At 33.1% G+C, this 142,704-nt stretch overlaps 12 protein-coding genes and 1 long non-coding RNA gene across 24 annotated transcripts; 7 read left to right on the top strand and 6 right to left on the bottom strand.

Annotated features, from left to right (window-relative positions):
* Positions 1–4,027: 4,027 nt before the first annotated feature.
* On the bottom strand, positions 4,028–13,767 carry LOC149486565 (putative RNA-binding protein Alsin2). Of its 3 annotated transcripts, none has more exons than XM_089698201.1 (8): positions 13,552–13,597; positions 13,370–13,464; positions 12,927–13,019; positions 11,373–11,471; positions 10,731–10,949; positions 10,438–10,650; positions 7,385–7,590; positions 4,028–5,692 (listed from the first exon to the last, which is right to left on the bottom strand). In XM_089698201.1, exons 4-8 carry the CDS (start codon positions 11,466–11,468, stop codon positions 5,578–5,580), a joined length of 849 nt encoding a protein of 282 aa, XP_089554327.1. In that variant the 5' UTR covers positions 11,469–11,471; positions 12,927–13,019; positions 13,370–13,464; positions 13,552–13,597; the 3' UTR covers positions 4,028–5,577. The 3 variants fall into 3 exon arrangements, with proteins under 3 accessions (XP_089554327.1, XP_089554326.1, XP_089554325.1); XM_089698200.1 differs by having other exon boundaries at positions 12,941–13,019; XM_089698199.1 differs by lacking the exon at positions 12,927–13,019 and having other exon boundaries at positions 13,552–13,767.
* Positions 13,768–16,355: 2,588 nt separating this feature from the next.
* PIG-Q (phosphatidylinositol glycan anchor biosynthesis class Q) lies at positions 16,356–19,212 on the top strand. 2 transcript variants are annotated; one of them, XM_089698195.1, is made up of 8 exons: positions 16,617–16,689; positions 16,820–17,088; positions 17,169–17,294; positions 17,517–17,652; positions 17,727–17,871; positions 18,127–18,319; positions 18,625–18,739; positions 18,833–19,212. In XM_089698195.1, exons 2-8 carry the CDS (start codon positions 16,831–16,833, stop codon positions 19,012–19,014), a joined length of 1,155 nt encoding a protein of 384 aa, XP_089554321.1. In that variant the 5' UTR covers positions 16,617–16,689; positions 16,820–16,830; the 3' UTR covers positions 19,015–19,212. The 2 variants fall into 2 exon arrangements, with proteins under 2 accessions (XP_089554320.1, XP_089554321.1); XM_089698194.1 differs by having other exon boundaries at positions 16,356–17,088.
* LOC149486563 (nuclear distribution protein nudE-like 1) lies at positions 19,206–28,949 on the bottom strand. 2 transcript variants are annotated; one of them, XM_089698196.1, is made up of 7 exons: positions 28,654–28,949; positions 28,407–28,560; positions 25,299–25,435; positions 25,082–25,218; positions 24,080–24,232; positions 23,644–23,726; positions 19,206–21,870 (listed from the first exon to the last, which is right to left on the bottom strand). In XM_089698196.1, exons 1-7 carry the CDS (start codon positions 28,722–28,724, stop codon positions 21,478–21,480), a joined length of 1,128 nt encoding a protein of 375 aa, XP_089554322.1. In that variant the 5' UTR covers positions 28,725–28,949; the 3' UTR covers positions 19,206–21,477. The 2 variants fall into 2 exon arrangements, with proteins under 2 accessions (XP_089554322.1, XP_089554323.1); XM_089698197.1 differs by having other exon boundaries at positions 19,206–20,946; positions 28,654–28,948.
* A 2,057-nt stretch (positions 28,950–31,006) lies between these two features.
* LOC149486562 (thioredoxin domain-containing protein 11) lies at positions 31,007–47,514 on the top strand. Its single transcript, XM_089698265.1, has 12 exons — positions 31,007–31,443; positions 31,734–31,941; positions 32,292–32,415; positions 33,547–33,653; positions 37,011–37,208; positions 37,463–37,669; positions 38,049–38,512; positions 38,710–39,007; positions 39,292–39,519; positions 42,921–43,111; positions 43,782–43,917; positions 47,119–47,514. Exons 1-12 carry the CDS (start codon positions 31,226–31,228, stop codon positions 47,419–47,421), a joined length of 2,682 nt encoding a protein of 893 aa, XP_089554391.1. The 5' UTR covers positions 31,007–31,225; the 3' UTR covers positions 47,422–47,514.
* Positions 47,515–47,759: 245 nt separating this feature from the next.
* LOC149486561 (zinc carboxypeptidase-like) lies at positions 47,760–52,138 on the bottom strand. 2 transcript variants are annotated; one of them, XM_089697823.1, is made up of 8 exons: positions 51,938–52,138; positions 51,593–51,822; positions 50,994–51,099; positions 50,696–50,904; positions 49,615–49,772; positions 48,951–49,070; positions 48,203–48,341; positions 47,760–47,869 (listed from the first exon to the last, which is right to left on the bottom strand). In XM_089697823.1, the coding sequence occupies exons 1-8, from the start codon at positions 52,057–52,059 to the stop codon at positions 47,760–47,762; spliced, it is 1,194 nt and encodes a 397-aa protein (XP_089553949.1). In that variant the 5' UTR covers positions 52,060–52,138. The 2 variants fall into 2 exon arrangements, with proteins under 2 accessions (XP_089553949.1, XP_089553948.1); XM_089697822.1 differs by having other exon boundaries at positions 51,593–52,138.
* A 167-nt stretch (positions 52,139–52,305) lies between these two features.
* LOC149486560 (uncharacterized) lies at positions 52,306–57,139 on the top strand. Its single transcript, XM_089698193.1, has 12 exons — positions 52,306–52,494; positions 52,577–52,966; positions 53,043–53,248; positions 53,322–53,993; positions 54,084–54,252; positions 54,326–54,489; positions 54,689–54,842; positions 55,016–55,167; positions 55,546–55,602; positions 56,012–56,096; positions 56,400–56,515; positions 56,797–57,139. The coding sequence occupies exons 1-12, from the start codon at positions 52,383–52,385 to the stop codon at positions 56,965–56,967; spliced, it is 2,448 nt and encodes an 815-aa protein (XP_089554319.1). The 5' UTR covers positions 52,306–52,382; the 3' UTR covers positions 56,968–57,139.
* A 3,222-nt stretch (positions 57,140–60,361) lies between these two features.
* LOC149486559 (sodium-dependent nutrient amino acid transporter 1-like) lies at positions 60,362–68,105 on the top strand. Its single transcript, XM_089698192.1, has 14 exons — positions 60,362–60,528; positions 63,350–63,421; positions 64,118–64,388; positions 64,544–64,757; positions 64,841–64,884; positions 64,958–65,105; positions 65,223–65,301; positions 65,498–65,601; positions 65,821–66,007; positions 66,268–66,444; positions 66,546–66,645; positions 66,738–66,917; positions 67,009–67,103; positions 67,200–68,105. Exons 1-14 carry the CDS (start codon positions 60,526–60,528, stop codon positions 67,371–67,373), a joined length of 1,848 nt encoding a protein of 615 aa, XP_089554318.1. The 5' UTR covers positions 60,362–60,525; the 3' UTR covers positions 67,374–68,105.
* A 6,007-nt stretch (positions 68,106–74,112) lies between these two features.
* On the top strand, positions 74,113–81,913 carry LOC149486558 (sodium-dependent nutrient amino acid transporter 1-like). Its single transcript, XM_089698272.1, has 14 exons — positions 74,113–74,141; positions 74,220–74,342; positions 76,354–76,618; positions 76,946–77,162; positions 78,073–78,116; positions 78,210–78,357; positions 78,767–78,845; positions 78,975–79,078; positions 79,388–79,580; positions 80,091–80,267; positions 80,561–80,660; positions 80,854–81,033; positions 81,259–81,353; positions 81,638–81,913. Exons 1-14 carry the CDS (start codon positions 74,139–74,141, stop codon positions 81,800–81,802), a joined length of 1,893 nt encoding a protein of 630 aa, XP_089554398.1. The 5' UTR covers positions 74,113–74,138; the 3' UTR covers positions 81,803–81,913.
* Positions 81,914–83,509: 1,596 nt separating this feature from the next.
* snama (something that sticks like glue) lies at positions 83,510–125,561 on the bottom strand. Of its 3 annotated transcripts, XM_089698253.1 has the most exons (18): positions 125,051–125,561; positions 124,740–124,971; positions 124,496–124,607; positions 123,338–123,465; positions 122,898–123,064; positions 122,638–122,728; positions 122,458–122,555; positions 122,276–122,347; positions 121,769–122,029; positions 121,145–121,182; positions 120,832–120,903; positions 120,662–120,723; positions 120,447–120,545; positions 119,970–120,281; positions 119,504–119,593; positions 110,978–111,226; positions 110,619–110,687; positions 83,510–86,479 (listed from the first exon to the last, which is right to left on the bottom strand). In XM_089698253.1, exons 1-18 carry the CDS (start codon positions 125,214–125,216, stop codon positions 83,794–83,796), a joined length of 5,004 nt encoding a protein of 1,667 aa, XP_089554379.1. In that variant the 5' UTR covers positions 125,217–125,561; the 3' UTR covers positions 83,510–83,793. The 3 variants fall into 3 exon arrangements, with proteins under 3 accessions (XP_089554379.1, XP_089554381.1, XP_089554380.1); XM_089698255.1 differs by lacking the exon at positions 119,970–120,281; XM_089698254.1 differs by lacking the exon at positions 121,769–122,029.
* Positions 115,819–116,315, top strand: LOC149486557 (uncharacterized). Its single transcript, XR_016315970.1, has 2 exons — positions 115,819–116,024; positions 116,252–116,315. It is a non-coding gene; the product is annotated as an uncharacterized LOC149486557 (long non-coding RNA).
* Positions 125,562–126,212: 651 nt separating the features above from the next.
* eRF3 (eukaryotic translation release factor 3) lies at positions 126,213–136,750 on the top strand. Of its 5 annotated transcripts, none has more exons than XM_089698189.1 (12): positions 126,213–126,412; positions 127,535–127,746; positions 129,669–129,774; positions 130,243–130,389; positions 130,590–130,735; positions 131,292–131,446; positions 132,135–132,252; positions 132,445–132,648; positions 132,887–133,045; positions 133,462–133,566; positions 133,811–133,979; positions 134,186–136,750. In XM_089698189.1, the coding sequence occupies exons 1-12, from the start codon at positions 126,352–126,354 to the stop codon at positions 134,227–134,229; spliced, it is 1,626 nt and encodes a 541-aa protein (XP_089554315.1). In that variant the 5' UTR covers positions 126,213–126,351; the 3' UTR covers positions 134,230–136,750. The 5 variants fall into 5 exon arrangements, with proteins under 5 accessions (XP_089554315.1, XP_089554314.1, XP_089554313.1 ...); XM_089698188.1 differs by having other exon boundaries at positions 127,535–127,758; XM_089698187.1 differs by having other exon boundaries at positions 126,213–126,592.
* Positions 136,751–137,766: 1,016 nt separating this feature from the next.
* On the bottom strand, positions 137,767–140,027 carry SCCRO3 (defective in cullin neddylation 1 domain containing SCCRO3). The gene is made up of 3 exons (XM_089698191.1): positions 139,736–140,027; positions 139,425–139,653; positions 137,767–139,059 (listed from the first exon to the last, which is right to left on the bottom strand). Exons 2-3 carry the CDS (start codon positions 139,498–139,500, stop codon positions 138,167–138,169), a joined length of 969 nt encoding a protein of 322 aa, XP_089554317.1. The 5' UTR covers positions 139,501–139,653; positions 139,736–140,027; the 3' UTR covers positions 137,767–138,166.
* Positions 140,028–141,066: 1,039 nt separating this feature from the next.
* On the bottom strand, positions 141,067–142,460 carry LOC149486553 (uncharacterized). The gene has a single exon (XM_089697821.1). The coding sequence runs from the start codon at positions 142,385–142,387 to the stop codon at positions 141,737–141,739; it is 651 nt and encodes a 216-aa protein (XP_089553947.1). The 5' UTR covers positions 142,388–142,460; the 3' UTR covers positions 141,067–141,736.
* Between the last annotated feature and the right edge of the window lie 244 nt (positions 142,461–142,704).

The following is a 142,704-nucleotide window of genomic DNA, read 5'->3' as shown; positions in this document are numbered from 1 at the left end:
GAATAGAGCCAAATAAATGTATTTGGTGTACTGTTTTGACGTAATAGGCTATTTGACAAGGTTTTGAAAACTGTCTCAAATTATTAAGATACATTTATAGAGCACACAAAACACATGTTTCTTATTTTTTTGTAGTTATTAATTGAGAAAATGGAAAATAAAAACATGATATTCAAATATGCCGCCAAAACACAATTTTGAAGAATATGGCGTCTCACGACCATGGTGACGTCACAGCGGCGTAAACATCAACTTGCTCCTAGTACTTATTGTTCGTTTTTGTTTTAATTATAGTATAATTAAGATAATCTGTTTAAAAACCAGAAAATGAGTTCTTATAGATAGTGTGTAATTCCTGGATGAAGAAATACAACTATTAAAACCCCTGACAAACTATTTATATGTGCTCCAAAAGATATAAAAATGCGTAGAAAGTGGTTGCAGTTAGCTCGCAGAAATCCAAGTGATATTAGATATATCAATTAAAACAGTTATATTTTTTTGTGATGACCACTTCGATGTAAGTATGGTGTTGAATACCTAGTAGGCAGTTTATTTTATTTGCAATACATAGTATAAATCGTCTCATTACTTACCTGCTTGAGGTTAGATAATGATATATTACATAATATATAAATTGATGATGACGTGTTTGTATTGATATTGAAAATAATCAATACAAACACGTCAATCCTATAAACTGGAGGGCTGAAATGAAAAACAAAGGGCATAACCTAAAAAATGTATACTTCATAATTATTGTGCTATTGTGATTCATGTTTGTAAGTAGGTAAATTTAACTAAAAAGGTAATGAATGACGACTGAAATATTAACTTACGTAGCTGTTTTCACATTTCTCAATTCAGGAGCGTAAAAATCTGGGTTGTTTTTAAAGAATATGCCAACCATTATAGCGTCCACATTAGATAGATTTCTACTGTCTGCTTTTTCTAAATTTGGTTCCATGACAAACAAAAATAACACATAAAGAACAAAACTGATTACAGACACCTTGAATCACAAGAAATAAGTTATACAAGAAACAAAACCAAAAGCGAAATTCAGCAACGACGTGAGTAAACGTTGGGATCACTTGTTATTTACGCCGCTGTGACGTCATGGCAGATGCAGCCAATCATGGATGTTTTCGGTCACGTGGTAATTTAAAAAAATATGATGTTTTTTCTCGACGATTTATAAATAAATAAGTTATTATTTATATCATTTATTAATTTAAATCGCTTCAAAAACCTTATATATATATGGATTACACAAAAAAGTAATTTATTTTTTATACTGTCAAATAGCCTATTATAAAGTGGACTGAGTTAGTTTTAAGGAATATAAAAGACGAATTGTTGTTAGCGCAAACAGACCAATAAATATTTTAAGTATTAGATAGATGCTACATATTTTTATTGTGTGTTACGAATTTTTTATTTTATCGAAATAATATCTCGAATTAAGATTATACGCTTGCGTCATTTGCTTTATATTAATTCAAGGTGCATAGCTTAATGCCAAAATAAAGACTACGTATTTTGAGAAGATTTAATAAATCACGATCAATGTCACTTTTAAGTTCGTATTTCACTTTTTTACTTCAATTGTGTTTTTTACTAAAACATGAAATTACCTACCTCCCTCTACTTATAATGATTTTCAAATATTCTAGTTTCTTATGATAAACTTTTTGACTATTTATTTTTAGACACCAATTTTTATTTGATCAACATACTCAGTCGTTGTTCTATTTTTTAAAGTTCCTTGTTCTGCTTGCGCTAACATGCTAACTGCGAGAAGGATTTGAATATTAATAGTATAATAATGCACTTTTTACCTTTCTTAGATGTCTGAATGTAATGTTACTAGAACATGCATCAATGCAATTTTGTAATGTTAGTTCTTTAAATAGATTTGATCTCATAGAAAATCTTAATAAATCTCATTTTATAAATAAAATCTTTCTATTTGCTGTTTTATTAATATTAAATACCTACATTACTACTTCTTTTGGGTGCTAATTTTTCGATAAATTATATGGTAAATATTTTATGTTAATTGGTTGAAAAATAAATTATTTATTATGTCGATCATGGTTATATACGTAAAAATATTGATTCTTTAATTATATAGAAAAAGCAATGGCCAGTCTGCCCACATTATCTATAATTTTATGATATAAATTTATATTGTTAGTACCTACTCGTCCCCTAGGTCTTTTGTATTATTTCTATGTTTCACTTTTGCCATAATAGCGTAGCGCTGCCTAGTTAAGTGTAATTACGTGTAAGTAGCATAAAATGCTATAAAAATTACTATAATAAATATCTTTGAAAAATATTATGTACCTACGTGTTTTTATTTATGTTTCATCCTTTTAGTGTGTTGTTATAATAACAAGTACCTACAGGTTTACTCGTTATCTATTAATAGCAGGCCTGTGACTCCGCATGTAGGTATTAAAAACATACCTACAGGTGAGGGCCATTGCGCAAGGGCTAATCTGGCCAAGGCTGCCTCAAGCGAAATAAGACACGATAAGTTAAAATTAAAAATAAATTAGTTGTTAATTAATTAATGACTATTGATTATTGCAACAGGCTTATGATGGCAGAGGTTGTTTTTATAAGTTCATGATATTGAAATTATTATAAAAAATAGTTTTATATAAATAACAGATGAGGGTATATTTTTCTAATCCTGGATCTGAGACTTATATTCCTCAAAAAAAAATGGTAGGTATGTAAATGAACACGTGCTCGAATGGAACGCGAGCTAAATTAAATCATATTGCTTATCAGACTGAGTACCTACATATTTCCTTGAAAACCATTGCGAAGTAACGCTTCTGTAACGATAGTTACTAGTTATTATTCTGTGTCTATAGTTGGCACAATACTTTGAAAAGAACAAGCAAATTATATTTGACAAATAAAATAACGATAAGTTCACTATTTTCACACCTAAAAAACCCGGATCGAATATAATTGTCGCATTCCTCTGGTTAATTAATCTGCTATTTGATTGAACGATTACCTAGTGCGTTCTTTGAATGGCTAAAGCACAACTCGTCAAGTTGTTAAACGTCTTGACTGACCGTTATCATTTAGCATATTCGTTGGATTGGACAGGCTTGTCTCACTCCGCGAGGTACGTCCGTTATTTACCTACGACGCAGAGCCCAGCCGGCCGCAGAATGATTATCGAATCAGTCGATTAAAAATATTTCGTGCAAATATTTTTTAACGATTTGGATGAAAAAAATGTTTCAAGTAAAAGTTATTGTATGGCGTTCGGGTGCTCACCCACCCACGTCACGATGTACTGACATAAAACAACACGATACATTTAATCGAGCGTGTGCGTGTTTTGTATTTGCTTTTTCTTTTGTGTGTGCTATCATAACGGTCGCGCGCGAGTCGCATAATTGTAAGTACTAGGTTTGAAAAATTATTTTTTTAGAGCTTACCTACAATTATAATGATACTATATTAATACCACAGTTAATTACTAAATAGGTACATACTAGGTATCAACCCTAACATCGTAAGAAAAGATAAGGGCCACGCTATAGAAAGAGATAATTTTGTGCAAGTTAAATACTACTGTTTCGCGTAGTAGTAAGGCTCGCATTTATTTATATCTTTATGCCGAGTATTTCTTCTGTACCTGTAATATTAACTATTCTGTGGTTTGGATAAGGGAGTGGGTTATAAGTTAGTAAACAACTTGACGAGTTGACCTCTAGTCATTCAAATAGCAGATTCAACCAGTTGACTGGGACATATACATCGTCTCGGAGGTCATCAGTAAGCAATAAGCATGTGCCCAAGGTACTTAAATTGCTTTGATCTTTCTATATTTAAATGAATCAAACAAATACAATATTGTATTTAACCCATTGACCACCGAGCGGCCCGATCGGGCCGAGACACAATAGATTTTCTATTGTGTCTGTGATCCGAGGACTGACGGATTAAAATATGAATAAGGAAGTCAGGATTAGTAAAATAAAACATGCTATTTTGAAAACATTTTATTTTAACACAAAATATGATAAAATAATATTAACAGTAATAGACTGGATTACATTTAGGATGCTCTGTCACAAAACCAGAATTGTCGTTAATAATTAACTTACTAAGCCTGCACAATCTTGGAATAAGCATATAGTTGAAAATAACAATAAAAAAGCAAATATAAGAATTTTAAAATCTTACAATAATACATGGGAATCATGCATTCTAATCCTAGACTTATCTATTTATTGAAATTCTTTGCAATCACTACCTAAAATATTACAATCATAGTAATATTAATAATTAATTATCGTACACAATTCAGTGCAAAAATTTACAAGTCTTAATGAACTCATTAACGCTAGAACTCAAAACCTAAGCATATTGTCGACTATTACCTATCTATATGTGTCACAATATTCGCTAAGTCTTTTGAGCTATTAACTCTAAACACATTTACTTTGTCTGCCACAAAGTTACATATTTAAAATATTAGTTACAAGTTACAATTTTAAAACTTTTTATACAATTTTGAATTTGTAATAAATTTTTCTAACATAAAATATTTCATTAAAATATATTATCAACATTATTGTATATTTATGCGAGATTAAAACAAATATGGCAAACAAAGAAAAGTAATACATTTATAATATTCAACATTAAATTCCTTATGCTACATTACATTACTTATTATTCATACTATTCCAATATATTAAATAAGCTATGGTAATCAGAAATATATTTCTGTCACTGCACCTCGGTATCGATTTTCCTATATTGTGATGTTTTTCAGTCACATGGAAAAAAGCAATTCTATGAATCGAGGTAAAATAAGATTTTATTACAATGATGAAGGTTGAACTTCAGAAACATGGTATATGTCATATACGCAACAAAATACAATTTTTCGAAACAGAAAAATTATTCTATTCTCCATTTATTAACGGAGATATTTCTCCGACCAAACAATTTGTATTAGCTTTGCGCTTGTTACAATCCCCATGCTTGATACAAAACAGTTTTGCAAAAAGTCTTTTTTTATTTAAGTCTTTTTTACATTTGAACCTTACTAGATGCCTACAAATAATAAGCTATCTGAGAGGGATACAATACAGAAGTAATAAGGAAATTAAGTATTAGAAAACACGTACGAAAGATTTGATTAGTATTTAGTAACTGATAATTTACAAGTTAACAATTATAGGATGCACTTATTATGAAAGGTGTATTGTCATCATTTTATTGACGGACGGGCTATTTAGTCATTTTACAGAAAGTCTAATATTTTAAGTGTTGAAACATGAAAAAGTTTATAATCCGTATCTATTGCACATCTTATTCTATTCTTTTACTGTTACTTACAGCATATACAAAATTAACATTTCAACTCAATTTAAAACTGTGTCAAAAACCCGCCCAAATAGAAAAAGACATCAAAGATTACAGACAGACCAAAATTTAAACTTCCAATATTGTTAATAATACCCCATATTGATCGCAAGCGCAAATCTAAGCCAAGCTGCATGGCGGGTGGGGCGGCGGCGGGCGGCGCTAGTCGCGGCGGCGCTCGCGCGAGGCGGAGCGCGCCGAGTGGCTGCGGCGCGCCGAGCGGCCGCGCGAACGGGACCGCGTCGCGCGCTTGCTCTTGCTGCGGGACCGGCTGCGTCTGCAATTCATTATTTATTGACATGATAACGTTTTTAAAATCGTTTAGTCGGGTGACATGTTCAGAAACTTGTGTCACACCAAAACCTCACGAGCGCGATCGCAGGTATACCGAGAGAGAGACGGACCTATCTCCCGTCTCATCTCGAGCGCTGCCACCAATAAGACGTTATCACGTAAACATCTCGATCGTAAACCTACTTTACAAACAACCATTTTTTAGTTTTTTTTTTATGTTGAGTGCCAGTTTAAGGCTGAATGACGGTGTTTTCATACATTTTTGACGTGACAACGTCTTATAATTCGATAGCACCGGATGCACGCACGAAAAAACATGACTCATGCGGCGTTACCTCGCTCTGAGGCGTTCCATGTAAGGCTTGAAGTACAAGCGAGAGCGCGGAACGAGCAACAAAGCAGTACAATCGAACGTTGTCACATTCAACTATCGTCAGTAAACCGACTTTACAGACAACCAATTTTTATTTTTTCTTTTATTGTTGTTGTGTGCCAGTCATCTGCGGCTAGTAAATGACCAATATTTTTTTGAAGTGAAAACTTCTTAATAGCGGCGTTGAGCACCTTTTCTGTAATGGGTATAAAATCTTGAAACTCGCGTCAGGACACGTGACCTGATCGAAAAAGCGTAAGACGGATACCATTCCAAAATATCAAACATGCTCAACGTTAATAATCAAGTTTTCACTTCTGCCGGCCCTCCCGGAGTGCAATCGTCTTTTTTTTAATGTTGAGTGCCAGTTTAAGGCTGAATGACGGTGTTTTCATACATTTTTCTTTTATTGTTGTGTGCCAGTCATGTGCGGCTAGTACATGACCAATATTTTTTTTTATATTATAAGCTATAATTTATTTTATTCAGCTTTATTTACATTTGATAAAAATTCTATTAAAAAACAGACTTTATTTACGTAAACAATATATATGTATGGCTTATGCAAAACATTATAAATTCACTGCATATTTGTATACAAACTTGACTTTTGACAGCATCACCATATACAAATGCACAATGTGACTTATCAGTTATCTCTTCACATCAGTCTATTCAATTCAAACTCTATTCATAGCATTATCTATTTGTATTCATCCTCATTATAAACATTTTACCTCTAACAATTTCTAGTTAGTTAGATTTTACTTCTCTGAATACTAATGCGTAATTACTCTTAACTATAGGGCAGTTCAATAAAGAAACGAATCTTCAAAGGCGGCGCTTATCATTCCCTCTCGCTTACACACGGCCGTACGGTATGCAAAAAAAAATAGAAAAATAAAATCACTAAAATGTATTTGATTTTCCCTATAATAGTTTTTATCATAAATTTACAATGACAATTATGCATTTGCGAAAGTAAATAATGTTTTATTGGAATTTGACAAAATATGTTCTTTGGGAAAAGTTGTTCAGTTTTATGGGCTCATTACAAATATTATGGGGATTTTGTTACATTCTGTATACGTAAATATGATAATTCATATAAATACACAAATACCATAACAAAAAAGTTTGTCAACAAACAATTTGAAATAATTAATAAAATAATTATCCATTTACGTTATTTTTATACCGTACCATACGTCAGTGTCAGCTTTAGCCGCCATTGAAGATTCGTTTCTTTAATGAACTGCGTAATACAATCTCCTACGACACCATCTCTACCACGATACTCACTTCTTCTCCCGCTCCCGCTCCCGCTCCCGGTCGCGCCCCCGCTCCCGCTCCCGCTCCCGCTCGTTGTCCTTGCGCTCGCGGTCGCGCGGCACCTCGCGGTGTCTCCGCGCGCGGCGGTCGAGCTCGCGCCCGCCCACGTAGTGCCGCCGCCCGCCGCTGCGCTCGCGTTCCGCGCCGCGCTCCTCGCGACGCTTCTCTACCGTTTTCTGTGAATTAATGTTTTATTACTTCCGTGTAAATTTATTTTAAGTTAAATAGAAATTGACGACGCGGTTGGCGCAGTGGTAAAGTAACTGCCTACTGAGCCGACGGTCCCGGGTTCCATCCCTGGTCAGGGCAAATATTTCTGTGATGAACTCAATTATTTGTTCTTGGGTCTGGGTGTTATTTATATATGTATTTATAAAAAACTAGCTGTGCCCGCGACTTCGTCCGCGTGGAATAGTGACTGCATAGTAGTTACTACTTTACACACAATTATTGAGTAAACACGTCTTGAAACACGTACTATCATATACAACTAAATTATAAGTACTTACACATTATTATAAAGTTAAGAAATAAAATAAATAATAACACAAAAGAACTGTTAGTAAAATTTATTACTAAACTGAGCTAGGTATAAAACTTAGGTACAGAAGAGTTCAAAATTTCCAGGATGTGGTTATTCTCCCGCTCCCATATTCCTTCTACTTTCACAGACTTTCAACTTTTCCCTTTCACCCCTAGTAAATGGCAGAACCGATTTTGATCTAAATTCTAAACCATGTCTAATCATACCTATATATTATGTACATGTCATATCCTTTCGTTTGGTACTCCATTTGGATTATGTATCCCCACTATCACCCCAAGGTGCCCTATATGTAATAAACAGATTAACCAATTTTGATAAAACATGACTAATTGTAATTCACACGTCATTTGATATGCCGCTTGATTATATTATTTGACCACATTCGATTATTCATTCCCACTTTTACCGCTATAAATCAATAAATGGATGAACCGATTTTGATTAAATATGCCTCATCATACTTCTCACGTCAGGTCATGCCCTTTCATTTGATATGCCACTTGGGTATATTATTTGACAACTTTTATTCCCACTTTTATACCTATATCCAATAAATGCATGAACCAATTTTGATAAAATTTGTCTTATTGTACTTTACACGTCATGTCTTTCATTAGATAAGTCACTTGAGTATATTTGATAAAATTTATTTATTTATTCCCACTTTAACCCCTATATCAAATAAATTGATGAACCGATTTTGATATAATTTGACTTGTTGTTTCTGACAGGTCGTCTTTTTTCATTTGATATATCACTTGGGTATAACAGACAACATTCGTTTTTTTCATTCCCACTTTTACCCCTCTATATAATAAATGGATGAACCGATTTTGATTAAATACCTATGCCTCATTATACTTCTCACGTCAGGCCATGCCCTTTCATTTGATATGCCACTTAGATATATTTGACAACTTTTATTGCCACTTTTATCCAATATATGGATGAACCAATTTTGATAAAATATGTCTTATTGTACTTTACACGTCATGTCTTTCATTAGATACGTCACTTGAGTATATTTGATAAAATTCATTTATTTATTCCCACTTTTACCCCTATATCAAATAAATGGATGAACCGATTTTGATAAAATTTGACTTATTGTTTCTGACATGTCGTCTATTTTCATTTGATATATCACTTGGGTATAACCTACATTAACAACCTACATTAACAACTAACATTCGTTTTTTTCATTCCCACTTACCCCTATATAATATAATAAACAACTAATGTAACAAAAAAACGCATCTAATTCGTAGTACCCGTTAGCGAGCTACGGTGGCACAGACAGACACGCAATACACACATAGCGGTCATAACACCCCTCTTTTTGCGTCGGGGGTTAAAAATATAATACCTACGATATAATTTCAAAGACCTTTTATATAGAAAATTTACCTAGAAGCAACCATAATGCTATTTGTGCAGGTTTTAAACTTATGAGCAAAAATCTAAATAAAGGTCCTTGACCCCCCCTACTACCCCCTCAGCATAACCGACCCCCCCACGCTTGGGGACTTTCGATATGATCATCTGGACATGTCAAGGAATAACTTTAGCGTATAATTTACGTAATAAAGTAATTCATGTATAGAATGCCTTAGCAAATGTTCGCTGTGATTACTTAAATGGTCATAACTTTTTTATTTATGAACCGATTGACATGAAATAAACACTAAATGTTAAATGAAGCTTACCACAATATATTAGTGAAAACCGCATCTAAATCGGATAAGCCATTTCTGAGATTAGCGTGTTCAAACATACAGACAAACAGACAAACAGACAAACAGACAAACAGACAAAAATTTTTTTAACAACAGTTTTGGGTTTGGGATCGATTTAGTAATAACCCCTGCTAATTTTTTTTTACATATTTTTATTGTACAGACACCACTTTTCTAGAATTTTATTATATGTATTGATTGATGATGATATAATATTTATCGTCGCCCAGTACTCACAACACAAGCCTTAATTAAGCTTACTGTGGGACTAGGTCGATTTGTGTAACAATGTCCTATAATATTTATTTATTTATTATTATTATTTATTAAATCGGTCCTTATTGCTCTTTCAATTAGTGAAGATGCTATCTGTTTGTATTAGGTGCTCACAAACACAATAGGTTATACAATCTTGGGATGCGTGCATGCTTCTTTGGAATCTTACTTTAACCAATCGTCTAAATAGGAGTGCAGGTTCAGGCAGAAAAAAAATGTTAAAACGGTCATAAATTGTTATCAATACTCGCAGTCACATTAAGGAACAATTAAAAATAATTAAGGAAAATATGAGTATAAAATGTCATGCATACGCTATAAATCAATTACAATATTACGAGTTTTATTACTTAATAATTACTCATTAAAAAAAAATCCATGTCACGAATATTTATTATCGTCAACTTTTTCTTGTAACTATGCAATAAAGATAAAAAGTCGTGCCATTTAAAATGAATTCTTACCTTCAATTCAGATAGCTTCTCACGTATAGTAATAAACCCAAGATGGAGTTTGCCGCCAAAGTGATCAGCCAGACGGCGGTCATTATCGTGGATACCGAGGTACGCAGAGCACACTTCACACACTCGCAACTTTTGCTGTTGGTACGACGATGCCGGCATTGAGTTACGGTACTCTTGCTCTGCCACTGCCTTCTCTTTACGCAGTTCATCTATCTAAAATAACAAATACAAAAATATTATTAATGCATTCCAAATTATTATTATATAACATTTGCACCACTTTTAGATTATACCTCTCCCATTAATTTGACACTCTCTTCGACCATGCCCTCTTCCCCCAAAGCTTCAGCTCGGGCCAACTTCTGCCCAATTTGCTCAGCCAACTCATGAACAGCATTTGCTTTCTCAGTAACCTCCGCTGATAGCTCTTCCTGTGTCTCAGCTAGACGCTGTTTCGCCGCGGTCGTGCGACGGTCGCAATCCGCTATGAACGCCTCTAAATGCTCTGTTGCCTGCCCATCAAAATTTATATTAATATCACGATAGAATAATATGGGGAAAATGCAAATGTTTAAAAAATAGTGATAAAATAATCAATATCAATTAATTACAGTACATATGTTGAAATTAAATTAAATTGGTAAATATTTTCATGAACCATTATAATATTTTCCAATCATTCAGAATATAAAAAAACTTCAAACATACACAATATCTGATGCATTTTGTAAACCCCATCCTATGAAACATGAGATTTCAGCATGATGTGCAAAAAAGAACTATTTTAATTAAATTATAAATATTGAATTTTAATCTTTTAATACATCCTTTTCATTAAGTTTTAAACACATTATTATTATTATCTCAGACATAAAGAAAATAATTAGAAAAACAGAACATACAAGAATACAAAGTATAACAAAAATAATACTTACATCAATATCATAGAAATAATCTTTGGTTTTCGAGGCTAACTCATAGTCGGCACGCAGAGCCAGATCATGAATTTTTGGACACTCACCTAGATCCATGCGCTGTAAGACAATTCATTATAGATAATTATGAGGGAATTTATCTACAATCGTGAAGGGGGACGGAAGAATATATGAAATTGATTTTCTCTAATGTCAAGCATAAAGGTAAGATATCAAATGTGTATGGAGATTCACTCACTATATTTTATTTTTTATGTAAAAAAGGTCAGATGATTTGCAAGTACATATGCCAGAAATAGTTGCATCTTTAGCACTAGTCCAGATAAACCTACACAATGACAAAAATCAGTGGGAACTATAAGTGATATAAATCAATCAAATAACCATTGTAATTATACAATCCCTACCTAATAACAAACCATCTCTATCTCTAATTTGAAACAAAAATAGACCATTGATAATATCTAATATAAAAACAGATATACATAAATGTATAGAGAAGCTAGAGATAGATATAAAATAAAACATCAAAACCCCTATTGAACGCAAGTAAATGTTTAAAAAATACATACAATATTATGTCACCAACACAGCTCATCCTCAATATGGTTTCTCCAGCACTTAAAATTATTTTCATAATACTTACAATACCCGTGAAATAACCTCGTTACTATCCTAACCAGGAAATACTCTTATAAATAATCTCCCAATTAATTATAACACAGATATGACTAGAACACTTTCCGTAAATAACAATCATTCGTAACCTTAAAAAAATATTTATTTCCCATTGTTACATTGGGGATACTCCTATCACATTAGCATATGAGATAATATTATCATTTACTTAGTGATAAAAAAACTTACATTGACGTAGGTTTGGTAAACATTTTTATTTAAGTATTTATTTGTAACAAATAATGTTTTTCATTTTCATAATCATTGAAACTAAAAATTTCGATTTTAATATTTAAAAATAAAAATACAATTAATTCCATTTCCTAAAATAACTTACAAGTTGTCATTATTATGTGTATTCTTAATACATATATTGAAATATTACTGCACATTTTTTTTTAACCAGACCCAACAACCATGAGATCCATTATTTGATATTTCCCATAAATATTGTACATTAAGAACTTGGGATGAGTTATTTTTTATTTTTCGAAAGCATTAAATTTATTATTTTAGATCATAATTATACTGTTAGTTTTTATAATGTACTTTTCTTTTTTTTTTGTTTAATTGGGTGACTGACAACCAATATATAAATATCATGCAATATTTATTTTATTTATATTTATCCTAAATTTTCATTCACTAGCCACTTAAACAGCTTGGTACATACCCAATGTAGTAAGAATGAATCAGCAAATTGTTCTCCCCGACTTTAAAACTTTTTGTATGATTTTAACCTTGTACTCACCACAGCAGCAATAGAAACCGAAGGACAAATTAAAATTTTAAATTTAAGCCTGAGTGTTCCATTAAATTAAATTCTGCATAGCAGTAAGTATACAATCAGCTAACTAGAAATGTTTTTATACGTACATCTTGGTACTTACAGAACAGCCTAACTCATACAATCTATCCCTCATCTGTTAAGTATTGTGATGAGCAATAAAGACTAGTGTTGGGCATTTTCTGAAAAGCATATTTCACCACAGTTAAGGCCACTCTGATAATAACTTTTGAGGGACTACAGTATAATTATGTAGAATATGATTCAAAATGGATGTGAACTGCAAACATAGGGATTTATTATGGTTTGAATAAAAATAAAAAATCGCTCACAATAACGTCCCTATGCATGCAATTGAATAAGATTGAGAACCCAAGTAATGATTAAAATGTATCATTATAAAATATAACTACCTTGGTTTACTGATAATTAATAAATCAAGTATAATATATTAGAATAGTAAATCAAAATGATCAAAATCCAGTCTATCCCATCACTCTTTAACCACTACATCAATAAAAAAAGAACTCACCGTAGAAGATAAGATTTCGTGAGGACAGCATTGCAGTAAAAAGGATTTGCATACGGAATCATCATAGAATTTGACACCATGTCTATCCGTTTCGCCTAAAAAAATCGTTGAAAAATTAGTATCGTAATCGAACGGAAATTCTAATTTTAAGGAAAAACAAATGAAAAGTCCACGCTGAATACCATTGCGAGCTGTTCCCATCAATTGATCCAACATCGCCCTCATTTGCTCGTGAGCCGACATGGTGGTAGTTTTATTATTTATTTTACAATATGTAATTGGCAATAAATAACAAAGATAGCTGAAATTTAAAACATACTGAAGGAATACTAAAATTAATTAGGTTTAGATTTAATCCACAAGCCAACTCAATGCAAGCAAATTAGAAAATGGCGATAGTTCATACTTCATAGTCATAAGTCAATTTGTCGATAGACAATAGATGACGTCAAGAACTGTGAACTGTCATATAATTGTCATTTATCCACATTGAGCTGTTATTACTACGTATAGAGGAGACACCACGAACAAAATCTGTGCCTCAGCCCTCAAGCGCGGCCGCGGCGGCGCCGGTGCGGGGCGGCTTGTTAGTCATAGATTAAGCGATGTCATCGACTCACCGCTATAGAGGTGAAACTGTAAATAATTTATCTATTACTTATGAATTAAGAACAATCAATGTAACAAAAAAAAATATAATTAATCTAAAAATGTTGTGTGGTTTTATGAAACCACGGTAAAAGTGAAACTGTTCGAACGGTTCCGAACACTGCTTTGTGTAGCGCATGTCGCGTGTCGGTCGGCTGCCGTGTAGGTATACCGACTCGGCAGCCGCGATACACGCGACATGCGCTACACAGACCAAAAAGTTTGAGACGATGTAATAAAAGTTTCACTTTAATAAATAAATTATTAATAAACTTATCAATTAAAAACAATCAATGTAACAAAAAAAATTAATACGAAGGTAATTTATTTTCATCTTTCATGATCCACAGTACATACAATCTTTTCTAAATGTGTAAAATTATTCCCCGTTTTCCAATTACAGAGCATAATGCGACTCAGTGCCGCACAATGCCGAATTATGCTGATGCTTAATTGGAACGTGAAACGCACCAGCAGGTTGCGCTAAGTTCAGTGTTGAAAAAAAAATATTCATAGAGTTAGCAATAACCTCAATAATGGTAAATAAAGTGGTATACATATTAATTGGTTGAAAAATATTTACGGTTATTTTAAGTAATTTGGATTTTGATTTTTAAAGTGAAACTTTTATTACATCGTCTCAAACTTTTTGGTCTGTGTAGCGCATGTCGCGTGTATCGCGGCTGCCGAGTAGGTATACCTACACGGCAGCCGACCGTCACGCGACATGCGCTACACAAAGCAGTGTTCGGAACCGTTCGAACAGTTTCACTTTTACCGTGGTTTCATAAAACCACACAACATTTTTTCATTAACATTTTTTTAAATGTTTGTACCTTCATCCATACTTATATTTATTTTTTTAACACAATTTGAATTAACTTTGATTATTTCGAAAAAACTACAATGAAACGAAAGATTTAAATTTTTTTCCAACAATTAATTTTATTATTACTAACGATAAATCGATTGCACGCATCAATTCACGCGCATTACTTTTTCTAGTGCTCGATTGTGCGAAGCGTTGCTGTAGTTGGAACATTCAACGTTAAGCATTATGCCGCATAATGCGCTCTAGTGCTGTAATTGGAAAACGGGGATTATTTTCCACTATAAAAATTTACGTCATCTTACATATTACTATCTAACATCTTTTATACCCAATGCCGTTTCTTAAATATTAAAGTCTATGACAAATGACGCAAAATGGCGCCCGCCAAAAATTTTACTCGAACTAAGTTTTAAAATTGATTATCTAATTAATTACCGATGAAAAGTTATTTCTTTGCACTTTGCCGCATTACATGAATCATTAGTGCACACAACACACTCTAGGGTATATTTGATGAGTTGGTTTTTTGTCTTAAAACAAACAAGACATGAACGCGACCATCGCGCTAAAGTGACTGAGTGCAGTGAGGCCATATTATGGCCTACATGAACGCGACCATCGCGCTAAAGCGACTGAGTGCAGTGAGGCCATATGGCCTGTCGTCTCCTTAAGTAGTAATAGTATCTCAATGTATAACCATAGGCAACTAAAGGCAAGATTGTAATTAAAAGCGGATGTGTGAATTTTTACGATTTTCTCAATAAAAATTAAAAACTTCATGAACAGCTTTCACACGTTATTTTCGTGTAAATTCTCAAACACCAAGTTCCAATGGAATTAAATCCATGGAAATGAAAGCTATACGCTCGGTCATACAACGCATTCGGTTTCCTGATCAAATTAATATAATATTCGGAAATTCATATGGTCAATATAGGGTCAATAAAATATATAGTAACTAGCTTTCCGCCCGCGGCTTCGCCCGCGTTTACAAAGAAAAACCTGTTCCCGTAGGATTTCCAGGATAAAACCTATCCTATGTCCTTTCTCGGGTATCAAAATATATCTATACCAAATTTCATGCAAATTGATTCAGTAGTTAAGGCGTGATTGAGTAACAGACAGACAGACAGAGTTACTTTCGCATTTATAATATTAATAATAAAGTTATTATTCTGTGTCTGTACCTTGTCTGTACCCACTGAACCGAACCAAACTTTAGGTTAAAAAACCTTTTTTTAGTTCGGCACTCGGAGCAATTAACAAGCCTAGTTAATTGCTCCGAGGTTCGGGGTAATTGGAATAGTATGAGACTTGTAAACAATTTAATATGTAAGCAGAGTATATATTTAAGTTTCTGGATCAAAATTCCCACAAAAATTCCTGATCAGGAAACCTAATTCGGGCTGGGCCACTGGCCGGGCATAAAGTATCTTGTTGCCATTGATGAAAAAAAAACCTAGCTGTCAGTGTCATTGTCAACTTCATTGACATTCATTCATTCTATGTTTATTTTGAATTTTCACCTGTGTATTTTAAATTTCACCTGTGATTTTAAATGTTTCACGAATTAGAATACTACTGAATGCTTATGTAAAATTATTATTTAATGAAGAATGTAATCATCACATGCTACATGAAAATAGATATATACTAATTATCAAACTTATTAATTTAGGAGTACAAAAATAAAATGCCGCTCACTAAAATATTTCTGCCTTTTTCCCCTATTAACGATGAAGTTTTCTTTAGAGGATACTTAATTACAAAACAAGGAAATACACTCATATACATTACTGAGTATTCTAATATACAGGCAGATATTGAAAACAAATTTAATGTGAGTGACGATACTGTTATTGGTTATTGTAGCAGCGAACCTTACATTCCAAAATATGTAAACATTGAACCTATAAACATGATTTTCATGCAGCGATGTGATAAACCTAAAATAAGTGAATTGATTATAGACGGTGAAAAGATGTTAAATCGTCAAGTAATAATGGTAGTCTATGATAAAGACAAATTAATAAATTCAGAAATACTCAATATTTCCTGCGATGAATTACTAATGTTGCGAGAACTATTAAAAAAAGATTGTAATGTGCCAACAACATCAGAGTACAATCCAGTTCTAAACGCTCCATCTATACTATCATCATCTATGTTCATCCAACATAGCTATAACCAGTTAAATTTATTGTTCTGGTTAAAGCATAGCATACAAAGAGGAGAGAAAGTAAGTTTACAAGAAATATAAAAGGATGTGATCCTTTAGGTTTTAACTTATATGGAAAATTAATTGAATGTATTTTGCAGATATCTATAAAACAAGGAAATTGGATTCTAGCTCTTACTGTTGATATAATTTTAGGCTATTACGTCTTGGATATACTGTTATTTGATAGAAATGAAATTGGAGTTTTATTACTAGGGATACTGGAGGTTTGTAGCATACTACCTATTACTATTTGAAAAAATTGTTTCTATTATTTTGGTATGTCTTTGAATTAAGTAAAAGAAAATTATTTTATGGAAAAGCATTTTCGGATAAATAGTAATTTACTGTACTTTAAAATAACTACTCACATAAATTCATATTCAGAATTAAAATAATTTACTTATTTAAATTCTAAATTAAAAATAATTCATGTTTTGTTTCTTCAGAAATTGGTAAACTCAATGTACTCGCTTCTTAAATGGCTTATGGGAGCACCTGCAGGGTTAAAATTAAACAATGCATTCAATAAAATGCTGGGCAAATACTTCTCTTATCATGTGGAATTATGGTGGCTTTTTCTAGGTAATATATTTATTTTTAATTTATTTATACACATAAATTTGATCTATTCAATTAATATGACAATTTTTGTTTAGATGTTTCAGGGGAAAGATTAGACTTCATACTGCATATTTATCAATACTTGGGATATTTTGGACTTACCTTCCAAGCTGCTATCATTTCTGACATGTTGTGCATCACTACATTTCACTCATATTGCATTTATGTATATGCTGCTAGGTAATATATCCATCCTATCTACTTAATATTATAAATGCGAATGTTTGTATGTAACTCTAAACGGATTTTTATGATACTTGGTAGTATTTAGCAGATTTATCCTATGTACCAGAATAACACAGGCTTTGGACAAATTATGTACTTGCTTTGCCCATGAGTTTTACCGCAAGTTTATCTGCGCAGCACAGTTAGTTTCATATCAAAAAACTATATTCTTATTAGGAATATTTAAACAAAACGAGACAATCTTTTCAGATTATTCAACATACAGATATCTGGTTTGATTGCTTTGTTGAGATTATTTGTGGGAAGGAAACACAATCCACTGAGAGGAACTATTGATTCCTGTGAATACACAAATCAAGAATTGTTTGTGGGGACAGTTGCATTTACTATATTACTGCTTCTGCTACCAACAACTCTAATGTATTACATTGTTTTTACTATGGTAAGTTATTTATCAATTGTTAAAAAGAAAGTAATCCAAAAAAGGCATACAAGAAAATTTTAAATTGTTTCCACTGCTCCTACTACTTATAACAAGTGAAACTTCTTTAGGCGCATTTAGAGTAAAATTTCAAGGTCGCGTCATGACAATACCGTTACGTCATGGAGTAAATCGACGATTTTAGTTTTCACAGATATCTAAGTATATTTTGCCAAAGAAGTTTCACTTCTGACACGTGTGCTCGGCATACACGTCCTTTTTTGTTATTTTTTTTACAAATATACATTTGAACATTCAATTTGCAGTTTCGCATCCTATCATTATTTGTGCAGTATGTGTCAGCAAAACTGATACATTTGATGCAAACTTTACCAATTTATGTAGTCACGCTATGGATGACGCGATCCCCAAAATTGGCAGGTAAATATTGATTTTTACGATTAATTAATTTTATGTAAGACGTAATGCAATCTAGGCCTTAGCCTTGTTAAATATGTATATTCTTTCTTAAAGGAAACATTTTCATTGAAGAAACAACTATTAATATAAGGTGTCACCTACTGCTCAAAATGAAGCTATCCAATAAACCTTTGAAGGAGCTAATGAAAACTTTTAAGCCGCCTATCTCAATGCCAAAGAATGTGGATTGGAAGCATATTGTTTCCAGTGTATTTACCGGAAAGCAGATAATATAAGAAAAACGTTTAATTCTCTATGGTTAAGAGTTTTATATGTGACTCATACGACTCATAGAACTTATACTGATGTTTAATCAAATATAATAAGTATTACGTATTACTTCTTCAAGACTTGTTAATTATTTATGAGATTTATAATTATTAGACAAAGTTGTTATGTACTTGTAAATAAGTGTAAATAAAAAACATTTTCTTTTTACTTATTTTTTTATTTCGATGATATTATTTCCGCACAAAAATATAAATTGTGTTGTCACCACACGCAAACATAAATGCTAGTAATTCACTATATGCATTCGCAACAGATTCCTGAATATTTTAGTACAAAACAAACAGACTAACTATTAAACCATTCAAACAATTTTCGACATATTGACAAGGAATTCTACTGTTAAAATGATCACAATGTTATTATTTAAATCTATATTGAAAAGTTACTTGTAAAACTATGTCTACAGTACAAAAATTATTCCGGGTTCTGTAGGTAGGTATTGTAAATACAAAAAATATGTTATAGTTTCAAATTTTTAAATTATCGTTCATACAAGATATAAAGATCTATTATTATCTGATCACTAATTAATTACATAGTATAATTTTTACATTTTAATAACTCCGAATGGTGTAAAAAGCTATATTTCTAATAATATGCATTAAACAAATTTAATTCTGTTCAGTTTTATATTATGATCAAAACGATTATTGGAAAAAAATATCTTTATTTCTATTCTATATGAGACTTATTGCTTACAGATACATTTTAAATTCTATTGCGTTTCACATGGGTAAAAATGTTTTTTTTTTTTCACATTTTTCTATATTTTTTGCAACACTGCGTTAGAAATTAAGGCAAGATTTAAATTTAAAGGTACAAATAGTAACTTATTATAACTTTACTATATTATATTATTGCATGCAGGATTAAAGATACGTTAAATTTAAACATTTATTACTGAAAAGGAATGTAAATAATACATTGATAGAATGTTAATGAAGTAGTCAATGAATTTTGAAGCTGAAAACAAAACTATCCCAGACGAGAAAACTCACACTCATGTTAGTCACACAAAAATGTTGAATATGTAATTCCAAAAACACGCTGTTAAATACATTATTTTATAATACACCCCACCCCATTCGGTATTACTGAGCAATTACTTTTATGCGGATTTATTTATTATTATGGTACATATTATTTCATTAACGTCGCTTTTAGCACGGTAATATACTTCATTAATCACATTTCTAATATAACAACCTAAATGTTGCAATTAAAAAGTGTATGAAAAATAAATCGCCATAAGTTTTACATACTGAAACTAATATTGATTATAAAATTTTTCAGTGCTAACAATTGCATAAAGTGCTATATTATTTACATAAAACTCCCAATAGAAAATATAGTATATCATATTTATACAAATAATATTATGATTGATATCGAAAATTGTTTCTGATGGAATCGTTTAACGCGTTTTATTGTTGGGTAATTTATGCCTGACTTGCCTTGATTGAAACTCGTTTTAAATACGTTTTGTGAACAGATATAACACAATGCATGAAGCAAAGCTATACCCGTGTGGTGTTGCGATGTCAACGGTGGGTAGGCCGAAATCTGTTTTTACGTAAATTTAACTTATTTATTTTTATCATCACAGATATAAGTATATTAGGAAATGTGATTCCGATCACAGTATAATATTAGATAGAGTAAACAAAAGCTATTTTTGTAATATTCGATCTATATAGTATCATACTATAAAAAGCTGACGCTGTTTATTTGTCGCAAAGTTGACGTGTTACTGTATTCGGCAAGTCTTAGTTCTTGAGTACACACCTGTAGTCCTTATTCACATCCGAAGCAGAGTTTGGCGAATGTTCTTTAGGTCTAACCGAACCGCGACACGATGCTAACTTTGATTCCAAAGCCTACAATGAAGAAAATTACAAAATATGAATGATGTTAATATTAGTAGGTGATATGGAAGTCATGTGCAGTTTTACAAAGCCTTCACCAGCGTGTGCAAACAAAACAAACAATCATATACTACACGTTACACGTATCACCCGAGCTTATCGATACTAATAGTTTATGTATAATTATTATAAGTTTTTTTACAATATTTTAGTCTAAGTAGTTTGAATCTTACTTCAATTTATAAAAGTTAGTCTAATTAGTTACATTTCATTTATTTTGGTAATTTAGACATTAGTACATTAATTCTAGCTAGTTTGTAAATAAATCTCTGTTCAATAAAAATACAATTCCATCCGTTGTACACAGTGTACGTATTTATAAAATATTTAGTTAATCTAAACAAGTTTTATTATAATGTATTATGCGGAAATAATTTCTTTAAAAATAGTATGGCAGCACTGCATACTTAATAAAAAAATAATACAACCGTGTATTACAACCGTATACACAATTTTCCTAAGGTCAAAAGACGGTACAAAATATCAAAATTGTTCTTGTCGCAAATTCTGTTTCCCTTTGCTCTGATCTTGTCCTTTCCTTAAATTGAGAAAATTCTCGAGGCCCTCCCTAGATCTGACTAGGAAAGATCGCCTCAATTTGCCGTTGTCATTCTGAAACCTTTGAAATGGTTGTTCCGATTGTCTCTGTTTTACATTAGCCGTGGGTGTATTTATTGTTTCTGGTCTTGAGTACTGACGCGTGAATTCCGTGGGTTTTCTGAATTCGATAGGATCGTCTGGTAAATCGGTTTCCTTGGTCTGTTTGGGTTCCGTCTGTTCTTTATTGTCACTATCGTGTGGTGAATCGCACTGCGCGACTTCGGTCACGCAAGAACATTTCACCTTACCACATTCGCGGCAAAGAAATCTCTCAAGCTGCAAGCAATAAATACCATGCACTACAATATACACAACCATGCAAATTAAAATGTAGCTCAAAACTAAAAGCCTCGAAAATATACAATTACTGTGATGGAGTAACAGTATTAGTAAAAGTAAATTATAATTATTGCTGATATAATATTTTTTATACAGAATAATACATAAATAAACAGACACACAATATTCATTGCTATGGAATTTGTTTTATTTGCCTAATATAAATATCCAAAAATAAATATATAAATAAAATATTAAATATAAATACATACTACATATACATATTTAAATAGTATTCCGAGATATTTAGGGAACATATTTTTTGGAAAATAACTATGTAAGCGAAACATTCCAGTACAATGCTCAAAAATGTAAATTTCTTCCAAGTATACAACTAAATACAGTGGCCATGAAAATTAACTAACAGTAGGTACTTCTTATATTGATTTTCCAATGCAGTATAATTTTAATAGAGTAGTTACCATAGAAACAAGGTTACAACAACCAATATGTGGGTCAGACAATAAATACATTCAAATATTTATAAATATTAAATTACTTTACGAAATAGGGTTATTTATGATAGCTATTTGTTATCTAGGTCTTTAGCCTTATTGCTGATTTATAAATTCAATGATACATAAAATACATAAAACTACATCACAATAAACAAACACAACTAACTCACTGTAGATTAACTGAAAATAAATAATATCTAAACTAAATTATACAACAACACAATATAACTAATATGTACATAAAATATAAATACAAAATAAATATAATAAATAACTAACAACAAAATAACAATAAAATCAACGCTATAATAATATCTTTAGCCATAAATACTTGAACATGTCATACTCATTTACAATGTTAAATGGTTAACAGGGTAAAAAATGTATTACATTATTATCAGTAAAAAATATTATCCTGCATTTTGTGATGGTAGGTACACTAATTATTGTAGAGCCATTTTAATAGGCAACATTTGACAGTTCAACAAAATTCAACAACGTAACCTAGTAACCACGACATAGAATAACATGATATTTCGTTTTGTTAGAACTGCACATTTGTTTAACTTTTTTCAATTACGATTACATATTTATAATAATAATGACCGATAGAAGTAATTTTAGGACTTGATTTTACTGATAAACCATTCTAAACATAATGAACAATTTCTGATTTAAAGAACTGACGTCGCTACAATTTTGTGTCAATAAACCTTTTTTCTTTTTAAATACCAGAGACGTTACTCTAAAAATCGAAATCTGACATCTAGAATCGAATGCATTGATTACTTGGGAATAAAAATTATCATAAATTATTGACATGTGTGTGATTATTCAAGTTCGATTGACAAATGTTTCAAGTCCGTATCGATTAATTCACTTTAATCAATGTTTTTAAGCAGGTTACCACCCTATGAAGATAAAATTGATAGACGTCAAATGTTGCCTATTAAATTGGCTCTACTATAAAGACAACAGTTAAAATGCAACAAGACATATACTAATTTAATTATTTCATGTCTGTACATCAAATTGCATACCATATTTTTTCTTTCATCAATTACACTTTAATCTTTCAAAAAATAGGCATTTATTAATGAGACTACTATGAACTATCACAAGCCATTTACCTAGTCCCTACTACCTATAACACCAATTGCAAATTTACAACACTTGTATGGTACGCCCATATAACTAGTATTATTAAGGTGCAAAATAACAATATTACAGCGTTAAAATTAAAACTACTCACCCCCACTTTCCGCAGTAGATCTCCTACTATATTTATAGCAGACACTCGGGAAGATGGAGTCATCGCATTTCCGTTTATTTCTCCTATTACATAAATAAACAGTTCTTCAGGTAATATAATAATTAGCTAAATAAACATACACTTGGGTGAGTGATAGCGATTATGTTGTCACAAATTTCACTTTATTTAATGCCCAATTTTTCGCTCTAATGACGCACAAGTAAAAGTGAAAGATACATTTAATTTTACATCGACAAATGTATGTTATTAAATGTGCATTAACTTGGAAATTGTTTGTCAAACTCAGAATCAAAAGGGATAGTGAACTGAATTTATAATAGGAATGCTATGTCAAATGATAGGACAATATCTAAGAAATAAACTGACTTAAATAGCTATGAAATTACGAAATAAAAATATTATTGGTTATACTTACGTCGAAGTGGAGATGCTATTGATGTTTGTGTTTCAATTTCAACTTGAGTTCGAGAGGTATTTGAGTGACCGTTGCAGACATTTTCATTTGTACCTCCGTCTTCTTTCTTTATCGCTGGAATCTTTTCTATTACTTTCAATTCTTGCTTGAGATCTGTAAATAAACAAAGAAGAACTACATATAATAATATTTTTTTATTATTTTTAATCTTTTTTTTGCTGCGATCTGACTCCATCATGCTTGGGACAATAAGCGGCATGTTGGACATATCATTATTGGCATGTATGGTATGTGACCTGTGGCACATCCTCATTACAGAAGTGTGGTAGTGACCACGAAACGACCACGAAAAATACCTCAAGATTTGGTAGTAAAAACCAACCAAACCAAACCACCACCAAATCTTGAGGTATTTTTCGTTTCAGCCGTCGTGCTTGATGATCTAATCATTTAATAATATAGAAACAAAAAAATACCTTTTCATATAATTCAAATACATATAAAATTTAAAACTCTTTCTTGTCGTTTTTATTGCATTTACGATAGGGATAAGAAGATAATGCACTGATTGATTAAATAACATTTGATACTCAAAAAGTGTGATAATTTTAGTTATACCAAAATTTATTATTATATTCATAACTAGCGGTCCGCCCCCGCCTTCGCCCGTGGTACATGTTTACGTTTTCTCTCCATAAGAACTATCCTCGTACTTCAAGAAATATTATAAATAAAGAATTTACGAAATCTTCAGTCGTTCTCAGCACATTTTATAAGATTTTATAAGATGTAGGTAAATGTAACTAACTAATGGAAATAAAGTTCACACAAAATTATAACCTTGAAAAACCAAAGCAGGTAAAACTGTTTTGTTGATGACCTAACATACCAAATATCTTATAACCCAATAGAAGTACAAAACAACATTTGTTGCAACCTTTTTTTTGGTTACATCATAGATACATATATGTAATTTGTTAAGTAATATCATGATTTACATACCTCTTGCTTCATCATTAGCTCGTTGTAATTTAATCCTGAGATTTTCAACTTCATCCACCTCACTTTCCAGTACTGCATTTCTCTCATATGCTTGATTTAATAGTGCTTCAATACAAGCCACTGATTCTGCTATGACTCTGCATTTAGATAACAAGGATTAATAACTGCAATATTATTTTATACATACAACAATAAGATATATTTATAAACATTATACCTTTGACCTCTTTCTAGATCATCATTTTTCTGCTCTATTTCTCTAACATATGTTGATTGTTTCTCTTTTTCTTTTTTAAGTGTTTGTAATTCATTTTCTAAAGCATTTGTCTCATGCTGACTTCTTTCTAACTTATTCTGTAAGAAAAATATTAAATAGAACTAAATTTGATAATTTATGTTTATAGCTCAACTGACGTCAATCAAAATATAGATGTGACGAGTGTGTAAAAATAACATTTATTCTTCAATTTACTTGCACATTGGCCACAAAGTCACTGCTGCAACTGATGAAGAAATCACTACAATATAGAAACTGTTATGTTCATAAATCTAAAAGTTTGATGAAATGAAAACTCTTTAACTGACTTCGAAAAATAGAAGGAGGAGGTTCTCAATTCAGCAACTATTTTTTTTAAATACAAAATCTCACTGTAGCATTAAAATACAGAATAATAAAACTAGAACATAAATAAATATGCGGTAATACCCTGCACTTACTGGATAGATAGTATGTACGGGGTTTCTTTAGAGAACTGCCGCACGTATTATAGGTTTTTTGTGGGTGGGGAATGGGGGGGAGGAGGGGGGGACCCTCCCACCAAAAGGGGAAAGTTAGGAAACCAATAGTTTTGGAGAAAAATCAATTTTCCTATTCTAACCTCAAAATGTATGGAATTGGTGTAACAAAAATTTTACGATACATAAATAAAATACAAACAAGTTGTGAAAACCTACGTAGTTTTTTTATTTGAGTGGGAATCGCCCTAAAGTCGCTTCTGGCACTCGCCGGCCGCTGCCGCGGCACGCTCGCTTCGCTCGCTCGGCTCGTGCGGCAGTTCAAATGTTAACCTAATACGCTCGTCGCTTCGCTCCTCGCTACCTATTTGAAAACTAAAAGTTTAATAGTTTTTTAACCTACGTAGATTTTTTTAAAGCTATTGCATAGCTTCTATCGCGGGCCTTGAGCGCGGGGACCGAATCCAGAAATTGCGTAACGAAAAACCTCACGCTCCCCACTCCGACGGGCACGGAGGTGCGGCTTGAAGGCATGCTATGCAATAGCTTTGCCGCGGCAGTCCCCGAGTGCCACACGTCTTTTTTGTTTGAGTGGGAATCGCCCTTTAGTCGCTTCTGGCACTCGCCGGCCGCTGCCGCGGCACGCTCGCTTCGCTCGCTCGGCTCGTGCGGCAGTTCATGAGTAAACCTAACACGCTCGTCGCTTCGCTCCTCGCTACCTATTTGGATATTAAAAATAAAAGTTTAATAGTTTTTTAACCTACCTACGTAGATTTTTTTTTGTTTGAGTGGGAATCGCCCTAAAATCGCTTTTGGCACTCGCCGGCCGCAGCGTAAAGTCACAGTACAGTGAAATGGAACGTCTTGGTCCGCTTTTTTGCACAACAAAACGGATAAATGCACTTTTTTCGCACAAAAAAATTATTAACTTTAAAAATTAATAACTAAAAAACTACAAGTTTCCTAACGATAATATTTTGGAATTACAATCTTACATTACCTAGCTAACTAAAAATATAAATATTTCCAACAAATTCGTGCGGCAGTTAACTAAAGCCAACCCGTATGTACTGCTATAGCAATGTAAGTTGGATGCAACTTTGCATATAAACTTTCTTTTTTATAATATTATCTGAATATTTGCTAATGGTAGCTCAAATTTAATTGCTAATTTTCAAATCTTTATTTATTTACCATTTAAAGTATTAAAGTTGTAGTTTTTGCATTAGTATTTTTTATTGCTTAACACAAAATAGGGTAGATAAGTGGAGGTATTACTGTTTCACTTCTATAAGGAATGTCAAATCAAAATAAGTAGATTCTATCACTTCTTATCATATTGTATGATATTACTAAAATTCAATCCGAAAGACTTGTAATTAGGGATGTAACGATACATGATTTTGCCGATACGATACCGATACCGATATTTGTAGTAATGTATCGGCGATACCGATACCGATACCGATATCGATGGCTTGGTAGAAAAATAAATAGTGAATTATGCATAAAAAGTTACCAACATTTAACAGAGACAACTGTTAATCGTATTCTTTTAAATAAAAATGCCAAATCAAAAAACAACAAAACCATTTATTTTAGTATTATTATTTTACGAAGTCAGTTAAACTTTAAGTAATACACATACAATCAGTACCTAATAAAATTTTACTATTGGTAGAGTTTTTTCAGAAAACAAAGTGCGCACGCGCGGGCGGCCTCCCGCATCGTTCATTGGGCGCGGGTTTTTGAATTATTTGATATTAAAAAAAATTGGTTGTTTGTAAAGTAGGTTTACGATCGAGATGTTTACGTGATAACATAATGCAGTGGCAGCGCTCGAGATGAAACGGGAGATCGGTCCGTCTCTCTCTCGTTATACCTGCGATCGCGCTCGTGAGGTTTTGGTGTGACACAAGTTTATGAGCATGTCACCCGACTATAACGATTTTAAAAACGTTATCACGTTAAAAATTAAAATATTTCTTTCCTTTACATAAACAAATTTGTGATTGGAACACTCCTAGTAAGCAAATAAAATGCTTGTGTCAGGAGGTTCCGCTCTTCCTTAACACTATTACAGAAACAGAAATAAAACAATATGAATGAATACAATGCAAAAACATAAAAGAAAAGAAAGAATTTAATAAAAAAATATCGGTATCGGTTGATTTATTATCGGCGATACCGATATATCGGCTTGCCGATATATCGGCCGATATATCGGTATCGGTATCGGTATCGTTACATCCCTACTTGTAATCATATTCAACAAAAACGTCAATCGTAATGCAACAAAAACTTGTTAAAGTTAAATTATAATCACTGTAATTGGGTTAATTTTTCAAGACAATAATCTAAGCTCTGAATATGGTAAAGACAAATACTATCAAGAAGATTTTAACCTAACAGAAAACTAAACTAAACTATACAGTTTTCACACCAAGAAATTGTAAATTATTAGTGAGACAACTTTTGGCATAAAAAAACAATATTATGCCTCTGATATAAGAGCACATTTACTCGGATATAGATGATAAAATTATATTGATGACGACAATAAACAAAATCTGTATAAACTTAAACTCACCCTAAGCATTTCTATTTCATTTTTAAGCCTTTGGTTTTGGTGTTCCAGATCTCTATTCTGTTTTTCTACTTGGACTAATGAAGCTTCTAACTCTTTTTCGAGCTGTGCAGAATTCTCCGTGTATTCGTCCAATTCTTGTTGAATGTCAATGACTCTGTTCACAAAGATAAATAATCAATAAAATAACAGGTTTTAAATAAACTTTCATCGTTTTTAAATCTTTAAGCATTTTTAAATATAAACTTACTTTTGTTCATAATACTTCGCTTGTTTCTTCCAATATTCTATAGAATCATCTAACTGTTGTTGAGATTCCATAATTGTTTAACAGAAATTAAACAAGACCTTGTTTTATTCTAATATACAGATCCAAGCTGAATAAGTAAATTTGCACATATATGATATAATTTAATGTACATAGGTCCAGAACACTTAATTAATCCTTTTGTTTTAAATACTTAAATACCTTAATTAATGATTATAAACTTGAAACGCAAATTATGACACAACTTCCTCGTCAAAAACAAGACAATTCGATTCACAGATTACTATATATTAGTCAGAGATTCGATTTCAAGACAAGTATAAAATAGCAACACAGAGCCAATGTCACAGATATACAACTATTTTAATTATAGTAGAGCCATTTTAATAGGCAACATTTGACAGTTCAACAAAATTCAACAACGTAACCTAGTAACGACAACATAGAATAACATGATATTTCGTTTTGTTAGAACTGCACATTTGCTTAACTTTTTTCAATTACGATCACATATTTATAATAATAATGACCGATACAAGTAATTTTAAGATTTCATTTTACTGATAAACCATTCTAAACATAATAAACAATTTCTGAATTGAAGAACTGACGTCGCTACAATTTTGTGTCAATAAACCTTTTTTCTTTTTAAATACCAGAGACGTTACTCTAAAAATCGAAATCTGACATCTAGAATCGAATGCATTGATTACTTGTGAATAAAAATCATCATAAATTAATAAATTCGATTGACAAATGTTTCAAATCCGTATCGATTAATTCACTTTAATCGATATTTGTAAGCAGGTTACCTCTCTTCGAAGATAAAATTGATAGACGTCAAATGTTGCCTATTAAATTGGCTCGACTATAATACCATGTATAAACGCACTTAGGTATTAGCCTGTATTTAATCCTAATTTAATCTGCTGAATTTATTAAATAATGTTTTATTCTAATACAATGTCTAATACAATTTGTATTAAGTCACGACTAAAACAAAAATACAAAATAATCAGGGTAGATCAATTATTATTACAACTAAAGTGCTGATACGACTGCATCGAAAAATCAAATTCTCAATGAATAGGCTACTAATTCTTCTCGTTTCCCGAAACCTTTTCCTATGCTTTTTTATTTCACACATCATTAGCCGCGTCCAGACCGACCGAGCGCGGCTCGCGAGTCCCGCTCGCGAGCCAATAGTTCGGCCGGTGTGGACGGCGCTCGGGCTTCCTCGGGCGCACGTTGGCTCGGCCGAGCGCCGCTCAGCCCCGAGCCATGCGTTGTCGGTTTTTGGCGATGCTCAAAGGCGGCTCAGTCTGAGCTGCTCGCCCGGTGTGGACGGACTTAACGACGCTCGCGAGCCAGAATCAAAAATGGATAAAGAAGACAGTATTCGCTTAATACAACTTTACGGAAGCTTCAAAATGTTATGGGATTCGAAAGATCCAGATCATTTAAATAAAAATTTCGGTTTTGGTACAAATTTTTAATCCAGATTTTTGCACGCCTCATAAGCGAAGCGTTGAGGTGGGTACTACTGTCACTTCGCGCAAAACATCTGATTTTTCAAACTTAAAATGTCTTTATGTATCATACATTGCACTTGTAAGATAATACATACACACACATATTAAGAAAAAACACTATTTTTAACGTTCATGATATTTTTGATGTCATTTTTGTTATTTATATGTACTAATTAAAAAACAGTTTAAAAAAGTTCTGTCTTGGACGTCCGTGTGTCTGTATGTGCGGATCCTTTTTCTTGTTAACACGATAGCGACCGAAATACTTTACTAATCGAGTCTTTTTTTTTTCTCTTACGCTTGAGTATGCTCAGGAATAGAACCCTTTCATTTTTCAGGGTCTGATTCGATGTGGTTTAATTGTTATTAAATAAACAAAAATAATAATTAATAAATATTTATTAAAAAAAAATTATGAGGCGTGCACTTTTGGATTTTCCAAATTATTTGTTTCTTTTTTCTTTTTTTTATGATATATCCAGACAACACAAGCGCCGCAGCAGCTAATAAAACGTGGTTTTCCATCGTTATACCGAGATAAACTGAGTGCTCAAACCGGCTCACCTTGGCTCGCGAGCGCGGCTCGCAACTTTTCACAAATAGCTCTGGTGCCACGGCTCGCGAGCAGGAAGTCTGAGCGCGGCTCGCGAGCCGCGCTCAGCCGGTCTGAACGCGGCTAATTAACTTTGGCATACAGTATGATGATTTGAATAGGCTACTTTATTTTACACCTCATCATCCTATCATACATTTTATACACTGTAATCTGTATGTCACAGTGCCACACGCCAATCGCTTTTTGCCAAAATATATGACGTTTGTCATATGTCAATGAAGACATGCAAAATTGCAAACAAGTGTTGTATTTTTATCATATCTCGAGAATGATAAAGGACTAGACCTTGAATATTATGTCTAAAGAAGAACGGAGCAGTATTATAATTTATAAAAAAAATATTGGTTTTGCCATGTAATTCTCTGTATGGTCGCATTTAAATAATTATCTATATGAATGACGTGTAATGTTTCCAACGGTAGATACAGGCGATATTGTTCGGGTCACGTCATTAAATAGAGAACCCAGTGTGCCCAGTGTTTCTAGCGATGATCCAGAATCCTCTGACAAATCCCAATTGGCGAAACAAAACAATAACAAAGAATTAACTCTTAATATGCTTGTAAAGGAGGCGGTGTTTTGTATTGCATTAGCTCTCACTACATATGGGGCACTGCACAATACGTAAGTTTCAAATTAATAAAATAAATAATGAATACTGTGCAATGTTGAACTTTTTATCAGTTTTTCGGATAAGAATTCCGAGCAGTAGTCATTAGTAATAATTTTAATTGCTTATTAATTATCATGAATAGAGTTTGATATTTTAGTTTTTTATAGCATTCAGATTATATTCTTTAAAAATTTATATCACGAACAGTTTTAGAAAATATTATACAGTTCTGTTACTACTGATTTGAAGATTTACTAAAAGTTCCCTGCTTTTATTGGAATAAAAATAAAACTTATTTCAGGCCTACAAAAATATCAAAAGTTCCTCAAGCCGTGAGATTTTTTAATACAAATTTAGTGACAGATTGGTATAAAGGTCAATTAAGCAGTGCATTAGCGGAGATCAACAAAGAGGATGTATCATTTGTTATGTTCTATGCACCTTGGGATGCAGAGTCGCAGTATGTGAGAGGAGAATTTGAAATGGTTGCTAGTGTTTTGAGTAGCAGGGTAAGCAAACATTTTATATCTTTCTTGTTTTTGCTATTGAAATGATGTTAAGAAGTATTAATCTTATAAATTTGCTCAATTATTTTACCAGTAATTCATTGTAAAACTATGAATACCTGACAAGTTTTGCTATTCAAGAAGTTACTTGGTGTTACAAAAATATTCTAGAAAATTTATGGCATTCCATAAAATTAAAGTATAAAAAATCAAGTCTTATCTATATTGTGTTAAATTTTTCAACACGGTTATGTATTACATTTAGTTAATAGTATTGATTAGTTTAAATTGATGAGAATTTATAATAATAAATACTTGGCTTCATTAATAAGAAAATATTACTTCAATTTTAGGTACACTTTAGTGCAATAAACTGTTGGAATCCAGGCAGCGAATGTAGATTACAGCACAGTAAAATACCATCATGGCCCATACTGATGGTGTTTACTGTATCCTCAAGGGGAATATTATACAAAGGTAATTAAATGAAAATGAATTTATGCACACAATAAAAATAAAATAATAATAGTTTAAAAAAACTAAAAAACACGCTTTTAGTTCGGTTTTCTATAAAACGCGTGTTTTTTATTCTTTTTTAACTATTATTTATTTTATCAAATTAGTGTATTGTCATCGGTCCTAAATAAATCTACAAAGTTTGAACGAAATCTGGCCGTTAAAAGTGGGTCAAAATCGCGCCCAAAGAAGTCGGTTACAAACTTACAAACATACAGGTGAAGCTAATATAAAGCGTGTAATTAATAATGATACTATAAGCTGCTGAGTTGTTGTGTACTGTAGAAAAATTTAGTTTCCTCCAAATAAATTAAGTTTGATGCTTGAAACACCTATACAGTTTATATTTTATACTTTGTATCGTCACCTCTTAATGAATCTGCATTTCAAGTTTTTCTAAAGAAACACACAATGAACTTGTTCTACTTTTGTACAGTTGTTAGGACAAAACAGCTGTTATAAGATTTTATGAGGAAATTTAAACATTAATTTGCATAAATTGTACATATTTTAGTACTTGTTGTCTCTTTTCTTTTTAAAATTAATCATTCTATAGTTGAGCCAATTTAATAGGCAACATTTGACGTCTATCAATTTTATCTTCGAAGAGAGGTAACCTGCTTAAAAACATCGATTAAAGTGAATTAATCGATACGGATTTGAAACATTTGTAAATCGAATTTATTAATTTTTGATGATTTTTGTTCACAAGTAATCAATGCATTCGATTCTAGATGTCAGATCTCGATTTTTAGAGTAACATCTCTGGTATTTAAAAAGAAAAAAGGTTTATTGACACAAAATTGTAGCGACGTCAGTTCTTCAATTCAGAAATTGTTTATTATGTTTAGAATGGTTCATCAGTAAAAAGAAATATTAAAATTACTTGTATCGGTCATTATTATTATAAATATGTAATCGTTATTGAAAAAAGATAAGCAAATGTGCAGATCTAACAGAAAGAAATATCATGTTATTCTATGTTGTCGTTACTAGGTTACGTTGTTGAATTTTGTTGAACTGTCAAATGTTGCCTATTAAAATGGCTCTACTATAGTGATATGTTTCATATTCTATCTAATATTTTTCCAGGGCCACGAAATGCGGAGAGCATGATTAACTTCTTAGAGCTTATAATGAAACCACTAGAAAGGGTTTCCACAACAGAGGATCTAGTCAACTTGCTCTCTATGTGTGATGTGAGTATAATTATTTTTATTAATAATCTACAGTAACATGATTTGAATCAGTGCTTCTGCTTTTGAAATAGTCCATATATGAATATGATAATATTATTATCTAATATATAAAATTGTGTCACAGCTGTATAAACTGATATTTATGCAAATACAGTGGTGGACGTTTAATTAGAAACACGTAATACGATGAAGGAGTTATCAAATTCATTCAACATTTATGTATTAACGTATTAGAGATTAAGTATGATTTCATATGTAATAGAACACCTGTTTATCTAGTTTTATAAGAAATTGCTTTATTTTAATCAAACGTTAGCTTAAATTAATAAAATTCAACAACTTTAAGTGAAGTCTGATTGTCGAGTATTTTCAGTCTGGACAACAAATTAGAAACGGTATGGTTCGAGTGTTCCAAAGTCAAAACCTGTTGAAATGCTGACAATATTTTTTTCTTTTACAAATATTTGCACCGTTTTTTAAACATTCCATCTAAAATTTATTGAAAATTAATTTGCTTTGCAGTTTAAATGGGTAAAAGTAAGATTTGTGACCCATCAACAAGAAAAATAATTTTAAGTTTACATTTTGACAAAAACTGGAGTTACAGGAAAATTGCAAATCATTTAGAGTGTTCGATAAAAAGATATTCAATGCTACAGTTTATTTAAAAGAGCATGGTACTTCCGATCAAGTGCCTAGAAAAGCTCGACCATGAAAAACCACTGCACGCGAGGATAGGCAAATGATTCTTTTGGCAAAGATGGATCCATTACATATGAAATAATGCTTAATCTCTAATACGTTAATACACAAAAGTAAAAAAAATTGATGACTACTTCATCCTGTTACGTGTTTCTAATTAAACGTCCACCACTGTATATCAGGAAGTTTGAGCACGAGACAAGATCTTTTATTTTGCTGTTTGAAAGTGATAAGTGATCAATTTTTGCCATGTCAGCTAGTTTAAATTTAAATTAAATTATTTATTTATTTCTATATATTATGCTGATTGTTGATTTATTACATATGACATTGAATGAATGTTATGAAATACTTATGTATTGGTGTTTGCGAATAAGAAATTGCAAATCCTACCACAACATTATCAAAAATTATCTATTTGATATGTTGTGTTGACTCTCATATTATTATAGGTATATTAAGAAGAGCTGGAACGTCAACACATTTACACATTGCACATGTTAGGCCGGGAGATACTGACACAAAATTTCGGGCCATTTGTAACAGGATGGCGGTCTAGAGGGGTCTTAGTACGCAATGACAAAAAGAAAAATGATGGTCAGAACGCTGGTACCGGTTGACGAGTCGCGTGGGCGTTAGTCACACTCGTCGGATAAATAGCGAAAGTCCAACGATTTGTAACACAAAAATTTTAGAATTTACCGATAGCTCTTAAAAAAATATGTAGGCGGTAGTGTCATGCCATACAGTTACGATGTGACTTACAGTCCGCCATACCGACGTGAATGCGTTGATTTAAAAAAAACAATTCAACCATTTGTACCGGGCTCACTTTTGCACAGGTAACCATCGTCGTGCAGCCATTTACTAAAATCGCCATGCCATACTTTTCGGACGATTCCAAATGGTCGCCATACCGCGGAAAAGTCAAACGATTTGTAAATCGTTTGACTTTCGCTATTTATCCGACGAGTTCGACTAACGCCCACGCGACTAGTCCGCCGGTACCAGCGTTCTGAGTTCTGACCATCATTTTTCTTTTAGTCATTGCGTAATAAGACCTCTGTAGAACCGCCATTCTGTTACAAATGACCCGAAATTTTGTGTCAGTATCTCCCGGCCTATGTATGTGTCATATTTTGCAATTGTTTATAAATACAGGGTGATGTAATTGGTGTAGTACGAATATCTAAAAATCTATGAAGAATTTTGTGATACAGTAAATGGAAGAATATTATAGACTATTTTACAGTATTTAATAAATTCATTTAATTTTTTGTTCATTTTCATTAGAAATGTCAATTTTTCTCACCAAGGTGGAAATTTGGATGATAAGGATCTTGTTAGAAAAATATACATTTTGACTAAAATCTGAATTTTTTTTTTCAAAAATCAAATAACTAATTAATAATCAGAGTTATCACATTATTAAAAAAAAATAAGCCAAACTATACACAATTTTTACCTACTTGATGCAATCCTCAAAGATCATGGACATAGTGTATTGCGCCTTCCACCATACCATCCAGAACTCAACCCAATAGAGTTACTATGGGGCATAATTAAAGGGAAAGTAGCATCACAAAATGTGAACTTTAACTTGAAAACTGTGTAAGAATTATTTAGAAAGGAAGCAAATGCTATTAGTCTGGATATGTTTAGTGACGTTTGGAGAAAGACGCGAGAACATGAGGAAAAATATATTCAATTAGAACCAAAAGTAGATAATTTACACTGACTCATTTATAATAACATTAAGAAATTCCGACAACGAAACATCGAGTTCTTCGAGCGATGAAAGTTACAGTGAAATAGAAGATTACGATTATGATTAAATAGACTCTTCTTCTTCTCTATATACTGCTTTCTGAATTGGTGGTAAATGTTAAAACTGTTAAACTGTTATGACGATTCAAAAGTGCTTCTAGAAGAAGTCTAATTGTATAAATGTTTGAGTTTGAGTTTAAAACCAATAGTGTGAAAATTATACAATAAACATGTAACACATATTTGTTAGCGCGTATTGGTAGGTATTACGTACTTACTACAAATATAATATTTCTTAGATATCTTTACTCGACCAAAGTCAGGAATTTAATTATTATTTGATAATTGAATTATTATTAATACTTTTATCCAATTGATTATTATTAGAATAAATAATTAACTTCATCAATTGATTTACTTTTAAATTATAATTTTACAGGTAAATTATGAGAGCTTTCATAAGTAATTATATTTGCATATACATATCTACAACGCACCCATTTTACAATTCAAGTCTAAAATGAAACTAGAGTCGCATTTATTTTTGAACATACTGTAAGTGAAATTGCATAAGTGTGAGTACTGTGAACATGCCAGCTTTCCCTAATTGACCGATATCTAAAGAGCTGTCACATAACTCAAATTGTATTAAAGGATTTGAAAAAATAAAACACCTTCTTGAAAATCAAGTGCCTATGCTGTGTTTATTTGATGATATCAAAAATAATTTAAATTAATTAATATTATTTATTGTATAATTTAAAGGGAGTAACCATGAAATCAGACAACCTAAACACAGTTTTCAACTAGTTTGGTAGTCAGTGGAACATTTATGTAATTGTGCTTGATGATTTAATGTCAATGAATATATTTTTATTTTATTTTCAGGCCGTAGCCATAGGGTACACACCACTAACAGATACCTCAAAATATTACAATGTATGGTATAACACAGCATTAAAGACGCGCGAATTTGACACTATAGGCGAAGTGTGTTTCGCTGTTGTCACTTCAGCTGATCTTGCCACAGATTTAGGGATTGAAAGTGTACCAAATGCTAGGTTTATGCTTTGGAAGGATACAAAGGTGGGTAAATATACTTACAGAGATATATGTTATATTATTAATTCCTTATTATTACTTTTGTTTATACTTATACTATTGTTTTAGTAGTGTTTTTTTTGCACTGCAACATCCAACTCTTCAAAAAGTATCATTTTTATTAATTTTGTTTAATCTATAAAATGACCCCTGAAATATTTTCTATAAAAATGATAACTTGTTGATAGGTAATGTATTTTGAATAAAAAATAATACTTACCACATTATTATTTCCTTAGGATTATGTACCAGAAATTGGCCAAAGGTCATGGAACGAAACAGCTCTAGTTCAATGGATTCTTGAGAACTTTGCCCAGCCGGTCGCTAGAATCATTCCTATGTGGAAAAAATCATACAATTTTGAAAGATATGCTGATGGTAACCCCATGCTGTTATTGTTTACGCCAATGAATCCATTGTATGAACAATTACCATCCTATGCATTAGTGAGTATATTATTATGTTATTATTTTACGATATAAAATTGAATTTTAGTCAGTCAGTTTTATTACCCAACATTACAATTACTTTACAATAAGATAATTGAAAAAGATGTGTGGCACTCGGGGACTGCCGCGGTAAAGCTATTGCATGCTATGCCTTCAAGCCACACCTCCGTTGGAGTGGGGAGCGTGAGGTTTTTTCGTTACGGAATTTCTGGATTCGGTCCCCGCGCTCAAGGCGCTTAAAAAAATGCTTTAAATGGAATTATTATATTTTATAACAAGCTGATGCCCTTGTAGTTTGGAATTAAAAAAAAAATTCCAGTGATAAAATGAGGTTTCTCATAATAAATTGATATTCATGAGTTTCATTACATTTTAGATGCGCGAAGTTGCAATGGAATATTATAACTGCCAAAACAACCAGACCAACCAATGGACCACAGAACTTATAAAGCTACAACAGATCCAAAGGTTGCTTTACCAACAGAAGAAATTCCTTAAATTTTGCAAAGAGTACAAATTCAAAAAGCCTCTCAAAAAAAATAATTTGAAGCATAAAAAGGATGTTGTTTCTAATAATAATAAATATCCATGGAGTAATTTTACACAGAAGAATCAAAAACAAAGTGCATTTAATTTTATGTTGAAAGAAGGATTGGCTGTGTCTAAAATTATAGAATCTTCTAAAGAAAATTTTAATGTATGGACAAACTCGGATTTATTACAAGAATGTAGTTTACGATCATTACCAGCAGAAAAGAGTTATTACGAAAATTATGAGAAATGCCTTTCATTTGAGGAGCAGATATTTCAAGATGTAGATACAGAACCTGAACAGGAGGAGTAAGTAAGGCTAACCTAAAAATATTTTAAAACTGTTTCCATAATTAATAAATAAATATTATAAAACTAATTAAATATACATTGTTTACATCTTTGTAAAACTTCGTTAAGAAACCATCGATTTAAAAATTACCTATACAATTTTATTTTAAGTATATTTTTTTTGTAAAAATTAAGAAAATCCTATCCCTTTTCAGAATTCAAATGTCAATCCTGCCTCAGGAAGACGATCCACTATCCTCAGAGAACTTAATACAAGAAAATGTGGAACACGAATGTGGTATTTTACGATTCGCAACTAAGTTGTATCCACCAGTTATTCCTTCGAGGGTTAATGGGAATGTATCTCATATACATGGACTGGGATGTACAACTAATTATACTATGAATATGATAGCTGTGGACAGTATACGCAACTATCATTTCGCTGAAGCCCTCGGAATTGATATTAAGAGCAAGAAGGATATGACTGCCGTTATTATTCTGGATAGTAAGGTAAGGATAAGTATAGTTGATATAAAACAGTGTATGTAATAAGTTTTCTTTTACTGCATGTAAATAAATTGATATAAAACAGTGTATGTAATAAGTTTTCTTTTACTGCATGTAAATAAAATAAAAATTATTACATGTAAAAATTATGAAATATGGCAATGAATAATGATTGCCACTAAATGTAAAATATGCTTTGCTGTTTTTAGTACTGGTGACTTTAACACTATTAAAAGTTTAAATATTCTTGATATTATTGATTAAAAATTCATAATGTATTGTTACAGCACGAGACTCAGTATGTCCTATCAGAAGACTACAGTGCAAAATCCGTACGCGATTTCATATACAATTTCACACAAAAGAATTTGAAACGCACTCTACGCACGCACGTAGAGGACGCCAAGCACACGCACTATTTTGGTTCCTATGGCGACGAAATGAGCGGCAATGATGTTAATATTGTAGATTTGACGACGAGAACGTTTAGAAGAACAGTAAAGACACCAGAAGTGGTAAGATTCTTTTACTATTTTAGAAAAGTTTACAGAAAAGCTTACTATTTCAGTTGCTATGGCGACGAAATGAGCGGCAATGATTTTAAATTTTATGTATTGTTCATTTCATCTCGTTCTCGTAGGAGAACTGTTAGAACACCACAAGTGGTATGTAGGCTTTTGTGTTTAATTAATATCATGCATTGTTCCTAATCATCAGGTAGTATAGTAGACCAGGGTAGAAGCCTATATTTTTTTTTGTTTCAAAAATTATCGGCACTGGTCTATGTTTTTAGTGTACCTTAATGATATCTCAATATATTTTTGATTTTGAAGGCGCGTACCTTTAGAAGGATTGTTATGTATGTAGTTGGTATTAGTAGTAAAAATCGTGATATCGATTCCTTGAATTTGCTAAAAAGTGAAAATACGAAGTGTGGTTTAACTGATAGCTAATACAAACATGATAAATTTCTACAAGCCTATTTTAGAGAATTCAGGATGGGATGGGCACATAACAGTCTAAGTCATTTTATAATAGTCAGTATTAATAATATGTACTGAAAAAAATTGAGCTCAATGATTAATAAAATTTATGAATTATGTATGTATGAAGAATAACATAGAATTTTCTCTAATCTATCTCATATTTGAATCAGAGTATAGAAAATCAAACAATATTTGAAAAATTCAAGAAGATCTTAAAATTAATAAATCTAAAACTTTAAGGTACATATTTTTAATAGTATAATTTGAAATTCAAACTGAATAAAATAAATTAAAATCAAGCAACATTGATGTATTAAAAGAAAACACATAATATGTTTCATGTATTAAAAGAAAACATACCTACTTATAATATGTTTTAGAACACATTTGTTTTATATTTTGTTGCGAATGACCGAAGTGCAATGTGAAAGTGTACACGACTATAGACAAGGACGGCAATAAGAGTCCGGCAACGTCGCATTTCGTTTCACATGCATGTTTTAAAATTCAACGACGCATTACGCATTCTTCGGAAGAATTTTGCTTATTGGGAGGGCAAGTTTGCTTATTTATCATTAATTTAATTTATTTATCATAAAATTTATAAAGCTTTTTTTAATATAAACAGATCAATAAGCGTACAAATTACGTTAGTTCGTAATATGGAAATTATTAAAAAATATATTGTAATTGGACACATTCTACACCGCCATGCTGAACTCACCTCCAGATTTATACATAACGACTTTGATCCCGCGGCTTCGCCCGCATTGTTTAAAACCTAACACCTTTGTTAAGTTTTATCATACTTAACTACAATTTACTAAAACCTTATTCGCTATCAGTTTACCGCGAACTGTTATCTCAGTCCGTCCTTTTTTTTCGCACGTGTGACAATATTAATTATTGTTATTAGGGTGATGCATGTAGCGGCATCTTTTGAAGCAGAGAAAATGCACTCAGATATACGTAATAACCATAAATTAGAAAGCCGTCGTAAAAGCTATTATATAAATCTTAATATACATATTAAAATAGGCAAAGGGTGCAAGAATAATATAATAAAATCTATACTTATAATAAAATCGTAGGAAAGTCAAAACTGTACATTGAATATTTTTTTAAAGAATGCTTGATCTCGTGATCTGCAATCGACATCGAAGCCAAAAATATAGTTTTTTTTTAATTATTGTTTGTATGTCTGTGATGAGGTTTAATTATAAGTATTTTTGGTAAAACATTTGTTGAATAACAATTGAACATAAGAACATTTCAACATGCGTTACCCGATGAATAGACACTGACCGCCTCCTCGGTACAGTGGTTGACGCGTGAGCGTAGCACCGAGGGGTCCTCGGTTCGATTCCCGGTGGAGACGAAGAAAAAAAATGTCTTGGTCTGGTAGGACACAGAAGGCTGTCCTTAAAGAAAACTCCCACTTGTCCCTAAAGAAAATCGATCAGTGAAACAGATGTATAATGCATCTGCCCCTTACCCCACTTGGGGACATGGGACTTCACTTCACTTACCCAATGTACAACGCGGAATTTCGCCAGCAATTCCTCAACAGGTTTATTCAACTTTATTACTAAACAAATTTTAACCATGAATACTGGGCTTTATTCTACCTAGCCTGATCGGGGTACAATTTTAACTCTTTCATACCTCGTTACTAAGGCAACTATTTGTGACCGAGTTCATGTACAAGATAATTATTATAAATCAGAAAATCTAATATTATGATATTATCTTTTCATGATTCATAGGTAAACACCGACAGATAACTATCGTAAACAAAATAGATTTACGATGGTTATCTATCTATCTTTATTCAGATAAAAAATGGAAATTACGAACCAGCATATTAACTATTTAAAAGATCAAAATTAGATACAATAATCTATTACAGTTTTTGCATAACCAATGTTATCATGTTAGCATGCAAGAAAAGCTTTCGTATAGTCATGTCATATTAAACTTTATTTCTTAGCTTTTCTATTTAAATTTCAAATATTTGGTGGTAGATAGGTACATAATATTATTTTCAATCAACCTGCAGCCTGCAGCCTGATTCTAAATTTCTGTTTTAGAGAGGATAGTTGGATTTATTTCCACGCTAATCAAATATGTAATTTTTGTTAATGGTTCATGACAAATATTTCTCAAATTATGCTGTAATCATTGTTAATGGTTTTTGATTAAAAGGAATTAGCTATTAATATCCTGTCTAGACGATGACGTTTCGAATGATAGTAATGATAATAATAAACACAAAGTCATGATATTATTCTTATGATATGAGATTTCACCAGATTAATCATGGTGATAATTCAAAAATAGTATCCTAATTATATAACGGTATGTTCAAACGTAGCAAATGGCTAATGTGCATGATATATCTATTGCCAATATATTATTACTTATTGTAATGTTTCTAACACACACTATATTATGTCGTCGAATTTTACAGTTACCCAGTTAAGATAAAACCCCTGCTGGAAATTCGGATGAATTGAAAGAAGATAAATATATAAATACGATAAAGATAAATATATATTATAAGTCTTATATACGCTGAAAGGTCTACCGACATATTTCTATTATTTTTAAACTACCTTATAGGTTATTTTAATAATTCTTCGACATCTATTTAACTTCTCTATAGGTACATTAAAAGAAAAGTTTTCTTTTAAGCATGTTTGGAACTATTACACATTGAAGGTATATTGTTCGTGCGTGTGTATTTGACACGCGTATATTAGCTTCACATATAAGCTTGTATGTTTGTATGAACCCGACTCCATGATACTCGATTTTGACCCACTTTAAAATTTAATACTTTATCAAGGATCAAATTCTAACTGCATTAGTTATTTTGTTTAATTTATAAAACTTCCTCTACAAATTGACTAAAAAGTACTCAATTTCAGCTAACACTAGTAGCGGTGTGCGGCGGGTGTTGCGGTGCGCACGCAACCCGTGCGCTGGCAGAAGCCACGCGGTTGCTAAACGCGTGCGGAGTGAAGACGCAAGCGGCGCGGATAGATGCGCTTAGACATGATCTGCCGTGGCACTATACGCCTACAGCGTATCCTACTATACTCGTATTCCCGCCTAATGGGTAAGTTTATATTGATTTGGTGATTGGTGGATTTATATTGATTATAAAAAAAAATATGTAGAATATAGATTAAACAAACAATAAAATTTATTTGGGCTTTGTTTTGAATTAAAATTTTGGTAGAATAGTTTGAAAATTATTGAAGTGAAACTTCTTTATCGGGGCTGGAAAAAAATTTAGTGTAACATTTTTTCGTTACGCGCCATCTTTTTCTTATCCCTACCACGTGTGATTCGACGTATTTCTGTAAAGTTGCATATAGTAAATTATTTTTTGAAAAATAAGAACATAAAGAAGTTTCACTTCCTGCGTGTGTACACTAGTACACGCACACATTTTTTACGATTAGTTTATTCTGAATATAGCTTTAGCCCCGACTGTGCGGAAGGGCTGCTTTTATTCATAACACAACGCAGACAAAGTCGCAGTAAAGCTGCCACATTCCGTATTAACAATAAATATATGTATTATAATACCAATTTAAAAAGCTGCTTAAATAAGTGTAATTAATACGTGCTATACGGATTTCCATAATTTTGATTTAGATTGTTTAATTTTACGCGAGTATTCATTTAGAAATGAGCGATTAAAATCGCGTTTAAAATCTGTTAAAGTCTTTAATTCATGCAACAATCTTCATGCAACGGGTTCAATATAGTTGTGTTCGCAGTAACGCGGAGCTAGACAGCCGCGCGTACCCGTTGGAGCGGCGCGTGTCGGCGAGCGGGCTGGTCGCGCTCGCGCTGCGCTCGCTGGGCGCACCCGCACACTTTACAGTGAGACTCGCCATGTGCCGGGGGACTGCGGTAAGATGTTTGTTTATTTTTAGAAGTGAAACTTCTTTATCGGGGTTGGAAAAAAATTTAGTGTAACATTTTTTCGTTACGCGCCATCTTGTTTTTATCCCTTACACGCGTGATTGACGTATTTCTGTAAAGTTGCATATATAGTAAAGTATTTTCTGAAAAATAAGGTCATAAAGAAGTTTCACTTCTTACGTGTGTACACTAGTACACGCACACATTTTTTTCTTTGGGTAAACTTGTGAAATTGTTACTTACAAGTTACAGTAATAAATAGTACTTTGTGTATTCCCGCACGTGTATTACATTAATATCTTTAAAAAGAGAGTTTTAAAAATGACGCTAAACAAGTGAGATTTTTTGTGATTAGGGTGGTATTTAGGTGGCGAAATTCGTTGTCATAATATAGTTTGGTTGTATCATTGCACTAAAACCTGTGAGATTATTTTTTGTAGATAAGATTGTGGGGTTTAGAAATTCCCTTTCGCTGTACGTTGGATTATTCCGTATTTTGTACGAAAAAGATATTGATATTTATAATATATTATTTGGGAAAATATATTATTATTAGAAATAACACACATTATTTGAATGTAGGTAATAAGAATGTACTGCGATTCTACACAGCTACCTAATTGATGTAGGTAGTTGATAACAAATCGCAAGTCAACGACTATTAGCAAAGTGAGGGTAGTTGGGTCGAACGTCGTTTAAACAACATCCGAGCCCCTAGGCACGATTCGTACGAATGCGCCACGATTCAAAGGAAAGCGACATTTTATAGTATTCGACACGTATAAAGTTACGTCTAACTATATGATAATTTAATTGAATTCGTTAAAAAACATGTTAGTCGATGTTAAATGGAGATAACGACATTTATCTATATATGTAATAATATAACTTTATATAACGGAAATGATTAATAGACAATCTACACTCAATAATTTATTTCGTATTCTGGTGTTTAACGTATCGATTACCCATTTTAATGTGAACTGAATCACTATAATAATTTAAATTTAAATAAATATTTTAAATATTTCGGGACAATTTTTACACATGGCACGATCTGATCCCATACCACACCCCGGACACTCCATACAAAATGATCGTTTTGACAGTCACACTGTAGAGACTGCAAATGTGTGTGTTAACGCTTTATGGTTGGCACATTTGTGACTAGCGTAAAAAAAAAATTCGCGTTTTTCTGATGAAATATATCCGTAAACAGCACAATATCTATCCATTTTCTACGAAAAACGATAATCAAAAATCCAAAATAATAAAATTACTTTAAGTCAATTTGATTAATGTTGTCAATCTTCGTTGCGTATCGTCCTTGCAGAAAAATATGGCCCATTTTATGTCTGATCGCGCGGGGGTGAGGTAAGTTTAATTTTGGCGGGAGGCGGAGAGTGTCCGTTCTGTAGCGTTTAGCTACTATTATGTATTCTGTGCCCATACTAAGCTTTCGCTTGTGTTATGGAAACCAGATGGCTGATAAACATACATATATAATTTTAAATAAATACTTTTATAGATAAATAACACCCAGACACTGAGCAAACATCTATGTTCATCACACAAATATTTGCCCCGGGTGGGGATCGAACCCACGACCTCTGGCTTGGAAAGCAGGGCCACTACCAACCAAGTCAACTGGCCAGTCAATTAGAAAGGAAAGCTTGAGACAGTAATTTTGCGCATAGGTTTTAAAAGAAAGCGTAGGGCATAGGTTTTTAAACAATGTTACAGACTTTTTCTTCTTAAGCTAGTAGTATATACTTTGTACAGTGTATTTTACCTGTATAGTGTATTAAAATTAAAATCCATGTGATCCTTATGGTACATTTAAATTCGATACTATTTCAATCAATCCTCGACAGATCTCCAAAGTAAAAAGAAGTACATAGCGGATATACAGCATCTTTGATTTAAGAAAAAAATATTAAGAAGAACCAACAATATGGTAAATTATATTTAAAGAAATCATGCTTGCCTCGAGTAGATAGTATCATTTTATTAAAAAGCAATATTCTTATGTCCACTAATATAATATTTCTATATTCGTTGTACCAGTGTACTTTAAAAATTTGTAATTTTTTATATAAAATGTATTGATAAAAATGAGAATTTGAATAATTTATCTAAATGGCGGATAGATCAAAATAAACTTTATTTTTATAAAGTTGTAAAGGAAATGAAAAACGACCTGCATTGTGTTTAAATAGAAAAAAAAAAAAATTTAAATTTCCCATTTCACTAATGTTCATTGAAATATGCAAATATATTATCGGCTTATCTTTTATCATGAGTCGTGTCACGTGCGAGAGTCCTTAACATTTTTTTTACGAATATAAACATTTAACCCATTGAGCCCCGAACGAACGGCCCGATCGGTCCACGACACAATAGATTTTCTATTGTGTTTGTGATTCCGGGGCCTGAGTTATTAATGTTAAGGTCTCTAAACGGAACAACATGTTCATTCATAAAATAAATTTCAAGCTTTCCACAAACAATGTTTACTAGTCTGATCATTAAATGGAATTTGAAGCATAAGGGTGCTTTTCCACCAAAAAATGTGCGAGGATGTGTAGCGAGGATTGTGTTCGTAAAAACCAATCATATCGCTTCATTTAGTTTGCACTTTGAAGCGATACTATTGGTTATTTACAAACATATTCCTCGCACATTATTGGTGGAAACGCATCCTTACTATTGTTAAAAGATGTGCATTATATATTTTTGACAGATTCTGATATAAGAAAATGCTTGCTTTTCATACATAAAAAAGCGAACTTCCTTATGAAGCTTACGTTTCACACTTATCTCAAGTTTATACGATAATGACCCAATAAATAGGTATCAGGCCTAATCTATTGAGAATATCTTTAAAGATATAAGAGTATGTCGTATTTGATAAGGCTTGAAGCAAATTGATTAGCATATAATCATTTATTATCTTTATCATGGATTACATATTTGCGTAGGTTGAGTCCAATGTTTAATTTGAACCTTCACATTTACATGTACTATCTAGTTACCAATATTTTTAATTTTTAATCCGTAAATTTTAATGGTTCATAATGTATTTGTAGTTTTTGTGTCCATTATTATTATAAATTAACTGAATTTTTAAAAAGAGTTCAGTAGTTACCTATGTTATTTTTTTATGAATATACATATAATTAATTTCAGGCCATCACTGCGAAACGAGCGTGTTTGAAGGAGATCAAGGAGCATATAGTTACAATTATCGGCCGGAACCTTAAATATTGGCGACAAACGCAAATAAAAGAACTCAGAGACTCTTTACTAAAAAGACTGCAGTATCTTAACAAAGTTTCATTACATTTAAGTCTTATTCATATAAGTGATCTCAAAAATAACAACGATAAGATGAAATCACTATTAAATTCACTCGACGAATTATCAAAACATTGGCATATCGATGTTCAGTCTATTATAAGGAAAAATGCAATGTCAACAACAGCTAGATGATATTAGCTAAACGAAATTGTAAATAGTGTATTATATTGCTCATTCTATATATATCTTATGATTATTTATGGAGAATAAAATGTTATTACATGTAATTTTTTTTTTATCAAATACCTTTCATCATTAGATAACATTAAAAAAAGTTATTTGTAAACTACACAAATCACAATCCCATAATAATTGAACGAATATCTACAAAAATATTAAAATTTATTAGTAGTCCAATATAGCATGCCATGTAATTAACTTGAAAATATTGGTTACTTCTACTTTTAAAATACTGAACTAAACGCGACATTAAAAAAAAATGTCGAAATTGTTAATAGGTACACATTTTATTAAAACTCTACATCTCTCCCAAAGAATGAAAGGGTGTTTTGTTTAGTGCTGCTACGCCAACCTCGTACTAAACTCAGTATGGATGTTATAGTTTTCTTCACATATGTTTCTGAAATATTATTAAAGCTATATCAGAATAAATATTACTATCTACTACTGACTATCTTCGAAATTTCGGTTGTTAGAAAACATAAAAATTACAACTTATAAGCTATGAATAGATATGATAATATAAATTCTGTTTAATTCTATATTTCACGATGATAAAACATTATGATGTCTTTAAACAAATAATAAACAACACGAAGCATCTAATAAACTCAATTTGACTAGTTCGAAAAATTAAGTCTGCACTGTGGTAAAGAGCACGTCAAAAAGTTTGTTCTTAATTGCTGCAACCATAGCAAAATCAGTATTAAATCCCAACAATTTTTAAAATTACCGAGTATTGAAGTGTCCGTAATATTGGGGAACGTTGGATGAAATGGTTTCAGGAGAAATACGAGATCTGTGCCGAGCACTCCTGAAATATAATCCGTCAGAGAGCCAGCTACTCGTCCATCGCTACTTTCTTGATGTACCTACATCGATAAATTCATCACTATGTTGTATCTTGGGACTGAGATACAAAAAAATAAGGTATCGCTCTATTATTCTAACAGTAGCCAACGTATTAGTAAGTATGTGAGATATATCTAATCTTTCCTAATGAATCTCAAAAACTAAATAGGTACATGGAAATCCTGTCAATATTTTCAGAGATTCAAGCAAATGACACAAATTGTTTCACTAGAGCCAGAGGTATCCAAGCGAAGACTTACTTCTTAGAATTACATATCTATACTAATATTATAAAGCTGATGAGTTTGTTTGTTTGTTTGTTTGTTAGAACGCGCTAATCTCGGGTACTACTGGTCCGATTTGAAATATTCTTTCGGAGTTAGATAGCCCATTTATCGAGGAAGGTTATAGGCTATATATCATCACGCTACGGCCAACAGGAGTGGATCCACGGGGGTGAAACCGCGCGGCAGCAGCTAGTGATTTATAAAATTACTGTGTACCATCCGGTACTCGACCAGGTAGATCTACAGTTGGAACAAATACGGCCTGTTGATGTTGAATGTGTCTTTAGCTATATTGCATATTTATGCGATAGGCACCAATGCGTGAGTATAATTTTCTCTCACCTCATAAAGCCGCCCATCTGGTAATCTTGCCTGTCTTGCAGCATACTCGCCGATAGCTTGTAAATTCCTGTAGTTGCTAGGTTGACGTAACGAATATCTCCACGGGTACAAAATAAATTCCTATAACAGATTAAATTACAGACTTGATAAAATCATTAACAATATAAGGCAATTATATACTGCTCAATAATGTTGAATATAATCTCTATCAAGATTGAAATATAATCTTTACATAATTAAAACGAATTAATAATAAAGATCCAAACTGTTGTTGTTTATATATACTTGTACAGTATTTATTTAGTCTAATAATACACCTCTCCATTCATTGTTGTCATTAGATAGGTAAAGGTTGGTGTCGAAAGAAAGCAAGATTGTGTAAATTTTATGGATATTCCATAATTACTATTTAATTTCATTATTGATATTTTCTTATAGAAAATTAAATAGGATAATAATAACTATTAAATATCATTAATATTTAATAGTTATTATTATCTAATATTTTTTTATTTACCTGCGAAATATATACCATAATATTTGTGAACTTTTCGCTTTTCCTATCAGAATATTTCGCATTTGCCTACCACTATAATTCGAAAATAATCATATCTCTCTTAAATTATTATTAGTTATAAATACGAAGTAATAATGGAACAACAACCTTTTTCGGTACAAAACTTGCGTGCACGTTGATTGCTATGTGAATAACATCTTCTAGTTTATGTATGTATGTGCGAATAGCTTGTGATTCAGCGGCTGAAAAAGGTCTATTTCCTGGATAATATTGGGAACAAACGTCTGGAGACTTGGAAACATCATCTGTAATGAAAAACAAATTGTTTGTTTGTTTATTTGTGTACGTATCCGGTATCTAGTATATTAACTAGGCAGCTGCCTAATCCATGTTATCTTTTGCAAAATAATTTAAATCTCGCACGCGATATTGTTATCTGCGCTAAATAATAATACTATTAAGGCGTTACCCGGCAATTTCGACTATGTTCAACCTCTATAAAGTCTGGTACAACATAAAGCACAATACCGAAAAAAATATATAAAATAGGATGGTCTTTGATCTTTAATTGCTCGCGAGGAATTTTTTCCAAAGTTAATAGATTTCTAGAAAAAAAATGTGCCGTGGTCATCGATTTTTCCGCAAATACTCTATAAACTTCGTAACCTGCTGACTTAGAGCTCTGAAAATTTTATGTTTAATAGATTATCAGTTACACAACAGTCCCTGACGAGGATTTTTTGTTTCACTGATTGGTATCTTTTTAAATACAAAATGCGAGGAAAAAAGAAGGTGCAGCGGGAGAGGTTTGAGATCCGTCAAGTATGGTCAAGGTTATTAGCGCATGTATAAGCCTTAATATCGCGAATTGTAAATAATATTGGAAAGATATAATATTTATGAAGAAAGCCATAAATTACAGGTGTTAGATGAGACAAATGACCCTGTATTATTATTTTCTGCGTTATGCGTCATTTCATGCAATCTAGCGACATATTGATTAATAGAGATCAAAGTTTATAAAAATCTTTATTATATCTGTCTTAATTATTTTCTTTAATCTGTAATTTATCACTTATCAGTAGAAAGGCATATTGAATTTATACATTAGACAACTGTTTTATCAGTATGTATGTATCGTGTACTTGATGTTATGGTTAAAGCTCAAATAAGGCTAGATATTAATCACTTTGAAAGATTTGCTATCTCTTCACACCGTGTCACTTACCTCGCCAATGATATGCGAAATTCCGATTAATATTAGTACCAAAGCAGGTGTCCCCAAGTTCAGTATGTACATTCTTGTGCCACAACGCAGGCCGAGTGTTATTCCTAGCGGTGATGTTACGCGACCAAAGTAGTTCTTGTATTGGTCGAAACTTTCGCAAATTCTTTGTAAAATTAACTGCATCTGGATTCACTACTGGGATGAGGTACCTTTGATGAGAATGCATGAGATGAAAAATATTGTTTTAATGATCAGTAACTAATTGGCGGTTAAAGTTGTACAAGTGAAAATTTTTTACCAGTCATAGTCATTAAAAAATGGCGTTTGATAATTAGCATCGTACAGTAGTTTTTCAGCCAATTCTATTATTGCATTTGTTGCTCCCCACACCATACCGTTCAGTGCTGCAATTATAATACTAATTTAGATTCTAATACATTACAGTAGTAGGTACACTTGTACAATATTCCTATAATTCAATTTTGTCCTTGTCACGCCGAAATAGACGTTAAGCGTAGTAGGTAGTATTTAAATACACGCAATACTAGTAACTAGCCATAAAAAATTATTTGATCGTCATATTTCACTATAGCACTCTCGGTTTCATCATCCCAATAACCTAATAGCATGTCCACACCGATATGATAGCGAAAAATACAGGATCGATACTCAGCTCTACATAATATGAACTACGGAAATTGTTATCAAAATCTCTATTGATATTGTAACTGTCTGTCGATCTGTTTGTATGTCTCCTTTCACGCCTAAACCACTGAGCCGACATCGATGAAATTTGTTACAAAGATAGTTTGCAACCTACGGGAATGAGAATTATGCAGGGTTTCCTTTGACTAAGAAGGTGAAACCGCGGGCGGAAAGCTAGTAAGCTATATTTACTTCCTATAATGAGTATTCCTGGTTTCCTGGAATGTGTATCGCTATGTAGTTCCAATGCAACGATCGTGTTGTTGTTCGAAGTGCGCGGAGTGAGATGCACTAATCGCACCATTTCTGGATCATCTTTCGCCATGCGATTTGCAATATTCAATAATGTTTCTTGATCAATATACTGTAAATATTTCAAACTACTTCCTGTACTTCTTATTTTCCTCATTTTAGCTCCTGATCTAAAATGAATATTTATATATCAGTAGGTATAAAATGAAATTTCTGTTGTTGTGAAACAATTTAAATACTAGAAAGTGTTAATAAATGTACAATATTAATAGTATAAGTACTAACTGTTCATAGTTACGAGGCGGAAATAATATCATAAATAATATTCCAAATAAATACAATGCTGAAATCATATAAACTTTGATTTGTAACAACATATTGAATACTTTGTAATATAAAACACACATCAAAATATTTTCAGTTTCAGTTGATCTAAACCTATCATGAAACTATTTTTTTTTGACAGACGATAAATACGACGTGGGTGTACAATTTTTTAATCACTTATAAAAAAATATCAATTAATAGAAACCTGTGATAGAAACATATTTAAAAGTCTATTCATGTTTCAATTAGTTTTTTAATGTCGGTTAATGTGTAGACTGCAGCAATAGGTATAAAGAAAAATTTACTATAAGAATTCTGGCTATTTTCATGAATTCTTCTTCCATAAACGTCATTACAGAAGTATGTCACGTCAACCTGTGATAATAATTATATATTTCTTAATATGAATTTTGGTGCTTTTCTGTTAATATTATTATACCTTAATATTTATTTAGCGTATGGTTTTAAAGGCAACTACACCGAACATGACAATTGTTCATTGTGTACACTATCATGTAAGCTCAGTGCATTCAGTAAACGTGAAATAGCTTATGAAAATCTAATAATAAACATTAATTTTTGAATTTCTATCTTCAGTTTTTCGCCGAAAACGAGCTCTAACTGAATATACTCGATGGCGCTCCAATCCAGAAACGACACAAGCTTTCATTGTAAAAGTATTGGAAGATGATATTCCCATACCTACGTCTCGAAACCAAATTGTCGATAATGTAACTATTCGTCATACTGCTAGACCAATTGTGGCTGTTAACATACAACCACTGCAAATGGCTCAGGAAAAGATGATTGTTGAAAGAGCTACTTTGCGTCCATCTACAGTAACACCGGATCTATCCAAAGAGTATACACGATTTGTGCCGCCTACAACTTTGACTATAGCGCGGCATGAAGGTGATATAGTTTCAGATCCTGTATCTCCAGTTATTATTAACGATAAAATTCCTCCAATAAAACCAAAGACCAAAGGTAGGCTCTTAGCTTATATCGTACCTATTTTCTTATAATCAAACGCGTAAATTTAACTTGCAATATTATTCAATAGTTCTTAAAGGAGCACAACAGGTTGGGCCAATCCTGAAATTCAGTGGAGATCGTCACGTCCAGCGTGACGAAAGCCCTCCATCTGGTCCACAGTTTATTCAAAGGTCCAAAACCGATGTTGTGAGGCAATATGCACCGGTAGCTCCTGTTCTTTTCACTAAACAAAAAACAATGGGACCTTTAACACCGCGAACTGTTGATAAATTTGTAAGTATTCATTGGAACACAATTTTTTTTAAATACGTGTTCATCAATAAATATAGCTATAGTTTAATTTTAGATGTCACATAAAACAACAATACATCCTACAAGAACTTCACCGTTGTCAGATATTATAGTTCCAATGAGAACGCCTGACTTTTTCAATATTTTGACCTTTGATGATGATTTAGACAATCTTAACATATATAATAAGCAATTTCCAACTCGTACAACATATAATGTCATTGAAACTCTGCAACGTACTTCTACGATTAAGTTTTTGATTGATGAAGATGACAATGCTATAGAAACAACAAGACGCATTATTGACGTTGAGAGACGAAAAGGCAAAGAAAAGAAAATTATGGATAAAGAAATTGATACATATAACATGGTACTGTATGGCGATGACGAAAGCGAAAACACCAGTAAAAATAAACATGGAAGTACTGATTCTTATGAAGACATTGAAGACAGAAGTGGAAAGGATAGTTCTATAATCAACGCAAAATCTAGTTCATTTGATAGTTTAGAAGAATATGACAACACTACCGATTTATCATCAAATTTGGAGTATGATGACGACGATGACTTTAAAAATAGAACAACATTGACTACCAGAGCTTTACTCGAGATCGTTGATTTGGAAATTACAACAAAATCTTTTAAGGAAGAAATTAAAAAAAATCGAACCTGTAACCTTATAAAACTAAGACAACTTAGTTTTAATTCACCCCGAACGCTGCATGAGGTAGGTAATTTTCAAATGAAATCATAATTGACTCGGGCTTTCTTTTTATTTGCAAACAGGAGTTAGATTTTTTGACAATTATTATTGTAGATAACATCTCAGCTAAAGCAATGGGCAGAAGAAAGTCCAGTTGCCAAGTGGATAGATATCACTGCGGGAAATTTTACCGTCATGGAAAATCCGATCCATATGATGATTGTAGATGATCCTACAAGTGGACAAATAGTATCAGCTAAACAGACTGTTATGATAATTGCTGGTAAATTATTTAGAGTACTTGTAACAATTTATTTAACTGGAATTTTATATATATGATGATTTTATTCTATTAGGCATTCAAGGTAGGGATCATCACTCAGTTGCAGCTGCTATGTATGTTCTCTACCAACTTATAGAAAGGAGTGAAGCACACGCAGATCTTCTTACCAAGTATCGTTTCTGGATTATTCCTGTCTTTAATCCTGATGGGTATGCATATTCCATGACCTTTCCCCACGTAAGTATCAAAAAGCATTAGGAATTATTAAAAATTTAATAATTTAATAAAGCCCTAACTTTATTCACCTTGAGAAAAATAGTCTCTCTTTTAATATTTTTGAAGTGTACCTATTTATTTTCGTTTGATATTCTCTGAATGTAAATAATTTTAATTGCATGTTTTGAAATTTTAAATATGGTTTATATTTCGCCATTAGCGCAGGGAATGGATGAAAAATCTCAAACAAACGTGGGCGTCATGTAAGGCTCGAGATTCGTGCCAAGCTTGCGAGATGTATGGCGTCAGATGTACAATTCAGCCTTGCTATGGAGTTAATTTAGACCGTAATTTTGAATATCAATGGATTCCAAGTACGCGCTTTAAAATACATTAGCGATGATAATTTTATTCATAGGTTATTTTACAAAGATTAAATGATTTTTCTAATTATCGAGTGTGCTTTTGTTTAGGATACCAACGAATAATTACTCAATAATAACAGTAAAGGATTTGTTTATTTTCAAAGTGTTTAATTTACTTTTAGCTGAAGAGTTACGTTCGGAGCATCCGTGTGGTCCCTTATACGCGGGTCCAAGACAGCTGAGTGAGGCCGAAACGCGTGCACTCACACATTTCTTACATGAACAAAAGACCCCGCTTTACACCTTCATAGCTTTTAAAGAGGGAGACGTATTGGTATGATAACTGAATTTATTTCTATATATCATATTCAGTTTACAGGATTGCTTTTTGGTATTGATTAACAGGTAGAGGCATCTTCAATAAGTGACTGTAGCTTCTCATAATTATTTGTTTTCAATCAATTTTTCTACGAATGTTAAAGGAGAATATTAGCATTTCGAATGTATTTTTTTCTGCATATTTGCTTCACGACTAAAATGACCGCGCGTAATAACTAATACCACAGACTAATAATAATATACTACGTATACAACTAATACATATATGTAACTGGACTTAGTTGTTCACGACTAAACATTGTGCTATCTTTTAAGATATCGCACAGTGCTGATAGCTTGTAGGTTTAAAAATATATATTTGTTTGCGTTTTAGGGAGTGATGTATCCGTATTCACATACACGCAAGAAAAGAGCTTTTGATCACGTTTATGTAAGTATTAAAGCAATCCATTATAATAATATGATAACTGATAACCGGTGTTACGGTATAATATGCCATATCTTATCACATTTTTGTAGTAACAAATGACACGGCTTTGCTTTTAATTTGACTTTTTATATTAGTGTATTATCCAAAGTCTATTGATTTACTAAACAATCAAAGCAAAAGATAAAGGATTGCCTAATACATTGCCCTTATTTGCTCGTGCGTAACTTTAATCTAAAATCTATGTAATCACTTAATCTGTATAAAACTTAATCAAGTGTTTGTTTTTATAACTTAGGCAACGTTTCAATTAATCGTATTATGTTAAATTATGTTAATTGTTTGATTAGATTTGGATTTTGTGTACGATGAAATGGTATAATTTGAATAGAAAATTAAGTTATTTTTATAGAGGCAACGAGCGTCAGGCGCTGCAGCTGCTGCATACAGTATCAGTGGTCGGCCTTATGTAGCAGGCCAGACCTCGGAGTTTTTACGTAAATAAGCTTTATAACAATTGCATTATATTTTATTATCAGGAATTCAATACTAATCTAGTGTTATAAGAAATGATACTGGATAGATCTATTTATCTCGGAAGTCCGCAAACTTTTATCAGTAAAAGCTCTTGCTATGATAATAAAATGTATTATTAACATTGTTAAACCTTAACTTATAGTTTATACCTTTATCTTAATAAATTTCATCTTGTTTTAGGTCGATGTTTTCTTTAGCTATCAATTTATATCTCTACATTGAATTTGAGTACGATATTTATAATAAATACCTTTGGTTAACAGCGCTTTACGCCGGCGGCATAGAAGATTGGGTCGATGGCCATTTAGGTATAGACAATACCTATACAGTCATGATGTTTCGACCTTCTGATTCCCACAACTCCAGAATTATAACCGAGGTTAGTGATTTTGGTTCTCCTAATTATACATTGTATGCCTGAAATGAAGTAAGTAAGTCGTTTTTTGTAAATTTTGTTTTTGTGTGCATTGTACAATAAAGTGTTTTCTATCTATCTATCTAAGTACTTACCTACGTGATACTTGGAAAGCTTTTCTTTTAAGATTGGCTCTGTGGTTTTTGTTCGTTCGTAAAAAAATAATTCAATCCTTCAACAATTTATATGATTTGTAATGTTAGTATTTCTTACTATCGTCTATTATATAAATGTATGTTTTGCAGAGAGTCGTTCACGAAGCATACGCGGCGATAGATACACTACTCTTACAAAGCGTAGAGCCCCTTGGACCACCTCCCGTGACTATAACTCGATCAAGAGCACATATCATATCATCACCTATCTTATTGTATTTTGTATTAACTAGTTTATTATTACATTTTTCAGCTCTTTAGAATGTATGTGAAGGTGCTACGTAATGTAGAAGTTGGGAGAGTTTAAGCTTTCTGATCTATATTGATACAAGTTATTATTGGAGTACAATGAAATATACTCGCTAATTTTATTTGATATTTCGTTTCGAGATTGAATTTAGCTTTGAAAAGTGAAATCGATTTAACTGTATCATGTTTTGCATGTAAATATAATTTTTCGCAAATATTTTTGATGTTTCATTTATATGTTGATGGCAATTGGTAGTATTGTACGTTTTTCAGAATGCACAAATTACGAATCTTGATGATACATGTTATATCGTTTTTGTTGCAATACTATGAAAATTCCTAGAACGTATTTCGTATTATAATGATACCTACTTACAGTGAAATGCGGACTAGCGATCGTTAGATAAGGAGATCCAATTGCGACAAAAAGTAAAAATTGCGATTTTAATAAGGCTATTTAAAATGTTATGATGATTAATATAACCTATAAGCATACAAAATAGTATGAACTCAGACGAACTCAGGTACATTTGGTATGGTGATCATCTGCGTTTGTTCTTTGTAATGTCTTAATTTATCTTTGTCGTTTTAATTCTTTGCTAATTTTTTATAGTTGTTCGGTTTTGCCACATAAAGAGGAAAAATGATGCATCAAATATTTGTTTTAAATCAAGGAGCAGGAAAATATTTTATATAATTAGATACAGTCATGTAAGACAAGTTAAAAATGTTATTCATCGCTTGAAATTGGAGTGAATAATACTTTAATGTATTTGTATGAAGAAATCATTGGAACTATGTACTTTATTTTTTAAATCAATTAGTAAAAGCTTGCTTCTATCAATATACATAAATACGAGAAGCAAAAACTTTGTACTTAATAATTAATCGTCCTCAGTATCAAAAATATCTTCCAAGCTGTCTGGCTACAGCTTATCTTCAGTCTAGCCAAAACAGAAGATTATATCTCATTATAAATTGTTCAATATTATTTATATCGCACACCTTTTCCCTCGGAAAGTACCTAGACATAGAAAAATGCTTTTTATCTTCAAAGAGGCACGAAGGTTCTAGTTCATTGCTATTAAAGTTGTAATTTATTATTTTATAAACCTTTAAGATTTTTTTATATACCTTTAAGCTTAGCCTGTAAGAATTTTAATTCATTGATTATTTATTATTGCATCAACTAGTTCAAGTTAGAAGTGCTATTTTTTTTCTTAATACATAATTTAAATTTTTTACATGAGAAGGTTTTAAAGCAAGGACCAAATTGACAACATCGATGCTGCCTTCATTTCATAATTCATAACATAACTACATTAATATAAAGATGAAAGATTTGTATTTTTGTACGTAAATAATAACTCAAAAATTATCTACCTACTAGATCGATTAAATATTAATATAAATCATTTACCAGTAAAAAACATCGTCTTTATAGGCATATTTTATTGTGAAGCCGGGGCAAGCAATACATAGATTATTGCTAGATTGTGGGTGTCAGAATTCAAAATTATCGTATTTTATTTAACAATTCATAGGTAATTGTAGTATCATATTGTATATCATTGTAATCAATTAGCATAATCTTTTGATGATGTTCGATTGGCATTTTTGGGAAATTCCGATGAAAAAGCCAAAAAGTCATGTTATAGAACTAACTAATATCTAACTTAGCGACTCGCAATATACCTAATTTGATTGCCTTTTATAATTATTTAGGAAACTACAATCTTATTCACTTCATGATATTATGTTGAATATTTATCCAAATACAAACAATTAACAAGTCAATTTCATAATCAGATTTTGCTACTACGATTTTTTATATTTTATCATTAAAAATTAACTAATCAAGTAACAACTATGTACCTACTAAGGTGACACTAATCTACGATATGAACGATTAGATTTTTTGTTGATGAGTCAAGGTCACGCCTATTTAATTTTTCAAATAAAAAAATGTATATTCAATAATAAAGAATTTGGCCCTTGTAATGTGATTATTAAATCACATATCTATTAATTCGAATACACGCACTTTCACTATTTTAATATAATGCCATCGTTTCTGTCCCTCCTTTTGATGGTATCTGCGTTGATAAACATTATGAAATAATATAATAAATATATAATAATACACTTAGACTACAGGCCCATGTTGAAAAAATTATGGGTCATTTGACCCACCACCTGACCTATGAGTTGACCTAATGATATAAGAGCATAAAATAATAAGATTCAGCACTATGACGTCACTCGTAAGCTGTCCACCTGACCTGAGTGCAGATGAGAATTCGAAAGTTCAGGTAGAGATTTTCTCCCCTTGTCTCCATGATTTTTGTACGGCGTTGCGGAATAATGGCTTAAAAGCAGTATAGAAATAGTATGACACAGATGCCGTACAAAAATGGTGGTCCACAAAGTCGGAATTTATTTTTATTTTTCGACAGTTGCCGGGGTAAATTTGGTCATTTGATTTTGTACGGCATCTGTGTTATACTATTTCTATACTACTTTTAATCAATTATTCCGCAACGCCGTACAAAAATCATGGAGACAAGGGGAGAAAATCTCTACCTGAACCTTCGAATTCCCATCTGCACTCAGGTGGACAGCTTACAAGTGACGTCATAGTGCTGAATCTTATTATTTTATGCTCTTATATCGTTCTAGATAGGTCACCTGGTGGGTCAAATGACCCATAATTTTTTCAACACGGGCCTGTAGTCTAACTACGATAAAAATATTTTTAAAATTTTTATATTTTAACTAAATTTACTAATATAATTTGAAAGCATGTTTATCAACAAGAACCAATATGTACGAAATGGCATTAGTTATGCCAGTATAAGTTGATTGAAGGCCGTATGATAAAATCGATACACTTTGTTCGTCATTCCACATGGTCGAAAAGCTTGAAACGCCGAAATCGTCATAAATATATAGATTTCCTTAAACGGCAAGGCCTGCATAAGGAAGCTTTCGGTATGCATAACCACAACACAAAATATTGCACTTTTGCACTCATGTATTGTTAATAAAACACATCAACCTTCAATGCAAAACTGACCTTGTGCAATTTGGCGGCATAACAATGTTTTTTATTCCAAATTATCGAATTTGGAATCGCTATTTTTAATATAAATAACTTCTGAAACTACAGTACATTTCTCCTCGATATAATCGTTGGGTATATGTTCTAAAATTGCTGTCTAGGATTGGCTTGCCGCCTGTTACTGGTAGAGATAAATAAAGGGAAGAGGCTTGTTCTTAGAAGGTACGAGAACGAGCATCCCCTACGAAAAGAGATTGACAAGTGAAATATACCTACTGAACTCCATCTACCCCGATAATTATAATCATTTACAAAAAATAACTTAGATAAGTGGACAGCTCAGCAAGACAAACCGCCGATAGATATAATTATATAAAACCATGCCGATTACAACCCAGAACCTCATTCGTGAGTTAATCCTTTAGTGGTGTGGTGTTTTTTTATATATTTATTTATGCCGTGTATTGGAAACATTGGATCTAAAGTGAAGGGTCTCAAAATATATCAAAATGGTAACTACCATTATTTTATAAATAGATTTTTTATTTGAAACAATTAGTATTTAGATAAATATGGAATATTAAAAAAGCAAATGCAAATATACATATAAAAGTCAATAAGTACTTAAGATTATACTTATTCAGTTCAGTTCAGTTCAGTTAATACGTAGGTACATAGTTTATATTAATTTGTATTTTTTTTAAAGTGAATAAATCGATTTATGGTAGACCATATAGAATACAGTTTAAAACTTAATAATTATAAATAAATAATAGAGCGCGAATTTATCGCTGGCCGTGATCTCTCACCAGGCAACCCCAATGATGAGGAAAATTGCCTACTGAGTCACGGAGTAGCATAATAAAATATACTAAAAGTCTGGCATAACGTATCGATATGGACACGTGACTTTCGTCAATTATTAATTATTGTTATTTTCAAACATATCGTTTGCTTATTATTCGACGATATGAGATAAAGCCATGTATATATGCATACCTATATATACATACCTATCTTTATTTTATTGCATCGTCATATTATAATATATTCTCTTAAGCCTGATTGGATTGATAAAATATTTTGTCCAATTTTTATTTATATAGCAATAATAATAATAATAACACGGAGATAACACGTAAATTATTAGCGAATGAAAAACCATTAAAATATTCTGAATATTTTAAAAATTACACATTACAAATTTAATAAGAAGAACAATATACATATGTACAAAGATCTGCACTCTATAGTAGGTATATCATTCATCGGTTTATAATAATCTTTTATGTATCTCTGCCAAATTTTAATTAAACTACAATGACAAAGAGATAACTGGTTTATCTATTTATGTCATTGTTACATTTATTTACCTGTTCTTCGTTCTTTTTTTCATAGCATTGTGTTAAAATAATATATATTTATTACAGTTGTATGTAAATAGCAATAAATATCTTTTACTAGCTTTCCGCCCGCGGCTTCGCCCGCTTTGTCTAAAGCATAATAAATTATATACTAAAAGTCTAAAACCTTCCTCTTGAATCACTCTATCTATTAAAAAAACCGCATCAAAATCCGTTGCGTAGTTTTAAAGATTTAAGCATACATAGGGACATAGGGACAGAGAAAGCGACTTTGTTTTATACTATGTTCTACTTAGGTACTATATTTAGTAGATACAGATGAGAATGAAACTGTACAATTAAATATTTTGACAATAACGAAACTGTGAACGAAACATTCTGGAGTGATATTCATCTCCAACAATATTCATTGGATTTCAGGGCTGGCAAAGTAAAACTTGAAAAGGCTACTTTATGATAAGACTTCATGTTTGTGTATACTATAGGTGTGCCCTTGTAATAATTTGCTGCGGAAATGACGATATCCTCAATGAATATACTGATATACAAGTACATATTCATATATTACTTAACAAGAAATAAAAAAATTCACTCAACACCAATGTTGAAGTTCCGTAGACAAAAAGATTCCTAGTAACCTTGGATAAGGTCTAATTGCAACTGCACCGCCTTATGGCATTAAATTTTTTATTTTAAATCTATCAACAATAAAATAATCGTTATAATATGTTAATAGCTTCAGGAAGCCATGAAAATTATTTTTACGAATTTCCTTGTAACTAAGGTTTAGGTTTTGATAAAACTGATTCACCGAAAGTAACCAATATCAACAATGTCAAATTTTATCAAATTATCATTTAATTTTAAATATCCTTCAAAAGATAAATAAAATATTCCGTTTTGAATGAATGTAACTACGAATAATACTAATTTACTTACCTACTCATATTTTCAATTAAAAGTCGGTACAAATCCACTGTTCATTGTTTTAAATCTAGTTCATCTATACAAATATTATAAAGAGGAAAGGTTTGATTTTTTGTTTGTTTGTTTGTTTGTATGAATTGAATAGGCTCCGAAACTACTTGGCAGATTTGAAAAATTCTTTCACTGTTGGAAAGCTACATCATTTCTGAGTGACATAGGTTTTATCCCGGAAATCCCACGGGAACGGGAACTATGCGGGTTTTTTTTTGAAAACGCGGGCGAAGCCGCAGGCGGAAAGCTAGTTATTAATATGTATTTACACATATATTGTAGGTATATTAAAACAACTCAATATTGAGGAAATAGAAAAAAAAACATCGTAAATTTTTAAATTTTTACGTGGAGATAAGTAATACCATAATTGGGTTTATACTTCGACAGTAGCGCCTGCGTCATAAAGGAAATTAGTGCTCAATGTTTCACAATACCCTTGCATAAAATAAATAAGTGAGGAAACATTTAAATAGCACTGAAAACGACCGTGTAGATATTATCACACGGTTAACTGTTTAAAATATAAATTAAATAACTTTACTATAACTATAACGGTTATATTGAAAAAGTTCGCGAAGTAGCGAAAAAGTTTAATTTATTACGTCTATTAAAAATTCTAGTACATAATTATAACATACTAGATTTTTTTTTATTAACATTGACTAAGATCCGGTAGAGAATTTACCGACTTGTTTATGTTTAGGTACTAATGTTCGAGAGGTCAACAAATAAATATGTATATTTTAGATATTCGTAACTATTCCACTTCAAACATGTATGATGTATATTTACTCTTAGTTATGTACATTATATAAACAGAGGTAGAGCAATGCTATTTGTAAATCACATAAAATTGATTAAAACATTTCACGACGTTTGAAATAATTGATTTTTTTTTAGTTTATTTTACTGATAATTTGTTTTGTAATAAATTGCATTGTACATTGTACAAACCTCTTTGTTTTTTTAATTTCCTTTTTATTCACAGAGTAAGCCGGAAACCAACGCGTTTTCAAATGAGGGTTTTAGTAATGCAGGAGATGATCCACCGAAGAAAAAGGTAATTGTTATTATAAATTCTTTACTTATATCTACTCAAATATGTTTAAAAATCTCACGTCGTGGTGATACTTTATCACTTTACGGTGTCAGGATATATAGGTATGTATTATATTCAGTGTACACTCCGAAACTATTGAACCGTTCTGAACTTCATTACTCTCTGAAATTTTAATTTCATATAGCGAAGCCGAGGCGGGTGCTAGTTAGTTCACATACAAACACACTTATATTTATGTATTTTACTACATAATGTTACACATAGGTAACTATATAGATACGTGACTAACAATTTGTCATCGTCATTATACACACCTATATTTTATTGTTGACCATAAGTGCGCATAAATTTATAAAAGCAAATAATAAAAATAATATGAGATAGTCTGCGATAATATGTACATAATATTGTGAATACAATGTTTCTACGAATGAATACATCTGGTTATATAAATTTATAAAAATTAAAATAATATGATAAGATTATATACCTATATGCATATCATTTTTTATTTCACTTTGTGTATCGGATTAGGGATTTTATTATATACTAGCTGTCCCCGCAGTTTTACCGGCATTGCTCAACTTCTTTTGGTGTAAGTTTAATGTTATAGGAGCCTACAGCACAGAACGCACAGTTATCTGTGCTTATAGCGTTCCGCGATAAATTAAACAATTATTATATTACGTTGTCTAGGAAGATGTTGAGGTGGATGAAGAACCCGAGCGTGCCATGTGGGGAAATCAAATCGAGTTCCTCATGTCGTGTATTGCCACATCTGTGGGTCTGGGAAACGTGTGGCGGTTTCCCTTCGTCGCTTACCAGAACGGTGGAGGCGCCTTCCTCATCCCATACATAATTGTACTAATCTTAGTTGGAAAACCCATGTATTACTTGGAAGCCGTTTTGGGACAATTCAGCTCAAGAAACTCTGTTAAAATATGGTCTATGGCACCCGCTATGAAAGGTTCGTGTTTTCTGTTATTATTTTCTTATCTTAATAAGGAGAATCTTTTTTTCCTTTTTTTCATTTATCTCCTTAATGCTTACTATTCAAATCAAACTCGCCAAATTTAATCTCCGTACCATATTACACTATTAAATATAAGTTTGTTCTTACAGGTACGGGGTACGCTCAAGCTCTGGGATGTGGCTACATTCTCTCGTATTACGTGTCCATCATCGCTTTGTGTTTGTATTATTTATCAATGAGCTTCCAATCTACACTTCCTTGGGCTTTATGTGATCCGGCCTGGGAAAACTGTGTGCCGTCAGGTCAAACGGAGAATTTCGACCACACCATCAATGGTACAAGCAGCGCTGAGCTATACTTTACGTAAGATAACTTCTTTAATCTTAATAAAATCTCTTATTTTGTACTGTGGGACTAAATATCAATTATTTTTTTTTAAATTTCAGGCGTACAGTTCTTCAGCAGAGTGATGGCATTGAAGGAGGTCTCGGTTGGTATTTTATTTCTATTGTTATTTCGAATACATTTAAATATACAATTTCTAACGACAAATTATGTTTTAGGTTTACCCATTTGGTATTTAACTTTGTGCCTGCTTGCGTCGTGGTTTGTCATTTTCGTCATCGTATCACGTGGGGTGAAGAGTTCAGGAAAAGCTTCGTACTTCCTTGCGCTGTTCCCCTACGTCATCATGATTATCTTGCTAATCACGTTAGTAGATTACTTCATTGTTTCTATAATTGTAGACTTAACAAATGAATAGACAGCATATTTATATATATATTCGTTTTTTTTAACTTAAATAAAAACGATGTTTTATGTTTCTAGCACATTACTTTTGCCCGGTTCTGGTAATGGTATATTATACTTCATCACTCCACAATGGGACAAGCTGTTGGAATTGAATGTAAGTAGATATTTGTTTATGTTCATTATATAATATGCGTTGCGATAACCAAATGAGTAATGACTATATTATAATGTAAATTTAAAATAGTTGTCCTACACTTTATAAGTAATTAAATAATGTGAACTAACGTGAAACTATCTAGAAACTAACCTCATAGTCGAAATAGCTATAATGATTGTTATTTTAATTACAGGTATGGTATTCAGCTGTGACGCAAGTGTTCTTCTCATTGTCAGTATGTACCGGAGCTATTATCATGTTCTCCTCATACAACGGGTTCAAACAAAACGTATACAGGTAAATAAAACCGTATATATTTAAACGTAGAATTACCTTCAGTCTTTAAATAGTATCTATTGAATTTCACAAACATTTCATTATTAAATTATTGAACGTCGAACATTAATTAATGGTATAAATAAAACTATTTTAAAAGGTTTTAAAATTGTATTTACTAATGTTTACATAATCTATAAAATTGTACCATTAAAATTAAACGATGTCGAATATTTTTAGGGACGCCATGATTGTAACCACCTTGGACACATTCACGAGTTTGCTATCTGGTATTACCATCTTCGGTATCCTGGGCAACTTGGCGTATGTTCTAGAAAGAGAAGTTAAAGATGTTGTCGGTTCAGGCGGTACTGGTCTTGCCTTCGTTTCCTACCCCGATGCTATTGCAAAGACTTTCCAACCACAGGTAATTTCTATTAATAATATTAATTACTTAGGTATCTACTGCATTTAATAAAACCCTTACCACCTTTGCCTGTAAATTATTATAAAAAAATCTTAATTCAACATAATTTAAATTCATAATTCAAATTAATTTATTTATAAATTATTTTAATAGTGTAGTGTTTCTAAGTTCTTAATTTTGATCTTTTATTATAGGTTTTAGTCCATGATATTACTTTTCTTATTTTGACTTAACTAATTCTTCTTTACCATGATTCTCAGTTATTCTCCGTATTGTTCTTCGTCATGATGCTGGTACTCGGAGTGGGATCAGCAGTAGCTCTGCTATCAACGATCAACACAGTATTAATGGACTCCTTCCCACGAGTGCGCACAATCTACATGTCTGCTTTCTGCTGTACCAGTGGATTTGCTATCGGACTTGTTTATGTTACCCCGGTTAGTCTTTATTTCCTTCATTTTTAATATGATTGTCATTCGAAAATAAAGAGCATGAATTTGTTATTTTATTTTGTTTTTCATGAATAAATTGGTTACAGGGTGGTCAATACATTTTGGAACTTGTGGATTACTACGGTGGTACTTTCCTTGTTCTGTTCTGTGCTATTGCGGAAATCGTTGGAGTATTTTGGATTTACGGTAACTAACTAGCTAATTTATTATGTTTTCCATGATGTTCAATTCATTTTGTATGTAATGGAAATTTAATAAAAAATATATAAAATTTTCAGGTTTAGAAAACGTTTGCTTAGATATTGAATACATGCTTGGAATTAAAACATCGATCTACTGGCGGTTCTGCTGGGGTATTGTTGCTCCTGCTATTCTCATCACTGTATTTATTTACGCATTGCAATCATTTGAAGCACTCGTCTTCGGTTGTTGTTACTATTATCCTACAGCCGGTTATGGTGAGTACCTAATTTAATGTTTTTTTAATATGCTATTTTATCTCTAACTTATTTATTCTTTTGCATTACTAAATTCTGTTTTACTTTTTAGTCTCGGGCTACATGATGCTCATCGTCGGTGTACTGTTTGTACCTATATTTATGTTTATCGCATTATACAAATACAAAACTGGAAACTTTGTTCAGGTGTGTATCTTTTTCGTTTGTCTTAGTGACTAATAATATCTCGTTATGTTTACATGAAAAATCAAACTAAAAATTTCAATTTCAATTATTTCACAGACTCTGAAGCGTTCATTCAGTCCAAAGTCCAGTTGGGGCCCGCGTGCGGTGAGTGAGAAACGAGGATGGTCTCAATTTAAAGAAGACGCCAAATCCGCCAGACGCGAACAGAAGACGTCGTGGGGTCGTCACATTTGGCTCAGTTTGACGGGCGGATATAAAAGACCCTTATAATTACGTCCAATACCAAATAGTACAAAGTATTATTTATAGAAATAGATACGCTAATATTAATTAATTGTAGATATAATTATATAATGTATAGAAACGTAGTATTAGGTACCAACTTATTAACTATAAACAATTTAGTGAAATGTGGTACTTGAGTATTACTATATAAATTTTTGTTCAAATGAGAGGTACCTCTCATCGTTACCAAATCTCGTCAAAAGTAGCTAGCTAGATAATTTAATTTTCTTTATATCCCAAATCATTTATCATGCCTTTACTTGGTTTTGCATAAAATACTTTTAGCAGTCGGGTGCTACGTTATTTGTATCGTAAATATCATAATGTCCTAACGTAACGTATCGTTTCCTAAAAAACCTAAGTCAGTGAAAACAATAACTATCCTATTTTGTATATTTAAATAATTTTCATAAAGCATGCAGTTAAGATACTTTAACTAATGTTGGTTCGTAGGTGTATATTATGTTAGGTATAATATTAAAATATAGTATAGTTATGACATTGTTAAGATAGGTACGTGTATTTATTTATACAAATTGATATTACTGAAATGTGATATAAGAATATTTTAATAAAATTAAAGCTATTTATAACAATATTATGATAAAAACCCTTATGTAAGTATATAAGTTGTTATATACACATTAAAACTTGTAGATATTCAAAGGTTTTTGTATTGTGAGGAAACACGGAACTGTGAGGAACGATCAAAATAAACAGTAACACCTTGGCCACGGACACCGGCGGCGCGACCGACGGCGCGACTGTAGGGATGGCGATCTGAGATCGATTAATCGAAGAATCGATTTTTCGAGCAGAAAATATCGATTTTTTAAATCGATATGAAGTACTGTGTCGATTCACTGAATCGATATATCACTCTTGAAAATCGACATTCGATTTTTTCTGTTTTGGTATAAACCATACAATTATTTGCATTTAGTTGAATGTGCCTGAATTATAAGAGTGCTGCCGGTTAAAGAGTTAACTACTCATAAACTCGCGAGATGGCTGTATGTTTAGTATCCTTTACTCGCCTCTCTTTAATAAAAAAGTTACGTTAGTAGTCTTTGACTTTATGTATAGCTATAATCTGTGACGATTGATAGTGCAATTTGCATTATTCATTTGTTGTTGTCGTTTATTGAATACTGTTATTAGCATAATATATTAAGTATTTTCATGATTGATAATTAATTTTCATCAGATTTTCATGTAGTGTTTGTTGCGAAATAATAACTAATTGAGAGTAGGTAAGGTAAGTAAATATAAGTAAAGCGCTTCTTATTTTTCACTTTGACGCTATTATTTTCAGTTTGTTCTGTTATTGTTTGATATCCTTATAGTTTGATACGGTAATAAAAATAATTGTTATTTTTGAATTCCCTGATTTTATTGATAAGATATCGTTAATTGCAATATTAATCTTGTTTTTAGTAAAATTGATACAAATTTACATTGTAAATGCAAACTTGAAAAAAAGATCGATTTTTTAAGAATCGATTTTGTAGGCCTCGATTTTTTCGTGAATCGATTCATTAGACTACGATTCGAATCGATTTAAAAATCGATCTTTTTCGTAAAGAATCGCCATCCCTACGCGACTGGCGGCGCGGCAATTCGCGCGGCGCGGTAAGCACGCCACGGGCAGTTGCGTTCGCCGACGCGACCAGTGTAGACGAGGAGACAAGATGGCTTTATCAAAGTTAGCCCGACGTTGTTTGGAGAATAGCAGCTTTTTTGCTCAAGATTTAATGTTTGGAAGATATAGTGGAGTACGTGAATTAAATAGAAATCGTGTTACAGACGGAGAATTCCACCAAAAATATGAAAAATATAGGCATGATGAAAAATTATGTTGCGGGTGGCTAGACTTCCAAATAGCTGGTCTAGCTAGAATTTCTGCAATAAAAGCTTCCGTCTCCATTTTCGCGAAAAAAAAACAAACTATTTTAAATTAAGTTCGCTCCGGGAGTAGTCGCCGCGTCTGCCGCTCGACTCCGTGGCCTGCGCCGTAATAACTCATACATTTGTTTCGATCGCTAGTCGTGCCGCGCGATTCGCTCGGGGAAATTCGCCGGTCGTCTCGCTGGTCGCCGCTGCGCGTGGCATGCCCAGTACATTTCCATACATTTGATTCATTCGCAAGACGCGCCGCCAGTCGCGCCGCGCGAATTTTCGCTATAGCGAATTGTCCGTGGCCAGCTCGTAAGGTTGTGCAATTTGTTTGAATGAATGTTCATTCTTTATGTCTATAGTTATACGTTTTCTCATGAATCGTTTCATTTGTTAAAAATAAACTGATTTACTTAAGTGCATACTTACGATTTTTATTTAAGTTTAAAATCCTTAGAGTAGGTATATTATATAAAGTAAAACCCTAAATTGATTAAAAAAATATCTACTATCACTAGGTGAAATATCCAATGCGACAACAATAAATTATGATGCACTTATGAATTGTAGGACATAAGAGCTCTAGCAAAAAAGTTCATGAAGAGATTCTTCTCTAAACTATAAAAATATATAAAAATGATTCTATAATTAAACATTATAAATTATATTATCTGCTAGCTTTATACAAATATTCGGCATGAAATAGAAACTGAAGATTTTAAATACATACATAAATTTTTAACCCATGGGTGGAACCATAGACAAATATATATATTTATATTAGTCCATGGTGGAACTAAGTTAAATCCGGCTCAGATTTTATAGGTACCTACCTTATGTAGTAAATTACGTTTACAAAATATCGTCGTAATGTAGAATGGAATTTTTCACCTCATTATGTAGAAAGATATATCTACTACTGATTATATCAATAAATTGGAATGGAATAATCACCAATTATGATAAGATAATTATCAAATCTAATTTGATGAATAAAAATAATTAACCAGTTTACATTTGTTTATATTACTTATCTACCTTTGAGATCGATAGAGCAACCTCGATAGCGCAAATGTCACCACCAATATTCAGGCAATTATTTAAACGGTGCTGTTTAATAAAATTACTAAGCTGTTAATAAGGCGGTTCGTTAAGCTAGATTACTACAACATTATCAAAATAACCAAAAAACGAAGGCAATTTGTTCACGCGAAAGCTCAAAGCACTGATGTAAGTAGGTAGTCTTCTCTACTTCTTTCGTTTCAAACCCAATCCTGCTAAAATCTCAATCAAACTTTCTAATTCAGTAATCTTTTATTTAGTAGCTTTGAATATTATTTTACCCATATCCCTATACACCTACATACCAACTATATAATATAATTCATCCCTATTTAGTGTGATATACTTAGATGTTAATATGTATTTAAAAAAATCTTCCATAATTGTTTTCGATAGATACCATTTCTAATATAAAGTGCAGCTGGACGTTCACTGCACTGCACGTTCTATCAGCGCCAAAAATATTTTTAGAATATCTCGAAATGCATTACACACAAAATTTGCTAAAGAGAGATTGAAATATTCAAAACTTTTCCGTTGGGGATCACACACGAATATTACCTATGCTGAAAGAATACGTTTCTGTACGTATATACAAGAAATGTATACGTATTTAAATAAATACGTTTCTGAAAACTAAGTAAAGGATAATATTGTTGTTATGTTTATACATATTATAAGAATAGTATTATTTGATAGGTGTCGTGTGTTATCTTTAGATTATACCTAATTTTGACTGACGTATTAATAAGGGGATTATTATTTATTAGTCAATTGATCATATCCTGCCCGGACTGGGCTTAATTTCATAACCATTAGATATGTGTTTTTCCTGTGTTAACCTAATAAATCCAAAAGGTATGGTACGTATCGGAGGGGGTTCCAAGGTCCAATCTACTTCAAAATTGAAAGTACCTAGACATGCACTAATACTATTTAACAAAAGGTATCCATATATCCATATATTTATCCATATATTAAAAAAATGAAGGTTTTTAATTGTTGTTTTTACTGGCTAATTCATATGATATAACGAAATTAGTAAAGTAAATATATCTAGAATATTTTCTTTAATAGAACCATATTTGTGTTTGTCTATTTCTTGGACGAAATCACGGTCACTCTCGGTAAAAAAAAGTACATGGAAATACATTCGGACATCGGCATGACTTTTCTTTTTAAAAATGACTAAGTATTACATATGATTTCGATAATATCGGGGTGACTGGTGGAATAATTTATTATCTGAATTCTGAATGAATGAACAATTTAAACAAAATATTTACTAACCGTCATTCAAGGTTGATTGAAAATCTATAGGTTCTTACATAGAACATAATACTTAGAATACAATAACGGCATGACGGCTTTTGCTGTTCTTAAATATTTGTGTCCGATATTTTAAACGAGTTTAGTCGGATAAATATTCGTTCACCTTAAGGATAACAACGGAGCCGAGGTAAACAGATGTTAAATAATTGATTATACAAGATGTCCCACTGTTGGTATACTTAAGCTCAAAGGAGGTTATAGTTTTGCATACGCTCAGTACGTTAAAAATACTTATAAAATTCCAGACGCATTTTTTTTTTCAAATAAATGAATTCTTAAAACTCTATGTGTACACTGTACACCCCTAACACAGTTGACAGATATATACGTATGTGTCTGTAGGTATATTGTGCCCATAACAAGCAACCCGCCCAACTTTGCCACCAGCACGTGAGCTATCGTTTAAGATTATGTTTTCATAGACAAAATGCTCACATTAGAGAAGTGGTATGTATATTGTATATATGCCAGCTGCGCGAAGCTAGAGAAGAAAACATGGGTTTTCGGGAAAAATTAAGCAAAAAATTTTTGACGTAATTTTGTTGTTTAAGTATTTTTTACATGATCAATGTAGGTATGCAAAACTACAAGTCCCTTCGCGCTTAGTATACGAATAGTGGGACACCCTGTAAAGGTGAGGGTAACAGATATGATTAGTTACTATTACCACAGAATAATAACTAGTAGCTACTATTACTTACATATTATTATTATGTATTTTGAGTACCTATTTCCTAATTATTTGCCGTTAGAACATAGATAGATCATAGAACATATCATCATCCAATAGATGGGAGGACAGAGGAGGGAAACACAGACGCGACAATTAAAAATTAAAAAAAAAATTACCAACTTTTCTCTGTAGATATAAGTAGGTATACATAACATACTGTATACTGTTACATGGGTATTTCAATTTTTCCAAGATTTACCTTAGTGATACGGTCAATCAGAACGCAATTATTTTATATGAATAGATATATTTTTTTCTTAGATAAGATATTATGTTGATTGTTATAGAATATATTATCTAGTTCGGTAAATACAAAGGTCAATCCAATATGTACCTAAGGATCTAGTGAAAAGCTGTTAATGTTGAAGTTTAAGAAATTATATATGAATAATTATATACAAACACAAAGTCAAACTGTTTATTTATATTCATAAATATGCAGAAGAATTAATAATTTACCACTCATTGGAAAGCAGTTTCTACAGAGCAGAGTTGGCAAGAAAACTATATAATATTTCTTCTGTATGTGTATTGTGTGTGTTAAATAAAGAATTTTGTATTGTATTGTATAAAAATCATAAAAAATAAATGAGCGTTTGTCTATACATATTATGTCCTTCGTAGAATTGTACCCTATATCTACATTTAATGATGTGATAATCTTCAGCAGTTTTTTGCTTGAGTCCACGAAAATTTTAACAATAAGTACCTAGTATATCAAGAGAGTTGGTTCAATCAATATACCAAGGCGAAACCAGGGTAGCCGGGTAGGTATAGGAATAGCACGTGCCTTAAAACAACCCCTATCTAATCAATCAAAGTACAGCGTAAGCAAAGCGTAGGTATGAGATTAAGGCACCTATCTGATAAACATAGTATTGGCGAAGATATTACAGCTGACCTTTAAAATCCGCTTCGTAATTATTAGATCACTGAAATACCTATATAATAATACCTAATATCCCTATGAATACTACTTAGATGAACTGATGAACTATGAATAGTACTGATAAGTGCTAAGAAATGAAAATTAAGTTAAAAAGTATACATGATTGTGGGCATAGCCCATAGCCCATACTTAATACTTAAACAGTATAAATCATCAATCGTAAACAGTATAGCAAGTTGAAACTGCGATAGTGACCGATTATTATTATCTGTCAATAACTTGCATGCATTGCTTGTAGGTATGCAATTTTTTTGTCAATATTTCTTGTCGTGGTCGCACGTGGTCGCTTGAAATCCCTTGACGTTGCGTGTTTCGAGAGGTACCGAGAGGTACAGAAGCTTGGCAGAAATATATCTACCATAAAAGAAAGAAAAGCTATCCTCTTTATATATTTTGTTACGTTCAAAAACATAAATCGCTCATTAGCGTAAAAATACGTCACAACAAGTACGCCTATACCAACGTACCAAACCGATAACATCCGTGAAGTCCAATACTGCTACAGTGGAATCAAATATGATGATGATTATATGTATTATATTTTAGGTAGTCATCAACCCCTGGGGGTTGGATCTAGACCGCTGGATATCAATGATTAGGTACATATGGATAATATGTACATTAACTGTGTGGTCATTATCTAAAAACATTAAGGATAAATATGATACGATAAAAATGATTACGATATCAGCTGCCGATATTTTAACCGTATTATAATTTAAGCAAATGAGGTTTAATCGCTCCTGAATCTACCGCTCGCGCGGATAGTTTTACGAACATGGTAAATAAAAATTAAAAAAAAATATCATTAATAATTATGATCGTATTACCTAAAGATTTGTTTTTATACACATTATAGGAGCCTTCAGGAGCAAATGTAGAAAATGGTGAAGTTAACAAAGGTTTTGAAACTAGCCCCGAATCAATTAATGGATCTGAAATTAAAAAAGATGTAGAAACAGAATTAGACAAAAAATTAAGGGTAAGTTTTTAGTTAGTTTTAGTTAATTAAGGGTAATTAAAATGTTTATATTTTATTAAAGTGAAACTTTTATTTCATCGTCTCAAACTATTTGGTCTGTGTAGCGCATGTCGCGTGTATCGCCGACCGTCACGCGACATGCGCTACACAAAGCAGTGTTCGGAACCGTTCGAACAGTTTCACTTATACCGTGGTTTCATAAAACCACACAACATTTTTTTTTATATTTACTTACGATGCTATGTTTATAGAAACGACCAAAAAATTTGTGGGACTTGTCTCTAAAATACGCGGTAGGTACGACAAACCGAAACCGAGGCGAAAGCGAGGCAGGTTGTTTTCCTTTTTATGGCGCCTTCGCATTTAACCATCGTCGTACATGTGTTTTATTCTCATGGGTGCCTGCAAGAGATTGCTAATACGGCCGCCTGTTGTACACTCGCCATATTTATGTTGGCATTACGTTATTTTATTTATTCTAATATCTGGTAGTTACTATAAAATAAAGTGTTAAAATAAAATAATAAATAAAAAAGTAGATCTCTTGTATAGAGTAACAAACAAACAAAATCTTTATTCCTAATTATATTAGTACAAACCTACACAAAGCCTACACAGGTAGGTAAATAAATTAAAACAGGTCGTGATTAAAATTAATTGGATATTAAACAATACTTTTTCCTGCAATTATAAAGATAACTTAATGTTTATGAAAGAAAGAAAATACCTATCAATAATCTTCACTTCAATTAATTAATTTCAAATTATTCATCGTTACGCATATAGGTACCTAACCTATAGAAAAACAAGTAAGATGAAAACTATTGAATACCTACGCATACGTGCTACGAACCGGCTACGAACACTCTACATAGAATAAAACCAAGTTGCTACTCGCTAGTCGCTGTATACGTAGATATGCTAAGATCTTTAAAACTACGTCACGGATTTCTATGTTTTTTTAAATAGATTTAATAGATTAAACTGTTCAAGAGGAAGACTTTGATTAAACTTAATACCTTCAAAATTTTTCTTTTGTGAGAGTTATATTTTCTCATTTTAACAGACTATCGATCTTAAATCAAATAGGTAATGTTTTCGATAAGATATTCTGATGGGAAGTCAACAAAAGTTTGTTATTATAATACGAGAAAACTAATATATCATAATATCCAAAGAGCCCACGACAGCCAGACTTTCCTTATTTTATAAAAGTTGAAAGTTTCTCTGTATATGTCTCTCTGTCCTGCCAAAGTAACCACAACCCAAACTTGATAGTCGCTGGACGTTCTTATCTGTGAGACATATACAGAAAAACTTTCAACTTTTATAAAATAAGGAATGTCTGGCCGTCGCCGTCGTGGGCTCTTGCTCTATAATTCATAGCTTCAATCAGATCAACATAAGGTGTCCCGCGGCCTGCGTATAAGAAGCAGGCAGATTTGTTTAACTATTTTGCTCCACCACGCTCGGTCTTCACTAATAATATTAAATACAGGAGAGATTTGATTGTTGGTTTGTTTGAAATGCTATGAAACTACTGGACCAATTTATGAACCAAATTACGTTATTCCTGTGTGACATACTTATATAAAAACTTTGTACAATTAACGTGAATAATTCAGTGTCTGATACCTACTGATTGTAAATTCACTAATTTGAAATTTATTTATTTTAGAAACTTTACAATTAACACGAGGGTGCTTTTCCATTGAGATAAAATTACAGGTGTCCTTGTAAAATTTCGCAATAATATCTTGAAATCCAATTGAGGGATATAAAGTCTATATTGCTGATAAAGTCAATTTATAACATTAATCAATCTTTATGGATTTGTTATTTTACCGTTGTGTTACTGATAACTAAACAAATTAAATTTATCATACTTATACCTAGCTACACAAACTCAACGTTGCGCGGTTTTTTCGATACATCATGTAAAGCAACGTAAAACCCATTAATTGCGCAATTTGATATGATAATGATTAATGACAACAATACGAACTTTCAGATGAATAACGAAAGACTCAGCAAAAGACCAAAATGGGACAATCAAATAGAATTTCTTATGTCTTGCATCGCTACATCAGTGGGTCTCGGGAATGTTTGGAGGTTTCCATTTGTTGCTTATAACAATGGCGGTGGTGCATTTCTTATCCCATACATTATAGTGCTTCTTGTCGTAGGAAAACCTATGTACTACCTTGAATTGGTCATCGGACAGTTTAGCAACAGCAACTGTGTAAGAGTATGGGCACTATCACCGGCTATGAAAGGTACAAACAATTACGGTAAAAACAATGTATATCTGTAAAAAGAGTATTACTCAGAATTGAACTAAAACTAGCGTTTAGCTACTATTATGTATTCTGTGCTAAAGCTGAACGCATTATAATGGTTTTTTTTATGATTTAAAAGATTTGTTATTTAATAACTGTTAAGTCATTTAAAAATAATAAAAAAAGACTAACCGTGGAGGATAACTTTCTTTTAGAACTATAAGTAACTATGTCAAATAAAAACCCTTCGCAAAATTACGACCTAATATTATGATAAATTACTAAGTGCAACGCAAACGCAACTAATACCTTCACAATTTTTAGGTACTGGATATGCTCAGACCATGGGTGCTGGTTACGTTTTATCGTATTATGTATCAATCATTGCTTTATGCCTGTATTACTTAGCGATGAGTTTCAACGCCACTCTTCCTTGGGCCCTCTGTGACCCTTCGTGGACAGATTGTGTACCTTCAGGAGAAATCGTGAACATGTCAGAAATTCAAGGCAATGCAATTAGTAGTGCAGAACTGTATTTTACGTACGTATTTACTTTTTATTACCTAGGACGACTTTTTATTACCTAGGACGACTTTTTTTAATGCATATTGTATATTATTTTTAATACCAATTCATATCTTATAAAATCTCAGTCGATACTCGATACCCATAGACTTATTTTTTACCAGTGGGAGCTACGCAACGTAATCTTATTTCATATTTTTATCTTATACTGTAATAATTGTTACTTCATAATTTTATTTTGACCTACTGTTTGTTTTCACATACTTAGGTATTCATACAATTATCACTACATAGTATAAAACAAAGTCGCTTTCCCTGTCCCTATGTCCCTTTGTACGCTTAAATCTTTGAAACTACGGAACGGATTTTGATGCGGTTTTTTTTAATAGATAGAGTGATTCAAGAGGAAGGTTTATATGTATAATAACATCCATTAAATAGTGGAGAAGTACTGTTATTTTTGAGGTTTCTCATGTGATGTCGTAAAAAATTACATTTTTTCCGCTTACATTGCAAACGCAGGCTGAACCCTACGAGTTTTATCAAAATAATGTACTAAGTATTATACACATTGAAAAGGTCTACAGAAAAGTCCGCGATGGTATATGTCTATCTCTTATGGATAACCCACAATAACTTTTTTTTGTCATTTACTTTTTACGACAAATAATGGTTAATTTTCGAAGCGATTTTAACCAATACAGCATTAATCCTTAACGAATTAAATACCTTGAATACATTGTTCATTTAATATAGATCTATATGGCCCTTTACACCGTATGATTTAAGTGAATATTTTCGAAGATATTAAGTACAGATTTAAAAATTGCGGGACGTAGCGTTTGCGGCGGTACCGGCCGGCCGCCATTGCACCCGTGCGAAGCCGGGGCGTGTCGCTAGTTTCAAAATAAAACATGTATTTTCAGGAGGACAGTTTTACGGCAAGCTGACGGGATCCATGATGGTATTGGTGGGTAATAGAAATATGCATATGTAATATTATATTATTCAGAATAAATAACCCTGATTTAAAATTATTTTGATACATATTGTGTTCTTTTAGGTCTTCCACTGTGGGACTTAACATTGTGCCTTCTAGTGTCGTGGTTGATAATTTTTATAATTGTCGCCCGTGGTGTGAAAAGTACAGGAAAGGCTGCCTATTTTCTTGCACTCTTTCCATACGTTGTAATGTTCATTTTACTGATAAGGTAATTCATATTTTAAACTACGTATTTAACTGGGTTTAATCGTTCCACTTAGATAAAAGATCAAAGTAAATATTATTCCAGTGTGTATTCGAATTATTATTTTAATCTTACCGATAAGAACAACGATTATTTCGGTAAATTTTCAATGACTTTTTTTCATATACCTAATCAATTTCTAATAAAAATAAATAAATAATTATCATAAAAGCCTTATGCCGGATTATTTCATTGTTTAAAATTAGCACCTACCTACGGATAAAAATAAACCTTCAGCTAAACAATTCATATATTTAGTGTATATTTATCAAATACCTACACCAAACAAACTTATTGGATATGGACAATAATTACACTAAAGATATTTTACAGTTACTATTAGTTTATGTAAGTGTTTATTTTTTAATTCCAGAGCTGTGACTTTACCAGGAGCCGTTGACGGAATATTATTTTTTGTAACACCCCAATGGGAAAAAATATTAGAAGTTCGGGTAATCCACTACTTTATTTTATCTATATAATGCATGATATATGATCATTGTAAAATACCGCTTTCATTATTGGCTTATGCTAACAAGCTTGTCATATCATATATTTACGATTTTGTTCTATAATTTCAGGTTTGGTATGCTGCGGTTACCCAAGTATTTTTCTCACTATCGGTGTGTTCAGGAGCACTCATTATGTTCGCTTCATACAACAATTTTAACCAAAACGTCTACAGGTAAATATAAATGTATATAATATTAGGTGCATCCTGCAGCGCAGCTTCACCCGCGTAAATGAGTTTTTAATTTTAAACTTTATGTAAATTAAATCGGCTATCTGTCAGTTAAAGTCCCATCAAAATCGGTCCAGCCGTTGCCGAGATAAGGCGGAACATTCCAACAGATGTATTGCATGGGTACAGAAAATATACAACTATGCATGGGAATTAGATAAGTGGTCTTTTAGGAATGTTAGAAATACAAATACATGATGATGCCACTTCACAAAATTACGTAATTATTGACATTGTTTTTACATTTTTCAGAGATGCGATGATCGTAACAACATTAGATACATTTACTAGCTTATTATCTGGAATAACAATTTTCGGTGTTTTGGGCAATCTTGCGTATGAACTTAATTATGATGACGTCAGCCAAGTTATTGGATCTGGAGGGACAAGTTTGGCTTTTATATCATATCCCGATGCTATTGCTAAAACGCCTTTCGCACCTCAGGTGAGTTCATACAAAAATAAATAAAAGTAGCCTAATTTACCTACTCCTTGTTTAGCATCACTTATCTGGCAATGAAATTGACTTGTCAGAATCTTGCAGGAACGAACAGACATACAGACATTATAATATATACTTTATAGTTTAAACCATTGCATTGTAAGCCGCTTCTTATATTCCTATGCATATTGTACGAGCAAGCACGTCTAAAGTGCAACAAGGCGCTTTGCTTGCAAATTGTATCCAACATTTTACACTTTATATTAAATTAAAATCAGTTCATCGTCGACGGGCATTAAGAGTACCTCGCGTGACTCATCCATCCATTATATAGTTATTATATTCAGTTTAATACAAGTTTTATATAGTTTAAATAACTCTTTTATTTCAATATTAATTAATCATACACACGTACGGGATAGGCCCGTACACATATATATGAAATATTCTTATGAAAAAAAATGCTTTATGTGTGTACCTATTTAAAGTGGCATTTAATTCTTTCTATTCCAGTTATTTGCTGTTTTATTTTTCCTCATGATGGCGGTATTGGGTGTTGGATCTGGCGTTGCATTAGTTTCCACTATCAACACGGTGCTGCTGGATGCTTTCCCACGAGTACCGACTATTTACATGTCGGCTGGAGTCTGTTCAATAACTTTCCTCATCGGTCTCGTTTATGTTACACCGGTAAGGAAATGTTGTGATTTTTAAGAGTTGATTAAAAAATATCAGTTGGTAGCTTCTAATGATAGTTGACAGTGATACCTATAGCGCACCAGAATAACACACACTTTTTATTTACGAGAATAATTCAAGCTTACAAAGTTTTGATTTGATGAATGTGTCTCCTGTGCGGATTAGTACCTATAATAACTAAATTTGAAAAACTAACAAAAACAGATTAAGGTATGGAGTGTTTAATAAAAACAAACTATTTTATTAGAAGCCTTCCTCACTAAATAGTAACTTAATCATTTTAGGGTGGACAACACATACTTGAAATTGTCGATCACTACGGCGGTACATTTATGAGACTTTTTGCTGCTATAGCTGAAACTATAGGAATATTTTGGATATATGGTAAGCCTTTATCAGTAACTGATTATTGTAACAGCTTTCCGTATATTATGTATTTCCTGGCAGACACGGCTTATAAGCTTATTTTGAGTTATTTAACATGAATTATGAATATTACAATCTGCATATAACTGTTTCTCTCTTTTTTTTCAATGTAGGTATGTATGTGTATTGTAATGTATTGTTTAATTTCCAGGATTGGAGAACATGTGTAGAGATATAGAATTTATGTTGGGAATAAAAACATCGTTCTACTGGCGATTATGTTGGAGTATCGTTACACCAATAATGATGATAACAGTTTTCTTGTACGCCATGATCACAGCAGAGAAATTACTGTTTGGTGGAACTTATGAATATCCTGAGTCTGCATATAGTATGTGATCTTTATTATTAGATATAATTGATTTTGAATTTTTTACTTTTCGTCTACTTTCTATAAAACAAATAATTATGAGAACGAATCAGTAACTAACTTATTAGTAAAGTTAAAATTTTGCTCATATTGTCGGGTAAAAAAGATAAAGATTTGTAGATAGCATAACAAAATATGTAATAGCACAAACGGCAATTTTTTTAAATTTTGTTGTTTTTTTTCTAGTTGCTGGAAACGTTTTGCAATATGTTGGAATGGCAATGGTACCTTTATTCATAATTATTGCCTTGTGGAAATATAGGTCGAAAGGTATAGTTGAGGTAAGTCGTAGATATAGATAACCATATGTAGATATTATTTTATTATAGATCAAGTAAATCATGCAAATGAGTACGTAATGAGTAAGAATATGGGCGATTCATTCATGAATGATCTCATTGATGTGTTCTTAATTATCAAAAAGAAAAATGTTAGACATTATACAAAAATTAAAAATTTTCCTTATATTTTACCTATAGAATTAGGTAGCTACGTAGAGCCTGGGAACTTATCATTATCTGCCGTATTATTTATAAGTCAATATAAAACATTATTTTCATTACAGACAATAAAAAGAGCGTTCCGCAAGAAACCAACCTACGGCCCATCGGATCTTCAAAAACAAAAGGAGTGGAAAGATTTCAGAAGGAATGCAAAAACAAATGAACGTTTGCGTAGAAAAAACTGGTTTCAACATATTGTAATAATTCTTTTCCGAGGATACCGATGAAATATATATCTCTAACCGAATAAAATAATCTAGGTCAAATTGTATTTATGTAATGTTAATTTAAGGAAAATAAAATATTTAAAAGTCAATAACGTTTAATAATTGGTGTGTGCTTTTCTATCTTCATATCCTGGCAAATCATAAAAATATAAAAAGATATATGGTAAATATAAAATTAAATTGATATACTTTTCTATATTATCTACAAAGTGAAAAATTGAACAACGTACATAATGACGTAATTATAGTCTCCTTACCAAATTATTATAAAGGAAGATCAAAAAGCTATTATTTTTAATAGATAAACCAGCAGCTGTATATATACTGGTAAATAATTTTCAAATTAGGGTGCCGAGATTTGGGAGCTTATGTATTTCCATAATTCATTCAAGCACATATACTACTAAATATACCTACGCGGGGACAGCGGGACGAGAGGACTGATTACTTGCCAAATGAAAATTTTATTTTATAAGAATAAATATAAGTTGATTTTGTGATATTTACGTTAAAAGTTAGGTAGTTGATTTTTAAAATGTTAATTATTAAGATAATAATATGAACATAATATTATTACAATTTTACGGTATGACTGTTACCCGATTGTATCAATAAGAGCTATAATAAAAAAAAATAACAACGTGTTTTATTACAGAAAGCATTTACTTTACACATTTCCTAATACGATATTGGAATTGTATACAATTCCTAGGCAGATTATACATTTCCTAGGATATTACGCCTACCTGCATTAAATAGTTTTTTAAACAATATTTTATACATTTCCTAAATGGTATCGGAATTGTACACATTTCCTAGGAATTGTATACAATTCCTTGATTTCATACATTTCCGGTAACATATGTATATATAAATTTGACCGTCCTTGGTAGTGTTTAACGAGTAAGCGAAGAACTGGGTTCGATTCCCGGTGGAGGAATAAGTAATGACCCGGTCTAGCAGGACACAGAGGGCTGATTAACTATATATAAAGAAATCCATAAAGAAAACCAATAATTGAAACAAATGTCTTTGAAAAATCGACAGGTTGTGTTTTATCACAGGATAAACATTTACTTGAATGGTGATTCAACATAATCATACTATGTGATAGTATGATTATGTTGAATCACCTATTACAATATCTATACAGTAGGGCGACGAATGTACTTGCACAGAGAAACGGAAGGGAACTCGCGGGGGGTCGGGCGACGCGGGCCGCGTACTGCAAACACGCTTAGTTTGCGGTAGCCGGTACTAAGCGCGAAAGGACGACGCAGTCGTATTTTTTGTGTAATAATTTTATTATGCTTAGGTACATATTCTATAATGGCGCGCACAAACTGTTGTGTATGGATGTAAATCTACATTGAAATTCCAGAAGGAAACGATATTTTAGATCAAAGTAGAGTTTAGATATATTTTGTCGTCATAATTTTCTTATCAGATTGTTCATCCCAATGCGAATGCATTACTTAGTTAAATTTTATAAGTGTCACGTAAATATTTAGCAGTGCAATATATGTAATTATATATTAAAGAAAACAAATAATTATAAAATAATCGAAATTATTTAATGTACAGTCTATGTTTATTTAGGTGTCCCACAACACAGTTAAGTTCTCGAAAGGGCCCCTGCGTGTTGGATCCGTGTCCCCACGTAAGCCTTCCAAAAGACCGGGTACCTTCCTTATGATGGTAGGTAGTACAAAATTTATTCAACTACCAAGCATGAAGAAGATTGAATTACATATTAAAACTAACTACTGGATTATAAAAGAAACACAATTATATTTTATTCATAAAATGTATTTTATTTGTTAAATACACGACTACATATTACATATAATGTAAAACATTTAAAGTTTTATTTATTTTAGATTAACCCAAACAAGATGTGTCTTATTGACCATTAGAAGCAGTCACGGCTTCCTTAAAATTTATGACTTTAGGTAAAGAAAAATAAAATACCTATTGACTTATAATATGTATTACTTATACTTAGATTTCTTCTTCTTCTTACTAGATTTTTTCTTATGTTTACGTTTCTTCTTTTTTTTCTTGTGATCGTCTGAACTGGAGCCCGAGTCACTCTCACTGTCGCTGGCAGCGCGTTTCTTTTTCTTCTTGGCTCGTTTCTTTTTCTTTTTACGCTTACGAGCGTCAGACGATGACGATGAAGATGAGTCATCCGAACCGCTCGCCGATGACTCGCTTTCGGAATCAGGTTTCTTTTTAACATTTGTCAAATCTAGTTTGATCGTCTCACTCTCAAACTTTGGTTTCTTGGAATCTATGGGACCTGGTGACTTCGAATGTTCTCGTTTTTTCCCAATATCATCTTTGACCTCGTTATCAGATTCAACAGTTTCATCATAATCTGGTTCAAAGTGTGCTTCATCTAATGTAGATTTTTTACGTTCTTTTTCGTTTGTAGGTTTTGGTTCTGTATTGTCTTTCACTTTGTGACCTGTAATCTTCTCCTCCAACTTTTTGTCTTCTTTAGAAGTTTTTTCTTTTCTCTTAACGTCTTGTCTATAGTTTGCGTCTATCTTAACAACTTCAGCTTTAACTCGTCTTTCGACGTTAAGATGTCGATCTTTTGCGATATCTAATCTATTATCAGGCTTTCTACCCCTGTCTTTTTCTACTGTTACTCTACGATACGGAACTTGTTCTCTTTTTGGTGTTTTTGAACGTGACTTAACGCGTTCAACAGTACTATGTACAACACGTGGTTCTCTAACGCGACGCACATCTTCCACTTTCCCACCTAATCTTTCTTTAACTGATAAGCGAGGTGGGGGTGTTTTAGAGTATCTTCCCTTTTTGTCAATAGTTTCTAAAGATCTCTGATCTAGATCTGTTACTGGAACTGTAATTTGAATATTATTCAATTTATTTTGAGTTTCATCTCCATATAGTTTTAAACGATCACTACTGATCTTCTTTATTTCAATTGGTCTTAATGAGTTGACTGCTTTAGCAAATATTGCTTTTTCTGCGCGTTTAATGACATCAGATGTCACCTTTCTGGACTCTCCATCATCTTCAGGAGAGGTAATTTCACCCGGTTCTTTAGACTTTTCTTGATTATCTTCGTCTACTTCCCACTTTGATAATTCTGGCAAGGGTGCTAATACTTCCTTGGAGGTATTCAAAGAAATTTCTAAATCGGCACCTAACTCATCAGCTGCGGGCTGCAATTCAATACCATCAAAAGGCTCATCTTTATTACTACTCTCAGTTTCCTTTGGATTTTGACTATCGTCCACGTTTTCACTTTTTATATAATTTTGGATTATTTCTTTATCAACTGCTTCGGCAGCTTCGTCACCATACAAATCGTTCATTGCATTTTCAGTAGTATCAGTTTTTGGAACATCTTTACTATGTAACTGTTCGGATTCTGCTTCTTTATCTTCTTTAGTTATTACATCTGCTTCATTCATACTTGGTGCCTCCTCGATTGGTTTATCCTTGTCTCCATCTTCTTCTTTTTTCACATCCTTGCTATCTTTTTTCTCTTTTTTATCACGCTTTTTCTTCTTTTCAACCTCTTTTTCCTTTTCGCGTTTCTTCTTTTTCCTATCTTTCACTTTTTTATCTTTCTCTTTGTGGTCTTTATTTCTTTCAGTCGAGGATTTTTCTCTTACTCTTTCTTCTTTCTTTTCTTTTTTACTATCACGGTCCCGTGAACGACCCCTAGACTCACTACGTCTTTTCTCACGAATGTCTCTTGAGCGAGCTTTTCTCTCTGGAGTTCCTCTTTCATGACCTCTCTCTTTATCATAATCCCTATTCCGGTCATATTCACGACCACGCTCGTCACGTGGTTCTCTGCCCTTTTCCACAGCACGAGATTGCCTGTCTCTGTCAAATCTTTCAGGCATGTCACGGCCTTCTCTTTCCCTTGGTCTTTCATGTTCTTGATTACCATTTCGTTTGGAACCCACTCTATTACGAGGGTTATTTGACCGAAAACCTGGCCTACCTTCACGGCTATTATCATCTCTAAAACCATCACGATAATTAGGATCATGAAATGGTGGTATTTGTTCTCTAGGATCAACACTTGGTGGTCGAAATGGTATTCCACCATCACGGTAATTGTGTGGAATATTCTCGCGATAATTTCCATCGCGGAATGGTGCATTTCTATATGAATTATCCCGGAATGGAGGTCCATTTCTATAATTAGCGTCACGTTGAGGAACAGGCAAAACTTGATCACGGTAGGGTTGGCCATCTCTATAAGGCATAGGCCCGCCCGGGTCACGATAGGGAGCTCCTGGCCTAAAGTTATCGCGGTAACGTGGGGGATGTTCTCCTCCATGAAGGGGAATATCATTTTGAATAGGAGGCAAAGATGAATCCCTATACCCCTCAGCGTACGGTGGTGGCCGATAAGGATCCCTATACGTTGAAGGTGGTAATCTGTCACGATCTAAGGAACTTGGAGGACCAAATGGCGGTTTTTCAAAAGGCGGAGGCTCGTATCCAGGAACTGGAGGATCTACACCAGGAGGTATGTCGTCAAATATTGGGCCGTCAAAGCGACCTCGAAAACCAGGAAGCCCTTCTGGTTGAGGTTGGATATTCAAGCCCATAAGAGGAACCGGTTTAGCTCCAAGTGGTGGAAATACTGATGGCCCAACATTATTCCGCGGACCATACCTGTAATAATAAAAACTAGTTATAATATTTATTAAGTTTTTATAACCGATTCGATTATAACTATATACTCTCGCAGCCAACTAGCCTAATTAGATACCTATCAGCAGAAAGCAGTATATATTTTCTTTTCCCACCTATCATTACCCTATTATATGAATACGAATAGCCTCCAACCAGTCCGTTCGTCTGCACGCAAAACGCTGCAGCAAGATATACATAATTCGGTTATCTAGATGCAGAGCGCCGATTATTTAAGCGGCTAGGTTATTATTGACGGGTTTATTAGGCTAGTTGGTTGCGACGTATTCCTAAAGAATTTAAACTTTTGCGTAAACGAATCGAACCTGATTACTATGGATACGCAGTTGCAAAATAAGTTACAAATAACGGATTCCGATTCAAATATTTTAACATTTTTTATGTTTAATTACAATACAGGTATATAAATATTTTTTTAACGTCGGGAGAATCTAGTCATAGCTATTATTTTATATTTTATTCAAAAGCTATTCAGTACTTTCATCCACTTATAAAAGATGACGTATCAACGACACTGGATTGTCCGATATATCAAAACTATATCAAATTAATTGGCCTAATTCCTGTTTGTGATACTTCTTTGTTTTTTTTTTTTTTAAGTAATCTAAAACCTAAATTACATATCAATAAAAAAGCAAGCAGTTATAGAGTCACTGCCTACAGAACTGTAAAATTATAACAAAGCCTACAGAGGTGTAAGATTACAACTCAGGCTTTTTCTGATAAAATTTTAAATTCATACCACATTTTAAGACACACACCCATAAGATTTTTCACTACCTAGAAGTGATCAACGCGGTTAAAAATTTTACATCAATAAAATCAAAGGTTATTTTGTATCTGCATCAACTATCAGCAAATTTATGAAGAATTTTGTGACATTGTGAGATTTTTATCATTTTAAGGGCTCCAATAAAAAATAAATCAATTTCATGATTATTTTTTTTTCATAAAAAATAATTTACTCAAAAAGGTAAAAACTTACATGATAAGGACCTTCATTTCTTGTTAGAAAACTTTAAATTTTGACTAAAATTGGCAATAATATTTTATAAAATTTAATTATAGATAGTTAGTGTGCCACATTTTAATTTACCACCAATCTCTGTTTGTGGTATGAGGTCCTGTGCTCTTAGAACACGTGTATAATACAAAATATCCTTATTTTTTTTTTGATGTGTGTATTAATTAAATAAACTCAAAGAGACAGGAGTCTCTATTTTTGATGTTGACGTAATTTACATACGCTGTTAGGAAAATAAAAAGTTTATTAATTTATTATACTAAGAAAAGTACTCCAAAAGAAAAACATAAGTATTATGAACGATTTGTTTTTATGTACTTCTCTGTAGTCTATAATAATGACTTATTATTATAAAAGGCAATAGCCACACACGATGTAAAATATTTTTACGATTATTTATTTGAATTTTATTTTTTATCAACTTCTAAGAGAGGCATAATCAAAATATCACTTTACCGTGACCTAGCGTAATTTTCAATTATTTCTATACAGTTTTGTTACATGCTTTCCTAAAGAAATCGATAAAAATTATTTTTTGGTACCTTTTTGTCCACACCTCAGGAGAAGCGGAGTCTCTTCCAAAACTCAAAAACCTAAAATTCAGCTGGACATAATATATTAATAATACATTAAATAATCATAGAAAAATACATTATATATAAATTACATGTGCCTTCAAAACCGTATAACATTTCATTCTAAACATAACTCAATATTATGTACGACATCATCAATAAAGATACATCATAATATACATATTACATACTCAAAAAATATAATAATTCACACTGTCACTAAGTGATAAATATCGATTAATTGTGGAATTATACCCATGTATGTCAGTGGCGTGCATTCCATAAAGACATAAAGACACTGCCTACCCTACCATTTACCAAACTCTGATCAATATTTAATATGCATAAATGAAATTCACAGCGTCATTAATGTAGTTATGAAATAAAAATATATTTCAAATATATTTTAGATCCATCTATCGGTATTTTGGTAGCATTATTATCTAATTTCTATAACACCGGCTCGGCTCAAGTCACTATATTCATGCGCTGCACTAGCGCCGCCACAGGACCCAGTACGTCACGGGACGGCAAAGACACAAACTATCCGTGTCTAAGTTTTTATATGTGTGCTCTGCGTGTCTACGCATATTTTATATGTGTGCGTGCCTATAAACACGGCACACTGATGTAATAAAACCACGCACACAAACACACAAGGTAGGCAGTGTCTTTTACGAAGATATACGAATTAGGTACGAACCGAATTCGGAACTACATCGAAAGTCGAAACTGAAGTTGAATATGCGACCAATTTAAGAAGTGTGATAATGTATACAATTTTGTAGCGGTAAAGACCATCTGCAAATAGTATCATTATTCGTTTGTTTTGTTTTGGAAATAACAAAACGTTTTTTGAGAAAATTAATAATGTTTACTACGACAATTTGCAAGTGAAGTGTTTTGAGAGTAACTAAATAGATTATGTATATCATCAGTGTATTTTGTAAGATAATAAGGCATACCTAATTTAACGAAAAATTCTTATTTTTGTTTTATGAATAAACTTTTATCAAACAGAGAGTGATAGGAAAAAGGCCGATCTATAAATGGATCTATACCGGAATTTGTAATACACGAAGGTAAAGTTAATCATTAATTACATAATATAGAATACTAGTTAGGATATCATACCTACTTTGACAATTATTTTATAGATAATATGACCTATGTTCGTGATATGTTTTCCATTATTTTACGGAAATACTATGTATCTCCAATCAAATATCAGTACTGCAATATGAAATACCTATTAGTTTTTATGACTCATTATCATTGCAATATTTCTGCCTACCCTGTCCAAAAACTCTGTGCACGCCCCTGATGTATGTACATTTTAGAAATTAAGTATTATTTCATTACACTAAACTTGATACGTAAGCTTTCCCAACTGTGCCACATTTCAGAGACTTACAATTAATTATATTTAAAAACATAACCAATAAGACAGTGCGCGCACGAGCAACTTTGTCTCCGCAACTTTTTTGTCTCCGCAACTATTTTGTCTCTCCCACCCATGGGCTAGTATGAAAGTGCGCGCACGTAGCGACGCAACTCCCCATACAAATTGATGGGAGACACAAAATAGTTGCGGAGACAAAGTTGCTCGTGCGCGCTGGCTCTTAGAATTGCAAAATACAACAAAAAAGAAAATTTATATTTACAGACATTTAATTTAAAATTTACATGATTAATTAAATTAATTAATAATATTAATTAATTAATTATATTTAAAAACATAACCAATAAGAATTGCAAAATACAACAAAAAAGAAAATTTATATTTACAGACATTTAATTTACATTTACATGACATTACATGATACATAAATTTAAAATAAAATGTGGCGTCAAAAGTTCTTATCGTTCAGTATCAACATTATGGTGTAGACGAGACAGTAGTAAATTGATCTTCACCCATCTGATAACTAGATTAGAATATACGAAATATTTTTCATTTACTTAGCCATACTATTCATTTATTACCTGTCTATGCCTATTCATCCATGAAATGAAATGTTAATATTTAATTTACTTTGCTAAAGGGAATCATTTTTACAAAATATCACAGCTCATTTCACAATTTTAACACAAAAACACATAAAATATTTCTGGTCGACTTAATATGAGGCGTGTTTCCATACTGATTGTATATGTCAAGGAAAAGAGGCAATCTATGTTAAGTGTTTATGAATCAAAAATTTTTCAATTATTAAATTAAGTCTCATCTGGTTTTCAAAGGAGCGAATAAGCTCTTAGACTTTAAAAATTGAGAACCACCTTACAATACATATTAGGACAGTTTATGTATTTTCAAAATTATCATAGGAATTTCTGATATTTATAAATATTAGCCTGAAATTATAACTAAATTTTTACGTTTTAATACAGAAATAATTATTAAATCGTAAAATTACAATTTCTTCATTTTATAGGTATTGGAAACACAATATATAGTGAAAGTAATCACAGGACGTTCTAGATTTTTACATTTTAGCCAAACAGAGGCGATACAAATTATTATGTACGTCATTTAATTTATACCAAAATATATTTCAAACCACTTTTGATCATGATCAGATATAACACATAACATATATTTATTTCTGAAAATACATATATATTGTAAGAAACATTATACTTACTACTTAAATCAACAAGATTGATGAAGGTCAATATATTTATTTCAATTTATTATAATTCTCAATATATTTACCCTATATATATGTACATATTTTGTTCACAGAATCTTTCATTCATTCAATTATATATTTTTATTTAAATACATTTTCAAATTAAATAATTTAATAAATGCCTTGTTATTTACACAGTAAATAGGAAATTTTGGATACAGAATTGGAATTTAATTTATTTTGGAATTTTATTTATTTGGCATAATATATATCGCATAATATACAAGACTAATCAAGTACATAAAAAATAAAAATCACTCTAATAAAAAGTCATGAATCATTAATATGTATGTAATAGCAAAATTAAAAAATAATATCATAAACATTTTACGACATATTATCACTAATGTAACATGTTATCATTCAAATTTTAAATTAAAAATATTATGTAGTTAAATAAAAACATTTTAACATATTTCTTGATAAAAAAATACATAATAGGTAATATTATTGTTAACAATTAAGTAATAAAAATATACATTTTGATATCAAACTTAATAATACAACAAAGCTCAAGGAAGTAAAACATTAACATATTTGCATCCAAAACATCAACATAATATGTAACTAATAACAAAAAAAATTCTGACACATTTTTTGGCATTTTAATTGATGCACGATTTTTTTTTATCATACAAGCACAATATTTTCCTCTGTTATCTAATCGCAATTAATTACTTACTTACTTTCACGTGAATACAATTATTTACACATAACCATAAATTTTATAGACCAGTTATCTGCAAATGATAAATATCAAAATGTCTTTATCGGAATAATAAATGAATATAATATAAGATTGCTGCTTTGAAATTATTATCAATGAGATAATAATTAATAATTAATTCAAACTATGATTATATTCTGATCATAAAGGGCACGCTCAATATACTTGGCTATATATTTGCATTTTCGTATTCCTTTATCACAGAAAATGTACCTATGTCAAAAAGACGATTATTTTTTTTTCAATTATTTCGCACTAATTCTACAAATCTACACAAAGATATACAGTTGTGGTCATATAATTAAGAACGATTTGAAGTACTAGAAATTTTTATTTAAACAATGTCATACACAGAGATGTGCACCTTCTGAGAAGCAACTAGTTATGTCATAAAATAGCCACATTAATAGAGCAACTAAGCTTAAGAAACAATAATAAAATCGCCAACATTTTTTTTTAATAATTTATTTTACCAAAGCAACACATTCAAATAATAGTGAAGCTGGACAAATAATTAAGAACGATTAATTTATCTGCTCGGGAATTGTTTTGTATGACACTTTCATTTAAAAATTACAATAATACGTAGCGCGAAAAATTAATAAAGCAAGTTCTAACTAAAATGAATATTTAATAGCATGTTTTTTTAGGACTTTTAATTATTTCTTTACACCGGCGAGGCAATGACTCTATTAATTTTTGACATTTTGCTAGAGCAATAGAGTTCCATTCTTCTAAGAAAACGTCATACAGCCGTAAATTTCGACACTGTTTATTTGAAACCTTTTTCTTTACTTCGAACCACAGATTCTCTATTGGGTTTGGGTCAAGGCTCTTAGCTGGCCAGTCCAAGACAGAAACTGACTGCGCTGTTAGAAATTCCTTTACAGTGTGTGCAGTGTGCTTTGGATCATTGTCATGCTGGAATGTCCAAATAACCGGTAGAAATTCTTCAGCAAAAGGTAACATTGTTTCTTCCAGTATATGTTTGTATTGGAATTGATCCATGTTACCTTCTATCAACTTTACAGGTCCAACACCATGTCCAGAAAAGCGCTCCTAAATTTTACATTTCCACCACCGTGTTTTAATGTAACTTTCGTGTACTTAGGGTCGAATTCTGTATTCGGAGGAGGTCTTACATAAGGTTTCCATCGGAACATACTCTGTTTATTTTCGTTTCGTCAGAGAAAAGTACATTTTTCCACTGTCGCACAGTCCAGGTTTCATATTTTCTTGCAAATCTAAGCCGGGCTTGCCTGTGGCAAAGTTTCAACATGGATACTTTTCTTCCTAGCCGACCGTGCAATTTTTCTTCTACCAAACGTCTTCGAATAGTGCGTGCTGAGATTGCTGAAGCGTTATTTTTATAACCGAAATATTCTTTTCTCAGCTTTAAAAGGATTTTGTTTCGCCATACGGACGACGTTTCGGTCATCTCGAGGAGTTGTTTTTCTCTGTCTTGGCATACGTGGGACATCCGAAGTTGTTTGATACGTATAAAAATGCCTTATGGCGTGCAAAACAATAGTTTTTGAACCTTGCAGATGGACTTTTACAAGAACAATTCTTCTCGCGAAGTTTTATAATAGCTTCCCTAGTAGAATTTATCACAACTTTTATTTTTTCCAATTTTTTAATCATAAGTAATCACTTTTAATCTTTTGCAACACTTAATGCCGCCAAAATTATACAAACAGTAACCTACAACCACAAATCGAGTTGAGTGTTCTCTATTCATTTTTGAATAAAAGTATTAACTTTTTAGCGTTCTTAATTACGTGGCCAACCAGTAAATAGGAATACTATGTTAAGAAGTAGTGTAAAAAGTTTGTCTATTAATTTTAGTATTAATGACTGATTTGTTGGAAAAGTATTTCTATATTGAGAAAAATAAAAATAATTACATGAAAGTAGTTATGAATCTTAGTCTGAAAAAATCTTCCCTTTATATCAGCGTTCTTAATTATATGACCACCACTGTAGCTATTTTATCTTTTACCAGAATGAGATAAGATTATAAGAAAATGCAAATTCTGTTTGATAGTTGGAGCGGAACACTTAAGATAAACAACAAATGAAATGTATTTTTACACAGAAAATTAAATCTGAAACAGGTTTTGGGAGTCAATCGTAGATATTTTTTTATTAACTGACCTTATGTAAAAATTATCTACGATTAAATCCCTATGAAGATTCCCTACGTATGGATATTCTAAATATGTCTGAAAATAAAAGACCAGAATGATATCAACTATTTATTGATCAAAATAAAAGAAAATCATAATAATATGCAAGAGAAATGCTAACGCAATAGATAACAATAGATTCATTATTTGATCATTATAATTTTATGTTACTTACTATTACATCTACGTATATTATCACAGACATTTCATAATATGTATATCAGTCTTATTATATCAGTACTTTCAAAAAATATTATAATATAGGTTATTTTTAATAACACCAGGTAAAACAATAACATATCAAGGCGTCAACCTTTCAGGACGGAATATAATTAAAAAAGTAGACAATTATTTTTTTAATTGCGTCGTCATTTTCATGAAAAAATCAATTATTGCAAGCAAATCTCAGAATGTCTCAACTCGTGTCTTTATCAGCGGATGAAAGCCTCATATTTGTGGTAAACATTTTTTAAGCAACAGTTAATTAACAATGTTCACAATATTCATTATCAACATTGTAACACGGAGAACATTGAGACATACATATTACAAATACATCTATAAAATAAGCAAGTGCAAATACGCAAATGTTATTCAAATAACATAATGATAATTTATAATTGAAAAGGAAAAATAAAACAACTATGGGATATTTCTTAAAAATAGTAACACGTGGTGCGGGTTACTGAAAGCGCTCTGGTGGAGGCTTTAATCCCTTGTATCGACAATAGTCACAATACCATATGGATTCTAAACTAGAAGTGTCTTCTTACAGTGGGTCGACACTTAGAACATCGTTTTGGTTAGGCTTATGTTATCAAGCAATTTTAAACTTCATTCCATTGATTTTATTGTCAATATTACTTGGCTCTCGTCTCGTGGTTGAAATCTATCTTTCTTTTGCATTGTTTCAAAGTTTTCAAACCGACTATTTCATTAGATCAAAAAAAATCCCTGTGCTGTTTATTGTATTTATCGATCAAGGGATGTATTTAAAATGTGTAGAACACCCACGTGTCAATTTGTTATACTTAAAAAAAAGACAAACTTCAGGTGAATTTTTATGAAAAATATTGAAATATATTCTGAAATCGTAACTGTCTAAGATATTTATTTTAGATAAATAAATATAGTCTTAAACATCTTTGGGCGCATATTATCCAGTTTTTATTTTTAGAAAACTACCTCTGAATACCGAGAAATATATTTTTTTTATTAATACTATTGACACACCCCGGACACTCCATACAAAATTATCGTTTTGACAGTCACATTGTAGAGACTGCAAATGTGTGTATTAACGCTTTATGGTTGGCACATTTTTGAGTAGCGTAAAAAAAAATTCGCGTTTTTCTGATGAAATACATCCGTAAACAGCACAATATCTAAACATTTTCTACGAAAAACGATAATCACAAATCCAAAATAATAAAATTACTTTAAGTCAATTTGATTAATGTTGTCAATCTTCGTTACGTATCGTCCCTGTAGAAAAATGTGAACCATTTTTAGACTGATCGTGCGGGGTGAGGTAAGTGTTTACTTTTGGCGGGAGGCGGAGAGTGTCCGTTCTGTAGCGTTTAGCTACTATTATGTATTCTGTGCTTTTGATAAGCACGTGTTTGAGAATTTTTTTTTTCGATGAAGGGACATAAGTCACGCGCACGTTCAGTTTTGTTCATGTTAGTTCAGTCTCGCGCGGCACGTCATAGTGTGCGAACGTTAGCAATGGCTGATATGAACGGGTCAACGACCTCTAAAATGTTAAAGTGCGCGAACTGTAATGTAGTTATAAACGAGGTTCTGGCCTTTATTCAGAACAAGTGTGATGTGATGGACGAAGATTCAATGATCAGACTGTGTATCACGGCGTTTAAACCGGAAGAAATTAGTGCAGCAAAAAATCTTTTGTTTACCTCTGTCAAGACAACGGGAAGAAACATCAACCGTAAAAGGGAGGGAAAAACTCAAAGAGAAATAGAAGACATAATCTCACTAATAAAACAGAAAGATCCTGAAGAATTGCCGATTTTTGTCGCCCGTGGCCTACAAAAATTACCCCCGGTCACTTTTGATCACCTGGACGCGAGTCGCGACACGGATATTGAAGGACCTTATTTTACTCAAACACGAGATTGAGACTATTAAGGAAACATATACACATGTTGACCAGTTTTCGAGATTACAAAATGAAGTCATTAATCTTCAGCAAGCATCCATGGTTAATTATTTTGAACGGGACAACTTTGTCAACAGAAAACGAGGTACCACGAATCGTATGTTAGACAGCTCAGAACTCAATTGCGAAAGCGGTCCCTCAGGAATTATTCATATAACACAGGAGCCGGTGATCGTTAATAATCATTCCAGAGTTATTGATAAGGAGGTAAATCAACACAATCAAGCGCGGCGCTCACTGTCCCTGTCTCGCTCACGCGCACCGCTGTCTGGTGACGATCTCTCTGTCGCACACAGCCCAAATATTGCGCGTGCGGCGGTACTCACCGAGGAACAAACGCAGGGCACTTCGACTAGCGCGGTGACTAATACCTCTGTATGTATAGGTGCAACAAACAATCAGCTGATTCGAGCGCCCCAGACGCAGAACGCCTTATTTACGCAGAATAATGACGACGAATGGCAAGTTGTACAAAGAAAAAAGTACCGGAATCGATTTATAGGTAAAAAAAAGGAGTCCACCTTCGTTAGGCTTATGCTAAAACCCCGCGCTTATACATGTGACTTGGAGAAACGATGAGCGAGAGAATTGAGGCATCATGTAGCCGGTTACAGACCCGTGGCGCCACTTCGCCTCAGCAGGGGCTTACCGAACCTTCTGAGGGATGTCCATCCGGGCTTAGGCTTAGTCCATGAGGACTTAATGCAAGGGGGCATGAGGGCGCCAAGTTGGCGCCGCCAACCCTCATGTTGGTACACGAGAGGCAAACGATGCTGTGGATTGCGCCACAGCCGGTACTTCTCAAACTCCGGATGTATCCGCAAATATGGAAGGAGGTTGATCGCGATTTAAGATTTTTGAGTGCTTTTACACAGAAAGTAAAAAATATAAGAAGAACGGATAACCTGACGACTTATCATCCTCGGAATTGACCAATGGCGTTTTTAGAGAAATTTGTCAAAATCTCAAAGACCTCTCGTCTACCGAAAAAGATAGACTCATAGGTGAGGTTGTGAAACCATTTCTCAATACAGCCACGAAATATTATAGGCAATGTGCAAGGAAAAACAAAAGATTCAAAGACAAGCATGGCGTTTTCTTGAATAAACAGTTCATCGATGACATACCCGATGAGTTTAAGAGAGTGGCATGCAGTATTTCCCCACTTCCAGAAGTAACGAGTGATCATAGTATGAGTTATAAACAAGGTCTTCAATGCAGAAAACGAATCCGGGAGTCACTAGAGAGTGAACCGCAGAGCAAAAAGCTTTTGCTTCTACGGTGTCTTCAGATAATAGAAAGATAACGCTAAAATCATCAAGATTTAGAAAAAAATTATAACAACTTGTTTTAAGTCTCCCAGACGAGCTTCACTGGTTTTAAAAAAAAATTCTGCGCTCACAAGACCTTACTCACCAGAGGAAGCTTTGGGTGTCATCGTCGAAAGCTAAGTGTGGAGACTTATAAACTAATGCGCCAGGATTTGAATAGTCGAGGATACCCTGCTTATTCCTTTATCGTGAAATTCTAAATTCAAGAAAAGCATGCTATCCAACAGACGACGTACAAGTTTCTGAAGTAGAAGCATCGGTTTCGTTACAAGGGCTACTGACACATACTTTTCAACGTATTGTCCAAAGTTATGAAGACAGTTTCATCGAGTATTCTAACAGAAAAGGCACGCAAGAAGTCACATGCGTATTTGAAGGGTCAAAATAAGTCTCTCCAGCGTTACAACTTACAGTCGCAAGGAGGGTAGAAGAATTGGCTAATGATATCGAACGATCATAGGAACTCGACTAAAGTACCGACATAACGGACACCGCTCAACTGGCAGTGTTCATTCGCGGCATTGACGATTTTGTCGTTACCGAAGAAATGGCTGCTCTTTTTCTTATAAAAGGGAGTACAAGAGGATGTGATGTGTTGGAATCGTTCAATTCCGTTATATGTGGACTAAAATTTGGCTGACTGGCTGAATTTGCACAGACGGCGCACCATCTATGGTTGGAAAAAACGAAGGACTTGTTACTTTAATAAAGAAAAATAATCCCGATGTTTCTTTAATTCAGTACCACTGTATCATATAAGGTACAAGCCAAATATGTGGTATCATACATCAAGAGAATGTAAGTGCTAAGTCAGCTAATATTCAAGACGTTATGAGTGTTGTGGTAATAATCGTTAGGCCGGGACTCCACCAAAGCGGAGACGAGACGAGCGGAGAGGAGATGTTTTTTAAACAACCAATAGAATTGAGTTATTGACACGTCTCCTCTCCGCTCAGCTTCAGTGGAGATCGCTGTGCGGAGATGTGTAATATTTGTATGTCGCGATGGAAGCGGAGATGTGAGCTGTGCGCGGACGACGCGCAGTGGAGACGAGAGATGTGAGCGGCGTGCAGTGAGCGATGTCACCCTCCCCCCTCTCGCCCGCTAGCAACCCGCAGAACCCCGCGCGAACCCCGAAACATCTCTTCTCGCACAGCACACAGCACACCGCACACATCTCCTCTTTGGTGGAGTCCCGCGAGCTGAAAAACATCTCTTCTCGCACAGCACACAGCACACCGCACACATCTCTGCTTTGGTGGAGTCCCGGCCTTAACTTCATCAAATCTCGAGGTCTTAACCACAGGCAATTTCAGGAATTTTTAAAAGAACAAGACGCCATATATTACCTATTTCTGTGATGTTCGTTGGCTTAGCAAAGGAAAAATGTTAAAAAGAGTGTTCAATTTGCGAAAATAAATTGCAGCATTTATGCTTAATAAGGATAAAGCTATTCCACAGTTTGGTGATGAAGCATGGCTAAGTGATTTTGGATTTCTTGTTGATATAACAGCACATGTCAATGATTTAAATAAGAAATTGCAAGGAAAAGATAATAATATGATTCATGAACGCTTTAAAAGCGTTTGAAGTGAAGTTGGAGTTGTGGATCAATCAGTTAAAAAATAATATGACCACGCATTTTCCACATTTCTCGACATGTCGAATTCTCAACATGAACAAATATATTACCGTTCTGCTGGATCTGAAATCACAATTCGAGTCGCGTTTTACCGATTTCCGAAAACATGAAAAAAGCTTGAATTTGTTTGCTCGCCCATTCAATGTTTCTGTCGAAGATGTCCCTGATGATGTTCAGATGGAGTTGTTAGAATTACAATGCAACTCTTCTTTGAAAGACAAATTCAACTTAGGATTGTTCGAGTTCTATTCAAAATACATCACTTCTACACATTTTCCTAAGATAAGAAACCATGCACTGAAAATGACATCTCTGTTTGGTACCACATACCAGTGCGAGCAGTTATTTTCTCGGATGAAAAACGTTAAGTCGAAGACAAGAAGTAGAATCACCGACATTCGCCTTGAAAACATTTTGAGGATTTCAACGACCACCACAGGGACTGATATTGATAAGCTAGTTAAGAAAAAACAATGTCAAACGTCTCATTTATTTAAATTTCAATTACTTTTAGTACTGTAAAATTAAATAATAAATAACTTTAAATATTATTGTTAGTTTTTATTTCAACATTCTTACTGAAAATAAAGTAGTAGAGTAGTAGTAGAGCGCAGCTAGTAATAAAAAGTTTTTGTTTTATTGCGGCCCACCGAACAAATATCAAAGTATAGTTGGCCCTTGGCTTCATAAACGTTGAATATTGTTATGTGGGTTGTTATAACGTTGTTATAAATATTGTTATGTGGGTTCCCTCACATAAAGGTATTTTGGGCAACGAAATAGCGGACAAAACTGCTTATGTTGGGGTCAATGCTATTGACGACAGAAATGTGATACATGTTCCTATGACTGATTATTATTACGATGTAAATGTTTCGTTAAAAAGTATGTGGTAGACGTGGTATTAGAATTCTGGAAGGAGGATCAGAAATTTAAAGGAAAATGGTATGGAAATATTCAAGAGGATTTACAGAGAAGACCTTGGTATGATGAGCTGGATATAGCAAGTCGTAAGTTTATCACCACAATCAATAGATTAAGATTTGGCCACAATAAAGCACCCGCACACCTTGCAAGACTGAACAATAGCAATATATGCACTTTCTGTAATGAGAGGATCGCCGATATGAACCATTTTTCTTCAACTGTCAAAACCATATGTTCATATTTCATAGACTTGTATTGGCAAGTGAAATAGTAGAGTACGTAAGTGATTCCTCCCGCCGCCAGTTGTGTGATTTGTTAAAACACAAAAAGTGTTATAGTGCGTTATACAAATACATAAAAAATACTGTCGGAACGATCTAATTACGGACAAAGGAAGGAAAAATATCTTGAACATTTGTGATAAAAAATAAGAATTGGCTTAAAGGTCTCGTAACCAGGCCATTGAATATTCAAAAAAAAACAATCTTTGAAGTTTTGACTTTTGAAGTGTCAAAATAATCGTCGTTAACCATAAAAATGTTTTCCACTAGTAAAACTCCTAGTTGCTGGCGAAAGTATTTTGTAATAAATAAAGATGAAGCCACTGCACAATGTAAATATTGTCCAAAAGCATTAAAAACGTGTAGTAACACTACAAACTTGAAACAGCATATGGAAAGGAAACATTAAGCTGTTTTACAAGCTGACAAGGTAACACTAATCATTCAATGTAAAAATTATTATTTATTCGTTATAAAAGCCCTTACGACAGCAAATTATAAAATTCAGATAATGAGTTAAATTAATATGTTCTAGTTGCAAACATTTAACCTAAATTAAATTAAAATTTTATTTTCTATTTCTTACTCTACAATAGCTTGTCTTTTTAAAGGTTAACAACGCATTTGTGATTATAATATTCTTTATTTGATTCTGAAATCGAGAATGCATATTATAAAAATATTTTTTAGCTATCACTCATTTTTTAAACATTGATATAAGAGCAAGCGCGCACGAGCAACTTTGTCTCCGCAACTATTTTGTCTCCGCAACTATTTTGTCTCTCCACCCATGGGCTAGTATGAAAGTGCGTGCACGTAGCGACGCAACTCCCCATACAAATTGACGGGAGAGACAAAATAGTTGCGGAGACAAAGTTGCTCGTGTGCGCTAGCTCTAAGGTAGGTGTGTCAATTAACGTCCTCTGTTAAATAACGCCCGAACTTCAAAAAACCCACTTATATTCAATAGACCCGCATCGTACATCACGCACACATGAATTGCACCAATACGAACGCGCCTAGCGCGGTTGCGTAAGTCTGGAGTCACCATCTTTGCCAGTAGCAGCTTTCGTTTCAAGAGCGTTAGACGTGCACCGGCTGTTATAAAAATTTCTTCTAACGAAACTGTAAATTTTCAGTTGTTTTCGAGTTATTTCTTGGATTATTGATATAAAAAAGAACTGCTGGGATAGATTAGCTCAGATCTTTTTTAAAACGGAATCCGTCAATTATCAAAAGGAAACCACAGATAATGAATCCAGCCAGAGCACAAAAGTTAAACAAAGCTATTGTGCAACAACATTTTGAAGTAGTAGAAAAGTTATAGGATGATTTAGAAATCCGAGAACATCCTGAGAGGCTTTACAATATGGATGAGAAAGGTTGTCGTATAACAGTACATAACCAGCACACCGATTTAGCTGAAAAGGGTAGTAAGAGAATTCACCTCATTGCTCCCGAACACGCTGAAAACGTCACGATAGCGATGTGTGTAAATGCCGTCGGTAGGGCAATCCCACCGATGATATTGTTCAAAGGACAAAGGAAAAGACCTGATTTAAAGAAAAATGTCCCAAATGGAACATTAGTAAAAATGGCTCCAAAGGGGAGCATGACGTCAGACTTGTTTGTCAAATTCATTAAGCACCTAGCAAAATTCAAGATTGTTGGAAAATGTTTGCTGATCTTCGATGGTGTTAAATGTCACCTATCAATAGAAGCACTTGATGAAGCTGAGAAAAATGATATAGTTTTATATTGCATCCCCTCTAACACCACACACGAACTACAACCGTTGGATAAGTCTGTAAACAAGTCTTTCGAACACCACTGGGATGAAGCTGTCTTAAACTTTTTGTACGAAAACCCCAATGAAAGATTAACAAAGGCCACATTTAACCAATTTGTATTTACGAAAGTCTGGTACAAGTGTATGAGTATGACATATAAAAATATCCAATAGTGGAGAAACTGTTTACATTAGGTGTTTTTTAATTCTTTAACATAATTGACGACGATGTTCCACACACCCCAAAAACGTACAAGTCCCACGTTGCCAAGTGACCTGAGCAGGGCCCGAACAAAAGCTGAGGCATCCGCAATGCCAAAAAGCATTGATAAACTAGAGGCTCTGAACACTATTGATTCACCCCGCACCCGAGAGCCTCAAGTTTTTAAAAAGAAAGTAGTCATAAGTAAGAGACAAGCCGAAGACAAGGAGGGAAGCCCACCTCCAACATCCATATTTTTGATTAGAGCCTGTCTATTAAAAGCGAAAAGTCACATAAGAGACTCCCGAAATTTCAAAGTAGAAAGAAAAGAGGGAGTCATCGCAGCGTTAGACAGGCTCTACCAGATAATTAAAGAACAAGATATAAAGTTCACCAGTGCTAGGACTGGGAGCGGCGGAGGGCAGGGGAGGGACCCTTTACATCACCCCAGCCGTCCCACGCAAATTCGACGATACTTGACCAAGCACTGGTGGAAGAAAATAACAATTACATGAAAGCATGAAAGACAGTATGAAAGAAATGACGAAAAAGATGGAAGAGATGAGCGGAATTATGAAAGAGAGTGAGGTGAGATTGGTAAGGCTGAGCTCGTTGTTAGAGAGCAACATGACTGTCGCCAAAACGACAAGTTACGCGGCCGTTGCTTCGAGAGGAGTTGCTGAGGGGCTCCCCGGAAGCGTATTGCCAAACTGTATACTGACCCAGACCGGGGTTGCTCTGAGTTCGATCGCAGTTTGCCTTTATAGTTGAAGAGCAAACTGTATACCTATTCAGAGCGTGTCTGAATCGAAATACATTTTGCTTTAAAATACTTGAGCAAAATACATACGAGTCCAGACGTCCATACTTTTCGGCGTCTGGTGTAGTATGTAATATGGCATCGATAATTTAGAGCAAAATGCATGCGAGTGCAGACATATCTTATCTCTTTTATTCCCGCGCGGCGCGCTATCATGCCTGCCTTGTCTTCTAAAACTTGCGCCGCTTGCGACCTTGACGCCTTTTTGTCAGTGTTCGTGACCAAATTAGCAATTACGCACGTGTCAAGGTTATTCTTTCACAAATAAAACAATTACTTGCCAATCGAGTGTTCAAACATGTGAAATTAAAAACATTCTTAGCGAAGCAGTGTATAGAATTTACGATTTTACAAAGCAATTATGTGAATAATGAGACATTTAACGCAAAAATTCAGTGCAAACTGCCATCACTGCAGAACGATTCGCCGCGCGAACAGTGCAAGCGTTTTGTTCAACAATTCTCCAAGTTTTCGAACACAAATTGGATTGTCAAGCGAACTCCTACTGTGAAGCGATATGAATTCCGTAAACAGTATGGTTGTCAGCATTCATCATTCAATAAAAAACATGGTAAATCAAGAAATTTTCAATGCAAAGCTTCAGTAAACTTCCTATTTAAGAAAACTAACAGAAATACAATTAAAAACGACGCCTTTTTGAAACAAGGATTAAACACTATTATTGACATTTGTTTTAACCATTCGCATAAAATCCACGTTGCGTCTGCTTACAAGTATTTACGATGCGATCCAGCCGTGGAAAGACAGTTCCATGAATACTTCGAGCAAGGTATGACCCCCACCATTGCGAAGCACTATCATGAGATGATCGTGTTAAATTCTGAAGGTAGTCAAACTGTCGCTTATGCTCAAAAAAATCCTACATATCGTCATATTAGATATTTATACGATAAATGGCGTAAAACAAATTTAGGTGGACGTTCAGATCGCGATGTTATTACCGTCTTGAAAAACCAATTGGCTTCCTTTACTGATAAAGGAATTCATGTACTGATTAAAGAAGATCCTATGGTGATCGTCATAATAACTCCAATTATGAAGAGATTATTTTTAAAAGGATTTTCCGATGAAATGGTGTACATAGATTCCAGCAGTTCCTGTGACCAGGTATCAACGCGAGTGACATTCATATTTGCATCTCTAAAAATTGGTGCAGTTCCCATTGGTTGTGTTTTACACACCGCTGATACAGAAGCCAATTATACTCTTGCCTTTATGTCTGTTAAAGAAGCTTTAGAAAACGATTCAGCAAGAAAATTTCAACCACCTTTTATAATGACCGACGACAGCGAAGCGGAACGTAATGCTCTAAAATGTGTTTTCCCTCAAGCGAATTTATTACTCTGTCACTTCCATATCTGTCAAGCAGTTTGGCGATGGCTATGGCTTTCTGAACATAAAGTTGCAAAAGAAAATAGAAAAGTTGTGATGAAAGCTTTTCAAGATGTACTTTATGCTGAAAGTGAAGAATCGGCGTCCGAAAACTTTGCTAAATTGTTATCGAACCATATTGTTAAAGCAAATACTATGCTGACTGAATATTTTACCAATATATGGGCCAGACGAAAAGAATGGTGCCTGTGTTACAGAAATGACTTGATGACTAGAGGTAACAAAACAAACAATTATGTGGAAGCCTCTATTCGAATATTCAAGGATGTAGTGTTGCAAAGGTCGAAGGTTTTCAACAGTTGCGCACTGGTAAAGTTTATGACGGAAAGTTTTGAGAACTACCACAAGTTACGTCTTTTAGATTTTGCACACTACGAATACAAAGTGCAATCGGAAAAGGACCCTAAACAATCGTACACGGTATCTGTAGACATTGCATGTTGTGAATGCCCTGAAAGCTCCAGTGGAAGATACTGTAAACGTATTTTCAAAACATCACCACGTATAACATCGCAAGATAGGAAAAGCTTTGCAGAACTGGCGTTAAGAAATGAAACACCATCAGGGGACTTCTATTCTAGCGTCGACTTAAGCAGTGGTAACAATTCTTTCGAGGAGGTTTTAGCCAGCTCTTCAGTCCAACCCACACTAATGAATTCGTCTGATATCGTTATTATACCAGTAGAAAATTCTCAAGAAAATGAGAGAAAGATAAGAAAGGAAATAAATACAGTGAAACAACAATGTGATCGCTTGGCTGATATACTACAAACTGACTCATCTCCCAGCAACTTAATGTCACTTAGAAAATTAAACAAAGTTTTAAGTGATATTGAAACCTCGGAACAAGCCAAAAACTTCTTTGCACAAAGAGTTAAATATTGTAGATCAAAAAAAATTGGTGTTCAGCCAACTTCTATTGCAAGGAGGAATAACTAAAGGAAAAGGACGTATACAGAGTGGCAGAGACGTAACTAAAAAACGAAAACATAATTTATCAGAAAATATTAATAAAAATCAGCCGAATGCAAAGAAACATTGAAAAGATTGATGGTTAATGTGGTAGTTGTAGTTGATTAATGATTACATTTACTTTAATTATGATTATACATGATTACACAAATTTATGTATTAAAGACACTTTATTTTTCAATATCTGTGACCCCTTTAGTAAGAAATGTAGTAAAAGCCAAAATTCGATGTTACAATACAGGCAAAAAACAAAAATAGTAATTATGACATTTTTCTGTTCTTGATTCATTAATTTATTTGTTTGTTGTTGATTGAAGGAACCCTTTATTATTTTCAGTGAACATCGATTACAAATAGGTACAATTTATTGTGTCAGTCAGTACATCTTTCTTATGAAAAATTAATAAAAACTGTCATTGGAAACACTTACATTTTTTTAACAGCCTGTACCTATAATTGTTACAGTTCAAATTTTTACAGTTCAAATTTTTCAAAATACTTACTCGTACAACGGGTTTTCTTTCGTTATAACCCAAAATAATTCACAATAGGTATGTTTTAGGGAAAGTTGTTCAGTTTCACGGATAGGTATAACAACCACACACAACAACATAACAAAAATATACGGGAAATTATTAAACACATTGTATAGGTAGTTACAGATATTCGCATGTCACAGTTTGCTTTACATACAAGCGAGCAAAGTGCATACCTACTCAGATTGGTCTGAGCTCGTATATACTTTGCTCCAATTTTCAATGAGCGCGACGTAGTTCAGTACAGACTATGGGCGTCTGGGTCAGTATACAGTTTGGCAATACGCTCCCCGGAACAAGGGCTTTGCATTCGGTTATGGTGTCCTCCAAGGACGAACAGGAAACGGGAGAAAAAGTATTGGAGAAGATTAGAAAGAATGTGGATGCAATGCAATGTAATGCAGAAACAATCTTTCCTTAAAAAAACCACAATCCGTGGAGACCGCCAGACGAAAAGCTTGCAATCCCTTCATTATACATAGGCTCGGGCCAACAATATTGAGATTCAGTGTGTTCCCCAAAAGAAAAATGAAAATCTTCATGAAAAATGATAAACAAATAGGGAAAGTTATAAAAATGATGTTAAAGAAGAAGACATCCTTTTTGCTTTGCACGCATGACAGTGTCGCGTGTGATGAAGTCCAACGGTTCTAGTAACCGTCCTAAATCTTCGTCGTTTCTTGCAGCTACAATTGATTTCAATAGATCTAAAACTGTTACCGAAAAACTTAATACATCATACTTGATGGGGTTAAATCTCCAATACAAAGTTAAGCAAGTTTAAGTTAAGTTGGCTGTGGAATGTAATTAAAACATTCCGTCATTTCCGTTTGGACAAAGAATCAAATGGCTGGAGAGGTTTGGTTTCGATAATTTATGAAACGTCATCCTGTTCTTTATCTAAGATTGTCTAAATTAACAAGTATCGCTCTAGCTACAAGTTTTAATAGAACAATGTGCATCTTTTTTTTTTTTCAAAATCCACGGTTGTTGACAAATACCAGTTGCAATGGAAAGACATATGGAACATGGACGAATCTGGAATCACAGCTGTTCAAAATCCAGACCGCGTCATTGTACGACGAGGACAGAAACAAGTGAGTGCTATGACTACCGCAGAGAGGAGAACATTGGTAACTATTAGCCCTAGCAGGAAATGCCCTTGGCGCTCACATACCCCCGATGATCATCTTCCCTAGAAAAATATTTAATGATCACTTCATACGCAATAGATCTACTGGATCCATTGGCACAGCAAATTGGTGAGGGTGGGTGCAAGATTACGATTTCTATGTATTCCTAAAAAAATCCATATCCATGAAATATAGAGTGTGACAACATGCATTCAACAATAGAACGAGCGTCTAAATATGCTAAAATCTATACCCCTGATGACTGGCAAAATGTAATACGGCTAGCCCGTAAAGATAAACCATACAATGTTCAGGTTATGGAACATACAGATTTTTTGGATTTCAAAGCAATTGGCAATAATATTTTTCCAAACAAAATCAAAGCCACGGATGGAACTCCTTTGCACTGGGCTCATGTGAGATGGTTACAATTGATCAAAGATTTTTCAAATTCATTGATTTTCAAATGAGAATACTGGGAAGAATTATTCAAAGAGGTAAAATTAAAGGAGAGATCAAAAAGATCGGGACATAATACTTGTCTGGCAAAGCTTTATCCTGAAAAAATTTTGCGAAAAAGAGTAAAACATTCAGATCTGATGGATGTGTAAGGATGGAACGATACCAAAAAATCATCACTTTTATTACTTACCAGAATCTGCCGGTGAATTCAAGACCGTTGGAAAAGATGAAGCCTCCTGCCTCAAAATGATGATGACGAATTGTAACTGTCTGAGCCTCATTAGCCTCATACTTGAGACGCCGGTCAGGAAAAAAGAACTGATGTGTATTTGATAGTAACAAAGTATAGTTTTTTAAGTTTTTACCATTATAAAGCTCAGGATTAGAGTGAAATAGGTACATTAATTGTTTTTCTCTGTTATAATAAGTTTTAATACATTTTACGTTACCAAAAAGAGACAGGGAAAGAAGACTAGAAAAAAATTGGCAACCAAGTTGTTGATCTCTTAAATACATAGTTAATTATTTTTATATTATATTTCATAGCTATTTGTGTAGTTGGTATTACTAAAGCATGTCGCTGATATACTTATAATTAACTAAATGTTTTCTAAGAAAATTATAATATGTAGATAGGTAAACTAAACTATAAAATTAGATATCAAAAATTGTGCTGTTTTGAAAACCTAGGTCATAGACATAAGAATTTTATAAGAAGAAAAAATTTAAATAGAAAATAAGACTGTTCAGTAAGCTCTGTTTTGTTCAGTAAAAGTTTTCTTGATACACTTTAAAATTGTATAAATTGTTATATTTTGAAGTTTTTTTTTAAATAAAGCTTTTTGAACTTTTTTGAGTATACTTCTTTTACTTCTCATACTTTGAAACTAACCTTAAATAAATTCATACATCTGTCCTGGAATATAGTATTTTTTCTTTTTTGCCAAGCCAAATGGACGTATAACCTCAGAAAAAATAGGAAATAGTGGATTTAGTCGCATGAAAAGTTATACCAATGTACCATTTCACGATACTGGTAGAAAATGCTTATGTTTTTTTCCTACCACATTGAATAATAAGATTTTGTATTACACGTCCATTCTTTCAAAGCGTTTTTTGAGAAAAAATAAGAAAAGATTTGTCTTACTATATCAAACCAAATAGACGTATGTGCATTATTGAGAACTTAGAAAAAGTTACAAATAAATTAAGCATTTCACATATACATATACAGAAGTATTTTCATAGCTACATGTTGAGTTTTTAAGTTTTTTTCGTCTCCTGAAAAGTAGGGATTTTGTTGATACGCCCCTATGGTTTGAAGCCCGCGACATTAACATTGTACCTTGAGGGTGCATTTACATCAAACGAGCGAATGCTCATTCTCACCCCACTATGTCAAATTCTTTTATTGTAAACGGACGTAGAGCAATCTTGCGTTGTTCTTAGTGCGTTGACAAGATTCTATGCAATGGTCTAATAATGAATAATACGGAATACGAGATTTCATTCACACTGAAAGATAACGAAATAATGCTCTTGGTCTAGTTCTCTGTTCGTTTGGTGTAAATGCACCGTGATACAAATAATTATTGAAGATACAAAGTCCACAGCCTTATTGGATACATTAGTCTCATCATGAATGTTATTTGAGGACGCGTTCTCAAAACACGTGCACAAGCAAAAAAAAAAAAGACGGGTTGCACTCCGGGAGTGCCGGCAGAAGTGAAAACTTGATATTTAAACTCAACGTTTAAATATGTTTGATATTTTGCATGTTTGATATTTTGGAATTGTATCCGTCTTACGCTTTTTCGATCAGGTCACGTGTCCTGACGCGAGTTTAAGATTTTATACCCATTACAGAAAAAGTGCTCAACGCCGAGTTTATTTGCAACTTTTTGGTGAATATTTTTTCCGTGTTTTTTACTTGCTTATTTTTTAAGAAACAAAATTATGTACATAAAACATAAAACTTCCTGAAACCGCATATCAGATTTGAGAACTCGTCCTTAGCTTCGTAAGTATATAAAACGAATCAAGGGCCATAAATACTGATGAATTAAAAATAATAATAAAAATAAATATCAAATTATTACACATTTTTAAACTATCATAACATTCAAGTTTAAATATAGACATCTTATTTGATATAACATAGAATAACAAGTAGCCAAATTATAAAGCAATAGAGTCTCGAATTCATACTCTACAATCTACATTATATAGCTTTTTTACAGATTATAAAAACAAAAAAAAGTGTTCCACCTATTCTCCAAAACAAATATTATGTAAATAGTCTCCTGTTAATCCTAAAATGTTTGTAAAAGGATTGAAATTTAAAAAAAATCCCAAAAATGACATCCTTATGTGTACAGACTACATAGCGATACAATGACGTTTATTTTATTTTTGAGTGACTTTTATACATAAATATAACGTATTAAAAATTTCATTTTGGGATGAGGAGTATTCTGTGGAAGTTTTCGACCTGATCGAAGCTGCCGAGTGAATATTATCATCATAACCATCTAGATGCATGGCAGTCCATTACAGTGCATTTCTCTCGGCATTTTTTGCAACAACGACCAACATAATCATGTAAGGATCTTAATTATCATATCCGCTGCTTAGACAAGAGACACTTAACTTTCGCTATTTTTATATTTTTTAAAAGAGTATTATTCTAATTTTTCCTTATAATTTGGCCTTTTTTTACATGACTAGAATAAATTTACTACAATATCAAACAAAAATATCACAGTTAAATAAGTTTGAAATGTATTATTATGAATATTGTACATAACACAATAAAATATACAAAAACAACAACTTATTTTAAAAATCTTGATTACTATAGATGTACAACTTCTCATGTAGTATACTAGACAGCTTCGCAGTAACCACGTCGTTTTGACGAACAGGAACGTTAACCGGCGCACAATCTACCATACTCACCCTTCCTCGATATTTATATACGAGATAAAAGTACAATAAAATATTTACAAGTACATACAACAGAATCAATTCGCTTAGAATACTCGAAGGAAATGTTAAAACCATTGAATCGTACCGTTCGCATGTATACGTATGGGAGCACTGGTATTGTAAACGCAGGTTCAATCCGATAACGTGAAACTCAAGAATCGTTTTCATAGCGGCAGGCTTACGCGTGCGGACACAATGTAAACTGTTACTATCGTACCTGGCTCCGAACGACGGCTCTACACTACGACGCGGCGGCGACAATAGTTCGTCGTACACTCCGGCAAATCTGCAAACATTTTATTGAAATTAATATTTGCAATCAGACATTTTTCAGGGACTTCAGGAGTCAACAGAACAGATTCGAATTATATACCTTTCAGTGCTAAAAATGGATCACAAAATCAAAGTGTTACTCACTTTCAGTATCAGAATAAAGACACCAAAGTAGTTTACACAAATACTATTCAATCTTTTTGATCAGGCTATAGGCAGGTACGAGTTGATGCGCTGATTGTATATGCGCAAGATGACATTAGTATCCACATTGTAGCTAAGCTTCTGGACATTGCGTCTCACCTGTGCGGCGACATAGTCCTCGGCGGCGAGCGCAGCGGGCCACGTAGCGGGGAGCGCAGCGGCGAGTGAGGCGGCAACGCTCGCGGGGGGGAACGCAGCGGCGAGCGGAGCGGGGAGCGCAGTGGGGAGCGCAGCGGCGAGCGGAGCGGCGTGCGCACCACCGAGCGCAGCGGGGAGCGCCCGCCCGGCGACCGCAGCGCGGAGCGGTAGCGGATCGGCGAGCGGATGCGGCGCCGCGGGGATGGTGTACTGCAATGAATCATATACATATTACGTCATCTATGGCTTTTCCTTAATAAATCTTTGTTTCGAAACTATTAGCGCTATTTATGTTTATATTACACTTTATATCATGGTTGGTCATTGATTGTACCTAAAAAATATAGCTCCATTCTTAATTGGGCGTTCCATCTATATTGTACAATTTATACATATTTTGGTGTATTTTTCGACACGAATCAAACGAGCCTAAATATACAGGGTGTAATCGTTAAGAGCGGCCAACCCGTCCATCTCTCCATACAAACGCTCTTACGTGATTATGGCGTTGTTTAGGATCTTTCTTTGAATTTTTTTCACTAAATGGTATCCTCTAAACTATACCTAGGTTTATAATAAAACGCGAACTCAAAATTTGGAAAAACAGATGCAGTATAAGCCGCCAAAAATCTGCTTTTTGCACGAATTTTATCTGAATTTCAGGCGTTTTTATTGTACTTATTAATTGTACCAGTAAAAAAATTATTTGGTTTTAAACCTTGCAAATGTAATGGAGATTCTAAATGTCAAACATTTTTTTAACAAACTTGTAAGGCTTACTAATAATCACGTTTTTCTTGAAACAAGTTTTATAAAATTTCCGCACACTATTTATCATTCAATGTTATCGCGCTCTCAACTGCTTGTTGCGTAGCGGTAAGAAGTATGCGGGGGACGAGCCGTGCAGGGTGAGACGCAGGAGTTGAAAGGCGTTCGGCTCGTTCTTCGGGAATTGTTAGTAGGTATTGAGTTTGTTGAATGTGCATAGGTACGTAAATTGTGCAGTTGCGTCACATGAGTAGAAAGACGGAACAGAGACTAAGCTTCAAACAAACGCGAGAATCGATTGCACTACTACAAGCACGCGGGGCATGTGTGTGTGACTCTGGCCGCTTGTCGCGTACGCAGCGATTCTGGAAAAAACCGGTTTGCGCTTGCACAGGCAGAGGACAGACTCAGGGTTGATACGACGCACGTTGTTTGTTTTATTAGTTGCAACTTGCAAGTTTGAATATTTTAATATAAAACGTAATATTTCATTGTCAAAAATGGTTGTTGATTGTACTGTGTGTATGAATAATAGTAGAAAAACTAAAATATATCATACTTCAACAATCCCAAGGAGTACAATAGGTGAGTAAATATTTTGATTATTACTTTTTCAAGTAAGTACCTACTTGCGTTTATTTTATTAGGTCCTTTTTTAATAAGAAGAGAATTGTACACGGTGTGTTTTTACCTTTCATTATTATTACAAGTTTAGCATTTGTAAGTATGTATGTATGTATTGTAAGTGTGTACATACCTACCTACTACAACCCAACCCACCCAGGTTGGGTTGTAGTAGGTAGTTTTGTTTAATTTGTCTTAACCTATTGTGACAACCCTACCAAAATAGGTAACAATTTTGCACGTTCTTAAGAAGCTTAGTCTCTGTTCCGTCTTTCTACTCATGTGGTTGCGTGTTATTTTTAGTGAATTCTGTTTTACTTACTAGGTACGAACGATTTTATTTTGCACACCGGACAATGATTTTGCTTTCGAAAGGATAATTGAGTATTTGAATGAAATTTTTTTTTGTGATAAATGGAAAGATTATATATTAGTTTTATAACAAAACTGTTTTTATTTTTATTTTTTTTGCAATAATTCAAAAGTTATTTCAAAATAAAAATTAGTCTTTGAATCCAGTACCGAAGACACGCCGACAACTCCCGAAGCGTCACCCGAGCGCGTGTGACGTCATAATGTTAGTTTTCACTCATTGCAGTTGATAGAAAAATAAATATAGTTTGAAAAACTAAACAGGATAATAAGATAAATTCATGAAATTATTGTATTGTTACCGGGTTTTTATAAGTATACAAATTTAAATTAAATCCGTCGGTTTATAGTGGGTTTAAATCGAATCGAAAGGAGAATTGGTTACTTACAAACATATGTTTTAAGCTGATCCTGGCGATCCTTATCAGGATAAAAGGATAAATTTATGATATTATTGTATTGTCATCGGACCTTGATAAGTGTTCAAAATTTGAACAAAATCCGTCGGTTTTAAGTGGGTCAAAATCGAGTCGAAACTTCGAAAGGAGTCGGTTACATACAAACATACAGATACAGGTGAAGCTAATAAAAGCGTGTTAATAATAATAATAAATACAGTGTTTTGATCTATTTAATTTTGTTGTCATTATTAAATTACATATTAATTACTAGCGGTCCGCCCCGGCTTCGCCCGTGGTACCTACATGTTTAAACTATCCTATCTCTCAAGTTGGATCGAACTGCACATGGTGTGCGAATTTTATTATAATCGGTTAAGTGGTTTAGGAGTCCATTGAGGACAAACATTGTGACACGAGATTTATATATATTAAGATATTAATTGTTAATTATATTATTTAAATTTATATTAAAAATGGCGAACCTCAAAAGTTATCGTTTTGTACCATTATGTACGAATACTACAAAGGCAACTCCTGACAAAAATCGGTGATCATAAATTGTATTACTCCATTGAAATGTTACATTTTTAGGCCTATAACCTTGCATTTTTTAGAGGACGCAATTTTATGTTTTTGATGTGTAGGGGGGGTCAGTGAGTAGCTAAAACCAAGTTTGTGGGGTTGCCACCCTTGTCCCACGGCCGCCATCTTGAAAATAGCGGTTGAAATGGTTTTTACGATATATCTCTTAAACTATTTATCTGAAAAAAAAAATTGTTAGCATTATTTGTTGCAATTTAAATTTTCTACAACTTTTGTCCAGTAACTTTTTGTCGTAGAACTATAAATAAAAAAGTTATAAGCCAAAACGTTCAGAAATTAGAGCTTTTTATATTTTTCAATAAAACTTTTTTTTTTATCATTTTACGAAGAAATGATATCAGACCATTCTTGTAGATTGTTTTTCGAGGAACAACTTTTATATACAACATTTTTTCATTACGTCAACAGCTAAGGTTTTACAGCGCTCTGAAGTGAGTACTATTTTTATCTACTCCTAACTATACATATAATGGCTATTGGCTCTTTTCCCAGACTCCAGAACAATGGAAGCACACTGCAGAACATTTCAGCCCTGCTTTTCGACGTATAAAACCGCGCTTCCAGACTTCAAGTCAGTTCAGTCAATAATTAATTATTAATAATATTGCAAAATTAATTATTAATTATTAAAAATATTAAAAACAATTACTGATGACAAATTATTATTAGTACACACATAATATATGTATACTGTATAGTTAAGAGTACTGAAAAATAGTAGTCACTTCGGAGCGCTGTAAAATCTTAGCTATTTACTTAATGAAAAAATGTTGTATATAAAAGTTGTTCCTCAAAAAACAATCTACAATAATGGTCTGATATCATTTCTTCGTAAAATGATAAAAAAAAGTTTTATTGAAAAATATAAATATCTCTAATTTCTGAACATTTTCGCTTATAACTTTTTTATTTATAGTTCTACGACAAAAAGTTACTGGACCAAAGTTGTAGAGAATTTAATTTGCAACAAACAATGTTAACAATTTTTTTTATCAAATAAATAGTTAAAGAGATATATCGTAAAAACCACGTAAAAACCATATCAACCGCTATTTTCAAGATGGCGGCCGTAGGACAAGGGTGGCGACCCCACAAACTTGGTGATAGCTTCACACTGAACCCCCCTACACATTAAAAAAATAAAATTGCGTCCTCTAAAAAATGCAACCCCAAATGTAACTTTTCAATGGAATAATATCAACATCAAGAATATTATTTTCGTAACTAACTAACTAATTCGGAACCAACAAACAAATCGTATCTTAGCAATAAATTTTCAATATTATTGTCTAGTCACGTGTAATAGCCGTAAACGATATGTACTGCAGTTAATAGCTATAACATTATGACGTCACAATCTATGGTGACCAGTCATGGCGCGTTTGTAGTCACGTGATTCTAATTTAAATTTCATCAATTTTTAATTGCTTATAATTAACGGAAAAAAAATTTTTTGAAGTTATTTGCATTAAATATCAATATTATTAATAATAAAGTTTCAAAATACATAAAAAAAATCAATAATTTTTTTTTATTCAAATACTCAATTGATTTATATTCTGAAACGAACCTGGCACTAGTGAATACGGACACCGATTTTCTTGTGATAAGGAAATAGACGGCGAGTTAACTTATTACCTACTAGCGGTCCGCCCCGGCTTCGCCCGTGGCATACAACATATTTACGTTTTCTCTACATAAGAACCATCCTCGTACTTCAAAGAATATAATAAAAAAAGAATTATCGAAATTGGTCCACCCGTTCACGCGTGATGCCGTGACAACGCAAAACGGGTTTCATTTTTATCTATACTAATATTATAAAGCTGAAGAGTTTGTTTGTTTGTTTGAACGCGCTAATCTCGGGAACTACTGGTCCGATTTGAAAAATTATTTCGGTGTTAGATAGCCCATTTATCGAGGAAGGTTATAGGCATCATCACGCTACGACCCACAGGAGTGAAGCCACGGGGGTGAAACGGCGCGGAGCAGCTTGTATTACATATATAAAAATGAAACCCGTGTCGCGTTGTCACGGCATCACGTGTGAACAGCTGAACCGATCTCGATAATTCTTTTTTTATTATATTCCTTGAAGTACGAGGATGGTTCTTATGTGGTGAAAACGTAAATATGTACCACGGGCGAAGCCGGGACCGGGACAGACTGTTAGTATAATATATACGTATATAGATTATAGACTTGTATTGTGAAAAACGAAACATCGTTTTGAAAAATGGGTAAGTCGATTTTTTCACATAATTATACAAGACCCAAGTAGGGACATAGCTAAATATAAATATACCAACTACTTACACAGTAACATACATTAGATAGTTATGTACCTATTAGCTTGCCTTCTATCTGTATCGTATTGTATGTGTGTGGGACAGATCACAGACACATTTTTCAAACAACAATAGATCGATGTTACCTAAAATACCTACTTATCTACTGATTTTTACAGATAACACTCAGCCAAATTACCGTAAAGGTAATAAAAAGCGTTTACGTCTCTCGGCTCGAAGGAACCTACTCTAAGTACTCACGCAGGTAATTTTCTATTTTAGATTGTTGCAAACAGGATGCACGAAATTAATTTACATAAAATCTATCTTAGTTTTTTTACAATATAAACATGTAACTATATTGGTTTATATACAAAAGAAAAAAAAATATCTAACTGACGGACTACTTAGGTTTCTATTATTTTCTTTTCATGCCGTATAACATCATATTGTTACAGTATTAGGAAGGTAGGTATATATATATACAGAAAACGACCGAAGATTGCACTATTACTTTATTACGTTAGATCAAACTACCTATATAGGTATAAGTATTATTGAGTACATTTCATGAGTTTTGTGAATATCACAAACCTACCTACACGTTAGAGCAGATTATTATTACACCGTTGCAAGGTTGATCTTATAAAGGTTCATATTAGGTTTTTTCGTAAATTTTAGTCCTTTTCGTTTTTAAAATTGTTCGTGTAGGTATATATAAAATTGCTATTTTGTACAAATCGTACAAAATTGTGACGTCACATGTATATTGGTTTATATACAAAAGAAAAATAAAATTATCTAACTGACGGACTAATTAGGTTTCTATTATTTTCTTTTCATGCCGTATATATAAAAAGCTTATTGGGTAAAAGCCTCCTCTCTCCTCTTCCATGTAATCCTATCCTGTGAAATTTTCATCCAGTTTTTGCCCACCGTTTCTATTAAATCATCAGCCCATCGCTTTCTTGGTTTACCTTTTTTCCTTTTTCCTGTTGGTCCTGCCCATTTAGTTGTCAGTAATGTCCATCTGTTATCTGTATATCTCGATATGTGACCCGCCCATTGCCATTTGAGATGTAGAGCTTGGCGGAGAGCATCTGTTAGTTTAGTTTTATTTCTTATGTCTTTGCTTCTAATCTTCTGTATTTTTTTTATTTTTAATATACTTCGTTCCATTGAACGTTGGCATGTGGTAATTTTGTTTTTAATTTTCTTTGTATATGTCCATGTCTGGCTCCCGTATGTCAAACTAGGTAAAATACAGGTATCCATCACTATTCTCTTCAATCCTATGTGGTAGTCTCCTTTTAAAATTTCTTTTTGAGCCCAAAATTTCTTCCACGTCCCATTAATTCTTCTATCAACTTCTTCTTCATTACAGTTTTCGTTAAATGATACTAGCTTTCCTAGATATATGTAGTTGTTAACATATTCTATTTGATTACCGGATATTTGTATTAGTTTAGTTCGAGAATTGGTCATTATTTTAGTTTTTTGAAGGTTCATATGTAGGCCTACTTCCTGGCTGGAGTTCGATAACAGTTGTAACATTTGTTCTAGTTCGTTGGCTGAGTTGGCAAATAGAACTATGTCATCTGCAAATCTTAGATGACTAAGATATCGGCCTGAAATCCACAGCCCTTTGTTTTTCCAGTCAATACTCTGGAAGACATCCTCCAATACTGCGATGAACAGCTTTGGTGATAAGGGGTCGCCTTGTCTAACTCCTCGTCCGATTTGTATCTCTTCTCCTTTGTTTTCTAACCGTATTCTGCTTACACTATGAGAGTAGATGTATGATGGGTCCGTGGAAATAAGAAAAATAAAACTAACATTAGATACTAAAATAGATTAAGTTAAACTAACAACTAACAAAACATTTGAAATGTAAATTTTGATTTTTTCACGGAATAAATGAGCTTTATTATTATTATTATTATATATAAAAAGCTAAGCCAAGTGAAACTTGAGTGAATTTACAGCGAAGTGGCAGACTCTTTGTGGGGTACCTACCTACGCAGTTTTTTATTACAAATATTTTTCGAAAATCTGTCTGAATTTCTTTGTTCGTTCATGAGATAGGTACCTACTTGCATAATAACTGCTACTTGCATACGAAAAAGGTAATGTATGGTATGAATATTTTCCGTGTTGTAAAAATAGCTCACGTACGGTAAGTACCTCCAGTGCTAAAAATAAATAACAACAAATTATGTTGATAAGCTCCAGCATTTCAGAGTAATGTACCTACGAAAATATAGATAGCTAAATAACTATATCATATAGCGCGCGGTACGATATCCACTAAGCGCCCAAACAACCGGTCCAAAGAGCCCAAACATGAAACAGCGACTCATAGAACAATAGACATCTATTGAGTCTCGTTTTACTGTTTACTCACGATCGACGGATCATTTTCATGAATGAATCGAGTGCGAGTGACCGGCCGCGGCGTAAGTTTCTAAGTTTCTAAGCGCTCTTTCTCTGTCTTTTCGCATTACCTCTTTATCTGACATTGCGCTGGATGAAACAACAAGCTTTTCGATCACGCTCGCGTTGACGATAGTGCCACTGGGAAGGGGCCTCTTAAGTGTGCACAGGCGATTATTCCGTAACTATTACAGATATCAAAAAACTTTAAACTGATATCGAAAGTACTTAACCTACTGAGTAAAATGGCCGTATAAAATTTTTAAAAATAAAAAGAGAAATATCCAAAAATGTTACATTAAACGCTCCCATACAATTTATTTCCCATACATTTTGTATTCATAGCAGATTTTCGAAGTGACGTCCTCATTGTGTTATACAATGAGGAGCTCTATTTACAGTTTCTAAATGAAATTCCCTTCAAATTTTCCAAGTAATTATAGCAGAAAACCAAAAAAGAAAGAAAAAGCTAAAATCTTTCATATTAAATGTACATGGGATATTCATATCTCATACTAAATGTATGGGAGGGTTTAAAGTTAATTTTTTAGATATTTCTCGTTATTTTTTAAAAAATGTATTATGGCCATTTTACTCAGTAGGTTAAGTACTTTCGATATCAGTTTAAAGTTTTTTGATATCTGCAATACTAACGGAATAATCGCCTGTGCACACTTAACGATTACACCCTGTATATACCGGCCGAATTGATAACCTCCTCCTTTTTTTGAAGTCGGTTAATAAAAATATACCAGTTGGTCACCGCGAAATCCGCATTTAATTCTGGAGACCACGTCCTTTTCGTAAAAAATTGTAACTTATAAAATTAAAATAAATATATATTATATTATGGTCTCTTTTAATGAATACAAAAAAAAATAAGCTTGATTTTGCTTTATTAATAATTTTTTTTAAGTTTTTTTGTTTGTCACACTATGTAGCGAGCGTGGTCACGGACCCCGTCATCACGCTCACGAAGTTATGAAGGCAAAACTCACCGAGATAAAGACAATGATCTGTCACGAGAACGTCTTCGTCGAGGTGACCAGGGGGATCGACGCAAGCGACCCCGGGATATCGACCGCGATCTGCAATAAACATAAGATTATAATATAGCCATTCAAAAATTCCTCAATACAAATAGAATTGGAAACATTTTTATAAGCTCTGATACGGTATTTAAAGCGCATGCAAATTATTAGCAATGATTTAAAATCAATTCAATTCTATATATTTCCATACACCATAATATGTAGCTCTTCTCCACGTACAAATGAAAGATAATAACAAGCGGATTAGAAACAACACTACTATTCGAAAATATAATGTGAGAATACGATAAAATAATAAAATACAACATCAACATAGATTGAGCAATAAAAAGACGGAACATGCACAAGAAAGCCGACATTGCCGGAATGAAACAGAACGATTTCTTGCGAAAAACAATAACTTATAACGAACCTAGAATACCGTAGTCTACTGGAGCCACGGCTGCGAGGGCGTGCGCGGGGGGAGCGCGGGGAGCGGGGCGAGCGGGAGTCACGCGGGGCGCGCGGCGAGCGGGACGGGCGCGGGGGGCGGGGCGAGCGCGGGGAGCGCGAGGGGCGCGGGGGCCGGGGGGAGCGCGAGCCCCGCGGGGGGCGGGGGGAGCGCGAGCGGGACGCGCTGCGCGAGCCGGACTGCGCCCGCCGCCGCTCCTGCTCGCGCCGCTTTGCGCGCATCTCCTTCTCGCGGATCATGCGATTGAACGCCTCGAGCGGATCCTCGCTGCGCCTGCACCAATACACGACAACCATTACACACGATACGAGATACCAATGTAAACAATGCTATTCCAAGAGACAACTTTTAAAAGATTTTTAACGAATTATTGACCAAAGTATTATATTCGAACGAAATTTCCTTTATGAAGAAAAAATATTATTTATGATAACTTACCCATTAGGCGAGTCTTTGATACCGGGCGGTGGTGGCTGATACGGATCGTGACCCGGGTATCGGTCATAAGAACGTCCGATTGGTCGCCCATATGGCGGACTAAAAAAAACGATTAAAATATTCATTAATCTTTACATTACGTACATGTAAAATAATAAATAAAATAATATTATATATTCATAGAGGACATTCATTAGAACGAAAGAAAAACTCACTTATTATAATGCGGTGGAGGAAGCCCTGGCATAAATTGCGGTGGTGCCCGATTGTAAACAACCTAAAATGTAAAATTTATAAGATCAGCATATTAAATTAATATTATTAAATAAATTAAAATTAAAATTAATGTATCTAGATAAAAAAATTATAATGTGACAAACATTACCTGTGACGACATCGGATCCCTACGTTCGTCGATTGTTGGAGTGCTTGCTCTTTGTTCATCTCTCCTTGACATCTAAAATAATTGTTTATCTTAAAAATATATGAATCCTTACTTAAGCTTACAATTTTTTTTTATTAAGCTGTATTCTTAAATGATTGAATATCAGTTAACAATGCTGTTCAATCGATAGCCTAGGATAGAAACGAAATAGACAATTTAAAAAGTTGGATACAAAATATAGGCTTGTTGCCTGTAAATTATTAATACAAATAATAAATTACAAAACTGTACACTTGAAACAAATGTTACTTACATTTCCAGGGCCTTCCATTGGTTGACTTTTAGATGGTCCTATAACAAAAGAAATATTGATATATAAGATTATAACAAAATAAAGAGACATAAAGGCTCAAATTATTTATTAATGTGTTCAAGAAGTTATTAGCAAGCATTTTGCTCTATTTATGTGCTTGATTAATAAACAAAATTAAACCATCACCATTCTATTCAACTATTACTATTCTCATAAAAATATATTTAAATTTTCCATTTTTACTATTTATTTTATGTTCTATTTAATATGTTAAAATTGAATGTACTACATACTTACTTCTATTTTCTTTTTATTATTAATTATGGATACATTTTACATGATTATGTGTATATCTGGATACAACATGTATTATGTGTATATCTGTATACATTTATATTATTTATGCAATTCTAGCAAGACCATTTTTTTTATATTAAATTAACGATTATAAAAAAATATTACTGCAACCAAAAATAAAAAAAATACAACTAGCACACTAAAAAACGACTGCACACATTTCAACATGCACTGCCTTATAGGCAAGTAGGTGGTGTAAAAAGCGGAGAGACAAGCCGGTCGGTGACAGCGTACATAGCATGCAAAACGTTGATCGTAATGCAATACCGTAGCGCGATCGGTGCTGGCGGTCGTCTCGGTTGTAGGGCGCGCGGTGCCCGTGCGGAGGGGGTCCGTGGTACCCCGGGGGCCCGTGCGGGGCGGGGCCGTGGGGTCCCGGGGGCCCGTGGGGACCCAGGGGCGGGTGCGTGTGCGCCGGGGGCACAGTGACGGTGATGTTGTCGTCCGCCGACGCGTCCGACTCGTCCCCGCCCCGCGCCCCCTCGCGCTTCCCCTCACGCCTCTCTGGAGGCTTCTCCTCTACCGCTTCTATCACACACATTGTACGTCACACCCTCTCAACGCTTATTAGTTTCGTTATCGATACACACTTCATTCGGAAATAAAGTGTTAATTATGAAAGAATAACATAACAGCCCTTTGGAATAGTAATTCTGTATTAGACACATATCACATGTACACACTGCAAATCAGTTAGTACTTGCATTACCTTTTATAGAATATGCATTTATAAAATTATAAATATAAGTAACAGAAATAAATAATGATAATCACCATTTGACTTTTGAGGTGCTGGTTGAACAGCTCCATTTGATGGTGGACCCGGGCCAACTGGTGGTGGTTCCGCTGTAATTATAAAAAAATATAATCACAATCACAAAAATATATAAATTATGATGATATCTCATAAATTACATATTTATATATTACTCATATTTAAGTTCACAGTTACTTACCAACAGCTGGCCGCGCTGGTGCAGCAGAAGGTCTATGTGGAGCTCTGCGGCTATAACCAGTCTGGTTTCGAAATGATGATACTGAATTTCTTAAGAATCTGAAAATAACAATAATTATGTATAGCACAAAATAAAATAAAATATAATTATGAATATGATACAAAATTCTTATCTATTTACCTATTGGGTATCAAAGTTGTAGGTGCTATCTCCTTTTCACGACAGTCAGGACATTCATGGTCTTCTGACTCCAATAAAGCACCTCTAATACCTAGAAATACATAATTTATTATGTATATTAATAGAAGAATTCTAAGTTTCTGATATTTAAATAAATATATTGGACTGAAAATTTCATATCTTCAGGAGCATCAAAATCTATACTAATTATTATATTACACAAAAAAAAACTTAGCAAAAAAAAACGTTGGAAAACATACATTCATCGCAAAAAGAATTCCCGCAGCATGGTATCATAACAGCATCGGTGAGCAAGTCTCTGCAGAGGCTACATATTAGTTCATCAGGTATAGTCGGTTCTGGAGCAGCGGGTGTATTCGGCAGAGTTTCAGGACCAACAGCACTCTCCGATGCTAAATATGCCTCACTGCAAACAAAATGGTAACATTGACAAGTGTAAGGCACATTATAACTAATTAATTATAATTACATTTGTGTGAAAATATTCAAAAGATTAATATAGAACAATGATAAATAATATTCAGCTGATGAGTTATTGAACAACAACTATGTGGTGTAGATCCCATCTTTAAAAGTAATTTATCATAATTATATTATGTTAATAAAAAAACAAAGACTTACATTTAAATCAATAACTGCAATAAGTATTCTGAGTCATAGTAAAGCAAAATAAACTTACTGGTCCACTGCTGGGACAGCAAAAGTTCCACTCGGGGTCATCATGGCTCCAGGTGCTTTTGGACCATCCACTGGTACCATAAAACTACGAGGTATACCTGAGCTTCGTCTAATTTCTATTGGGTCGCCCTGAAAATATTACAAATTGAATTTATTGAAGTGGTACACATACACACACAGCATGAGATTGAAGAGAAAATTGAATATAGAGTAGTATAATTACACAGCGTAAGAGAAGCTATCTAATACAATCTATAAGAAAGTTTTAATCTGAATAGACAACTAAGAAAATAGATTTATTGAATAGCATGTTCAAGTTCCAAATTACTCAATTCTCAAAAGATATAATACATACTATTATAGTATTCATAATTTAAGCAATTATTGCAATTTGAATATTGATACTTAGTGGCTGTTGAGATTGACCACAGTTTGGTTTGAAGTAACTTAAAAAGGATAATATAATACCTTGGCCACGGACACCGGCGGCGCGACCGACGGCGCGACGGGCGGCGCGACAATTCGCGCGGCGCGGTAAGCATGCCACGGGCAGTTGCGTTCGCCGCCGCGACCAGTGTAGTCGAGGAGACGAGATGGCTTTATCAAAGTTAGCTCGACGTTGTTTGGAGTAGCAGCTTTTTTGCTCAAGATTTAATGTTTGGAAGATATAGTGGAGTACACGAATTAAATAGAAATGGAATTCTCCGTCTGTAACAACAGACGGAGAATTCCACCAAAAATATGAAAAATATAGGCATGATGAAAAATTATGTTGCGGGTGGCTAGACTTCCAAATAGCTGGTCTAGCTAGAATTTCTGCAATAAAAGCTTCCGTCTCCATTTTCGCGAAAAAAAAACAAACTATTTTAAATTAAGTTCGCTCCGGGAGTAGTCGCCGCGTCTCCGCTCGACTCCGTGGCCTGCGCCGTAATAACTCATACATTTGTTTCGATCGCTAGTCGTGCCGCGCGATTCGCTCGGGGAAATTCGCCGGTCGTCTCGCTGGTCGCCGCTGCGCGTGGCATGCCCAGTACATTTCCATACATTTGATTCATTCGCAAGACGCGCCGCCAGTCGCGCCGCGCGAATTTTCGCTATAGCGAATTGTCCGTGGCCAGCACGTAATAATGAAAACATGTGAATAAACAATAATACTTACAGAATTTGCTATAGGACAATCTTTAATCCAATGCCCTCTCTTCTGACACTTAAAACAAGTATAATTGCTTGGCACTACACCTCTTTGATTTTGACCGCGAATCTTTTGATAACTAAAAATTAATAAAATTTGATTAAATAATTTGTTTCATGACAATTCCATATTAGCAATTACTTAATTAGTAATCTTTAAAATATAAACTTTTTTTTACTTAACATACTCTGATAATCTTTGTAAAACTTACTTGCTGGGATCATAATCAAAGGTGGACTGAGATATCATAGCATTAATTTTATCTTGCTCACTGCCTTCCATGCGAGACAAATCAGCCAAGCCTTTGTTAATTGATACATCTTTGATGGTTGCTCCTTGATTATTACTACTATCCCACTGTTTCTTAGGCTGCTGTGATAGGGGTACTCTAGCCACCAGTAATGATGTGTTTTTCGGTATCAATGTATTGTCATCCGAATACACTAAAATCATATCATATGTATCAAAAATAATTCGATTTTTCAGAACAAAACTGAATAATTTTTGAAAATTTAAGCTTACCTTCTTTCGTCTGGGCATTAGTTATTTGCAGATCAAAGTCGGATGTTTTTCCGATACGCTTTTGTTGTGAGATAGCTGCTTTTAAATCTCCAACAGAAATGTGTAAACCGTCGAAAGTAACAGTGTCGTAATCCAAAGCACTTTTAAATTTGTAATGCACAGACATTTCAGTATATCACAATTCAATGTTATTATTTTATGTAACATGACAGAACAATCTTCACGTGTAAAGAAAAATTAAGTCATTTACAATGCACAGATTGTTGCTTACAGTTCTATCACAGTACACTTGATAAGAAATTTAGTGTGCACCTACTTATAGGATGTAAATAACACAATTTCAAATATTTAAATATAATTGGAACTATATTATTATAATGATGATCATATTGTACTGTCTTAGATTTCGCCGCAAGCGAAGACCGCCATTACGATTTACGAATTAGGCGATTATTGATACGAAAAATGAGAATCGACTCGCGGAAATGGAATGAACGATGCGGCGATGCGGGGTGCCTGATGCCAACATGACAACGACTGTCACGACAACTTTGTGACAATTGACAAATATGAGTAGGGTAGCCAGGAAGTAAAATTCAGTAAGATGTATTTCGACACAGATTTCGATTTCACGTCTAATCGCCTTTTTGAAATTATTCCTATAAGTTCCTATTGGATGCATTATCTTGACTAAGTGCCATAAGATAATGCTTAAATGCCTAAAACTAAGTTAAACTAATATAAGACTTCTAGAAAAGAAGTTTGTAAAATTATAATTATTAATTGCAGATGAAATAATTTAAAAACAAACCTTGAATTAATCCGCTGACACATCCACGGCATTCAATGTTTAAATCACACCACTTTCAACATATATTCTTTTATTTATAATTATTATTTGTAATTGTTATATCTATAGAAAAAGCACATTATACGCACAACTCTCTCATCGGAATAAATAACTGCAAAATACAGAATTATATGGCAACTCGCCGGATATAGTCATTAAAGAAACTCTTAATTATTACAGATATTGTTAACGTATATAAAAAACCCATAAATACATTAATAACTTAAATAATATAATACAAATTTATTTGCATTTCCTATATCTTTCTTTTAACTATACTTTGTAAGCAAAAGTGGTTTAACATGTAATGACTTATTTGGCAAATTGCCATGAACTTCCGGTGTGTAAGATAAAGACACACGCGGATCTATCGAGAAAAGAACGCGAATAATTAGAAAAATAAGTAGCAAAGAACAAATAATTAAAACTTTATATTGTATTGTTTTTCAAAATGTCCAATAACGGTGCTCCGGACTCATGGGAGAGTCAAGCTGAAGTTGTGGGTGAAAAAGGTGCAAAAGATTCTAATGACTTGTCTACTAAAATTTCCACGTTGAATGTTAATGCCGTGGAATTCGTGCCTTCTTTTTGTCCAAAGCCTTCCCAGGCTAGCGATAATAATGATTCACCGACAACGCCTCAAAAATCTGAAAGTAGTTCCACGAGCTCTGATGGCAGTCCGGTCTTAAATGGTATGTCATGTCATTATTTATCATAGCTGCTATGGTAAATTTTTGATAGAATCGAATTCTATGGCTAATTATTACGCGTAAGTTGGATTAATATTCAATTTCCAATAGTTTTTAATGTTCAATACAACGTCCATACCATGACTATTTTTTGCCGAATCCAGTTCTAACGGGTTATGTCGAGACACGCGGCGTGACTATATAATTATAGTCATAATAAACTTTCTCTCATTCTCTGTTGCAAAGTTATCGAAGAAGTATCCACGAAATGATGAACACGGGAAAAATATCAAAGGGTGATGTGGTATTATTTTTATAAACTGAAAACTTTCACTCACATACTACAAAATTATTTGCAAGAATATATGAGAAAATACTTCTTTATTTTTTTACATTTTAATCTAGATTGTTATTGAATAGTTATCTTGAAGCATTATAATAGTTAAAAGTGTTAGATTGCCAAATAAACTAAAAGTAATTGCCTTAATTTTGTAAAAAAAAATTTGATGACAGGTCAAAAATATCTTGGTATGTCTTAACATAAGAAATTCTTAAAATAATGCATAATGAATATTCAGATTAAAGTATCCTAATTGTAAGTAAAGAGTAATTTTCTATTAATGGTATTTTCTATAAAATATCAAGGTTTAAATAGTAAAGTTTTTCTTATATTCCAAAAACTCATCATACAAAGAAAGGAATAACTCATTATATTAGTAGCAAGCAGTCATATTTAAAATATAATCATACCATACCATTTGTATATTATTTTCCTGTTTAATTGTAAGCAAATAAAATTTATACAAAATTAAGTTATCGTTTATTTATTGTATTTGATACAGTGTAAGAGAATAAGGGAAAGAAACCATGTGTTAGATATAAAAACTGTCCTACTATCAGGTTACAAAAATAGCTTCTTTATTAACTAGTATGTTTTATTTTAAGGATGCGGAGAGGGAGACAATGGGGAATGTGCTGCGTCAGCATCTCCCCGAGTGGAGGAGCCTCCTCCTGTACCTCCAGCTGCTGCAGCGGCTCCAGTACCAGAAGTGCCACCAGATGACAACTCTCCAACTGCTGACAGCTGGGAGAATGAAGATAACGCGCTACTAACAGAAGAAATCATTGAAGCAGAAGAAGAGGAAATTGAAGCACAGGTGGAAGCCCCTGTAATTAGCATGTTTTTTATTTCTTTTCATTTTTTTTTTGCAACAAAATACATTTACATTTCCATTCCATACATCCTGGAACAGATAATTAATGTAGATAGAATGGTAGGTATGCTGAACTCATAGTAAACACATCTAAAGTTGCTAGGCAACTGAAAAAACAATTTATTGGTAATATAAAATTTTAAATGAATGCCATAATTTGCAAATAGGTATATCCTGTTCTAGAAATTGGATGTTGTACAGGAATAAATGAAAAATAACATTTATTCAGTAAAATCATATTCTGTACTATAATTTGTATTTTTAATTATCCCTAAATTGAGGTATCTTAGAACAGAAATTTAACTATACAAAGGCACTTTTAAAATTACTTTATATTTAAAAATTCAAGTTTCTTTACCATTATCTGTTCTGTGGCTATGCTCTATACTGAGTTGAATATAATTACAAAAACATCAAACAGAATTTTAATTTACTAAAGGTATAAGAGATTGATCACCATGGCATATACATCATAATATTATAAATGAACTTTGAGACACATAATGGCCTTATGCAATTATCTTTAAAGTAAATTTTAACTTAATTATCTCAAGTTATTTTTACTTGTATATTGAGAAACAAACATGTTAAATGTTTATTGTGCTGTAGTTATCTTTTTTGAGTGAATGCTGAATGTTTCATTTTAGCAAACATTGATTACAATGTATGAAACCATACATGTAGAGCTTATAATTAGTAGTATTCAATAATAGCTTATTTTAATATTTCTGAGTGTTTTGAACATGTATGTAAACATTAATTTCAAGTTTAAAAATACTAGAAACCCGAGCCTGTTTCACTTTGTGTAGTATCTTAAGTTTGGTCTCGTGAACCTCTGTAGTACAGGCGTAAGCTCAGGTACTGGTAAATATTGTCCAGTTGTTTTTGCATTACATTGCATGTTTCTGAGACAAACTTTTCACATTGATATATTCAATTGAGTTTAATGTCAAACTATTTTTTTATTATTTCTGCCATGTAGAGTTATATGTACTTAATATTTACTTGTTCTTTCATAGTTAATGATTAGAATGTGGTGTACAGGAATAGAAAGCATGAATTTAATTTTTATTGTATGCTGATAGTTTTGTTATAGCAAATTAATATTAACATTTTTTTAACTGTGCATGTTTAGAATGTTTAGAATGTTTTTTTAATCGGATAATATGTTGATGACACCTTGATGATGATTATTGATAGACTACAATTTTGAGAACAATTAAGAAATTACAGTTTGATTGAATAAATAAGATTAATTTAAACTAAACAACATTCCACCATTCCCTCATCTAACATTTTAAACTTACTTCCTAAAATAAGGGAATAACATAATAAAAATAAGACATTATTTAACTTATTCACAAAAATAATTAAATATATATTTCCACTTTTTATTCAAAGAAGAACACACAAGCTTTAACAATTTTTTATTATATTTGCAAGATCTTTATCTTATTTCTATTGTAGGTGTGGTAAAACTGATAACATAAAATAATGGGTTAAATATTATTTAACAGTCATGTACTAAGTAGAGCCAAAAAAGAACTCCTAGTGCAAAATCTTATCATTTCCTTTTATGACGAAGTCCTTGTCGTTGAAGTTTACTTACGCGTTACGAATACGTAATAACCTTGTTTTTATCATTTTAATATCGTGAAAGAATTTGTCACTTATAAAAATATCTGTTTAGTTTAAATTTGGCGGCGGAACCCTTTGCTCGTCAGTCATAATTTAATCGTGATAGTAGATATTTTTATTTAATGACAGTAAAGGTAAATTATTTCTGCGTGCTTAGGTCATTATGTTTTACGTAATCATTGTGTACAAGGGCCAATTACTAGCGTGCGATCTGTTTAAAATTTTAGGAAGATGGAGAATTGGCAAAGAAAGTTCCTAAGAAGAAGCCACCGCGGGTGGAAGACACGCGAAGCAAAAAAGAACACGTGAATGTCGTATTCATTGGACATGTAGGTGAGTAGCTATTGATCGACACCATTAATTTTTTATTATTTTTTTAATTATGTTACTTAAAGCCCCATCCACACGCTTGACAAACAATGGCAAACAGCAAACACAGACGTGTGGATGGTTGTTAGTCGTTGTTTGCCTGTAAACGTGTTTGTGTTCGGCATCGGTGTCGGTTTATTTGCCAGATCAAAGGCTGCATGTTTGCCGATTCGGAATGTTATGAACGTTCGCCAATCATTTGGATGGCTGTTTGTGTTGGGTGATTGTGGTTGGTGTTTGGGACTTCGTTTGCTGTTTGCGGTGTTTGTGACAAACAGCCAGCGTGTGGATGGGGCATAAAATAGTAATAATTTTACAGTACATTTTCCCATAAATGTACCATAATACATGTTATGAAAATTTACATGAAGAATGAAACAATGTTACTTCATTTAATATTCTCATCTGAATGAATGAATACCTTTATCTCAGATGCTGGTAAATCTACAATTGGTGGACAAATTATGTCACTAACTGGCATGGTGGACAAGAGGACGTTGGAGAAATATGAACGTGAGGCGAGAGAAAAATCAAGAGAATCATGGTACTTGTCTTGGGCGTTGGACACTAACCAAGAAGGTAATGTAGTTTGTTATCTTTTGTATTCAAAGTAGAAATAAATATTGTGTTAAGTGTAATTTCTAATTAAATGAACGAATATGAAACATACATTTTGTACAACATAACAACACTAAATGAACTACCTCAAAAGAAATATTCCTTTAAAAAAATTGATATTTTTGCAAACCTTTTATTTTATATTTTTGTCTATTGAACAGAACGTGACAAGGGAAAGACGGTGGAAGTAGGCAGAGCATACTTTGAGACTGACAGAAAGCATTTCACAATTCTTGATGCACCGGGACACAAAAGTTTTGTGCCCAACATGATTGGTGGCGCGGCACAAGCCGATCTTGCTGTTTTGGTATGTACTTATATATATTCTCGTAATTATGTTTCCAGATAATTAATTTAACGTATTTCTCTGTGATAATTGTCTTTTAAATGGTGGTTAAGTAATAATTAAATTGAAAAAAAAATGTTACCAAATCATAGCTTCTTATCTAGCTTAGTAAAGGCCTTGATAATGAACTTTTAACAAAAGTATGATACTGTAGATATATCTAATTAGCATACAAGTTGTGTAGCCATAAAATGTTCCTGTTTTGAGTCATCAATCATACGGCACTGGAAATTTACTTGAATTTTAATCATGTGCCAAAATTTGAATACTGCTTAACTATTAAGTAATAATATAAATAATAATCATTATTTTTGTAATTATTAATTAATAAATTAAACCCACCATATTCAAAAGAATATGGTAGGTTTAATTCTGGAAAATTTAAGTTTTAATTTGACCAAGACCCAGAATACTGTTCACGGACTTGTCTGTAATGAAATATTGATGATTGAAAAATGTAAATGGCTGGAAAAAAAAACAAGATACTTCAAATAACACAATTTCAAACTCGTTATAGGTAATTTCAGCGAGGAAAGGTGAATTTGAAACAGGTTTCGACAGAGGGGGACAGACGAGGGAGCATGCTATGTTAGCAAAGACCGCGGGTGTCAAACACTTGGTGGCGCTCGTGAACAAGATGGATGATCCCACTGTGAACTGGGAAGAGAAGAGGTAAATAAACTTAAGACTTAAGTTAGCTTGAATTGATATTGTATATAAATACTACTACTACTACTAAATAAAATAAATAAAAAATAAAATAAAAATAAAAAGCCCATTTATTCTGAACTAACAACTTATACACTACATATACTTTCTTATACACTATACAATTATAAAATATCTCGTAGTTCAGTGTGCCGTTTGGCATAGGCCTCCTCCAACATCTTCCACTGGATTCTGTCCCTCGCTACTCTTCTCCAGTGTGGACCCGCTGTCAGTTTTAGGTCATCCTCCCATCTTGTTTGCTGACGACCTCTACTACTACTAAACTATACAGTTTACTAGCTTACCGCCCGCGGCTTCGCCCGCTTTGTCTAAAACCTAATAAATTATATACTAAAACCTTCCTCTTGAATCACTCTATCTATTAAAAAAAACCGCATCAAAATCTGTTGCGTAGTTTTAAAGATTTAAGCATACAAAGGGACATAGGGACAGAGAAAGCGACTTTGTTTTATACTATATAGTGATACCCCACAGTGTTTGCAATTTATGCACATGATTTTAGACCAGACACAGGTTCATTACCCACTACTTTCTAACTCAATAGATTTATGATTATTTTTTCTATCCGGTCTTTTGGACACTGGTTCACAATTGACCACAATATTTACAAAATTTCCAACCTCACTTTCAGATACAATGAATGTCGAGACAAAATCCTGCCATACTTGAAGAAGCTTGGATTTAATCCAGCAAAAGACTTATCGTTCTTGCCTGTGTCAGGTCAGACTGGGCAGGGATTATTGGAAAGGGTGAGATTTTTTGGTTATATGTATAGATATCAGAAATAAAGATAAATTTTTTAGATAGTTTGAGTTTTTATTGTTTGTCTTTAGTATGTATAAATTTAAAGTGTAATGGAAATTGTCAGTACTTAAAACTTATTTTTTATTTTATTTTGGGTTGTTATGAATAATATATTTTTATTTTTTAATTAATTCTAGTTGACTGAAGAAGTTTGTCCGTGGTACCGTGGACCTTCATTCATCCAGCTTATTGATGAGCTTCCATCTCTAAATCGTAAGATGGACGGCCCATTCATAATGCCCGTAGTAGATAAATATAAAGATATGGGTACAGTGCTCATGGGGAAAGTTGAAGCGGGGGTCACTCGTAAGGGTGCCACGCTTTTCTTGATGCCTAACAGGGTATGTACAGATTATTTACTTTAATACTAGATGTTCGCGCCAGCACCGGTTGGAGATTTTTACACGCTTTATATTAGCTTCACCTGTATGTTTGTTTGTTTGTAACCGACTTCTATGGGCGCGATTTTGACCCACTTTAAACGGCCAGAGGCCAGTATTTCAATAAAATTGTACTTTGTTAATATTGAAAATGCCATAATATTAACGAAATAATGAGAATATACCGAAAATATTACAGGTCCAAGTGACTGTAGATCAGTTATGGTCGGACGATATTGAAGTGACGTCCATCGGTCCTGGTGAAAACGTTAAGGTAAAACTGAAAGGCATTGAGGAGGAGGACGTGTCGCCCGGCTTTGTTTTGTGTGACACCGCTGAACCTATCACCACGGGAAGAGTGAGTACATTATTTAAAAAAAAATGTATGCGTGTACTAGAGTACACACGTAAGAAGTGAAACTTCTTTATGACCTTAAAATGTCACGAGTATGGCGTAACGCAAAAATGTCACGCGTACGGCGTAACGCAAAAATGTTACACTAAATTTTTGTCCAACCCCGATAAAGAAGTTTCACTTCAATTATGTCTTTATATGATCATCATATGAGGTGGAAATGTTTTCTATTTCATATGATATTTTTTGTTATCGCTGAAGATGTTATAATAATGAAAAATTCATGACACTACAATAGAAAAATGTTTTATTAATCTGTTTAAACACATGCATTAAAATAACTTTTGACGTTTTAACAATACTAAAGTGACTATTAAATATTAATATGTTTTTTATCAACACATAAAATTTGTTTTCAGGTATTTGATGCTCAAGTGGTAATATTGGAACATAAGTCCATCATCTGTGCAGGATACTCAGCAGTTATGCACATACATTGTGCTGCGGAAGAAGTTACTGTTAAGGTATTATCCCAGTATTCTATTAAGTTTATGCCGAGATTTTTATCTTTTGTGATTTTTGAAGTGAGACTTCTGTAGGCGAATAGTAAAACTTGAAAGTGGCGTCATGGCAATACCGTCACGACATGGAGTAAGGCGAAAATTTTGGTATCTTTGAATCTTGCAAAAGAAGTTTCACTTCTGACACGTGTGCTCGGCACACATGCTCTTTTTTTATTGCTTTGCTTATATAACATGTTTTTTGTAGGCGCTAATTTGTCTAGTGGACAAGAAGACGGGAGAAAAGTCGAAAACGCGACCGCGTTTCGTAAAACAGGACCAAGTTGCCATTATGAGGATAGAGTGCGCGGGAATCATTTGCCTAGAACCATTCAAGAAATTCGCTCAGATGGGAAGATTTACTTTAAGAGATGAAAGTGAGTAGCTTTTATTTTAGATTTCTTAGTGAAACAACACATGTCTTAATAGGAGGTGATCTCTTTGTTTTCTATTTATTGTATGTTCAATATGTCATTAATCTACAAAAATAAATTCTCAATTAACACAATTGGACAATAAATTTGAAATAGATTTCTTGTATAGTGATTGTCTCATTAACTAAATTAATGTTTTTTACTTTCAGATAAAACTATTGCAATTGGGAAAGTACTCAAGGTGGTTGAATAAATTTGGCACTACGTTTGTAATTTAGCTAGGTTTAGGCTTTCATCATTATCATATATCAGAGAATGCCTCTATAATATTATGTAATCCTGATCTTTGGGATCCATATGAGAGCTTGAGTGTTGTGTGTAACATCGGAATTATCGGAATCAAAGGAAACCTAGCTTCAGACGGAAACAATGCATTGCGTACGGCCACTGCCAGAGAGCATCTTTATATTTACACAATTGCAATATGATGTACTCCTTATAAAATGTTTAATAAAAATTTCAGCGTAACTCTGCTTTTTACGTTAGCAACATTAAATACTGTTCCTGTGCAGGACGTTGATGTTAGAATAATTGTAATTAGATATTGGATCAATGTGTGTGTCATAGATAAATAATATTTGGTACACTTGATTAATTACCATTTTAATTCTTGTTTCCTAGATTGTTAAAAGCTGATATTGAGCGAATGTGATAAGTAATGATAACGACATCGAGATATAATCGTTTAAATATATTTATATATTTATGATATTGAGAACAGGAATTAAAGGTTGCTACGTGAAAAAAATAAACCTTTTTCATGAGTAAAATATAGGATGTGTTTGATGGATAAATGTTATGGGATAACTCGATGTAAAGATTACTATTAAGGAACAGAGTTTGTTACTCGTAAATTAGTCAAACGGCTCTGTATAAATTTTTGAATGTTTTACTAGCATTTAAACATTGAACACGCTAACTCGCTTACCGATTACACCAATAAAAGATATAATACGAATTGTTGAAATCTATTGTCTATTGCATATAAGTGTGGTGTTCCGTTAAGTTCACAACGGGCGCGTCGCAGACAGCGCGTGATGCACTGAGACGGACGCGCGTCTGCGACGATCCGAAACGTGTCGCGTTCTAAGTGCTCTTATTTCATGTGTAACCGCATAGTATACAACAATTGAATGTTAATATTTTTATACGTCAATAGACTACGAGCGATATGAAAGCCGATGTGGGTTTGTAAAGAAGGGTTGTGTATATATTATACCGACGACGTTCTCTTTTAAACTATGATAGTTCTAATTCATTGTTCTCCACGACATGAAACGATAAGAGCACGGAGAATTTATCTCGACGTCTTGATGTGGTCGCAGGGTGAATGATGCTCTCGTCTATGTTAGGATGATCAACGGCTTACTAGTGTAATAAAACAGTTTTTAAATATTATTAGATATTGTTTGCTTTACACGAATCTTCTGCATATTGAAAATAAAAACATCCATCTCGTTTGGCAGAATATATTTTGCAAAAAATGTTTTATTTTAATTTGATCTACCCTTGTTGTTTAGTCTATATAAGGTAGGTTATATATTGTGTATCTCTCGCTCCCCATTCAGTCAAAGCGTTGAGTATCCTATCTAGTAGACCTATATTTTCACTTATCATTATAACCATTATAGTTCTAAAACTATGTAATATTCGCCCATTTTATTTGCTATACTGTTTACATATGAATAAACGTTTCATTAATATTATCTTAAATTTGTCTGACATACACATAGCGTAATATTTGCATAGATCGACACATGTATCGATTTGTATGATTACGATATAGATTATTATATTTCTTGCAATATTTTTATAAAATTATGATAATAGCTAATAATAATTTATTGCTTTTGTGGCCAATAGTGGGTTCATTTATTATTTTAATTTTTTATTTATTTCATGCTTTATGATTTTATTTTCATGAAATGAAGTAATACACAAAAGTTTAGGTTGATCTATACTTTCGTCCAAGAGTGCTGTCCAATATATAAATATTGACGTTAATTTGGTTTATATTTTTTGCGCTCGGTATACCCACATTAATTTTTTACTCATTGAAAGTGTTAATGTAGGAACACAGAGTACTTACAGATGATTCGGGAGCTGTGGTTGAAAGTCGTTTATAACGTCGGTTTGACCTTCCAATTGTTATAAATTTATATATTATTCTTTTTTTAATGTTCATCTTTTTTAACATAATCAGTTTATATTTAGGTCGATGGATAATGTTTATTATCGGTATTTTATGTATATCCTTGTAAGCATCGTAGGCGTACGTTTGCACCTCTTTTGACTCGATAACTGTTTGCGTGGAACTGATAAAATGCGAATTGATCCTTTATATTTTCGCTGAGGTGCTGCGTCCACTGCATGGCTCTTCGCGAGCGTCTGCATACTTTCATTTCTATTTTGTTTTAATTTAATAAAATTTATTTAAACTGCTGTATATTTAGTTGTTTTTATTTACCGCCTTATAAGTAGCGTATATGCTTTGGTGTATCAGTTGCTTTTTTTTGTCTAATTTGTAAAGTATGTATAAAGTCGATAAAAATGTATTATAAATTAATGAAAGAACATTACTTATTAGACGTATGTTATTGTCTTCCCGACATGTAAATTCGTCATATGATTTGTTTCAACGAGGGTTCTCGGCATATTTAGCTTGTCGACAGAATTGTAAGCAATGTTGATATTAAAATTCATTATAAAACGGCCACCAGTTTATTACTTGATATCATAATGTTTCCTTTTCATGTTATAAGTTAAATTGTTACAGACTGAAATATGGATATAAGACCGCTTGCTTTGTTTTCGTCAATTACTTCAAGCTTTGCAAACCAAGTGTTTTTCATGCAATCTTATCCAACAGCTTCATATTAGTTTTTTAAACAATAATGGCTTGATTCAGAAGCTGTAGTTAAGCTTGTGTTGCCTCTTTATCTAAAATTTTAATCTAAGGAAGAATGTAACAACAAGGTGACTAAAGATTATTATGTAAGGTGGTAATGTACAGATAAAAAGAAACTATGTATAGATGATCAACTTATATCAGCCATCAGGTTTGAATAGAATAGAACTATTTCTACGTCGGTTTATAATCAAACGCGAGTAACTACCCTTTTTATTAATAAAGTGAAGAAATTAGATACAATAATTGTTTTTCTCTTCCGTGGATCCTTGTCAAAAGGCACCTATTCAAAGGATACCTAAGTTTATACTACATTTATGTACCTTTTTCATTCACAAAAAATGCCCCAAATATATCATCTGACCTATAGGCACAAATATAATTGTAAATTTGCCAGCAACTTATTGAATAAATTATGTATTATGGTAAGTGAAATAGGTATATGAATTTGCACCACTGTACAGTGTCCAGAATTTCAGCAAAGACAGTTGCTTAGCCCGCTGCCCAAGAAGTGCTTTAGCACAGAATAATCAGCTATAAATAGGTATCCATGAAGGCAAATGAGTGTTACAATAGACTCGACAAGACGCTGCAGATAGGAGATGGTACCTATCCCTATACATTTTTGCCATTATGAACATTAGATAATTACTCTCAAGATAAAGCCAAGGTTTATTCTGGGAATAAAGCATAACAATTCCTGGCCACATCTCAATTAGATTTTTAAAGCAACATTGCAATAATCATCCTTCATTAATCTATTGATAATGAAGACAAACCAAGGAAATCTGTAAAAGGAACATTGCAAGGAAAATAAAACCGTAGCTTTTAAAATAAGATCTATTATGCAAATCAGGCATTGTTTTGTAGTTTGTTTGGTGATGAAATAAAAAAGGAAATACCATACATAATAATATATACATTTTTAAATATTTGTTTGCGCATAAAAGCAATCAGTTATATTGGCAGACTATTTACAAATTTGGGCTAATTCCAGATATGGAATGTTATATTTAATTTTAGAATAAAGCTAAGTTTTAATAATATGTTTTATAAGTAATATTATTTACATCATATTTAAATGTCTTAAATCAGCATCTTTACATTGTCTAATTGATGAATACAAAAGATTTAGTTCCTTGCGCATTCTTGATGCAAATGTTATCATCAGTCTCAATATTTAAGTACCTACTATACCTAAAATTTGGCAAATATAGGAATTTCAGTCCTGGATAATCATATTACTTTTAGAAATATTTTGATTCATCTGATCATTTTCATATTCCACAAAATCATCAAATAGGCTGGGCCAAGCCTCTGTGTCATCATAGCTACTGAGATCATCTCCCACAAATTCACAAAAGTTCAAAAACATATACCAAGTGTCTTTTGGTATTCCTCTTATATGTGGATTTTTTTCTAAATAGCTTAACCATTTATCTAAGATTGGGGGCTGATTGTTTGTAAAGACTAGTCGCCACAGAAGAATAGCTATGTCGGATGGAAGAATCCTTTGACCAGTGCTGACGTCGAGACCAAATTTAAATGTAAATCTATACAAATCCTTAAACTGTTCTGTGTCGTTTTTCAAATCATTTGTTATATCACATAATTTCTGCTGTATTCCTTTCACTGAGTCGGTTTTCATACTTTTGAGACCTTGTATAAATTCCCCCCGAGTAAATCTACACATTTGACTAGCATTGAGCTTCCAGGCCAGAACTAAAACTTTAAAATCATCTGGATTTAACTGTAAATCATTACAAAGGTTTTCTATACCTTCCGCTAAGATAGCATCCTCTAATGAATCTTTGTATTGGTCAAATAAATGATTAATTTTATTTTCTGAAACATGATCATTTGATCCCAATGATGACATTGTTCGGGGAATGGAAGGCAATTTTTTTGCTTTGGGCTTTTCTGAACTTCCATGAAATTTATGAACACTAGATGGATCAGAATTTTCAATGACTGTACACATAATGTTAGCGTTTTGGCTACTATGTCTGTATGAATTTATGTTATTATCATTATTGTGTAGCAAAGGCTCTTCTTGTGGATAGTCAGATATTATAACATTTGGGACTTGATTTGTTGTGATAATTTCTGTTATCTCTGAAAAAACGAAAAGTAAAACGTTGTATTAAAATGTAATCTTAATATTGTATAAATATCTAATAGATTGAGTGTGTTATTGTTTATTTTAATTTACTGGCTTACAAAGATTTCATAATTAAGTATAGCATTTTTATTTTAAATACATGTTAGAGATTAAAATGATGAATACTGATTTCTCAAATAGATCTTACTATTAAATTATTAATATCTATGGAGAGAATAATGATGATCATTGAAGAGGAAGTCAAGCTCACTTTTAATGGAGGTAAGGACATTTACATGGATGTCTATTTAGATAATATATAAAGATTACTTTTCCAGAGAGCAACAACTACTATTATAAAATTGTGTCTGCAACTTACCATCGTTTTTCCTATTAGGTGATGTCACGACATCAGCATTTGTTTGGTTATCGAAACAGCTAAGACAATGGCCCATTTGATATAATGTTGAAAATCGTTGAAAATCTCATAAATACTCGTGTAAACTGCACCAGATGTATTTTTTTCTTTTTTTATAACACCACTATGCAACATAATGAAAAAAAATCCTTTTGATAACTGGTGTTTCTAAATAATTCTTTATAAAAGTCTGAAACAATAGTAAGTATACGTAAATAACTTTACTTTTAATTTAAAACAATTAAATATATATTCCAATGATATTAACATACCATTTTCAGAAACTACGAAATAGATTGCAGCAGAGGTCAGATACTAAACAATTTATTTCTATCGGACATAACTAGTCCTTGCATAGTTGCTTTTCTATTATATTGTTTATATTGATTAAGTAAAGCAATGTCACATACAGTAAAACTTCATAACTTTTTGAAAAAGCTTGAGGAAATAAAATTCCAGATATTCCCTCAAATGGAATATCCACTATCCAGCAGAAATCAAAACAGGATAGAGGATTATCTTTGTTAAAATTTAAATGTCACATCATATTGACAATCAATTATTGACAATCTCTACGTAATTCATAGAGGCTCGCATAGAGGCTTCATACCAAAGAGTACAATGCTTTACACTGAGTTTACACTACACGCACACGCCACAATTCCAGTTTAAGAAATTATAAAGTAGACACCAATTTAGATTTAGAATTAGAATTATAAAGTAGACACTTTTATCTAAATATTAACCCTTATTAAAACGCTGGGAGCTATACTTCCCACGTCTCAGATTGAAGTAAATCGTGTTTTATTTTTATATGCTTTAACCTAATGCAGTGTAATATTTATCTACGCAATCTTAACATTTCAGAGAACTTTTTTTCATGGAAACACTTCAAAGAATTATTACATGTCATGGTAAACACACGTCAAAGTCAGGTGAGAGCGTTTTCACATTATCCGATCCGATATCGGATATCGGACGCCGATAGCCGATATCCGATATCGCCGATAAAATCGTTCCGATACTTAGTTCCGATATCATCATGAGTGTTGCCAGAAATTTTTAGAGAAAACTAAACTAAATTGCCAGTTGATAAAAAAAAGGTATAATTAAAAAAAACAAATGTTATAAATCATAGTTGTACATTAAAAATAACTACGATAAAGAAAAACAACTTCAAAAAAGAAAAGTAAAATGTAAAAAAAGATTTGATATCACAAAGGAGACTATTTTTTGTGGGCCCACCAAGACTCGGTAGCGTATAGTAATAAAAAAAAAACGTTTAAAAATATAAAATTATATTATGAATTTTGAAGCTTCGTTGTTTTAATAATAATAATAATAAGGGCGTAGGGATGTGACGACCCCATCGCCCACGGTTGGAATATCTGTTGTCTACGTGACAACAGATATTCCCACCGTGCAATCAGTCAACCCGCAGGACACCTTGTGGCGTGGTGTCGGGGAGTAGCGACCCCGCGGGAACCGAGCACTCCCGGGGGAGGCCCCTGTCTTCATCTCCGGCTTGCCTTCACCGGCCGGTCGGGGTGAAGCCTGACGAGGACAGGACCCCCACCTCTGGCTTGCCTTAACCGGCCGGTCAGAGTGGAGTCGCGAGAGCTTTTAGCTCGAAGGGTGGATGCGAATCGTAAGTGGCGAGTGGGCACGTGATGCTGGACCCTCAGGGAGCGCGTGATCGTAGTTTAAAGTCCAGGGACGCCTCTCCACCCTTAGCTGCTCACAATATGTTGCCCCCTTGTTGCACTATTGCAGTGACTTATTTCGGGGGCCCATACAGTGAGAGGGCGAGTCACCACCTGCCAACATATTTTTACTTTCTTTTAGTAGAAAGGCAGGTGCCATAGTTTCCAATAGTCCCCAAATACCGGCCCATTTAACATCCCACTCCATAGCCCAGTTTATTTTGTTTTCCATATCTCGAAATAGTCCTACATCGGCCGCGGACTGCCTAGGACTGTATCTCTATAGTGCAGTCATGGGCAGGCTGCGGCTGGTGTCCCACAACACAGTAAAGTTCTCGAAAGGGCCTCTGCGTGTTGGATCCGTGTCCCCACGTAAGCCTTCCAAAGGACCGGGTACCTTCCTTATGATGGTACCCGTGTATTATGGATGAGATACACATAATAATAATAATAATAATTCATTTATTTATTCAAGTAACCAGGACTCATTTTGTTAGTAACAATTATTATCTTAAAAATTATGTTAGTAAAAATAAAATTTATTATGACTGCTAGAAATGTACTCCACCGCTACAAAGCTATCAAGGAAGCAGACAGTTTGCAGCAGTGGTTCACATACCAGCAGTCGAGCCGACTCGCTATACAGCGCATGATTTCATTGGGGCTGTTCCGCACACGGCGCACCAGGGATGTGCATCTCTTTCGCATTGTAGCGTAAAAACAGTCTATATGAGCTTCTGCAAACATCCCTGATGCGCTGCAATAACGGGGCAGCCCCATTAACACCCGGAACGCATTATTATATTGAACACGGAGCGAGCTGTAAGAATGTTGAGTATGACTAGCCCATAGGCTGCACGTGTAAAAAGATGTACAATACGCACGAAATAGGGTTTTTTTAACTTCATTAGAACAACGTGCAAACCTACGAGCTATCATATTTGCCCTCACTGCCAGTGCCCGTCGTTCCCTTTCAATATCATCATCGTCTCTGAGTCTAGGGGTCAATATGTGTCCGAGATATTTGAATTTAAAGACCCTCCCCAATGGGACTCCGTTCAAACGTATTGGGGGTAAAGAATGCGTAACTCGGCGCCCAGACTCAAAGACCATGACTTCACTTTTCTTAGTATTGTAGACCAATCCATGAAGAGCAGCGTACTCTTCACAGATGGCCACTAATCTTCTAAGACCGCAGATTGAAGCACTCAGCAACGCCATATCATCTGCGTAACTTACATTGTTGATGCAAACTCCATCAATATGACAACCAATCCTTTCGTTGCTGAGTGATTCAATCAAACAATTTTACAAACGAAACCGGAATCATGAAATCGAATTAAAAAGCCTTATTTTGATATCATCCCTGCTGTAGTACTGTCAACAAACCAAGAACAATGGCCAACATTAAAAAAAAACTGGAACGAAACGTTTTTATCGATAGAATGAAAATAAAACCAAAAAGCGAAAAAAATTGCCTTCAATAAACCACTTAAGAAACTGTTTTTATTCTTATTTATATGGAAGAATATGATTGA

The sequence above is a fragment of the Colias philodice genome, chromosome 8, assembly GCF_061535455.1.
Source record: "Colias philodice isolate Cphi_HAF_F1 chromosome 8, ilColPhil1 Martin Lab GWU primary, whole genome shotgun sequence".
NCBI lineage: Eukaryota > Metazoa > Arthropoda > Insecta > Lepidoptera > Pieridae > Colias > Colias philodice.
The sequence above is the reverse complement of the archived record's forward strand: the minus strand, read 5'-3'. Positions and strand labels throughout refer to the sequence as shown.

Excerpts from the sequence above, each read along its gene's own strand:
- LOC149486562 (XM_089698265.1), top strand. The coding sequence starts at position 31,226 with ATGTTTCCAACGGTAGATACAGGCGATATTGTTCGGGTCACGTCATTA. Across the intron at positions 37,209-37,462 it reads TGCTTTGGAAGGATACAAAG|GATTATGTACCAGAAATTGG; the intron begins GTGGGTAAATAT and ends TTATTTCCTTAG. Across the intron at positions 39,008-39,291 it reads TTATTATTCTGGATAGTAAG|CACGAGACTCAGTATGTCCT; the intron begins GTAAGGATAAGT and ends GTATTGTTACAG.
- LOC149486559 (XM_089698192.1), top strand. Across the intron at positions 63,422-64,117 it reads ATGATCCACCGAAGAAAAAG|GAAGATGTTGAGGTGGATGA; the intron begins GTAATTGTTATT and ends TACGTTGTCTAG. Across the intron at positions 66,918-67,008 it reads TTATCCTACAGCCGGTTATG|TCTCGGGCTACATGATGCTC; the intron begins GTGAGTACCTAA and ends TTTACTTTTTAG.
- SCCRO3 (XM_089698191.1), bottom strand. The coding sequence starts at position 139,500 with ATGGGCCATTGTCTTAGCTGTTTCGATAACCAAACAAATGCTGATGTC. Across the intron at positions 139,060-139,424 it reads ACCTAATAGGAAAAACGATG|AGATAACAGAAATTATCACA; the intron begins GTAAGTTGCAGA and ends TCGTTTTTTCAG.
- LOC149486560 (XM_089698193.1), top strand. The coding sequence starts at position 52,383 with ATGAATTTTGGTGCTTTTCTGTTAATATTATTATACCTTAATATTTAT. Across the intron at positions 52,967-53,042 it reads AATAAAACCAAAGACCAAAG|TTCTTAAAGGAGCACAACAG; the intron begins GTAGGCTCTTAG and ends ATTATTCAATAG. Across the intron at positions 55,603-56,011 it reads GAGCTTTTGATCACGTTTAT|AGGCAACGAGCGTCAGGCGC; the intron begins GTAAGTATTAAA and ends TTATTTTTATAG.
- LOC149486563 (XM_089698196.1), bottom strand. The coding sequence starts at position 28,724 with ATGGAATCTCAACAACAGTTAGATGATTCTATAGAATATTGGAAGAAA. Across the intron at positions 28,561-28,653 it reads GCGAAGTATTATGAACAAAA|AGTCATTGACATTCAACAAG; the intron begins GTAAGTTTATAT and ends CTTTGTGAACAG. Across the intron at positions 21,871-23,643 it reads ATCTACTGCGGAAAGTGGGG|CTTGAGAGATTTCTTTGCCG; the intron begins GTGAGTAGTTTT and ends TATTGCTTGCAG.
- LOC149486561 (XM_089697823.1), bottom strand. The coding sequence starts at position 52,059 with ATGTGTGTTTTATATTACAAAGTATTCAATATGTTGTTACAAATCAAA. Across the intron at positions 49,773-50,695 it reads TTTCGCATATCATTGGCGAG|ATGATGTTTCCAAGTCTCCA; the intron begins GTAAGTGACACG and ends TTTTCATTACAG. Across the intron at positions 47,870-48,202 it reads TACGGACACTTCAATACTCG|AAACATATGTGAAGAAAACT; the intron begins GTAATTTTAAAA and ends ATAATATTTCAG.
- LOC149486565 (XM_089698199.1), bottom strand. The coding sequence starts at position 13,612 with ATGTCGGCTCACGAGCAAATGAGGGCGATGTTGGATCAATTGATGGGA. Across the intron at positions 11,472-13,369 it reads ACGAAATCTTATCTTCTACG|CGCATGGATCTAGGTGAGTG; the intron begins GTGAGTTCTTTT and ends ATTGTCTTACAG. Across the intron at positions 10,950-11,372 it reads ATTATTTCTATGATATTGAT|GCAACAGAGCATTTAGAGGC; the intron begins GTAAGTATTATT and ends TTTGATGGGCAG.
- eRF3 (XM_089698186.1), top strand. The coding sequence starts at position 126,352 with ATGTCCAATAACGGTGCTCCGGACTCATGGGAGAGTCAAGCTGAAGTT. Across the intron at positions 130,736-131,291 it reads AAGCCGATCTTGCTGTTTTG|GTAATTTCAGCGAGGAAAGG; the intron begins GTATGTACTTAT and ends AACTCGTTATAG. Across the intron at positions 132,253-132,444 it reads GGCAGGGATTATTGGAAAGG|TTGACTGAAGAAGTTTGTCC; the intron begins GTGAGATTTTTT and ends AATTAATTCTAG.
- snama (XM_089698253.1), bottom strand. The coding sequence starts at position 125,216 with ATGTCTGTGCATTACAAATTTAAAAGTGCTTTGGATTACGACACTGTT. Across the intron at positions 120,282-120,446 it reads ATCAAAGACTCGCCTAATGG|GCGCAGCGAGGATCCGCTCG; the intron begins GTAAGTTATCAT and ends GTATTGGTGCAG. Across the intron at positions 119,594-119,969 it reads AGTAGACTACGGTATTCTAG|ATCGCGGTCGATATCCCGGG; the intron begins GTTCGTTATAAG and ends TGTTTATTGCAG.
- PIG-Q (XM_089698194.1), top strand. The coding sequence starts at position 16,543 with ATGCCGCTCACTAAAATATTTCTGCCTTTTTCCCCTATTAACGATGAA. Across the intron at positions 17,089-17,168 it reads GCATACAAAGAGGAGAGAAA|ATATCTATAAAACAAGGAAA; the intron begins GTAAGTTTACAA and ends TGTATTTTGCAG. Across the intron at positions 18,320-18,624 it reads ATTACATTGTTTTTACTATG|TTTCGCATCCTATCATTATT; the intron begins GTAAGTTATTTA and ends TTCAATTTGCAG.
- LOC149486558 (XM_089698272.1), top strand. Across the intron at positions 78,117-78,209 it reads CGGGATCCATGATGGTATTG|GTCTTCCACTGTGGGACTTA; the intron begins GTGGGTAATAGA and ends GTGTTCTTTTAG. Across the intron at positions 79,079-79,387 it reads TTTAACCAAAACGTCTACAG|AGATGCGATGATCGTAACAA; the intron begins GTAAATATAAAT and ends TACATTTTTCAG.
- LOC149486553 (XM_089697821.1), bottom strand. The coding sequence starts at position 142,387 with ATGGCGTTGCTGAGTGCTTCAATCTGCGGTCTTAGAAGATTAGTGGCC.